The 144,179-nt window shown below is 40.4% G+C and overlaps 1 protein-coding gene across 2 annotated transcripts; it reads right to left on the bottom strand.

The window, feature by feature from the left end:
- Window positions 1–34,931: 34,931 nt before the first annotated feature.
- Window positions 34,932–85,726, bottom strand: LOC137502398 (zinc finger protein 83-like). 2 transcript variants are annotated; one of them, XM_068229468.1, is made up of 5 exons: window positions 85,602–85,726; window positions 78,456–78,583; window positions 64,931–65,011; window positions 54,018–54,100; window positions 34,932–36,747 (listed from the first exon to the last, which is right to left on the bottom strand). In XM_068229468.1, exons 2-5 carry the CDS (start codon window positions 78,519–78,521, stop codon window positions 35,739–35,741), a joined length of 1,239 nt encoding a protein of 412 aa, XP_068085569.1. In that variant the 5' UTR covers window positions 78,522–78,583; window positions 85,602–85,726; the 3' UTR covers window positions 34,932–35,738. The 2 variants fall into 2 exon arrangements, with proteins under 2 accessions (XP_068085569.1, XP_068085570.1); XM_068229469.1 differs by lacking the exons at window positions 54,018–54,100; window positions 64,931–65,011; window positions 78,456–78,583; window positions 85,602–85,726 and adding an exon at window positions 39,393–39,520.
- Window positions 85,727–144,179: the final 58,453 nt, after the last annotated feature.

Here is a 144,179-nt window from a genome sequence, read left to right as displayed (position 1 = left end):
TTCTTAAAAACTTTCATATCTTGATTTTCTTTTCTTTTGCCCTGTGTTTTTCTTTTCTTGTTATTACCTCCTCTTCTTTCTGCTTTTTTTTTCTCTCTATTCTCCATCTGGTCTGGTAATGTCTATTGCTCCCAGTGTTATTTATTTTTTTGTTCCTTTCTTTTTCTTTGTTTGTCTGCCTCATCCCCCCATTCTTTTCTTTCCCTTTATGGAATATCCTTTTTTTTCTCCCTCCACACAGGTTTCTCCAGTCTCCCTCCCAGCCAATTGGCACAGGTTGTAATGGGAGTGTACATACACCTTCCCAACCATTTTATTTTTCTCTTTTGTAATTGTTCTTAAATTCTTTAAATTTTCTTGTCATTTGTGATATTTATATTTATATTTCTATGTTAATTCATCACTACCCTTTTCTCCTTACCCTTTCCCTTTGCTAACGCGTTAGCCCTTTTCTTGTTTCCTTTCTTCCTCTACCTTTTTCTATTTTCTATTTCTCTATTTAGGCATGTTTATTGTGTTTGGACATTTTTCTGCCGCCTCTTGTTTTGTTTTGCAGTATTTTTTCTCTTTGATATACCGTTGCGGCTGCTATCGACCCCCGCTCCAGCTCATGGAAGGGCCCTCCATTGCTGTTCCTGGGGCCGCCTCGCCGTCGCCATTCAACTGTATCTTCCGCTTCTCGTCTTCCACCAGCCGTCTTCATTTAACTCCAGCTGCTTCAACAACTACAAAAAAGAAAAAGAAAAATCCTTTGGATTTTTTTCTGGTGCCCGGCGGATGATGTAACGGACTCTTCACCTCACCGGCAACTACTGTTATCAACCTCGCCACGCACATAACCTTTTTCTACAATTAATATGGACTTACCTTCATCTGGATACACACCGCATTTTCTCTTCAACTGGAATTTACATACTTATGTGGATTTGCACACATCATACCTTGCACGAACTCTGCCTTATCCACCTTTACGACCGACGATAAACTAACCTCCCTTTCGCTGCCTGACGTCATGTGACATCGTCCGCTTTGTCACGCATGCTCCACTAACTTCTGGAATATTCCAGACATATGTCTCATTATTCCACACTATAAATACCCGGCCTTCCTCTGAATGTGTTGAGATGGACTTTGGCCTGTGTGGAGGGAGGAACCTTTAACATCATCTCCGTCTTTAGCGACATGTGCCCTGGACTCTCCATTTTTGGGCAGAACTACTTGGTTCAAGATGAGGTATGACAAACTAAAAATGTCCTTATTGTAAATAATGCTGTGTTGCATTTGGAGCTATTTTATTTGCAAATTTTGACTGGGAGCAGTGCATTTCCAGGCCGAGATTTTACTTGCATTTTCAATTTCAAAGCCTCTATTGACTATCCAGTGACTGTTTGCTTTCAAAATGTGCGTGTGGTATATCCGCAACTCTGCGACTCCTATACACACTTGTGGTTAATTAATGCTTCACCATGTATGTTTTGGTACACTTGGAGACTGTTTCATTATAGTATACAGTGACTTAAGCCAGTAGGACAATCTTTATTTGTGCCTATTTCGGGTGTTAATTGAAGAGGTGGCAACTTTCACATGACATTAGACTTTGCTTAGTAGACTTCATGTTGGTATACTTCAATCTGGTAACTGCGAACATTCTTTCTTATTCTCGTTGTTCAACATTTTTCTTTAAACTGTATTCACCCCCTTTTTGTCCATCCCTTTCCTCTCCTGGCCCCTTCTCTTATTTGCTTTCATTTTCTTGAATATTTTACTCTTGATGTAACTATTTGTATTATTTCTGGTTGGGAAAATTCCGTATTTGTACTGACTTCTATTCTTCTAATATTGTAAGAGTTTGATTTGATTTTTCTAATATATATATATTTCCAAATTTTTATCTTGGTTTCTCATCTAATTTTCACCTGTCATGTCCCTTATTTCTCCTGCCGTTTTCTTTTAATTTTTTTTGAAAATTATCTAGCATAGTTTCCACTGCGCCATCTGCGCTTACTCTGGAATGTTTATTAGGAGAAGCCCTTTTACCACGGCCTCAATTCTCAATTTGGCATTTTTCTCATCGCGTAAATTTATTCCCTACTGTTTGTAAGCACTCGGTGTCACCGATACTTTGGATTTCCCTTGGCTGGATTTATGAATAAATATATTCATATATGCATATACCCCCATTGAGGGGTTTTACACATGGTAGCAGAGTATAAAGTCGCAGTTTACTACCACTCTAAATCTTCACCCTGTTACTGCCTTAGTTCTTTTGTTTCTTTCTTCTGAGGTTTAGTGGTTTTCCTCGCTAGACTTTGCTTTTCTTTTTGTCATCTCTTTCAACATGGCTTATTTTTCTGATAATTTTTCTCCTTATACTTCAGACACTTCAGACATTTCGTTTGATCCCCATTTCAATTTTTCGGATCCAAATCCTTTTACTAATATGTCTTATAATCCTTTTTTCCCTTGTAATTCTGATCTTACTTCCACGTCTAGTACTCTTACTACTACTGTTTCTTCTAGTTCATCCTCTGAACCTCTACCAACCCCGCCTCAACCTAACACCCTCTCTATCCTGATCTTTCTCTTTTTACTGCCGAATCCAAACTTCCACTTAATCAAGCACCTCCGCCTTCTCCCCATAAAACTCAACCAGCACAGCATTATTCTCCCGATTTGCGCACTCCACCACCATCCCCTTCTCAGCAATATTTTTATGAATCTCCATATCATCACACCCCTTCTTCACATCAACCACTTAATTTCCATATTTTGACTAAATGTATCGATCAGGTACCCCTCATTCAGTCTACTGATCCTGATACTTTGACACAGTGGCTTTTTTTAGTTCGCAAATTTCTACAAACGGACTTGGCTCCATTTTCCCAATTGCTTTCGTTGCTTTATCCAAAAACCTCTGGTCATCTTAGTAATTTTTGGCTCCAGTATATGAAGTCTTCTCATGATTGGGCTCATTTTCGCTCGGTTTTACATACTTATTTTCTGCCTTATGAAATTAGACAACAGCTGAGTAACAAATATATCAGACGTCATCAACGTCCAGAGGAATCAGCTTACGATTATCTTGACTCCATTATCGGCTATTCTGATGTGTTAGCTATTGCTCAACATCCCCAGGAAATTATTTCTCTTATTCGATTTTATGCCTCTCCAGCTTTCCGCCAAATCATCAATCCCTTTACGCCACCCACTACTATTCCTCAGCTTTACCACATTGCTCAACTAGATATTCTAAATACCCGTAGCAATTTTTCTTATTATTCGTCTACCCCACCTCCCCAGTTTAACACATCAACAACTCGCATGCCTTCTACCACTCGTTCACCTTCTCAGAGTGATATTTCTCGCCTTCGCTGTTATCGGTGTCAGGCTATGGGGCACCTCGCACGAAATTGTATCAATTCTACCTTGGGAAACTTCAATTCCCGTCGTCAGTAGGCAGCTCACGACCTCTTGGGCAAAATCTGCCTTATGTTTCCTCAACTTTCTCGCCTGCTACTAAATCACAGTCGTATACTCTTGTACAGTTACATAACATTCCCTCCTTAGCCTTCTTAGACTCAGGTTCTGCAATTTCCCTTATCAGTTTCTCCTTTTTTCAGCAACTTTTACAAACGCATCCGCATCTTCAATTGCGCCCTTCTACCATCAGATGTCTTTCCATATCTCAGCACACTCTTGAAATCATGGGTCACCTAAAACTTAATGTTAAAATTTCCCAATTTTCTTGGCCGTTTGAATTTCAAGTGGTTAATAATTGTTCACTTCCTGTTATTCTGGGATATGATTTTTTTGCTCATACTGGCCTTATTTATAATACTGCTATGGCCTCTATCTCTTTCTTTTTCAATCCACACGTTCAAATCCCTTTGGTAGACCCCCTCGATTTCCCTATGAACCATGTATTCAGTCATCAGCATATTTATGCCACTGCTCCCCAACTAGATGCAATTGAGGCCTTGAAATCTGAATTTGCCGATGTTATCACAGATACTTTAGGCTCCGTTGTTAATTATCAGGCTCACATTGATTTACTTGATGAAACACCTGTTCGTTCGTCTCCTTACCATCTTAGCCCTCCTCGGATGGCCAAAATGGATGACATTATTGACAAAATGCTTCTGGATGGTACCATTGTCCCATCTTCTTCCAATTATGCCTCTCCGGCCTTTCTTGTCGACAAGCCTGATGGTTCTTCGCGCCTGGTAGTTGATTACCGTAAATTAAACTCCAAAATCCTCTATGACTCCTATCCTATTCCTAAAATGCAAAACGCTTTCCACTTTTTTTCTAAAGCTAAATATTTTTCTCTTTTAGATCTCAATTCCGCTTACTACCAAATCCCCTTGGACTCTCGGAGCAGTCGCCTTACTGCTTTCATCACCCCAAATGGCCTCTTTCAGTTCACAAAAGTTCCTTTTGGATTGAACTTGGGGTCACAAATCATGCAGAGATTAGTGGATTCCTTATTCTCAGATTTCAAGTACAAATTTCTCTATCCTTATATTGATGACCTTTTAATCTTTAGCCCAGATTTTGAGTCCCACATGTCGCATCTACACCAAGTTCTTTCCAGACTACGTTCTATTGGTCTGACAGTTAACCCCTCTAAAATTTCTCTAGCTCAAACTTCTATAAAGTTCTTAGGTCACATTGTGTCATCTCAGGGAGTAGCTGTCGATCCCGAACGTACTTCTGCTATCTCTAATATTCCACCTCCCAAAAATCTCAAACAAACACGCACCTTTTTAGGCATGGTTTCTTTCTACCACCGGTTCATTCCTAACTTTTCTCACATTGCTGAGCCTCTCAATTATCTGAAACGTAAAAACGTCCCTTTCATTTGGACTCAATCTCAACAGGACGCCTTTCTTCAGCTTAAGTCTCTTTTGATGCATGCTCCCATTCTTCAATTTCCTGATTTCTCCCTACCTTTTGAAATACATACTGATGCTTCCAATCTTGCTGTTGCTGGTGTTCTAACTCAGGTTGTTAATGATGTTCCTCTACCTATCGCCTATTTCAGTCGACTTCTTTCTCCTACTGAGAGAAAATATTCTATCTTCGAGCGTGAAGCCTTGGCTTTATTAAATTCCATTGAACACTTTGCAGAGTATTTGGAACATAAAGAATTTCTTGTCAAGACAGATAATCAGGCTCTCTCATGGTTGTTACATAACGCACCTAAAATTGGTAGAACTGGCCGTTGGCTCATGCGATTGTCCAGATTTATGTTTTCCCTTAAATTTATTTCTAGCACTGAGAATTCTGTAGCTGACGCTCTTAGTCGCTTATTTGACACTTCCACTCCTCAGTCAAGTACTACTGACGATTTACCCCCGAATCTTTCTATGATGCCTTCATCTTCCTCCATTCATGCGGTTCTTTCGTTAACAGACTTTCCTCTTTCCTTTCAATCCTGTCAGTCGCATCAGCTCACCGATCAGTTCTGCATCCAACTCAAACAATCCATCTCTGATCCCTCTTATCAGGGTCCCTTTACTATTTTTAAAGATCTCTTGGTTTACAAACCCACTAAGAAAGCTTCTCCTAAAGTGGTGCTTCCTCAGGCTCTTCAACCCATGATTTTACAATATTATCATTCCTCCCCTGTGGGCGGGCATCTAGGCATCACTAAAACGTACAACCGTATTGCCTCTCTTTTCTTTTGGCCTCAAATGCGCAAATCTATTCGCACTTTTGTTCAAACTTGTGAATTGTGTCAAACATCTAAACCTTTAAACATAAAGTCTGCTGGTCTTCATTCTGCCCTGCCACCCACTCATCCTGCCCACACCTTTTTCATTGATCTAGTTGGACCCATAGTTCGTTCTTCTCGTGGCAACTTGTACATTTTTACCTTGTTGGATGCCTTCTCAAAATTTCTAGTCCTTCGACCCTTACGGAAATTCTCTACTAAGATCATCATTAATTTACTCACTGAACAAATCTTTCCTATTACCGGTTTGCCTGCTAATATCGTTTCTGATAATGCTTCTATTTTTACTTCAAGTGTTTTTTTTAATATGTGCTTTCAGCTGGGTATCAAGCGTATCTTGACTTCTCCCTACCACCCTCAGTCCAACACCGTGGAAAGGTATCACCGTAATCTCAAAGTTGCTTTATCTATATTTCATAGTTCTTTCCAGAAAGACTGGGATTCTCATCTTTCTTCTTTGGCGTTAGCCTTTAATTCTAGTATCAATAGTTCTACTGCTCAGACTCCGGCTAAGCTCTTTCTTGGTCGTGATCTTCAAACTCCTCTTTCTCTAACCTGGGATCTGCACAACCTCCTTGAATCTTCTGATCAGCCATCCTCTTCATCACTCTGGAAAGACGCCTTTGATCAATTGTTAAAAGCTCAACAGGTCCACAAAAAAGCTTATAATGCTCGTCATAAGCCATCCACTTTTAAAATTGGTGATTTAGTCCTCGTTGCTAATCATCCACACAGCTCGGCAATTAATGCCACTTCTGCCAAACTTGCTCCTCGATGGCTTGGACCATACCGTATTTTGTCTTTCCCTACTCCTGTCACTGTATATTTGCAATCTACTACTGATTTGTTTGATACTAAAAAACTTCATCTAAATCAGCTCAAGCGCTTTCATTCTTAAAAACTTTCATATCTTGATTTTCTTTTCTTTTGCCCTGTGTTTTTCTTTTCTTGTTATTACCTCCTCTTCTTTCTGCTTTTTTTTTCTCTCTATTCTCCATCTGGTCTGGTAATGTCTATTGCTCCCAGTGTTATTTATTTTTTTGTTCCTTTCTTTTTCTTTGTTTGTCTGCCTCATCCCCCCATTCTTTTCTTTCCCTTTATGGAATATCCTTTTTTTTCTCCCTCCACACAGGTTTCTCCAGTCTCCCTCCCAGCCAATTGGCACAGGTTGTAATGGGAGTGTACATACACCTTCCCAACCATTTTATTTTTCTCTTTTGTAATTGTTCTTAAATTCTTTAAATTTTCTTGTCATTTGTGATATTTATATTTATATTTCTATGTTAATTCATCACTACCCTTTTCTCCTTACCCTTTCCCTTTGCTAACGCGTTAGCCCTTTTCTTGTTTCCTTTCTTCCTCTACCTTTTTCTATTTTCTATTTCTCTATTTAGGCATGTTTATTGTGTTTGGACATTTTTCTGCCGCCTCTTGTTTTGTTTTGCAGTATTTTTTCTCTTTGATATACCGTTGCGGCTGCTATCGACCCCCGCTCCAGCTCATGGAAGGGCCCTCCATTGCTGTTCCTGGGGCCGCCTCGCCGTCGCCATTCAACTGTATCTTCCGCTTCTCGTCTTCCACCAGCCGTCTTCATTTAACTCCAGCTGCTTCAACAACTACAAAAAAGAAAAAGAAAAATCCTTTGGATTTTTTTCTGGTGCCCGGCGGATGATGTAACGGACTCTTCACCTCACCGGCAACTACTGTTATCAACCTCGCCACGCACATAACCTTTTTCTACAATTAATATGGACTTACCTTCATCTGGATACACACCGCATTTTCTCTTCAACTGGAATTTACATACTTATGTGGATTTGCACACATCATACCTTGCACGAACTCTGCCTTATCCACCTTTACGACCGACGATAAACTAACCTCCCTTTCGCTGCCTGACGTCATGTGACATCGTCCGCTTTGTCACGCATGCTCCACTAACTTCTGGAATATTCCAGACATATGTCTCATTATTCCACACTATAAATACCCGGCCTTCCTCTGAATGTGTTGAGATGGACTTTGGCCTGTGTGGAGGGAGGAACCTTTAACATCATCTCCGTCTTTAGCGACATGTGCCCTGGACTCTCCATTTTTGGGCAGAACTACTTGGTTCAAGATGAGGTATGACAAACTAAAAATGTCCTTATTGTAAATAATGCTGTGTTGCATTTGGAGCTATTTTATTTGCAAATTTTGACTGGGAGCAGTGCATTTCCAGGCCGAGATTTTACTTGCATTTTCAATTTCAAAGCCTCTATTGACTATCCAGTGACTGTTTGCTTTCAAAATGTGCGTGTGGTATATCCGCAACTCTGCGACTCCTATACACACTTGTGGTTAATTAATGCTTCACCATGTATGTTTTGGTACACTTGGAGACTGTTTCATTATAGTATACAGTGACTTAAGCCAGTAGGACAATCTTTATTTGTGCCTATTTCGGGTGTTAATTGAAGAGGTGGCAACTTTCACATGACATTAGACTTTGCTTAGTAGACTTCATGTTGGTATACTTCAATCTGGTAACTGCGAACATTCTTCCTTATTCTCGTTGTTCAACATTTTTCTTTAAACTGTATTCATCCCCTTTTTGTCCATCCCTTTCCTCTCCTGGCCCCTTCTCTTATTTGCTTTCATTTTCTTGAATATTTTACTCTTGATGTAACTATTTGTATTATTTCTGGTTGGGAAAATTCCGTATTTGTACTGACTTCTATTCTTCTAATATTGTAAGAGTTTGATTTGATTTTTCTAATATATATATATTTCCAAATTTTTATCTTGGTTTCTCATCTAATTTTCACCTGTCATGTCCCTTATTTCTCCTGCCGTTTTCTTTTAATTTTTTTTGAAAATTATCTAGCATAGTTTCCACTGCGCCATCTGCGCTTACTCTGGAATGTTTATTAGGAGAAGCCCTTTTACCACGGCCTCAATTCTCAATTTGGCATTTTTCTCATCGCGTAAATTTATTCCCTACTGTTTGTAAGCACTCGGTGTCACCTGACATGTACTAAACACATGTTGTATCGAGTACAGTGTTCGATTCTACTTATTTAGTGTTCTAAACACTTCAACCAATGTTCCGATCACATGATAAAGTTAACGGCATAGAGTGTAGTGTACGATTCTAGTCTTGTTATGTTTCTTTAGTGATTTGCAAGTCTAAACATGCACAATGACGTCATCACTGCAGCACGTTCTTACTCTAGCTATCCCGATGCAGGTTTAAACTTGTTCGATAGAGCTATGGCATGACATAAGAGGAGGCCTTAACAGCTTATGTATAGCCGCTATTGTTTAAAGATAGCTGCTGTTAAGAGAAAAGCACGTAGAATTTTTCAAATTACCCGGCCACCACATTTCAAAGTTATGAGGTTTAGTGCTGTAATGATACCTGCACGATGCACAGCTAGCTTTCTTCATCAGAGCAGCCACCATCTTGTGTGAGCACCTCTAGGCCGTATCATAAGGAGCTTTGTATAGTCACCGTCTTGTCGCTGCTACCTTGCGCAAGCAACCCTAGGGCGTCTCATAAGAGCAGCAGCCATCAAGTGCAAGCGCTCTTAAACAGTCTCATAAGAAGCTGTGTATACCCGTCATCTTGTAGAATTAGATAGCTGCCAATGCCAAAGGGCCTAAGTAGGTATAGAACCGTCGATCTCATCATTAGACTATGCTTTTCTTGTTCCTGATAATGCAAACCTAGGTGTCAGGCGTAAAATTTTATCCGTTTTGCTCAACGATGCACCGTTTTCGAGATATTTAACATTTTGCATTTAAGCCCCAGATTTAATGAATCAAACTAGCATGACACGTTAGCCTCTAAAGTAGCTTTCTTCATAAGAGCACCAGCCATCTTGCACAAGCACCCTTAAGGCGTCTCATAAGGAGTCGTGTATACCCACCATCTTGCGTCCGCCATCTTGCGCAAGCATCCTTAGGGCGTCTCTAGTCACCTTGTGCAAGGACCCCTAAGCCACCTCTAAAGAGCAGCAGCCATCTTGCGCAAGCACCCTTAAGGTGTCTCACAAGGAGTCGTGTATAGCCGCCATCTTGCGTCCGCCATCTTGCGCAAGCATCCTTAGGGCATCCCTAGCCATCTTGTGCAAACGACCCTTAAGCCGCCTCATAAGAGCAACCGCCATCTTGTGCAAGCTTCCCTAGGGCGTCTCATAGGGAGCCTTGTATATCCGCAATCTTGCGCAAGAATCCCATGGAAGTCTCATAAGAAGCTATGTGTAGCGGCCATCTTGCATAAGCACCTTTACGGAGTCATGTATAGCCACCATCTTGTGCAATTAGCGTCGAGAGATGGCTGCTGTAGAATTTTTCTTATAAATTATCGGCCACCATATTTCAAAGGTATGTACCTAAAGAGTGTAGCCCTGAGCTCTATAGATTAAAGATGGCGGATGACAGCTGACAAAGAGCGCGTGAGTTTGTTTACTAAACAAGAGTACGTGGAATTTTCCAATTTGCCGCCGCCACCACATTTCAAAGGTATCCAACTAAAGATGGCAGCACGGTGCTCTCTTGATTAAAGATGGTGGACGACAGCTAACAGAATTTTTCAAATTGCCCGCTACTACATAGAGGGCAGCACGGTGCTCTGTGGATTAAAGATGGCGGATGACAGCTAACGAAATTGCCCGCATGATAGCAGCACAGTGCTCTATTGATTAAAGATGGCGGATGACAGCTGTCAAAAAAGCACGTGGCTTTGTTTACTAAATAAGAGCACGTGTAATTTTTCAATTTGCCGCCTCCACATTTCAAAGGTGTCTACCTAAAGATGGCAGCACGGTGCTCTCTTTATTTAACATGGCGGATGACAGCTAACATAACTTTTCAAATTGCCCGCTACTGCATAGAGGGCAGCACAGTGCTCTGTGGATTAAAGATGGCGGATGACAGCTGACGAAATTGCCCGCATGATAGCAGCACAGTGCTCTATTGATTAAAGATGGCGGATGACAGCTGTCAAAAAAGCACGTGGCTTTGTTTACTAAACAGGAGCACGTGCAATTTTTCAATTTGCCGCCACCACATTTCAAAGGTATCTAGCTAAAGATGGCAGCACGGTGCTCTCTTGATTTAAGATGGCAGATGATAGCTAACAGAACTTTTCAAATTGCCCGCTACTACAGAGGGCAGCACGGTGCTCTGTGGATTAAAGATGGCGGATGACAGCTGACGAAATTGCCCGCATATTAGCAGCACAGTGCTCTATTGATTAAAGGTGGTGGATGACAGCTGTGAAAAAAAGCACATGGCTTTGTTTCCAAACAAGAGCACGTGGAATTTGCCGCCACCACATTTCAAAGGTATCTAGCTAAAGAGGGCAGCACGGTGCTCTCTAGATTAAAGATGGCTGCTGTCAAATGCATTTTTCTAATTATCCGCCACCACATTTCAATGGTAAGTAGCTAAAGAGGGCAGCACTGTGCTCTATAGTTTAAAGATGGCGGATGACAGCTATCAAAAAAGCACGTGGATTTGTTTACCTATTCAAATCTCGCGTTATTGAGGTTAAGTTGGTAGCACTAATGTTTAGGCCCGTTAATATGGCAGCACTGCGGATGACAGGTGACGAATTTGCAGCTACTGCGATAAAGAGGGCAGCACAGTGCTCTGTGGTTTAACGATGGCGGATGACAGCTGTCAAAAAAGCACGTGGATTTGTTTACGTATTCAAATCTCGCGCTAGTTAGGTTAAGTTGGTACTACTGAGGTTTAGGCCCGTCAAGATGGAAGTACTGAGGTTGGCGATGCGTTGTTGTCTGTCAAAAAGCACGTGGCTGTCAAAAAACAAGTGGATTTGTTTACCAATTCAAATCTCGCGCTAGTTAGGTTAAGTTGGTACCACTGAGGTTTAGGCCCGTCAAGATGGCAGCAGTGAGGTTAGCGATGCGTTGTTGTCGATGACAGCTGTCAAAAAGCACGTGGCTTTGTTTACGAATTCAAATTTCCCGCGGGAGGCGGAGGAGGCCTGTGGGAAGGCCCCTCGGGAGGCGGAGGCTGAGGAGGCCCTTGGGAGGGCCCCCCGTGAGGCGGAGGCGGAGGGGGCCTCTGGGGGAGCCTCCCGTGAGGCGGAGGCGGAGGGGCCCTTGAGGCGGAGGCGGCGGCAGAACTGTCCTATTATACTACTATTGTCTATCTTATATCGGTTAAACTGAATTATATTTTTGAGGTGCATTGTCTACAGTTAATAGTTTGATACTTACTGCACAGCACGAAAACACGAATCACTCGTTTTCGCGCCTTATCGCGTGGCTGCGTATGAAATATCATTCCGTATACACTCAAGAGGATGAAGCTTCCGTCGCAGTAGGTAATATTTTCTTATAATATTGTTGCAGTTTAAAGTAAGATCGGACTTTTGTGTTAAACGTAATAACGAAACATGCCTTTAACAGATTTTGAATTCATTTATGGTTGATTTATAGTTGTTTTTGTCTAGCAGGGCAAGAAATATCCACGTCGACATATGTCGAAAGTGGGCGCGAATGGGAACTGCCTCAGTACTGATATTCAATTTTAATTTATTCTTCTCAGAGTGACCGTCGAGCAGATATAATCATCCTAGAGGAATCACAAAACATCCTAGATGCTAATATATACATAGAACAACCCGAAAATGCTTTCCATTGTGACGGCGATAGCGATGATGATGAGTCTTGTGGAGATATAAACAGACACTCTGGTAATCAACTCCGGGCTGATGCTGAACTAGTGTGTACAAAAATAAGTGAAAATGGTACAATGGTAGTATAATAGGCGGATTCTGCGGCCTCCTCCTCCTCCTCCCGCGGGAAATTTGAATTCAGGCGGGAGATTTGAATTTTGGCGGGAGATTTGAATTTTGGCGGGACAGTTGAATTTCGGCGGAAAGTTTGAATTTTGGCGGGAGATTTGAATTCGTAAACAAAGCCATGTGTTTTTTGACAGCTGTCATCGACAACAACGCATCGCTAACCTCACTGCTGCCATCTTGACGGGCCTAAACCTCAGTAGTACCAACTTAACCTAACTAGCAAGAGGTAAACAAATCCGCGTTTTTTTGACAGCCACGTGCTTTTTGACAGACAACAACGCATCGCTAACCTCACTGCTACCATCTTGACGGGCCTAAACCTCAGTGGTACCAACCTAACCTAACTAGCGCGAGGTAAACATGCCACGTGCTTTTTGACAGCCACATGCTTTTTTGACAGCTGTCATCCGCCATCTTTAAAATATAGAGAACCGTGCTGCCCTCTTTATAGCAGTAGCAGCAAATTCGTCACCTGTCATCGGCAGTGCTGCCATCTTGGCGGGCCTAAAACTTAGTGCTACCAACTTAACCTCACTAGCGTGAGACAAACAAAGCGACGTGAATTTTTTGAGAGCCGTCACCAGCCATCTTTAATCTATAGAGAGCAGTGCTGCCCTCTTTAGCTACTTACCTTTGAAATGTGGTGGCGGATAATTTGAAAAATGCTTTTTCGACAGCAGCCATCTTTAAGCACCGTGCTGCCCTCTTTAGCTACTTACCTTTGAAATGTGGTGGCGGTAAATTCCACGTGCTTTACAAACCTATATGTTTTCCTGACAGCAGTCATCCGCCATCTTTAATCCAGAGAGAACAGTGCTGCAATCTTTAGTTGAAATGTGGTGGCGGCAAATTCCACGTGCTCTAGTTTGGAAACAAATCAACATGCTTTTTTGACAGCTGTCATCCGCAATCTTTAATCAACAGAGCACCGTGCTGCCCTCTTTAGCTACTTACCTTTGAAATGTGGTGGCGGCAATTTAAAATTGTATGCAGCTGCCATCTTTGAGCACCGTTCTGCCCTCTTTAGCTACTTACCTTTGAAATGTGGTGGCGGTAAATTCCACGTGCTTTACAAACCTATATGCTTTTCTGACAGCTGTCATCCACCATCTTTTATCCAGAGAGAACAGTGCTGCAATCTTTAGCTACTTACCTTTGAAATGTGGTGGTGGTAAATTCTACGCGCTCTTGTTTGGAAACAAACCATGTGCTTTTCTGACAGCTGTCAACCGCCAGAGAGCACCGTGCTGCCCTCTTTGTGCCGGTGGCAAATACCACGTGCTTTACAAACTCACGTGCTTTTTGACAGCTGTCATCCGCCATCTTGCATCACAAACCTCAGTGCTGTACTCTTTAGCTAGATACCTTTGAAATGTGGTGGCGGCAAATTCCACGTGCTCTTGTTTGGAAATAAAGCCACGTGCTTTTTTGACAGCTGTCATCCGCCATCTTTAATCAATAGAGCACTGTGCTGCTATCATGCGGGTAATTTCGTCAGCTGTCATCCGCCATCTTTAATCCACAGAGCACCGTGCTGCTCTCTGTAGTAGCGGGCAATTTGGAAAGTTCTGTTAGCTGTCATCCGCCATCTTTAATCAAGAGAGCACCGTGCTGCCAACTTTAGCTAGATACCTTTGAAATGTGGTGGCGGCAAATTGAAAAATTCCACGTGCTCTTGTTTAGTAAACAAACTCACGCGCTTTTTGTCAGCTGTCATCCGCCATCTTATATCGCAAACCTCAGTGCTACACTCTTTAGTTGAAAAATGGTGGCGGATAACTTAAAAAGAAAAATTCTACAGCAGCCATCTCTCGACGCTAATTGCACAAGATGGTGGCTATACATGACTCCTTAAAATTGCTTATGCAAGAAGATCGCTATACATAGGTTCTTATGAGACACCCTTGGGATGCTTGCGCAAGATGTTGGTTGCTCTTATGAGGCGGCTTAGGGATCCTTGCACAAGATGGCTAGAGACGCCCCCTAAGGTTGCTTGCGCAGGATGGCGGACGCGAGATGGCGGCTGTACATAGCTATTTATGAGACAGCCTAGGGGGTTCTCGCACAAGATGGCGGCTACTCTTATGAAGAAAGCTAGCTTAGAGGCCATTGCGCAAGATAACGGTTGTTGTTATGCATGCGGTGGAAATTCTATGTGCTTAATCAACAGAGCACCCTGCCGCCCTCTTTAGCTGAAATGTGGTTGTGGATAATTTGAAAAATTCTTTTGACAGGTGTCATCTTTAAACAATGACGACTATACATAGGCTGTTAAGACCTTATCATTCTCCTCCTCCTCCTTCTCTACCTCCTCCTCCTCAACCTCCTCCACCTCCTCCGCCTCTTATGTCAAGGCATAGCTTTATATCGAACAAGTTTAAACCTGCATCGCGAAGGCAAGCGTGTGCAGCGATAACATTATTGTACATATTTAGACTTGCGAAACATAAGAAGAGTAGAGTCAAACGCTGTACTCGATACAACATGTGATCAGAACATTGATTGATGAGTTCAGAACACAAAATAAGTAGAAACGAACACTGTACTGGATACAACATGTCAGGGGATACCGTTGTTCTGAGAAGATCATATAAAAACATAACAAGACTAGAATCGAACACTGTACTCGATGTCGTTAACTTCAACATGTGATTAAAACATTGTTTGGTGTGTTCAGAACACTACATAAGTAGAATGGAACGCTGTACTTAATACAACATGTTAGGGGATACCTTTGTTCTAAGAAGATCAGATTGAAACATAACAAGACTAGAACTGAACACTGCACTCGATGTCGCTAACCTTTACATGTGATTAAAACATTGTTTGGTGTGTTCGGAACACTACATAAGTAGAATCGAACGCTGTACTTAATACAACATGCTAGGGGATACCATTGTTCTAAGAAGATCAGATTGAAACATAACAAGACTAGAACTGAACACTGTACTCAATACAACACGTCAGGGGATAACTTTGTTCTAAGAAGATCAAATTGAAACATAACAAGACTACAATCGAACACTGCACTCGATATCGTTAACCTTAACATGTGATTCAGAACATTGATTGATGTGTTCAGATCACTAAACAACTAGAATCGAACACTGTTCTCGATGTTGTTAACTTCAACATGTGATTAGAACATTGTCTGATGTGTTCAGATCACTAAACAACTAGAATTGAACACTGTACTCGATACAACATGGTAGGGGATACATTTGTTCTAAGAAAATTAGATTGAAACATAACAAGACTAGAATCGAACACTGCACACGATAAAAAATGTGATCAGAACATTGATTGATGTGTTCATATCACTAAACAAGTAGAACCGAACACTGTACAACATGTCAGGGGATACCTTTGATCTTAGAATGTTAGATTGAAACATAACAAGACTAGAATCGAACACTACACTCGATGTCGTAAACCTTAGCATGTGATCCGATACAACATGTTAGGGGGATACCTTTGTTCTGAGAACATTAGATTGAAACATAGCAAGACTAGAATCGAACACTGTACTCGATACAACATGTGATCAGAACATTGTTTGATGTGTTCAGAGCAAAAGTGCAACTTCAATGATTTACCTAGTGTAAAAATCAAAAACACACTGTGCACATATCGCGAAGCTATCTCGCCTATAACTTGCCTAGTATAAAAATCAAAAACACACTGTGCACATATCGCATAGCTAACTCGGCAACATTTCAAATGATTTGCTTAGTACGAAAATAAAAAATAAAAATCTATACCGCGTAGCTAACTCGTTCACCGCAATGCTAAGACGCTTAGTAATTGCAAATACACTGATATATGTAATCCGAAAATCAAGAAAGCACACTGCGTAGCCAACTCGCTCGGTCACTCGCTTAGTAATTGCAACACGACTAGAACACTGATACACGTTACTTTTTTTCTCGAAACACACACACACTCACACGGATAAGGATGTTGCGAGATACTATATACTTACATGTTTAAAAAAAATAGGGGATGAAGGATCATAAATTATATGTACACATGTTGTCTTCTCCAAGTTGTAAGACGAAATAGACGCAGTACTGCGAGTTTCCGCTTTAGCTGGCGAACAGAAGTAGCATGATATCTCAGAAAAAAATACGCGTCAGCTTGCATACACGCAAGTCAGACACAATGATGGATACCGCGATTCATATCCTGGCAACTTATGCCGTCAGGAAGGGCATCCGCCTAGATCATGTAATTACACGTTATGACGATCGCGCAGGTCCCTCACCTAGCATTTGCTATTTTTTACGGCTTCCGACAGTAGGAGTTCGAACCCGCTATCTCCCGAAGTAGCGAGAATGATTGCGGGTACAAGAGTGTTGAGGGTGATTCATCTGTCGGATGGAAGCGATCCTACTATTGCATATTACATTCTCAGGTAGTTTCGAGGGTGTGCAAAAAGCCAGCATTAAGTAAGGGCTGTTGATGGGGACGTTAAACCTTGTACAGGCTCCTTCGAAAATGATTGTGAGTACAAGATGTTGATGGCGATTCATCTGTCGGATGGAGGCGATAAGCTGTGTGCAGGCTTCATCGGTAGGAGTAGGCTATGTGCCGGCACCGAGTTTTACCCTCTCCCTACTGTAGTGTATTACATTCTTAGGTAGTTTATAGGGCGTGCAGAAAGCCAGCATTAAGTGAGGGCTGTTGATGGGGGCGTTAAACCTTGTGCAGGCTTCCCCGAAACTGATTGTGAGTACAGGATGTTGAGGGTGATTCGTCTGTCTGATGGAGGCGTTAAGCCTTGTGCAGGTTTCTTCGGTAGGAGTAGGCTATGTGCCGGCACCGAGTTTTACCCCCTCCCTACTGTAGTATATTACATTCTTAGGTAGTTTCGAGGGCGTGCAAAAAAGCCAGCATTAAGTAAGTACTGTTGATGGGGACGTTAAACCTTTTAGAGACTCCTTCGAAAATGATTGTGAGTATAAGATGTTGATGGTGATTCATCTGTTGGAGGGAGGCGTTAAGCTGTGTGCAGGCTTCTTCGGTAGGAGTAGGGTATGTGCCGGCACCGGGATTTACCCTCTCCCTACGGTAGTATATTACATTCTTAGGCAGTTTCGAGGGCGTGCAAAACGCCAGCATTAAGTAAGGGCTGTTGATGGGGAGGGGGGGTGTTAAACCTTGTAAAGGCTCCTTCAACAGGAGTAGCCTATATGCCGGCGCCGTGCAGGCTCTTTCGATAGGCGTAGGCTATGTTCTGGCACTGTGTTTTAACCTCTCCGTACAATCATAATATTTTATGTTAGGAAATTACACGAGCTAAATGCTACACGGCTAAGAAAACGTTCCGTGAGTTACAAGTGGCTTATCAGCACGCAGTGTCCTCGTTCAAGGTTAGTACTGCCGGAAGCCGAGTGTACAATTTCAGTCAACGCATTCATTCCTCACGTCGCTCTGACTAACTGCGCCGATACAACTTCAAAGACTGTGGAACAAAAAAGCAGTGGAACAAAAAAATGTAACCCATAGCCCGTTCTTAAGCTTAACACTGTAAATGTTTGGAGCTCCTGTTTTCGCAGCTAGATGTGGTTCCTAACGTAACAGAGCCGGGATTAAAAATATATTTTACAGCCGAGTGCCTCCTCCTGACGCAAGAGTTTAAATCGCACGAATCTGTTTTACGGCCGGTTGCCCTTCCTGACGCGAGATTTTAAATCACAAGAATCCGTTTTACAACAGGATGCCCTTCTAGGATTTTAAAAGCAGTATCTAGCCTCTTACATCATACACTATTGTTTTACGGTACGGCCGGGTGCCCTTCTGACGCGAGATTTTAAATCACAAGAATCTGTTTCGCAACTGGATGCCCTTCTAGGATTTTAAATAGCAGTATCTAGCCTCTTACATCATACAATATTGTTTTCGACCGGTTGCCCTTCCTGACGTCAAAGAACTGGGATTAAGAATCTGTTTTACAACTAGTTGCCCTTTCTAACACGAGAATCGGGGTTTTACAGCTAGATGCTCTTCTTGGTGCAGGAACTATGATTTTAAATCGCAAGAATTTGTTTTAAAACTAGTTACCCTTCGAGATGCAAGAAATAAGATTTTGTATTACAGTATCTAGCCTCTTACATCATACACCATAGTTTTACAGCTATTTACTCTTCTTAACGCGAGGACTAAGATTTTGACTTGCGAGAATCTGTTTTACTGCTAGATACCCTTCTTAACGCGAGAACTAAGATTTTATATCACAAGATTTAATTTTACAGCAGGGTGTTATTTTTGATGAGCGAAACAAGATTTTAAATTGTGTCCCACACCACAAACTATTGTTTAATAGCTACATGCCCTTCTTGACGCATAAACTATTAGTATTTAACCTCTTACATCATACACCATAGTTTTACGGCCGGTTACCCTTCCTGACGATAAAGGACTAGAATTTTAAATCGCAGTATACGCGATAAATCTGTTGTAGCAGGTTTTATAACTAGATGTCCCGGTACCGGCACATAGCCTACTCCAACGGAAGAAGCCTGCACAAGGCTTATTGCCTCCATCCGACAGATAAATCACCATCAACGTCTTGTACTTACAATCATTTTCGAAGGAGCCTGTACAAGGTTTAACGTCCCCATCAACAGCCCTTACTTAATGCTGGCTTTTTGCACACCCCGCCTCTTAGATCATACACCATTGTTTTACGACCGGTTACCCTTCCTGACGTTAAAGGACTAGGATTTTAAATCGCAGTATACGCGATAAATCTGTTGTAGCGTGTTTTATAACTAGATATCCCGGTACCGGCACATAGCCTACTCCTACCGAAGAAGCCTGCAACAAGGCTTATCACCTCCATCCGAAAAATGAATCACCCTCAACACTCTTGTACCCGCAATCATTCTCGCTACTTCGGTAGATAGCGGGTTCGAACTCCTACTGTCGGAAGCCGTAAAAAATAGCAAATGCTAGATGAGGGACCTGCGCGATCGTCATAACGTGTAATTACATGATCTAGCCGGATGCCCTGCCTGACGGCATAAGTTGCCAGTATTTGAATCGCGGTATCCATCATTGTGTCTGACTTGCGTGTATGCAAGCTGACGCGTATTTTTTGCTGAGATATCATGCTACTTCTGTTCGCCAGCTATAGCGGAAACTCGCAGAACTGCGTCTATTTCGTCTTACAACTTGGAGGAGACAACGTGTGTACATATAATTTATGATCTTTCACCCACTATTTAAAAAAACATGTAAGTATGTAGTATCTCGCAACATTCTTATCCGTGTGTGTGTGTGTGTGTTACGAGAAAAAAGTAACGTGTATCAGTGTTCTAGTCGTGTTGCAATTACTAAGCGAGTGACCGAGCGAGTTGGCTACGCAGTGTGCTTTCTTGATTTTCGCATGACATATATCAGTGTATTTGCAATTACTAAGCGCCTTAGCAGTGCGGTGAACGAGTCAGCTACGCGGAATAGATTTTTTATTTTTTATTTTCGTACTAAGCAAATCATTTGAAGTGTTGCCGAGTTAGCTATGCGATATGTGCACAGTGTGTTTTTGATTTTCATACTAGGCAAGTTATAGGCGAGATAGCTTCGCGATATGTGCACAGTGTGTTTTTGATTTTTACACTAGGTAAATCATTGAAGTTGTACTTTTGCTCTGAACACATCAAACAATGTTCTGATCACATGTTTTATCGAGTACAGTGTTCGATTCTAGTCCTGCTATGATTCAATCTAATGTTCTCAGAACAAAGGTATCCCCTAACATGTTGTATCGGATCACATGTCAAGGTTTACGACATCGAGTGTAGTGTTCGATTCTAGTCTTGTTATGTTTCAATCTAATTTTCATAGAACAAAGGTATCCCCTGACATGTTGTACAGTGTTCGGTTCTACTTGTTTAGTGATCTGAACACATCAATCAATGTTCTGATCACATGTTGTATCGAGTACAGTGTTCGATTCTAGTCTTGTTATCTTTCAATCTAATTTTCTTAGAACAAAGGTATCCCCTAACATGTTGTATCGAGTACAGTGTTCGGTTCAACTTGTTTAGTGATCTGAACACATCAATCAATGTTCTGATCACATGTTGAGGTTAGCGACATCGAGTGCAGTGTTCAGTACTAGTCTTGTTATGTTTCAATTTGATCTTCTTAGAACAAAGTTATCCCCTAACATGTTGTATTAAGTACAGCGTTCCATTCTACTTATGTAGTGTTCTGAACACACCAAACAATGTTTTAATCACATGATGAAGTTAACGACATCGAGTACAGTGTTCAATTCAAGTCTTATTATGTTTCAATCTGATCTTCTTAGAACAACAGTATCCCCTGACATGTTGTATCCAGTACAGTGTTCGGTTCTACTTATTTTGTGTTCTGAACACATCAATCAATGTTCTGATCACATGTTTTATCGAGTACAGCGTTTGATTCTACTCTTCTTATGTTTCGCAAGTCTAAACATGTACAGTAATGTTATCGCTGCACACGCTTGCCTTCGCGATGCAGGTTTAAACTTGTTCGATATAAAGCTATGCCTTGACATAAGAGGCGGAGGAGGTGGAGGAGGTGGAGGTGGAGGAGGTAGAGAAGGAGGAGGAGGAGAATGATAAGGTCTTAACAGACTATGTACAGTCGTCATTGTTTAAAGATGACACCTGTCAAAAGAATTTTTCAAATTATCCACCACCACATTTCAGCTAAAGAGGGAAGCAGTGTGCTCTGTTGATTAAGCACATAGAATTTCCACCGCATGCATAACAGCAACCTTTATCTTGCGCAGTAGCCTCTAAGCTAGCTTTCTTGATAAGAGTAGCCGCCATCCTGTGCGAGCACCCCCTAGGCTGTCTCATAACGAGCTATGTATAGCCGCCATCTTGCGTCCGCCATCTTGCGCAAGCATCCTTAGGGGGCGTTTCTAGCCATCTTGTGCAAGGATCCTTAAGCCGCCTCATAAGAGCAACCACCATCTTGCGCAAGCATCCCTAGGGTGTCTCATAAGGAGCCTTGTATAACCGCCATCTTGCGCAAGCATCCCAAGGGCGTTTCATAAGAACCTATGTATAGCGATCATCTTGCATAAGCACCATCAAGGAGTCATGTATAGCCACCATCTTGTGCAATTAGCGTTGAGAGATGGCTGCTGTAGAATTTTTCTTTATAAATTATCCGCCACCATTTTTCAACTAAAGAGTGTAGCACTGAGGTTTGCGATGTAAGATGGCGGATGACAGCTGACAAAAAGCGCGTGAGTTTGTTTACTAAACAAGAGCACGTGGAATTTTCAATTTGCCGCCACCACATTTCAAAGTTATCTAGCTAAAGATGGCAGCACGGTGCTCTCTTGATTAAAGATGGCGGATGACAGCTAACTGAACTTTTCAAATTGTCCGCTACTACAGAGAGCAGCACGGTGCTCTGTGGATTAAAGATGGCGAATGACAGCTGACGAAATTACCCGCATGATAGCAGCACAGTGCTCTATTGATTAAAGATGGCGGATGACAGCTGTCAAACAAGCACGTGGCTTTGTTTCCAAACAAGAGCACGTGGAATTTGCCGCCACCACATTTCAAAGGTATCTAGCTAAAGAGTACAGCACTGAGGTTTCTGATGAAAGATGGCGGATGACAGCTGTCAAAAAGCACGTGAGTTAGTAAAGCACGTGGAATTTGCCACCGGCACAAAGAGGGCAGCACGGTGCTCTCTGGCGGTTGACAGCTGTCAGAAAAGCACATGGGTTTGTTTCCAAACAAGAGCGCGTAGAATTTACCACCACCACATTTCAAAGGTAAGTAGCTAAAGATTGCAGCACTGTTCTCTCTGGATAAAAGATGGTGGATGACAGCTGTCAGAAAAGCATATAGGTTTGTAAAGCACGTGGAATTTACCGCCACCACATTTCAAAGGTAAGTAGCTAAAGAGGGCAGCACGGTGCTTAAAGATGGCTGCTGTCAAAAAAGCATTTTTCAAATTATCCGCCACCACATTTCAAAGTTAAGTAGCTACAGAGGGCAGCACTGCGCTCTTTAGATTAAAGATGGCTGGTGACAGCTGTCAAGAAATTCACGTCGCTTTGTTTATCTCTCGCTAGTGAGGTTAAGTTGGTAGCACTAAGGTTTAGGCCCGCCAAGATAGCAGCACTGCCGATGACAGGTGACGAATTTGCGGCTACTGCGATAAAGAGGGCAGCACGGTGCTCTATAGTTTAAGGATGGTGAATGACAGCTGTCAAAAAGGACGTGGCTGTCAAAAAGCACGTGGCTTTGTTTACCTCGCGCTAGTTAGGTTAAGTTGGTACCACTGAGGTTTAGGCCCGTCAAGATGGCAGCAGTGAGGTTAGCGATGCGTTGTTGTCGATGACAGCTGTCAAAAAGCACGTGGCTTTGTTTACAAATTCAAATCTCCCGCCAAAATTCAAATTTCCCGCGGGAGGAGGAGGAGGAGGCCGCAGAATCCTCCTATTATACTACTTACAATGGTATTGATGAAATGAAATACAGAACAGTAATTCAGCCAGCATGTACTGTATAATTCTGCATAATATGCACATGGGGAGCGTCGATCGATTGGATCAAAATGTATCTTGTTACCGCATCAGCATCAAAAACAAGAAATGGTACTGGCCTCTAATTGCGTTCCTTCTGGCCAAATTATTTTTCTGTAGAATATTGCGATATATTTTGTAAGTACAGTTGTTTGTAACCTAAATGAAAGGCTTATGATGATTTTAGGTTTAATTAACATATTTTCGCGGAAATTTACCGTGTCGACATATGTCGACAGTGAGCATGATCGGGTAGGGCAAGAGACATGTTCAAAAAAGGAACTTTTCTTCGCATTTTAAGCTTATATGAATGTAATAATTAATCAGTTTGTGAATATTAGTCACATAAGCGTTGATTAAGGAGAAAATATTTAAAAAAATGATTCAAAACATAAATGAGGAACAGTTTCGTCTCAATGCATACCGTTTCAAAACAAAAGAACAATATTCGTCTGCTTATAGTACTTGTTATACACAAAATACCAAATTTTGAGCAAGTATGATCACTCTGAAAAAAGCAAAAAAGGAAAAGGAATTTCATAACAGTTTAGTCTGCGTCTTGAGGTTACACTCTGCTTCTCTTCATCCAGTCTGGTTTAGCGTGAGTAAAATGACTCCAAGCAAAGGACGTGGCGGCCAACATTACATTTTTGCACTATTTCCTGGCAGCTTTACCACAGTGAGCGCACCGCACTTTCCTCCCTCTTGTTTCGAGGTAGTGGGATACCCCATCGGAACGCACTTCCGGCAACACGCGTGAAGATACTTTAGTACTCGGTCTTCATGCGTTAGGACGCGTAGCGGTACGAGATAGGATATATGTCCTAACGATATACCGTGTGAAGCCGAGAAGGTCTAAATTTTCCTCTATGCCCTTTGGGGTCAAACGGTAAAGTTGCCTTAATAAAGTGTCATCGGAGGAAGTGGATATTTCCCACTCTGGAAGCGCTTCCCCTGTTCTCATGCCTCCATGACTTTGGGCTACTTCCCCTGCCCCTTTCGGGGATCCAATCGTTGTTGACTCGCTCGACACGTCACCTCGCCCCTTGGGCAAGGTCACCGTTGACGGTTGACCGAACTGAGGGAGAAGATTCTGCTTCTCGTGCTTGAAGGCGACGTACTTACGACCTGGTGCCGTGCGGAGTTTGATCTAGGTTCCACTGACATGGAGGTAGGAGCTGAAATTTCTCTGGTTCCCCGATGTCATACTATGTAAGAAAGGGTATCAGGTGGTTGGAACCCTTTTTGTATTGTAATGATCAAAATCTAGGAGTTAGGTTGCGCAAAACTTACTTGTAACTTTCTTGTAAATGTCTTGTTGGTGCGTTTACGTAGAGCTAATGCTCGTTATTTCTTGTACTATTTTCCACTTCTGCCGTGGCAGTTTGTTTCATGAAGCATGTAGTACCCCTTGCATGGGGATCTTTAAATTGTAAAGTCTTTCATTATGAGTTGTAAAGCCACGTGTAATGTTATTTGAGGTTCCTTATACTGAAGTGGCAAGGTTTTACGCTCCTTCGTGTAATGCCAAGTAATGTGTAAGTCGCATCTGTTAGAAACCCGAAGAGTTTCTATGCAGTTCTACGAGCTGTTTAGATGTTATTGTAAACTTGTGCTTTCCTAAAGTGTAATAGTCTTAGATTGATAGCCACGTTATTTTCTAGAATTACCTGTTGGTATTTGGCGATAATATGAAGTGGGATACTCTCCTCTTAAGCTTGTATTATCTGTATTTTTAAATTACATGGATTGGTTCCCTAGGTGACCTTGTGTCACGGTTGTAAATTATATATTATAAGAGAGTGTTCTTACTATATATTGGATAAAGAGTCTGACAGAGGTGCGTAGCAAATGTTGTTATCAAAACGAGGCAAGTTTAAAACTGTTATATAATAAGGTATTGGCATTTTGTTCTCGAGTACTTATCTGTCCAGCCCCATAGGCCCACCACTTCCTTCTTTTCCGCTACGCTTCCCAGATGTTGGCACATTTCTGATTGCAGAGCGTAGTTGAATGGGGCTGGCCTAGGATCAACCGCTGTATAAGCTTGGGAAAAACGTGTACCCTGAAGGTGTTTCCGTCTATGGGATCCCCGAATTTCTTTATTTTCTGCCGTAAAATGGCTACTCGAGATATAGCCTATCCTGGGGCTCTCCGGAAGGAGGAACTTTTGTACGAATTAGCCATTCGCGGCTTGGAATCTAGAGGCACTGTTAAGAGTGACGAGGTATTGTTAAGAGCTAATTTAAACAAAGTAATCTCGGTGCCGAACCTAACTGACGGCGAGGTTGGTGGAGCGGCCTCAGTGATTGAAGCAAACCTATCTGACATTTTGTCAGTAATGGAGTTTCTAGAGAGCTATGTAGCATCGAACCATCAACTTAGAAGAGTTCAAAGTCGCATTACTCATTACCTTCACCGTATCGAAAACCTACTCTCATAAACCTCGAAGGAGGAACCTAGGAACCAAATTAAGGATTTAGAAGCTAAGGGCGGTAGCCTTTAAGAGAAGGTTGACTCGTGGCTTAGTAAGTTGGCCGTTAAGGCCAAATCAGCTCCGCTTGGTGTAGTTGTAGGTGAAGACGATTTGGGTAAACATCGAGAAAATTTAGAATCGGTAGAGCAGCAAACTTTACAGTCAACCTTATCATCATATGTCTCGCCCTTTTCTAATATTCCCCATGCATTGAACTTGATGTTGAAAGAGGCTCCACATTATTGTGTACATTCGGCTAGCGATACTGTTTCTTTCCTCCGTTTTCTCGTAGAGTTCCAAGACCATGCCTTGTTCTTTGGATTATCACACGACCATATGTTACAGATTATTTATCCACTTGCTTTTGGTGTTTTGTCGCAAAAGATAGTTAATGCAACTGCTGAGCATATGTCCTTTCAACAGTTTCATGCATATTTATTAACACATTTCATTCCGGCTCGGGCACTTAATTCCTTTATTCAAAGTTACTATTTTGGAGTAACCTTGGATCGAACACTATCCTACAAGCAACATCTGCTGGGCTCTGCACAGAAACTGAAAACACGTAACAACATCATTCATAAGCTTTGTGGAACTACTTGGGGTTCTTCGGCAAGCGTTTTACGGTCTTCAGCTTTAGGCTTGGTGTATTCAAGTGCTGAGTATTGTGCTCCAGTTTGGATGTACAGTCATCACACAAGACTCATTGATACTGAATTGCATTCCACTATGCGCATAATAACTGGCACAATTCGATCTACACCAACTCATTGGCTCCCGCTTCTATCTGGAATAATGCCACCTGATTTACGCAGATCCACCGCTCTCATCAAGGAATTCAATAAAATCTTAAGGAACCCCGATCTTCCTGTACATGAAGATCTACGAACTATTAACCAAAACAGATTAGGTTCACGCCATCCAACTGTACGTAACGCCTTAGACATGATTGCTAGAGGCTACAACCCAACTACAGAGTGGAAAACACGGTGAGAAGCAGCAACGGAGGTCCACCTGCACAGTATGTTCTCGAACGCCAAAGTTACAAGTGGATTCCAACTACCACGTAAAACATGGTCTGCTCTGAACAGAATAAGAACAGGCCATGGCAGATGCAGAGACATGTTGTTTAAATGGAACAAGTTGCCGACACCCGCGTGTGACTGTGGATCTGCACGACAAACCATACATCATATTATCAGAGAATGTGAAACGCGGGCGTATACAGGCAGCAAAGTGGATTTTCTGATGGCAACTCCAGAAGCAATACAGTGGATCAATGATCTGGACATTCAGTTGTAAGGAGCCTTTTCTTGTTCATTGTTTTCTTCTTATGTAAATATGTATATAATTTATTTCTGAACTCAACTTTATTGTATAACTTTATTGTATAAAATAAATAAATAAGAGTGCAGCGCGTTAACGAGTCCTTATCGGACTTCATTTCTGACATCAAATTTCATGCGAGAGTCTTTGCGTTAAATTACGCGGAAGAGCAAATTATCTCAACCATCTTAGAGGGGATTTCTCCTGTTTACCGCTCCTGATTGTGTTTTCCGGCCCATCCTCGCATTTTTTTGGAGTTGGAGGCGATGATAGTATCCGCCGAAGGAGTTCGTCATGCGGACTCTCTGCGTACGTCGTGTGATCCCTCCGTGCCTAAGGCTCTTAGTACTCCTTCGTCACGCAAGTCAGGGAATGTAAGGAAATGCTATGTCTGCGGCTCGTTAGATCATCTGCGAAACAGCTGCCGAGTTAAATTTTCGGATGCGCGGTCTTCTGCAGTTAGCACTCGCGCAAATGGGCAATCAACGACCAGTAGGTTGGTTTGCTTTAAATGTAGTCTTGCTTGTCATTTGGCGAGAAATTGTCCGGGAACTTCAAGTTCCAGTTGACTAGGTGAGGGGGCAGTCGTGGATATTTCCAATGATGAACCGCAGTGTGTCAATGGTGATAGAGGTCTCCCTATTGATCATCCTGCTAGTGAGTGTCCGGTAGAGTGTTTAAGCATCTCGTCCAATCTTAAAGGTCCTGCTCCCTTTATTAAGGTTGAGGTTGGTAACGAACCCGTATCTGCACTGTTAGACTCTGGCAGTGTGGTTTCCCTCATAAGTGAGAAGTGGTATGTCGCCCATATGTCGATTGTAAGTTTTCGGACTTGGAACCTGTTTCATTTTCGTGCGTATCGGCCAACTCTTCGAACGTAGAGATTAGGGGTTTGGTTAGGGCGAAAACTCGAATCTCTAACTTCTGGAAATTTCCATTTTTCGTAGATGTAAATTGGTCGTACCCCAATCATCTTAGGAAGAATTTTTTTCTTATTCTGGATTAAGTTTAGACTTCCAGAATCACACTTGCTGCTTTAAATTTTTAATTCTGTAAAAATGCCGCTAAGTTTTTAAATTCTGCTTCTATCCGTTCGGATAAGCCCCCTCAGAGCGAGATGGTATGTGACCTTAAACATCTGCCTGAGGATCGGGCGCAGAGTGTGAGGGAGTTATGTGGCGCATTTTCGGACGTTTGTTTAGAGAAATTGGGTATGACTAATATGTTGGGCTGTAAAATCGAAGTCTCGGATCCTACTCCTGTAAGAATTCCTTCTTATCGACTATCTCCTCCTACGGTCAAGGTTTTGAAGGAGATCATCGATAAAATGCTCGATAAGGGAATCATTCGGCCTTCCACATCGGCCTACTCGTCTCCCATTTTTCTCGTCCCTAAACTGCAGGGCGGCTTCAGGCCAGTTCTTGACCATAGGATCCTAAAAAAGAAAATTGTGTTACTGTCGGTCCCTCTCCCTGATTTACGCTATTGCTTTTCATGGTTTAGGAAGGCCCGCTGTCCTACGGTTTTAGATCTAAATCAAGCTTATTATCAGATTCCCCTGGCCGAACAATCTCGCCATTTAACAGCATTCACCAACGACTGGAATTTATACGAGTTCTGTCGGCTTCCTTTTGGCAGTTTTTCAGGCGCCGCGGTGTTATCCAGCCTCCTGGATAAGATATTTTCAGATCTTAACTTCAATTACCTCTACCGTTATTTGGACGATTTAGTCGTCTATTCGGAAAGTTTTGAGGAGCACATAGTAAACTCAAGGAGGTATTGACCCTTCTCCGTAAGGCTGGGCTCACGGTTAAGCTCTCGAAGGTCTCTTTTGCGAAGCCCCAAATGTCATTCCTTAGACATATCGTTTCTCCTGGAGGTGTGGCTGCCGATTTGTCCCGAACTCAAGCTATTCGCTAGTTCCCACCTCCTAAGCACGTAAAAGGGTTTGCTCGTTTTGTCCGGAAGTTTATCCCCGATTTTGCTAAGCGTGTTGCCCCACTGAACGCTCTCTGTCGGAAAGGTGTTACATTTGAGTGGGGTCCCTCCCAGCAAGCAGTCTTCGAAGACCTTAAGTTAGCTATCTCTAATGCCCTAGTCTTAACCATGCCTGACTATTCGAAAACGTTTGTGGTTCAAAGAACACGTCAAGTTTGAACTTGAAACGGACAACCAGGCGTTGAACTGGGTCTTGGGTAGGCCCAGAAGAACTGGTCTTTAGCTCGTTGGGCAATTAGGATTTCAGCTTTCAAGTTTGATGTCCATCATACTCGGGGCACGGAAAATGTAGTAGCCGACTCTCCAAGTCGTATGTTATATCCCAGCGTTGAAAGGGAAGACGACTTAGACCCGGATCCTTCAACATCCTTGTCGATTTCTGGGGTAGTTTTGGCCGATGCTCCCCTTCTATACCATGATATTGCTAAGCTTCAAGTTGAAGATTCTGAGTGAGGACCAGTTATTCAGGAGTTAAAGAAAGGGAGCCCGGTTGCTCCTTACATTCTCAGAAATGGAGTTCTTCGTTGTCCTTCTCGCCACGATGAGAGGATGAATGTGGTGGTGCCCACGGTTTGATGCCAATGATATTGAAATATTATTATGAAACTCCTCTTGCCGGTCATCGAGGAGTATTTAAAACTAGAGAAAAAATTAGGGAGTTCTTTATTTGGGAGGGGATGGATGGAGAAATTCGAGAACTTGTCAAGGCCTGTAAGATCTGCAGGATCAGTAAGCCGGCGATTAGTACTAAGGTAGGACTATTGTCATCGACTCAGGCGACGCGCCCCATGGAGCGTATCCTTATCGACTACGTCGGACCTCTCCCCAAATCGAAAGGAGAGGGGAACCGTTTCATCCTACTTTGTGTGGATCGTTTTTCTCGCTTTACTTGTTTGTTTCCGACTAAGTGGGCTAAAGTTGATGACACCCTAAAATGTTTGAAGAGCATTCTTTCTACCTTTGGGCCCTGTCAGTTTTTAGTCTCTGAAAATGCAAAAGCTTTTTACGTCTAACCTGTTCCGGAAGTTTTGCTTTGGCCTGTCCATCTCGCATGTTACGACCTCCACGTACTACCCTCAGCCGTCGTACGCAGAGCGGGTAAATCGTGATTTACGTTCTGCTCTTATTGCCTTCCATCACCTGGATGTTTCGAGGTGGGACACATCTATCTCATGGTTAGCATTTGCTTTCAATTCTGCTATCCATGAGGCGCATAAAATATTGCCCTTTTCGCCTATGATTTCGTTCGTTCCTAATTCCCCCTATCCAACTTATTACCCGAGAATTTTCACCCACCTGATATTGGGGATACTTGGAAACGTGCTTCAAAATTTGAAGGTTTCTCATTTGAGGAAGCAACAAAACTACAAAGCTTGCCCCCCGGTTCTGGGGACCGTGTACTATATTGGAGTTTCTTACTCCTGTTTCGCTGCTACTTAGTGACCCGGTCGGGCAGAGAATCTTTAGGGTCCACATCTCCCAGGTGAAACCGGCGTAGTCGCTCGTTTGAGCCGAGGTTTATTCTCCTTCATTTGCCTTGTTTCAAAGTATTCAAGGAGGGTTTCCCAATGTTATATTGGCATTCTAGTAGTTAGCCTATATTTGGGCGCTTTACGTATTATCTATTGTTTGTGTGTCAATTTTCCTCCTTCCACCTCACGCCTTAATCCCTTCATCTCGTTTACATTGATTCTCTCGTTACCTCATTCATTTGCCTTGTTTCAAAGTATTCAAGGAGGGTTTCCCAATGTTATATTGGCATTCTAGTAGTTAGCCTATATTTGGGCGCTTTACGTATTATCTATTGTTTGTGTGTCAATTTTCCTCCTTCCACCTCACGCCTTAATCCCTTCATCTCGTTTACATTGATTCTCTCGTTACCTCAATGTCAGGTGCTTAGTCGCCTCCTGGCCTGACCCCATGGCTTTCCGTTGGTCCTTCCCTTACACGGCAATACGTTCAAGATACTGTCGGCTCTGTATTGATTGTTCCAGCCCTTTAGGCAAGTTCACGGTTGACCGAACTGCATCTCGTGCTTGAAGGCGACTCACACTTACTATTAAATGCTACATTCCTCATCTTGCAAGTAATCAGAAAGGAAACCTTTTTATTGCAGAGCTAAGCAGGGTATTTCTGAAGAAAAAGGGCGGTAGAAATGTAACTATTATATGGAATGGAAATATCAAAATAAATGTCAACGATAAAATCATTCGAGATTCTAAAATTAATGTAAACTGCTTGGGAAATAATAAATTATGAAACTGGTAGGACGTAATAGAAGAGTCAACAGCCATTGTACCACATATCCTGATTTACTTCTTTGCAAACAAGTACAAACTGGAAAATAAGTTTGATATCTTTGAGGAGAATTACAATTTACCTCCTGGTATTCTAAGTTACCATCAATTACAGATGTAATGATGTAAATTGTAGGTGACATGAAATTACACTGAAGAGGTCTGTCGACGGTAACTGGTAGTATACATGAATTGTGTACAACTAGTGACAAGTAAATAACAATAAGCTTGTGTATAATTTCTACTGCTCATTTATCTCAAGTTGCCGTCACATTTTGTGTTGCTTTTCTGCACATGAATTCCAGTTCTCTAATATTTCAAATTCCCGTTTACTGCAGTACGAGGGTATTTACTTCCTCCTAAAATAATGTTTTAAAAATGAATTAACTGCTTGTGCCCCTGCGCCGCCCCTCATGATATGATACATCGCGATTACAAACAATACAGGTGACTACACATTTAATAGATTCCAGACAACTTAATAACTTGTAGAATATAGCACGGAGCACTATTATAGAGTAAATACACTTGCATAACAGTATTTTGGAGTGTCGTCGAGCTCGAAGTGGGGCACTCTAGGTTGCTGAGCGGCAACAAAATTATTCTATTCATACAAGAAAGCAAAGATCTACTTCCACTGTTTTTCACACAGTTACACTTTTAAAGATATTTCCACAAATCGAATATCTAATCAGCCATACTAAACAGTAAGTAGATAGAAGGGCGCTAAGGGGAACATAATGGACAAAAAACTTTCAGGCACAGCAAAACTCCACGACACTTCTCCAGAGAGAGATACGAATATTATGTAATAATAACAATAATGTTACTGAGCCACACATTCCTGCTGTTGTTCAAGGAAAGACCTGTTAGAAAAACGTGGCAGTGTATACCTGAGAAAAGTGTGGCCTCAATCATGTGTTAGTGGACTCGTGACATCGACGATTTTACCACTGAGAAAATTTACAATCGTATGCATCGCTATGGATGGGCGTTAACTCAAACCATGTTAACCCTAGAACAATAGTGTGAAAATCGTAACATGAACGGTCGTGCTAGTTGTGATAGACACAATATCGAAACAATTACGTACACCATTTTAGTGATTAATTTTGCACAAATATATATTTTAAAATGAAATGGCAATGCAAACCCTGAAAACATTCTTAGAATAGTCGACTCGATAAAACACTTCAAGATGTCCACCGAAAAATCAGCATAACAATTAGGGTTAAAAACACATACGGATATGAAAATTAGTGGCAAGCAATATGTGTTTAATACATCTATCTGTTAAGGGTATTGTCGAAAAATGAGCACAATGATTCTCAATCTGGCAAGCAAAATATAACATGTATATGACACTTAGAGAATTTTGAACTGAATCACATTCGTTGGTTTCTCCTGCCTTTATTAACAAAAGAACGAGGAGATATTTGCTTTTCAATACTTTGTAATCACCGTAAAACTGGAATTAGCTACAGTTGCGTCTCCAATGTCTTCTTGTTGTTCTCCTTCAATAAATTGGCTGTAGGATCAATATTACTGGTTGTCACAAAATCTGGGTCAGGCTGTGATTCATCATTCTAAGGTTAAACATTCGTCAAACAAGATGAGACTTCAGACATTAACCTATCAGCACGCTGAAGTAAAGGGTGTAGCCGTTCTATAAAATCTTTCCTAAGATTATGAATTCCGGAAAATAATGTTCAGCTGCCAGGTCTGTTCGAGAATGAATCTTGTGGGAAAACATTTTATGGCTTGATCGTTCTGCAGTGTTAGCGGGTGAGTTTTACTTATATAAACTTTCTACGAAACCTACTATCGCACTTATAACACTGAAGCATCTATTCTACAGGCTGAGTGAGCAGGTGTTTACAAAAGTTACCACACACGTTACAAGAGTGTGAGAGGTTCCACCAAATCCATCAGAATGTCCCCGTTCCACACAACAAGTCGGCATATTCGTTTAATTGCACGCAAGAGGAAATTTACCATCACATTGACAGCAAAGGTCTGACCGTAGCTTGGGATGTCTCAACGGATGTTTTCCAAATTCCTTCTTCCCTATATCTAATACCTTATTCGTTACACCAGTGTGAACGTTTTCCGTTATAAGTGACCTCTTGCATTCGAAAATTAGATTTCTTGAATAACGTAATGTCATATTCTTTATAAAATTATAGGCGCCCAGCACTATGCGTGGGCAGGTGTGTTTAAAGACGAGATTTCCGGGGAAACGCTCACCACAAGAGTGCGGAAGCTCTACAATATCTTTAACCAGTTGCTCATTGAGCGTGCACATTTCACGAACCCTTTTACCATATTACTTACTGAAGTAAGGGCAATATTCAATATGTATGAACAGGTGTGTGTGCCTGTGTGTGTGTGTCGTGAAAGTAAATATATCAGCTCCTCGCACTATATTCAAAAGTAAGAGATATTAATATTGTCAGCATTTGATTTATTATCATTATTTCATTTGTATTTTTATTATTAATATTTAACCTGGAAGGTATACATATGTGATATGAGTTTTTTGTACAAGAGGTTGGGAAACAGTGCTAATTACAAATCGGGAATTTGTATAAGTCATGCGGACATCCCGAAGTCCGATGAGGTGACCTTGTTGATGTTGTAGTCGGAAAGTTCTTATGAGTAATGTGAATAGCCCAGAGTCGGATGGAGAGGCCGTGTTGAAGTCATGAGATACGGAAGAGGTTCGGGGCGTGGTCTTGACAAGATCTTCTACAGGTGATTGGATGGCCAGTATCTATCTAGACGTATAATGAAAGTGATCTATATAGCCATGATCATACGGCGAGAAGCATTCTGGACTTGGCTTCATACTGGACTGGACTTCAAACTTTGGTGGAGACCTTGACTTCGAACAGCAGAACTTCTTGGAACATGGTTTTATTGTGTTTGTGCAGTGTCGTAATAACCTATAACTGTGGAGTGAGTAGGCATCAGGTACTGTACTACTTGAGGCAGCTTTGTATTATATGTTGGTGAGAGGTATGGGGTGCTGTACTTCAGATTTCTCACAATTTATGTTCCGGACCAAAGAGCGTGTGTTACTCGAATGATCTATATTAACGACAAGGGTTAGAATCAGTGAACACAGTATTATAAAGGTACAGTATCTGTGAGATACAAGAAGTGCCAATAATAAGAATATGCAAGTTGCGTTAACAGACAGAGGCATGTGAAGGTTACTTATCTACATATATGCTTTGTTCAAAGGGTTGGCCTCGCTGTTGGTTTCCCACTGTCCATGTAGTCCATTAATGTGTAAATATGGAGTCATCCAGCGATATATTACGAGTATATTTGATGTATATTTTGGTGTGTTGATGAGGTGCCCATCACGGATATTTTTCAGAATTTTCACAATTTTAGAATCATTGGAGTTATTGATGAATGTGGCTATATTCCCTACATATTAAGTCGTTTTCAGGATGTGTATGGCGTGAAGAAGACGTACCAGTACACAGCCTAATGTAAGCGCCCTGGGAGAGAAAAAATATCATGCTCTATTAAATATTGAGGGAACCGTTCTCGTGAACTCTGGCGCCAATACTATGGATATTTCGAAATATTATTTTATTGACTTTTTATTTTACTTATGGTTGTAATTTATTCAGATATATTTCATTTGAAGTCCAAGCGTGAGGCGATTAAGTATTTTATTCATATTTCATTTTATTTACACATTTTGCAATGGTTAATTATTAACATTATATTACAAATGGCGCCCTGCGTGATTATTTTGGTCATATGGCAATGGTTATTAATTATTTTGATTGTTATTCACATATATTACAGTGTGTGTATTAGGTATTGTAGATCCAGTTTGCACACTGCAAGAAACTTCCAACCACCTCCATTACAATGTGGGCGCTATCCGTTAGTCGAAAAAATTGCCGTCGAATATTAAATTAGGTCGAAATATTACCACACTGAACACAATGCGGATATGTCTAATAACCGCCGTCCTTTTTCACGCAACTAAGATATATTTATATAAGCAAGTGCATACTCATTTAAGCCTTTCAAACATAACTGTTACATTGTTCTCAAAAAAGTGAGAAAGCTGCAATATATCTTGTTTTCGAAGGCTGGACTTGGTAATAACACTAATAGTAACCCATTGATAACATGAATGTAGATGCTTTCCAGGAAGGGTAAACGCATGTTGTCGAAGAATTCATTTTTCAAAAAAACTTCTTCGCGGAGTCATTACCAGAACGTGGACAATCAGTAGTAAGCATCAGCAGGTCTTGCTGAATAGTCTTGTCTGGACACACTCCAGTATGCGAACGCAGGTGTTCCCGAAGATTGGACTTCCTAGAAAATTTAATACAACACTGATGACATGAAAGTGGACGTACTTCAGTATGCGTAAGTAGGTGCTCTTGAAGATGTGAATTCCTAGAAAACTTAGAACTACATTGATCACAAGAATATTGACGCTCCCTAGCATGACACAGAAGGTGTTGCTGAAGAACTGACTTCAGAGTGAATTTCCTATCTCATTCTTTACAAGAAATTGGATATTCAGCAGTATGAGTAAAATGGTGTCGTCGAAGATTCGACGTTCGAGAGAACTTTTTCTGACATAGATGACATGAATATGATCGCTCACGAGTATGTCTAAATAGGTGTTCCCGAAGGTTTGACCTTCTAGCAAACTTCTTTACGCATTGTGTACAGGAATATGGTAGCGCACCAGAATGTACAGCCAAGTGGTACCGAAGACTGGATTTATAAGAGAAGTTCTTATCACATTGATTACAAGAATAAGGTCGCTCACCAGAATGTACTCCCAGGTGCATCCGAAGAGTGGACATATCAGAAAATTTCTTATCACATAGATGACAGGAATGTGGATGCTCACCGGTATGTATTAGCAGGTGTGTCCGAAGATGCGACCTCCTGGCAAACATCTTCGTACATTGTGTACAGGAATATGGTCGCGCACCAGTATGTACAACCAGATGGTTCCGAAGACTAGATTCATGAGAGAAGTTCTTATCACATTGATTACAAGAATAAGGTCGCTCGCCAGAGTGTATCACCAGGTGCCTGCGAAGACTCGATTTATTAGAAGACTTCTTACCACATTTATCACATGCGTATGGTCGCTCACCAGTATGAACGACCAGGTGGTTCTGAAGTTTTGAACTTTTAGCAAACTTCTTACCACATAGATCGCAAGAATGCCGTAGCTTTCCAGTATGACTCAGAAGGTGACGCCGAAGCTCAGATTTCGTACAAAACTTCTTTACATATTGATCACACGAATATGAACGCTCTCCAGTTTGTGCAATCTCGTCAGGCTGGACATGCGACTTCTGAGAAGACGTGGAACCACATTTATTGGGGTGGATTCGCCTTTGATCAGAGGTAGAGAACATGTGTAGGTTGCATTCATTACGAGTGGGCGTAATGCACGTTACCTCACTTCCTCCTTTCAATATCTTGCACCTACTGTCACATGTATCCACTGGACTTCTGGTCAATAATGCAACGTTCCCATAACTAGAAAACAGAAACTTATTACATTTTATGATTAAGGTAACAAAATCAAATATAATATCCAGAAGCAAACATAATGTATGTACCAGGATTGCTTCTTATCACATTACATAACACTCCAAATCTCAATAATTTCACATAAAGGCTCTAACACGTAAGCCTATATAATGACCAATTGCCAAATAGAAAATGAGATAAGTGTGCACTTAATCACAGCATATCAAAGCGATTCAGGAAGGTCTAATATGGAAGCAGTGATTATCAGAATGATTCCCTTAGTGATTTCCTTACGTGTGTTCTTTAACTTTATTTTAACTGTGACTCATCACATTTAGGATGCGAAATAATACCTAATGTTATATTAGCTTTATTGTAGTGGGGTTACATGTTGACAAGATTTCTCTATCATCTACAGGGACATTGGCAGGGGCTTCTAGAAAATTTGACGTCCAATTTCTGAGCTACTCATGTGTACGATAAAGCCGCGAAGAAATTTCTGACAGAAGCTCCTCAGCTACATCAACAGAGCAGTACCAGTCATCACGACAACAACAACAACAACGTAAAAACAAGAATATGCATTAGGGTAACAATAGTAAGGTGGTAGTCCTTGTACTCTTCATCGGAGGATTCTTGCCATGCAATATTCTTAAGACTCCTGAGGTCAGGATGTATAAACACAAATTTGTATATCTTAGGAATATCAGCTGAATGAGTAACAAGATAAGTTTTGAACCTGAAAACAGTAGATAGGAAGTCAGGCTAAATTTCAGGGTCAGCCATTTACAAAGAGTTCAAAGCTATCCAATTTAAGATTCACAACATCTATTAAAATAAACTCTTGACTTGGTTGTTATGCTCCAATCTTTGAGCACACAATGATGTGGCATATGAAAGCTTGATGAGCTAGAAGTCACAAGGGGTATATTTTTCATGTGTCCCGTTTCAATGTATTCACGCATGAGAATTACATACACCTGTTCTAAATCTGGAAATACAGTAAACTTATTTTCAGTGTGTTCCGAACATCTTTTAGCATTATGCTTAGACCGAGCTACAGGTGACACATCAGGACGAATAGGAAATTTGCCATTAAACCTGTCAGAATCATCCATTTGATAATTATTCAAGAACATGTTCTTCACATGCCCTTTCTTCAGGAGCAAGACATGGCTGATGTAGTTCTTCAAACTTCCAAAAACTTTGCAATTTTATGTAGAGAGAATGAAGATTTATAAGCCTGGCACACCGAACCTTGGCATTATTCTTGAAACAAAACTTAAGGATGGTGTCTGGCGATCCCCAACAAAATTTTGTCATCTAACAAGGTGAGATAACCTTTCTTATGCAAGGTATTAGAAGACAACATATCATAGTAGACTTCACAGCTCTTAGCAAGATATAAATAGTAGAATGCTGCTTAAATATACTAACACTTAAAATGACATCACAAGCAATATACCAACAGGAACAATCAATTTGCTGTGCAGGCAGTTGGCTTGTGGGTGTGTTCACAAGTGCACAGTTCAACTTCAATGTATAATCTGACACATTAGAGAACGAAACAGCGTTTCATGTGGATCATCCAGGCGATACATCAGTATTACCTATACCCAATATACGTAGCCAACAAATCTTAGTATATACGGCAAGCTTCGTGACAAGACTACAAGACACTAAGGATAAATGACTCCCGCAGTCCGAAAAGATTTGTAACTAGTAAAACCTCTCCTGAACTTTTCTTCACTGCTACACAAGCTGTGCCTACCTAAATATTTGAATCCGTGGCACAATTGCAGAACTACTAACATTTATATCATTAACGGGAATTGTTAGTACTTTACAAACCAATAAGGCGTGGGGTCCATTGTACCGGGGGCACGTGCGTCGCTTACACTGTTTAGGTACATGAGAAGCAAAAGACATATATACCAAAGGTTATTTTCCCTCAAAAACTTGCGGCGATAATCAATGTTTGTTTGAAATTTCTACAACCAGAATTGCTATGATTATCAAGTTCTCCACACTTACAAGGTAAGGAAATGCTATTATCGTTGTTGTGAAATAAAATCTAAAATGAATGGCAATGACAAAATTGCCATGAATCAATCAAAGACAATCAGTGGATCCAATTCACAATGCCTTACTTGCAGAGATAATTCTTGTTGTCCAAAAGGGTACAAAATCCATGTCACTGAATCTTGGAATAGAATTACTTACTGATAAAGTACAACCATGGCCTTCCTACTATAGTGGTACTAATTACAGGTATCAGTACTCATGGCGTTCCTCTCATGGTGGTACTAATCACAGGTAATATAGGCACATGGCATCTCATACATAATGGCACCCCTCACAGGTAACAGATCAATGGCATACTTCCAACTTTTAGAAATCAAAAATAGGAAGATTTTTTAATTCTTGGATTTCATGAAGTGTATTGCGCCACGGTCTCGGTAAAAAGAGGACAAGGTAAAAGGCATACATATCTACAGTTACAATGCGAATTAACCATTACATTTAAAATATTAAACTAAGAAAACAAAAACGATTGCAAGAAAACGTACCTAATAATCGTTCTCATTTATGACACATACATACGAATAGTAACATTTAGACAGATAAGTCAAGAACTGACTACAACTTACCAAATGGTGAAGAATATACACATGTAGGTGATAGAGACTGCTGTGTTCATTTATTTAGCATTGAACTGGCAGCTAACTTTGCCCTCTTCAACAATGAACTGTCATACTGTTGCTCATAACACTTTCCACTTAGACTTCATTTGACCACCAATAGTTTACTGAGAGTTTCGTCATTCAGAGATGATCGGAATTGTGTCCTCGTCTTTTTTACCTGGCTGAACAATCTTTCACACTCGGCATTGCTGTGTGGAATTGTCAATATTCAGAGCATTACTTTTGCGATTCTATCATATTTGAAACACCCATCTGCACCTCGTAAATCCCCTATAGAAGACCAAGAACAAACTACTTTCTACTTGCACAACAGACAATGGTAAATCCTCCACATGGAGAGCACAAAACTGGCACTGTAATGCATGCATTGCTTCTTGTTCATCTTCACCATCTTTCACTGGCAATATAACAGGAAACTTTGAAACAAAATACTTTATGGCATTGAAGGAAGAAGTCTGCAAAGAATTTATCTGAGCTACTTGAGCATTAACAAAAACATCACTATTCAAATTAAATTTATGAAAAATATAATCACAAACTGCAATAAAATAGTTCCCGACGTGCAAATAAAAGTTTTTATTCTCCTCAGGTGCCATATTTTCTACAAGACGAGAACTTGAACAGCCAATTACTAAATCATCAGCTTTCATATTCTCTCTCGTATGATAGACCACTTCTAAAACAGTAGGATATTTTTATAACCACTGGCTTAACAAAAATACACAGAATGTCCTTCAACATATCCGTCAGCATTGATCTTATGACATGAATGTGAGGTGCTTGCGACTGAACAACTTCATTCGTTTTCTCAAATGTAGGGATGATAAATGCCAGAAATGAGCAAAATGCTTTATTAACTATGAAAACAGAAAAAGAAATAGTCTCTCCTCTCGTGAAATACTGGCAGTGCAACTAGACTCCTTTATTTTCTTCACAGATGGAGACGAACTACACTCCGCCTTCCTCTTTCCTTGTACTCTACTGACACAAGGACCACGTTCCATTTCCGTTTCTTCATGTGCCTTTAGCTTGGGAATTTGGAAATACTTCAGAGATGTGTCTGTGCTATTGGACCGTTTTACCTCATCCTTAAAAAACTCTGAAATGGCTTCCACTCTGAAATCAACCTTTCCAAACATTTCCCCAAGGATAACCAGCGTGTACACACATGCTTTAATATTTTTCTAACATCAGTTTGGTACAAAGCTTGATACATTTTGAGATGATCTCTTCTCTTGGAACTTTTGTTTAAATAATAATAAATATCAATTAACATCTCATCAATTTTTACAGGAAGGGAGTCTGCACACTTCATGGCAGCCAAATTAATCAAATGACATGGGCATCCCATAATAATAGTGTTTTCGCACTGCTCCGTTAGTTTAGCAGCAACACCGATTTTTCTTCCCATCATGACAGGGGCATTATCTGCGCTAAAAGCTATACAGTTTGCCATCGGACGTCATATCTTTTCAGAATAACCAGGAGCAAATTAGCAATATTAATACTAGTAGAATTGCCTTCCAAATTTTCCATGGATACCAAACGATTTTCAATATTTTTCAATTCTTTGTTGAAAAACGAGACAACGATAGGATAGAGCTTACTATCTTTATCATTGCTACCATCAGTTGAAATCGCAAAAGGTTCAGTCTTTAAAGCTTGAATAACCTTACTATCTGCATCACGGGCCATTTCGTTAATTATGGCAGATGTTTTTCTTCTAGCACACACATATTTCTTCGCAATGTCTGAATCTGGGAACATCTTTCTGAACAATGGCCCTGCGTGATCAGAACAAGACGAGGCAAGGTTATGTTCGACAATGAACGCCGTGAACAAACATTCTGCTCGAGTGACTGCATCATCTTCCTTCCCACCTCCAAAAAAATTACTTAATTTTTTGTTCCTCTCGAGACAGCTAGCACTATCGTTGTGTTTCTGTGTGACACTGTGAGCTACAATATCTGTTTTCCCTCCATGTGAGATATTAATATCACACCGACACACGGAACAAAATGCATAATAATTTCCTTTATTAGACTGTTAAAATGAACGGAAATTCAGTTCTATAGGTATCCCTGAACACTTGGAGATAACGTTTGTTATGTTTTGTAGTTATCATGTGAAGAGAAAATACCACAAACTGTCACCGACACAACGTTGAAGTCATTAAAATTATGAACTCTGGTCAATACAAAAGCAAACACAAACATAAATACGCGAAACTACCACATGCAAAACAGATCACTATGCCTCGTACATTATTAACATATGACTTCGACAGGGGGAAAAGCACAAAACCGCAAGAAAAAACACGTGGTCTAAAACTCCAACGAAACGAGCGCGCGAACCACACAATAACAAACTCACTCTTTCATCCCGATCAACGGAGTCCCTAGCGGTCGCTAGTGCGCACGACCTCTGACTCGTAGGACGATTGCCGTCCCCAATTCCCACCTGAACAGCTCACACGCTACTGTAGTGAGCGGGAAATACGATACCTACACGAAGGCGACGGATGATCCGCCCGCCAAATAAAGCATCAAACACCGGTAAATATGCTTAAAAATGAAGTTGCGTAAATTACACAAACACATAAGAATTCGTCCTATGGGAAGAGTACTAACCGTACTGGAGGTTATATTGGTCAAAAATAGGAAGAAATAAAAATAAATCGGAAAACCGGAAGATGAGTTAAAAATCGGAAAGTTTCCGGGTAAATCGGAAGGGTTGGCAGGTACGCAGTTGTGTTCCCCACATTACGGTACTACTCACAAGCAATGCAGACCGACGGTGTTCCTCACATAGTGGGACTAAACACGGTCACCGACTAGATCAACGATGATGACGAACATAATTCAGGTTTAAAGGGACCTACCCGCTAGGTAACCAGACCCTATTGGTACGAGGTGCAACAAAATGAAGTGATAATTAAAAATTAGCATGAATTCAAAACAATCAGTAGATCTGATTGACAATGCTGTAATGACTTCACTATGCAGGATAGGATTAGAGAGAACTTTAGGATAAAATATACAACTTAGCTTGGAGTCCCAACGCTCAATGCTGCATCAGCCTGTTTGCATCCCGCCTCTTCCACAGAGCGAGATTGCTGCATATTTTTAAGTCCTACAGCCAAGAACATCCACTCGAGGGATGAAAAGTTCGAATACGCAGTTAAGATGACAGTTTTAAAGTGGTTTCACATTTTCATACCTAGATGGATAACATAACGTCACTGTAGTGTGAAACTCCTTTTCTTCAAAGACGTAATAGCGCTTCACATCCTCCTTATGGACAGAGTAGTGTATGACCTCTTCTTACTCAGAACTCATTTGTGTTACAAAATCGAGTAAACCTCAGAGTTATCTCTCGGACCTCTTAGCAACCAAAATTACACCTTTATCGAATAGACCTAAATGAATTGCTGTTAAAATTTATACTTCATCCATTCAGATAAATATAAAAGCCTTCTTCAACACCACCATTAAGAAACATATGCTGAATATCTGAGTTCTGAGATCGATATTTAACCCCAAAAACTACAACAAAAACTATACTCGCATTCACTTATCAAAGTGGTATTGATATAATCTTTTTTATAGAAAATCGGTTCATCATGAGATTCGACTGTTGAATAGTGTCACTATTATAATTAAACGTATGTTTTAATGGTCCACCTTTCAATCCTATATTATGCAATATGTATAGACTATACAGTATTGGAGGGTAGACCATTAAAACATAAGTTTAATTGTCATTGTGATCACAATTCAATACGGATCAAAACCATGACGATTACATCCTATGGTATTGAGTAGTATGGCAAAGCAACTATGAGCGGTGACATAACAACTTCAACAGAAACCAACAGAGAGCACCATCGTTTAGAAATATACTATCTGCGGGAAAAGCTTCTTCCATGGTGTCTGGAAATTCTACACCATCGCCACCACCTTGAAAACAAAAAATTGCTATGGAAGAGAATGCAGGTAAGCAGGCTAGGAGCTCTGAAGACAGTGATTCTTCAAGACCAAATCATTGCATGTAGCTTGCTATTGCTCCAGAGGAATAAATCCCACTTGCATTGACTGGCAGAACACACACACACACCCCGCAATCAGGCGGCACAACACATTTCAACATCAGAGTGATTTTCTGGCACAGTTCCATTTACCAGCTGCGAACGGCTTGTTGGTATTTGTGCCATTCAATATCAGGAGCTAAGTAGAAGCAGCAAAAACCTGCACTGCTCACACAAAGTACAACGCAGTGGCACAACAACAAACACTGGTCTTCCTGACGCATTCTACAGAGTGAAGATGAGAAATCTGAACCCGAATATCAACCACTTGCTTCAAATCTACAATATAATCACCAAGCTTCTGCCCAATGCCATACGAGATTATCTCCTAGAAATTCAGTACAGCAAAGATGGCCACCCCATAAAAACTTCTAAAATATTTACACAGTCCTAGTCAACAAAGTAGGACTGGCACATTTTGTAAACATGCTGCAGCATAAACCTGGCTCAACAATGCGGCACAACTAACCGCCTTTGCGTCCAGCCTCGACCTGGTCAGCGGTGGTACATGGGGTTGATAGCCGCTACATGGAGGACGTTATCACTGGCTATCTTCAGAAAAAGGGACATCAAACATTCCGGGCCATTCGGATCCGGAATTCTAACGTATCCTGTCCCGGATTATGGCAACAATGAACCAGCTTCTGAAGGATGGTTTACTGAAATAAGTGAAGCAACATCATGTGGAGGAATCTTGGTCATCTTGACCACAGCGCAGACACTGCGATCGCTGCCCATTCTATGATCATCCTACTACTGCTCTCTTCAAAATGTATGTGCGATTTGTAGTGGTCAACAAACCTCCAGTGCTTACATGAGAAAGAGATCTCGCAAATGGAACACTTCTAATGAAGATCATACACCTTTCTCAGTTAAATGTAAGGGTAAACGTTAACATTCTCCCACTCAGCCGGAAAAAGTGTTACCTATCACACCAATTGACATCACTGCCCCACCTTCCCCTTCCAATCTTCCCCTCCTTCCACTGAGACCATTCTGAAAATCATCACTATGGAGCTCCAGAATATTGCCCCATTCCAACGTCCTGATGTTCTGTATCAGATCCAGCTAGCGGCACGATTGATCTTCCAGACTCACATTCATGGAACTTTCTCTGGGACGTGAATGCACTGTGCATTATTTCTCCTTGATCCTAGTCCACTGTTGTAGTAAATGAATGGTTATTACATTAATGTGTGTTCTTTAAGGGTCGAGTGACTGCTGCCCGAATAGATGCCATGGAGGGGTAGCAATTAGTATTCATAAACCTATCCCTTCAGAACATCATTATCATTAAATGAGTATCTATCTGAAAACTTACTAATAGATATCACTATTGGAAATCAAATAATAGCTTTAGAAATATTATGTATAAACCTCTTGGCTATTCTCCACCTCAGAAATATGTAGAAAATGTTGATAGTCAATACAGTACTTACATCACGATCACAGATTTTAAAATTACTTCATATACACAAAAACGACAAGCTATTTACCATCAACTATTACATGATATACTTATACTTCCCTTCCCGCCAACCCGCCCTACATCAAATACGAGACCTGTACTTCAGATCCTCTACCCTAACCTAGCAATGAACCATGACATTACCATGCTACCTTCAATGGGAAATGACCATGTCCCTGCATTACTAACAATAAAAATGTACTAACAAACCCATAGCAACATAACCAAAATCCCCAGTCGTACGGAATACACGAACCTATTGGGTAGCAAACAAACAATATCAGATATAATATGCAATATTGAACTACCTACTTCACAACATGAATTACATGATAAAGTTAAGAAATTAGAATCCCCCACTAACTATTGTCAACGGCCTCCACAATCTTCATCACACCTCCCATCTATGCAAAGCTTCCCTGCCTCTCTAAGCACTCCAAATATTAAAATATTCCCATGAACATTACAAGGCACACCTTCGAACCTGTGACCCACATATTCAGGAAGAGAAAAGTCCGAACCTTTTTCTACTCTTCCTTCCGCGTTTGTAATTCCAACATGACAAATTTGACTTTCATCATTTTTTTCATTTTTCCATCAGGTTTCCATTGTCCCATAACGAGCTGGGAATCAAGCATGGTTTCAAAATAAGGCCTTCATTGACTATACTATTTTCACTGGAACCATCTGAGTTAAGACCGTGGAATGCCACACCTTAAAAACATATCAGATGTAAGGCTTTTCAGGCGTTTGCTCTATTAACCAGCGTTTCGTCTTAGGTCTGACACTAGACTCGTCAGAGTGGGATGTGTCAGACCCTACCCACTGACGCTTGGTGTATACAGGTGAGCTTATCAGAAGCCTATATAAAAGGCACAGTCTGACAACTGCATACGGGAGATAAATCTCCACAATGGAATCATTGCCCGCCTAACAATTCCGAATGGAAAGTTCTAAATTCCCATGGAGGGAATTAGATATTTTTCACCAATAGAGCATGTCAAAAACATTTCAGATGTAAGGCGAAACGCTGGTTAATAGAGCAAACGCCTGAAAAGTCTTATATCCTATATGTTCTTGACATGCTCTATTGGTGAAAAATATCTAGTTCCCTCCATGGAAATTTAGAATTTTCCATTCGGAATTGCTAGGCAGGCAATAATTCCATTGTGGAGATTTACCTCCCGTATGCAGTTGTCGGACTGTGCCTTTTACATAGGCTTCTGATTAGCTCACCTGCATACACCATCCATCAGTGGGTAGGGTCTGACACATCCCACTCTGACGAGTCTAGTGTCAGACCTAAGACAAAACGCTGGTTAATTGAGCAAACGCCTGAAAAGCCTTTCATCTGATTTGTTTTTGAAATGCTCTGTTGGTGAAAAATATCTAATTCCCTCCATGGGAATTTAGATTTTTCCATGCCACACCTTATACAAGCAAGTTATTTTTCACATGAATGACATATGTTTTGCAATTTTCTTTTAACAAGACAAAGATATAAACATTTTATGACATATGCTTCAAGCTGGATCACCTCTGATGTGTGTACGGACTTAACAACTGAGTTTCTCACCTTAGATGTTAAAGAATTTTACTTAGTGGTCTGACACACTATAATCCAATTTCATAAATTTGTACGATAATTTTTACTTTATTTTTCATCACTGTTGTATGCGTGCCATGTGTTTGATACTGTCTTTTGGATGTTTGCATTTTGTTTAAGTGTATCACTGGCTGATGATGACGGGTAATCAGTGTCGAAACTAGTACCTCTCTTCCATGAACTGCATGTGATATAATTCACATCAATAAATTAGTATTGGAAAGGTGGACCCAAAATACCTTTAATTCACTGACAAACATAAAGCAATCCTACCCATATTATCTAATAATGCATAACAAATATGCACTCAGTGATAATAGAACAATGACTGAAATTTTTGCAGGTCATTATAAAGTAATTTTCTCACCATCTTCCGATCCCAATATCTACCGTCCTGACCACGATACAATATCGGAATATTCAGACATCACACAAAATCCTCTTCACCTTACCTTAGAATCCCCTCCAGTTCTTGACTCCCAACATCCCCTAAATGCTCCTATTACAGTCTAAGATATAAAAGACGCACTCAGGACTGAAAAACACTGCCCCTGGACTAGATCAAATTACTTAACGACACATAAAAGAAACTCCACATTCCTTCCTACAACTCGAAAATGAAGTATACACCATAATTCTCCATACTGGATTCTTCCCCACCCCTCCCCCCAAATTGGGTACATGCATAAATTTTGTCATTTTGAAAACCCCAAAAACTACCATCCCAATTAACTTCATATTGTCCCATAAATCTCCTAACAGAGTGTTCTGAAATCTTAGAAATCATCTTAGCTCAATATATATACACCCATCTCGACTCCCTCCATCTCATACCTCAGTAACATGCCAGTTTCTATCCTCAGCACTCCATACATGACCATGTCTTTCATATCTCTGTATCCATCACAAAATATTTACCTACAGAAATATGCACAGCCCTTACCTTTCATGATGATGCCTTTCAACGGACTGATATATAAATTCCACCATCTTCCAGATCCAATGACATTCACCAATTTCCTAGCCAAAATCAGTATTCAAAAGACATTTACCTACAACTCTCCAATTAAAACAGGAGTACCACAAGGTTCCCACAGTGACTGCTTTAGTGTGTCCTGTTTTGTAACAATATTACCCAAACTATACCCCCACTTTCATTGTGTCAATTTGCTGAACGCACGGCAATACCGGCTGTGGAAACCAATAACTGATCCTTGCAATCCCGTCAACAATCCGATTTAAATGAACTCAAACAATGGCTCAATCTCTGACAAACCAACATTAATGTCAGCAAAAAACTGTATAATTTTTTCCTAATCGTAAAAGTAGATGCCGCCCGACTAACAAACCCTTTCTAACCTTGAATAATATACCCTTGCTGTACCGACCACACTTACCTACCTAGATAGAACGTTACAAAATAATTTTCAATGGCATGTACATTTGGACCAAGTTTATAGAGGCATCCCACAGGATTCACCTCTCCCCTGGCTGTTAGGTCAAACCTGAGGATTAAAAGACATACAAATCACACCTCCTAACCAAGCACCACTTCCCGCTTCCGAGTCAGACCACAGATAAATTTAAACACAAAATGGAATTATGGACAAATACAGATCGCACATCTCTGGGTGAAGTTCTCCTTGGTGTTTTTTTCCCCAGAAATTATGTCAACTTGGCTTATTCACATGAAGAAGAATTCGTTAATAATTTTATGTCATCGATTGTATACTGAAATTCAAACATATATAAATGTATCTAAGTAAAAAACAAAATAAATATATTTAACATTGTTTTACTTTGAGAAAAACAATGTTTTCTGTTCTGTTATTATATTTGTAGTGATTCAGTACTTTAACATGAAAACTATTTTTATTTCCGACAACATGTTTTACAAAAGCAGAAGAAAAGTTTTTAAATTTACTTCCATAAAACATGTGAAATTAGCACACAACCATAACTGAAACAAATATCTGTAAATGTAATTGGCCAAAGAGTCCATTTGTTAGACTGATGGCTCGCTCCCATAGTAGGGAGAATGAAATAACTATTAAATCAAAAAGATAGGTTCATCTCTCTTTGCCTCTCTCTGCCTTTAAGAAAAAATCCACCATGCAACAACCCACTCGGGTTATATTTGCAAAGATTGAGGAAGAACTTCCTCTGGTGGTACAGCAAGAGTGCCATAAGGTGCCATGCAGTGCAATTTTTTGGAGCAAACACTGTAAATAATAATATTATTAATGCAAATGGAAATACACTTGATCTTATAATTATGAATTTTAACACATTAACAGTAAATAGAGATGAGTGCCCCTTAGTTAAGGAGGATAGTTATCATCCTGCAATTGTAGTCACACTACTATTAAACAGAGAGTGTAGCCATATTTCACAACAGCCTAAACAATCTAAGCAGTTATTTGAGTTTAGAGGGGCTAATTTCTTTCAAATGTATAAAATGTTTGAGCAAATGGATTGGTCTAAGATTGTAGAATTTACAAACGCTGACCAGACTGTTGAGTGTTTTTATACTCAGGTACACTCCGCATTTTGTGAAACGGTACCAATGAAGAATTTTCACACAAAGAAAAAAATATACTCCATGGTTTTTTATTTAGAAATTGAAGAGATTTCACTAACCCGTATGCACTCACCTTATTGTTCAATAGTATTGTCCGATCAAAACTTGAGTAGTCATGTATAAGTTGGTCTCCATGGTATGAATGTTATCGAAATCAAGTTGAAGGAGTGCACAAATGCTTTTAAAGATATCTTTATAATAAAAATATAAGAACTTCCCTTTTAGAAATGATGTTTCAAATGAATTTTAGTTGAATGATTTAAATATGTATCACTAGAAGGTAGGTGTGTAATAGCTCAAAAAATCTGTCTCTATAAGATTGTTCATGCATTAATTGATGACATTAGCTTGCTTCACGAGTAAATCCTTAATGGTAGAAGAATAAATTTAAGATTTCGGCAATTGTTCATAACTACAGTCTCCAAAACTGTATATTTTAACAACTCTCCATTTATCAATATGTGTGAAACACAATACGTTAATGAATATGAATATGACACATATGTAAATATATTAAAAGAATTGTACTCGTCAAAGTTATTTGTTAATATGTATAATATTTACATGAATTGGTTACAGTTTATTTTTTAAATGTAGTAACAGACCTCTGTATATGAGATGCTGTTTCATCCATTTTATCATCTCATTTACATAGCATTTTCATATATTTTCTTTTTGGTATTTCTGTGTGATTCGGGTCAAATAATTTGTAAAAGCCACCTATAATTGGAGTGTGTTTCTGTTGGTAGCATCTGTAATAAATAAATAAATAAATAAATAAATAAATAAATAAATAAATAAATAAATAAATATAATGCTACTAACTTTCAAAGGTCACATCAGACTATCATTCTTAGATCAGCCTTTTAGACTGATGGCATTGGAGCGCTCACCTCCTAAGTTAGTCCACAAAGACGTGAAATGCTGCAATATTTCAACATCACCCCTGTCCAGTGAGCCTTAGATCAGCCTTTTAGGCTCATGACAGTGGAGCGCTCACTTCCTAAGTTACTCTACACAGACTTTATAGCTATTTTTCAACACATTTTTTAAATTATGAAGCCAAAACTTTAACCTCTAAGTGATGTAAACATTATGGTATGCAATTAGAAGTCTCTAAATTTCAAATCTATAAGCTCAAAAAGTTAAAATCAACAAGTGAGTGACTCCATGGTTGCTCAGTTCTGAAATCGACCTCCATTATATCCATATAAGCAATTCAAATGTGTTAGGCCTTACACCACATTACAGTCCCAAATAAACAATGTATACACACTATCATGTACAGAACTACAAGTTCAACTCCAATTCCCTCAGGTTGTCTTCCATTATGACCCTATCAGTATTAAAAGTTACAGAATCTCCCTAGACCCATTAGCAAAATGTGCAGCCACCATCTTGTTCCAATTCCAGCACCGAGTCTCGAATATCACCCTCCAATCATTCCCCTCTATGAGTAAAGCATACGTATTAAGCCTTACACCATGTCCCTACTTTCATTAGTACAATGTGTAGCCGAAATTTTGTTCCAACGACTGCTCTGATGGAGCTAATGCTTCTGTGCATTGCACAAAAGATAACTGGGGGTATATTGTCAAGGTCGGAAGCAGTATTTTGAAGGCTGTTAATTACCTCGATCACTGTGATGTAAAGGATGGAGAGGGAGAGTAGTAATGGCTTAGCTGTGTATGGGTACATATTCGCACTTTTCCCTGGCTCATTACTGCCAACTTTAAATTTATCACTGAACGTTGAGGCAATGACCTCGGGAGAGGCAACTAATTTCATTAGAGTAGAATGCCCTTTGTGCTGATCTGCTGTATTAAGGTATTAACACATGTCTTTGCTGTTGTTACCTATCTTGTTTATGTAGTTTTTATGTGCTTTGTGGATGAGTTCCTTGGTGGTATTCCTCACACATTTATATTTGTCCCACATAAGATTGCTTTGGTTTCCTTCCTGTAAAGCATATTTCTTTGCGCATCATTTTGACTACTTCTTTTGTGACCTATGGAGAGTGTTTTTGGTAACAATGGGTAGATGACTCCTTAGAAGTTATAATAGCAGTTTGCAGCTGGCTTTTTTGTAGTAATAGACTACTCTATTATATTTTTTACTGGTGGATTCTTGTATTTTGTGGTAGCTGTAACTTCTAGGTGTTCAGAGGACTGCTGTTTCCAGTACTGAGGATGGAGGGTTAGAAAGGACAAGAATTTTCATTATACAGATGGGTTCAGTAATTAATTATTCAAGGAACACGTTGTAGAATCCTACAACGAAAGTTGCTGCTAATGGACTGATGGCAAGATGCAGGCGGTGAGGGCGATCATGCTGCCAGAACATTTCCAAAATAAAATCACCAGCCCTCTAGATACTTTTTAATCAATGTTGTATATGTTGTACATGGCTTAGAGACAGTAGTAATTCCTCATTGATGTCACTGGTGGAGCTCGGTACATGGAACCCAAAAGGAACTTGCTTTCAGCACACATGAATTCCACCCGAACAAATTCTGCCTACGTTTCCAGCAGCTCAAAGCGCACACGGTTGAATTCGGGTTTCATGGCAATAAGTGACACTCCCCCTGAGCTTTCCTAAATAATGTGTATGATTTAGGTACCACTTCTATGTCATAGATTGACGAATTCACCCAGGATTCACTAACACACACAATTGGTGGGTCTAAAGCAGCAAGAGTGGCCAGAACTGCCTGTTTACACTTCACATATTTCAGGCTGTGAGCACTAAATCAAAACACAGTAACTGTCCTGTTATGTGCAGTCCAATATTCTGAGTTGCTAACATCATTATTTACATTGCTTGATGTCATGTTAATAAATGATTCTGAGATTGAGGAGAACTATATATCCAACATGACCATGTTTGCACCGCTGAGTTAATTTTCTATAGTAGACATGTATTAATCATCGCACATGTTCTCTGGACGGGTGAATTAAAAAACGTACATGTCACAAATAGCTGATTAGCATTATGTTTAGAATTACACATGTTACAGAAGCATTTGAATGCAACTTCTGAGTTTGGTCCTGGGTTCAATTCCACATCTCCACTAAGAGCAACTGAACACATCGAGAAGGTGGGGAAATAATACGGCAGGTATGGCAACTCCGCCCCCTCCGCCAACCCTCCAACCCTCCAACCCCCCAGACCAATTCCTACGGTGGACTGTAGACCTTCACGTCTACACCATGCCCAAGAATTAATCTCACATTTAGATACTACTAATATGTGCTTACTAATTTCTAAATCTGTATACAATTCTCTGTTTGTGAAGGAGTACTTTGATACTACTTTTGCAGTTGTTATTACAATAAATACCATTAAAAACACGACACAAACTCGAAGAACTCGTATCATTACAAAGTTGCTTGCCACCATCTTGAACTATTTTCTGGTTATTTTGTTGTGATGAGCTGCAGATTTAAATATTCAAGAATAGCATTCCTGGAAAACTAAACATTTGAATCCTTCACTTTCATCCAACAGAGCCAGACAAGAGGCAGAATATACTTTCCACCTGCCTGAACACTGAGGATGCCGAGGCCAACCTCACACTCTGAATCAACCCCACTTTTGCTTTTGTTTACTCACTTAATTTAACCTACCAGGAAGCTTTTCTCACACAGGTTGCTTACCTGTTACTCATGACCATATTTCAGTTTTATTGATTTGATTCTTCCTGGAATACTGTGATGAGTGAGTCAGTGGTGCTTTGCATTTCTACCATCCTGCCCATGATTGTGCAGAAATCAGCTACTATTTACAATGTCAGATATAGGAACAAAGATTGTGAAACGGCAACAGGATGCCAAGTTAAATGTTGGAGAGCAATAGACTTGACATATGGACACTGAAATATCTCCAAACTGCATGGAGGAGTGTTTATAATGAGGTGATAGAGGTGAAGAAGAATAAACAAAATACATACGATGGAATATAACACAGCAACCACTGTGGACCATTGCTGGAATTTCAGCCACTGGATCCCAAGATCAAATTTTCAAAAGTCAGAATAAATTCTGAGTATGGAAAGAGAATTCAGTACATCAGAACATGGTCATCCAACTGCAAATAATCAGAACATGAAATATAAGAAAGGTTTCAGGGAGGGTTTTGATGTTTTTCTTCCATCTGAAACAACATTAAAAATATGTACCTAATAACACCAAGATAAAAATCTACTATGATATCATACGAGCCATTATATTTCATGGCCTTGAAATTTAACAAGCCGCTCAAGGCAACAGTAAATATATTGATATCACAGAAAGAAGGTATTTGCGAAGTGTCACTAATGAAAGAAATAGGGGATTCAAAAGAATAATCATAAAGACGAACAGAGGTATGAAAGCAATCAAGTGCCTAATACACAGCAGGTTGAATCTCTGGATTGATCATGTTGCAAGAATCGCCAACAGCAATGTCATGGTCAACCAGACACCCCAAGAAAACCTATTACAATACGCAGAAAAGAACTGGGATGGTAATATTACTACCCATTGTACTCGCTCAGATACTGTGTGGTGGCAACTAGGCGGCCTGCTGATCACTAGATACTATAGGCTGACTTACTTTAATTTTGTGGATTTTTCTCACAAGCCATGTTAAAACAAACAAGTTCGGACTATGAGTGAAGTAACAGGAGACAGAATTCGAGAATGATCTTGATGGACCTGTGCTCACCTTGGGAAATCGAGGACTTCAGTCCATCTCCTGTCTGCAGAGGGAGCTACTGAACATATAAATTGCAAATTCCATATTGTCGTAAGTTACGGGTATATAATCTAATTAAGCTAAACAGTACTTACGTGTCTTCTTCTTTGAAACAAGCGACCAATTGACCTACTGTGTGTTCATCTACGGTTACTTCATTTTTAATATTGCTGGAAGGCTGTAAGGAAAAAATATGCAAAACAAAGTAAGAAATGTAGATTAAACAGATAACTAGAGTAAAAGTTTTTAAACAGACATGACAGCTGACAAAATAAACTGCATAATTGCACAATAAGAATATCAATTTATTCTCCCAATGTAAAAAGGAAACAAGCAAACAAGTGTTAAGTCCAAATTATATGAAGAACAGGAAACAAGAAAAGGAACTCATAATAAGATAAAGAAGACAGCACTGGAAGAGGGAGAAAAAGAAGAAGAAAAACTTAAAGGACAATTAAAATCTCTTCACTTTTTTCCTCTCTTCCTACAACTTTCTGTTATTGTCTTCATTTTATCATGTGTTCTTAAATGACTTGTCACTTGTTTGTTTCTTGTGTTCCCACAGATGACTCTGATTGTCAGATATACATACATTGGATTTTAACTTGAGAAAGGTCAATTTCTTGCGTACCATGTTCAAGTTTGTACAACAAATAGTCAGTTGTTGGACTCTTCATTGACTCTAGACAATATTAATATAGACTTACAATATTTCAATTCAGATTTTAAAGGACAATGCTGGCCTTGTTTTCTACGGATAGGAAGTACACTGCATTCCCGGAAGCCCCAGAATTGAATCTCGGATAAATCAGAGATTATTATCAGACTCTAAAGGCTAGTTGCTGGTCCAGTCGGGCTGTATGAGAGCAAAGAAGTTGTTAATAGATATAGAGGTAGAATCGTTAGTCGAAAAAGCCAGGAATAATGGCCAAGAAAATTTGTCTTGCTCACCACACACGGACTTATAAACTGCAGGCCATCGGGCCGAGCAGTGGTCGCATGAAAGTGTAATGCTCATCACAGCTCTAGAGCCACAGGTTTTGGTTTGTTCTTAAAAGGACTCTGTTCAGAGAGTTTAAAACTACCTAATATATTTCCTAAACATGACCAGAACAGCATCACATTTTTTAAAAATTATCATTCAACACAGTGGGGCCACACAGTTTGGTCTGCCACTGCTAAGCAGAGTCCTGGAGGGGCGTGCCATTCCAGCTGATGAGTCCAAATGGCACGTCTGGACGAAACTCTGCATAATGCACACGGCCTAACCACCCAAAAGCTGGTTCTATTGCTGTGATTATAAGATCTGCGGCCGTGAAAGCCCTTTTTTGATTTTGTATCTCCAATGGGGGAGCATTTTTTAAACGGAGAAATCATTTCTCCTTTAGCAGGTTAGCAAACTTCATTTGCTAACACGGCACGGCCACACAGTTTGGTCTGCCACTGCTAAGCAGAGTCCTGGAGGGGTGTGCCATTCCAGCTGATGAGTCCAAATGTCACGTCTGGACGAAACTCTGCATAATGCACATGGCCTAACCACCCAAAAGCTGGTTCTATTGCTGTGATTATAAGATCTGCGGCCGTGAAAGCCTTTTTTGATATTTTCTTCCATTGCTTCCCTTTGTGTAAAGTCTATAACGCTCAAGATTGCTGCATCAGTCTGACTCTTTAGCATCTTACGATGCAGGCTACTTTTAATGCCTTCCATACTGTCAGAGATAGGCCTAACGTACACCACCACTAAACACAGTTACTAGACAACGAGAAAATAGAAAGGAGCGCGGGACAGCTGAGTGTAAACTTATGCACTGAACTGTCCTTGTAGCAGGAGCTATGTTAGGAGGGGATGCGCTACGCAGGGTAGTCCAAAGTGCGCATGCGCTCCCAGGCGTCTTCCTAGCTGGCCCGATCTTTACATCTTTGCCAACAACTAACAAAATTTGGCAATGTCTTCCACAAAAATGTATGCTGTTAATAAGGTGAATGGTTACCCCTAATGGCCACACATGCACCGCAGCGACGTGGCATGCTCTCTATCAGATGGCCCAAGAGATCTTGTGGAAGTCGATCCCTATCCTCCAAAAGGGCAATGCGAATGTCTTAGAGGGTCCTTGGTAGAGGCTGACGGGATGCAATTCAACTCCCCAATGTGTCCCAGGCATGTTCTATAGGATTCAGAACCGCAGACCTCGCTGGCCAGTCCATGCGATGACTGTCTTCCCCAGCCACAATTTCTTCCACCGGAGCAGCGCGGTGCGGTGGGGCATTATTGTCCGTTAAGTGGAAGTCTGGACCAACCTAACTACTGAAGAGTTGAACATATGGTCTCAGTACCTCATCAATGTCTCTCCGAGCGCTAACAGTGCACCGCAGACTACCCATGAATATGTGCAGGTCCGTACGGCCATTCAACATAATGCCGCCCCACACCATGACGCCACCATCACCACACAGGTCCTGTTCCACGGTGTTCCTGTGGTTGTATCAGCTACCTGGTGCTCTCCAGATTAATGTGCGATGGGAATGGTTCTGCAAAATGAAGCAGGATTCATCTGTGAAGAGCAAATGCCTCCATTCATTCATAATCCAGTTTCGATATGGATGGCTCCACAGTAAAAGGGCCCGTCACGATCACCAAAGGCTACACTCCGCGCACTATAATAGGGAAAACACGACTGAAGGAATATGGGGCGCAGGCACTTGCCGCTAGTCAAAGCTGGGAACACTCCTTTCCTATATAGAGCGAACACATAAGGTTGGCAGCTGCATATCACAGAGATAAGTTTTTTAAGGTTCAATCTCTTCAATACAAATTATGAGTAGTATAAGGTATTATTTACAACATTTATTTAGTAATGTTCCTGGTTTCGACATTTAAATGTTATAAAATACATTAATCACACAATAAAAGATTAAAAAGTTTTGACATGTTATCGACGTATAACAGTCCTTTGAGATGCTTATTTACACTGTGTGCTGAATAAAATAGCAAAAACTTATAGCAATCACTTGATACACTGTTTATGTTGATCTGTTTATGTGCTAATACTCAAATCATCATGCCCTATTTACGGTTGCATTTGAATCTTTGGCATTAATTTGTCTGTCCTTTAAGACAACTGTTATTCAAATGTTGTCAAAGTGGAAACATAATTTTAGTTGACAACACCTTGTTCATGTAAAGAACTTGTAGAAATACGCGTTAGTATATCTCAATACACTCGTCTCAAATGGCTTACTGTGTTCGCTAAAATTATACAATGATGTACTAAACAAATTATAAAGTAAGAAACGGTTAGAGGTAATTGGTTGTCCTTCCGTCTTCTCCTCTGATGTAATACAGATGAACTAAAATTTCCCAGTTCAATCGGAAGGATTTGAATCAGCCTGATGCGAAATCAAAACGAAGGAATTATAAGTATTAAAATGTAATGGACTTGGACAAGCTAAAATGTGTGTAATATACGGTATATGTGACTCACCTTGGACAGCGTGTTGAGTAACTACAGTTTGTGAGAAGAGACAGACTAATACTGATGGGTGGAGTGTAGTGAGGTACGTTATATCTGGTGGGGAGAGGGGAATTGGGGGGAGCGGTTTTAGGGAGGAGAGCATAGGAGGAGGTGTTTAAGGCAGGTCTTGTGGAGAGTGTGGTAGGGGTTTGCAAAGTGATAGGGTACTGTGTATCATGATAAATATTGACCATCCATTCGGAAGATTGACACATCTAAAGATTTTAATTAAAAGATCAAAGAGAATGTCAGTTTTTTTCTGAGATTTCATTCATGTTCGAATTGGAGTTCCAGAACTGATCCAAGTGAATGAAGCATTCCTCTGTGACGTCGAGAACGGAAGAAATTATTTTAAACTACTAGTTTCAAAATTTATCAGTTCGATATGCGATTTTAGTGTTATGTTTCTTCAAAATATTTGTTATGATGTAATTATCTTAACTGAAAGTAAAGGCTGAATAACGATGAGGTTTAGTTTTCTCTAAGTTATAGTTAAAGTTGACTTCAAGCAATATCTGCGTTTATTGATAATGCGCTATATAAATTATTACCCATTGTATTTAGCTATGGAGCGAATTGTATTTAATTCTTTATTTAGATATTCTTTATTTAGCAGTATACTGAATGCCCAGTCTAACATACTGCTGCAGGTAGCACATTTGTGTGCTTTGGGATGGAAAAATCTTTCTCGATGGTGGTAGCTGTCTGTGTCAGTTTCCTGTAAATATTGTGTTCATTAGAAGAAGAAAGTCTGTTTAACGTGAGGTCTAGAAAATTTATGCTTCCATTTGACTCAGATTCCAGAGTGAACTTTATCTGCGGATCAATATTGTTTAAATTGTTATGGGTGAAGCCTGTATCAGTAATTCTCTCGTCAACTATAACAAGATTGTAACCTACAAACCTGGTCCAATATTTTATGTTCGCAAAATTACAATTGTTAATAACTGCCATATGCTCTAAATAGTCAATGTATATTTCCGCAAGTATCCCTTAAGCCGGCGACCCCATAGCCAAGCCATCCTGCTGATGTATACAATTATTAAAACGGAAGAAATTATTTTTACTACTAGTTTAAAAATTTCCATGAAATATTGGATCTCGAATATTTTTTTTTTTTTTTTTGTTATTTGCTTTACGTCGCACCGACACAGATAGGTCTTATGGCGACGATGGGACAGGGGAGGGCTAGGAGTGGGAAGGAAGCGGCCGTAGCCTTAATTAAGGTACAGCCCCAGCATTTGCCTGGTGTGAAAATGGGAAACCACGGAAAATCATCTTCAGGGCTGCCGACAGTGGGGTTCGAACCCCACGATCTCCCGAATACTGGATACTGGCCGCAATTAAGCGACTGCAGCTATCAAGCTCGGTAATCTCGAATTGACTGAGGTTACTATATTTATTTAAATTACTTGGGATAATAGGAAAAACTGTCTTAGTATTGATACTCGGATTCATACTGTTATATCAAAAGAAGTCAACGAGTGGAAAGGCTGTATTTCAAAGCTATCTAGTTGTTTAATTAACTCAATTTTATTTTTCACAGAACTATTTGATAGAAAATTATAATTCGTTCATAGAAAATTTTGGATAAATTGTGTTAATTTATACCATGGGCTTGGCCTGTAATTGATGATGGGGTGTATGGAGACACTGGCCTTATGGATCTTAGGTAAAGCTTTCGCTACTGGCAGTCCAGGTTTCATAGTTATTAGTTTTGTCTTCTCTTCTTCTGTAAATAAAAATTACGTATTTTTAGGGTTAATTTTTGGAGACGTTGAATCTGGTAGGTCGGATATTTTTAGTAACCATAAAAAAGCTCTTATTGAAAAATTCTTTGGTTTTTTTCGGTGTAATCTGTTTTTTCCATTATTACTGTTGTGTTCCCTTTATCTGCCCTAGTGATAATGAGGTTCTTATCTTTAATTTTCTTTTTGAGGTTTATTACCTGTTCCTGTTCTACAAAATCTTTTAGGTTTCTATTGTTACTAGTAGGTAATGTTCTTCTTTTTGATATATGGATTTTGTTCATTTTCTCCTAATATCGAATCTGACCCCATCTTGTATATCCGGGGGCATTTTTTAACAGCTACTTCTGACTCAATAATCATTTTGGCAGTGGCATTTATTATATTCGTGTTCGGTCAACTGTGTTTCTGACTATTTTCTAGTATCATGTTTTCCTGCCCTGTTAGTACTGCTCTTGAATAATTTATAATGGGAGGGTGAAATTTCTGAGTCATGCTGTTTAAATGGTTATGATTTTCTGTTTCCCTTTACGTGCACATTTTTCGTCGCATAAGTCTTAAGTACGTTGAGATTATTGTCTAATACGAGCTGTTTTTGGGCTAACATTTTCTGCTCTCTTCTTGAAAATTTTTCCTTTCCTCTCAAGAAGGGAACAGAATATATTTTAATTTCAACATAGTGACTAACTTAACATGTGTTATTTATTTATTTATTTATTTATTTACGATTCAAAAATATACTATTTCAAGTATTTTATTAAATGACAAAGCAAATGTAAATTTAGACATAAAGAAACATTATTTTCTTTTTTAGATGTAAATAAGGACTTAAGTACCAAGAGAAGAGCAGATTTAAAATTTCAGCATATAGTGCCTAATTTAATAGATTTTATTCATTTATGATTGGAAAATTTATTTTAAAGTCTGTAATATAAATATGACATAGTTAGTAAGTTTGAAACACAAAAAAAATATTTTAAAAATTTGAAGATTTATACTGTATATAATTGTCCTCTCGATAAGTATATTTGTACCAAAGTACCAAGTCCAAAGATTGTTGACATTTTGGCACCGCTGAAGAAGAAAGTAGTTAGCTCTAGAAACATGTATGGTAATTAAGTATAATAAAATATGTAAAGTACTGACAAGACAGGAAAGTGTTCTATAGAAATATGAATATAAGTCCATACAGACAGGATTAACCAACACGGTGAAAATAATCAATGCTAATAATATTCTCGCCATTAAATGGAAAGACAGAAAGGATATGCATTTACTTTCAACTGCTGATAAGGACTTGGACTTTGATGAGAAAATTCAAAGAAAATGAGGTGGAGGAGAGGAAGTAGTGAAAAACCCCAAGGGTATTGAAAGATACAACCGGAAAATGAATGCAGTATATCGTCAAAACCAAGTCCTTGCATGTTTCCTTGGAACGCGATGGACTATCAAGGGTTATAAAAAGATAATCTGTTGAATATGGCTATCTTCAATTCATACATTATGTTCATGATGGATACTGGCAGGGGGCTGCATTATAACAGAATTTCTCACAGCATTTGCCGAGCGATTGTTGCAGAGTTTTGGTCTCCTGCCCAGGACAACAAAAGGAAGAACGCCCAGTCAACACAGCCACCTGCGGCTACAGGCAAATGTACGGAGACATTTTCCAGTGCCTATTCCTCCAATAGAAAACAAAAAACATCCTTCTAGGCCCTGCAACGTATGCAAGGGTCATAAAATAAGGTCTGAAGTGAGGTAGCTATGTGAAAAATGTGGTATTTTACTCCATCTGGAGAGCTGTTTCAAAAAATATAACATGACGATTCACTATTGAAGACTGAGAAACAGTTAATGAACAGTTAGGCATTGATCTGTGATGTATATAGCTTTGAAAAATGCCAGTTTTTGACAAATCCTCAACATACAAAATTAAAACCAAATTTTTGAATATAAATAGTTTTCTGTCCCTGCAGATTAGACTAGTAGTCAGGTTCCAATGGATTAATTAAAGTAGAGTTTTAGAATTTACCTGATTTAAAAGTGGGAAACCACAGAAAACCATCTCTGGAAGAATGGCCGAAAGAGAAGTGCAAGGATGTTCAAGGATTTAGGTCCTAGGAAACGTAGAAACTGCATGCAGTTAAATCAAGGAAGCCTTTGGAGAAAGGAAAACTAGATAAGAAAGAGTAGTGATGGGTGATACAACAGTGCCAATGGATTGTATATGGGGGAACATAGTCAACAGCTTGCTGATAATCCTATGAAACTGCAATTTGATGATTGGGCTGATTTCGTATGTGCATCCTTCCCACTGTATCCAACCAAATCCCCTCAATAACAGCTCAGTTGGAAAAAACTTCTAGCCAAAAAAAAAAAAGACAAAGCAGAAAAATGGCAGGAACAAATCCAACACCAGTATCAAGGAAAATAAGTAGATGATAGGGTTCCAGAAAAATAAGAGACTGTTGGTGCTGATGAAATGGGAGTCTCAATTATGAGGTCAGATTTTGAGAAGTTTTCAAAGACCGAAGTATAAACAAGGCACCAGGAATTGATGGCATATCCTTAGAATTACTGAGTGCTGTAAGAAAAACCAGCATGGTGAGGTTAGTTCCTTTAGTGTGCAAGATACGTGGAAAAGGAGAATTGCCATACAGTTTTTGGCAGAATGATATCATATCTATTCCCGAGGAAGGCGCACCATTAGTTTAGTATGGAAAGACAATTTGACACTGAGTTTGAGGACATCAATTTGGCTACAGAAGAAATGTAAGAACACATGAAGCAATCCTGACTTTACGTTTAGAGGATTGAATTAAGAAGGACAAGCACACACACATAGTGTCCATAGAACAACAAAAGGCATTCATTATCAGATACCGAGAAAGAAGAATAATTTGCAATCTACACAAAAATCAGTCTGCTGTGATAACAATCAAAGACTGTGAGAAAGCAGCAGTATTCCATAAGGGAGTGAGGCAGGACTGAGGTTCCCCTCCTTTACAACGTTCATATATAAGAAAGAGGCAGTAAAGAAAACCAATCAAAGAGGAATTTCAAAAGGGTATCACAATCAAAGGAGAGGAAATCAAATTTCTGAAGTTTGCTCATGATATTGTTATTATATCTCAGTCTGGAGGAGATCTGGAGAAATTGTTGAATGGTACAGACAGAGTCTTGGGGAAGGAGCACAAGATCAAAATAAATAAATCCAAAATGTAAGTAATGAAGTGCAGTAGAACAAAGTCAGCTGATACAGAAAAAATTAGATTAGGATATGAACTTCTAAAGGTAGTAGATGAATATTGTTACTTGGGTAGTAAATAAACTAATGACAGCACAAATAATGTGGACATAAAATGCAGACTGCAGGCTAGCACAAGCAAGGAGGGCCTTTCTTCAGAAAACAAATTTTCATCTTTCAAACCGTTATAAACGGATTACTCAGATGTTTTTGAACACATTTCTCTGGAGCACGGTGTTGTATGGAAGAAAAACATGGATGATAAATAGCTCAGGAAAAAAGATGGTAGAAGCTCTTGAAATATAGTGTTAAAGATGAATCACGATCAAAGAGATATGGAATTAAATTGGTGAGAGCTCAATTTGGCTAAATTTGACAAGAAGAGATAGAATGATAGGACATATCTTAAGACACCCAGGACTTGTTCAGTTGGTTTTTGAGGGAAGTGTAGCTGGTAAGAACAGTAGGGGTAGACCAAGATATGAATATTACAAGCAGATCAGAGCAGATGTATGATGTAGTAGTTATCTAGAGATGAAAAGGACACCACAGTATAGGGGCACAAGAAGCGCTGCATCAAACCAGTCTATTGACTGATGACTCTCAAAAAATAACAACTGAGAAATTGTGTCCTGGTTAACGGAGACTGCAATTCGTTTCCAAGAGGACCTGGTTGTATTCACTAATTAAGATGAACAAGCCAGTCCAGTGCACTTATAAAATAGAATGTATTTAAGCCAAGCATGGTCAAACTGTATTACACCTTTCTCCATTTCACCCAAATTTGAATCCCCTTAAGCTGATATGGGCAAGTGTCAAGAATGACATTTCTGAACAAAATATGATGTTCAGAATGGAAGCATTACTATAATTTATGATGAACAAATTGCTTCTATTACAAATGAGGACTGGAAGTAAAAATTGTGAGCACATAAGTAAATTTCAAGAACTGTAATTTCATGTGACAGTTTATTGGACCATGGTAAACATAAAAGAGGGAAGTGAAATGGACAGAAATAGTGACAGTGATGGAAGCAATATCGAAACCGCAAGAGAAACTGGTAATAAAACCACAGACATGCCAGTGGAAATGAAATAGGCCTGGATACAGAATATGGTGAAACAGTAGGAAGCGATTCTCTAAGAGATTTAGTATGCCTAGATATAGTGACAGTGAATGATTTATAGTCTTCTATCAAGTGATAAACATACTGAGTTATGTGTAATGTGCAGTTACATTTGTGTAACTATTGGAAGGATTTGTGAAAGGCTTCCAGGAATATTATAATTTACGATGAGATTGTATGCTTCATAAGGCACGCATTGTACAATATCCTCACTTATACTCTCCTATGTATGCTCGAACCTAGTCCTTGTCACCTTCCACTATAACGCACTTCCTGTCCTGCCTTAAATGAGTGTTCTCCACAATTTGCAAAAGTTCTATCCAAACATTGTGACTTTGTCCTCAACACAACAAGAGCAATGCAATAAGGAAACCTACACCATCAGAAATTTTTCTGATGTACAGCATACAGGCAGACAGGGTTAAAAGTATGGTATATCTAGGGAGTAACATAGGACCATTGTACTGAAATCAAATGCTGGACAGAGAAGGCAGAGTCCATCTTCATTAGCATGTGGCAACTCCTATCCTGAAACAATCACAGAAAAAAGCTCAAAAAGATAATAACAAAGTGCAGTGTCCTCTCCAACCTACAATATATTCTAATACCCACAGAAAAGACAATACATACTTTCAAGAAGTGGATATATAATGGCGAATTGTGTAATTCTTGTGGGTTATTTTAATGCAAACCAAAGGAGATAGGTCTAATGGCAACAAAAGGATAGGAAAGGGCTAGGAGTAGAAAGGAATTAGCCGTGGCTTTAATTAACGTACAGCCCCAGCATACGAAAATGGTAAACCATTAAAACCATCTTCAGAACTGCCGACAGTGGAGAACCCCACACAATGAGCTGTCGACCTCAGCTTATCTAGGCAATTTTACTCCAGAGACTGAAACACATGTATCACATTATGAGTACTTCTAAAAGAACAGTCTTTTACAAGTAATATTTTGAGGAAAAAATTTAGGCAAAAGAGGACTTATGATGGATATCTCTGATCTATATTATCAAGATATGGGTTGGAGGTCTTTGGCACATGATGAAAGGAAGATAGCCATGCTCGTAGTCTAAATCCAATTAGGATAAGGTAGTAGTAACAGCGAAGAAACCAGCCACCAGGTGCCATGCAATGGAGGGCCTTTGAACAATAATAGCTGCTATGTATTACCTAGCATTAAATTTTCAAACAACATGGAGAATATATGAAAATTGTTTTTAAATACTGGAAGGCACACTCATCTTTCCAAGGATCTTCAAAATGTCTGCTTTAAAATGAGGAGTTGCTCAATGATGTCCATTGAGCAGTTTGTTACAATTTCCATTATCAGAAAAATGTCATCAAAAGATTAGCTTACTTCAAATGTATTCACCTGTGTTTCTCTTGGCGCTGCTAACTCTGATTTTGGTTCTTCTTTCAAATGCATCTCTTCTGATGTAATTTTGTAATTCTCCTGTGGAAAAGTTAATGTATTAGGAATTTTTTCAGACACATTTGGAAATGTATTTATATACGAGTGGGCTTACAATTCATCATTTCCTAGTAAATGAGACAGTTTCAGTTTCAAATCTTCATTATCATTTGTGAGAAAATCTCCATGTCGAGTATCCATAAGAGCATGACAACTAAGAGACCTTCAGGTGTGGAGTAATGTCCTGTTTCAATGCTCAGAGTTATTTTTGAAGAGTAGAACAATTATATAATATTGAACCTTCCAAAATAACACTGAACAATCAGGAAAATGTACAGACATACTTATAAATAATCTGCGCATTGTAAAAAAAAATTCTGAAATATTAAGAACTTCACAATTTATCACTGTTATCTTTCACATCCTGTACCAACAAATACAAATCAGCAGGAAAATGTATCCTCCACATTTCCTCTTGTATATGAAGTGCTCAGTCTGAAGGCAGGGAGGATCCTCAACAGCTCTACCATCAGCTGCCATAGAGAGCTAGGTGTCACTGAGGAGGCAAACTAAGGAAATGAAGAGTAAGGTAGTTTTGCATTGCTTTCCTCTTCCAGCAAGACAGTGATGTTACATACCAGTCTCTCATGTTCACTGAACTGTACACACAGATCTTTTCCTATAGGATCTGGCTGTATTAGGAGTGGTGTTACCCATACAGCTCATATCTCAGTCACTTTCATATCGTCAGAGCCAAGGATGAGACTGAGACCCCAAATACAAGTGACAAACTTGTTCTAGGCCAAACCAGAATACAACAGGCATTGAGCACTCAGTATCTCACCAGAGATGGATTAGGGCAGGCCACCTCATATGGAAGTCATAAGTCCTAAACAACACGAACAATAACCTATAGGTTATTTACAATATCATAGACATCAGTCCCCCTTGTAAAAGCACGAGTACATATGGTCAGCTGACAGGGATATTGCACTTTGCTTTATGTTGCACCGACACAGATAGATCTTTTGGCGATGAAAAGATAAGAAAGGGGTAGGAGTGGAAATTAAGTGAACGTGGCCCGAATTAAGGTACAGCCCCAGCATTTGCCTGCTGCAGGAAACCACGGAAAACCATCTTCAGGGGTGCCAACAGTGGTTTCGACCCACTATTTCCTGAATACAAGCTCAGAGCTGTATGACCCTAACCGCATGGCCACTTGCTCAATATAGATACATTGTGCATTGTGACAGGAATTCATATGTATTGAGAAGTGAAAGGTCAGATTGTTGTCTCAAGAATGGCTGTACTAATCAGTGTAACTAATCCAGGGATACATTTTGTTTCAACTAAATGTTACTGAATTATAACCGACATTGACTTTGCAGTTCCTGTTTGATATTAAACCCATGTTAGTGTTTAAACAGAGAAAGTACTGTGAGACAGATTTATTATTCTTTTCATCACGTTTATGGTTTCCTTTTTAAAGACCAAGGAATTAACTCAACAATGGGTTGTGAGGATGAAAAGAGACAAATTGTTTCCCACCCAATAAATCATTTATGCTCCACACTCTTCGAAGTTAAGTACATGTATCAAATGATCAGTGGCTGTTACCGCCAAACATGACTAGGTTCTAAGCATTTTATTTTCCCTCACATTTGCAAACAAAGGAAATAGAGTGCTCACTACCAATAAAACATAAGCAAGAGAAACCACCAGAGGCAACCTGTTAAAATGAAAGTCTCGTATAGAATGGGGACTAAGAAATAGTTATAAATTATCTTTCCCTAACCATTTGCTGCTCCAATTTATCATGCAATTTAAAACTGTAGTGATCTGGGTGACACTGTTTTAATATTGATTTAATTTTATTTTTTAAATCACCAAACCTATGACCAAAACTACAGCTTCTGTCTAATCCCTAAGAAATTAAAGCAGCAATATGTGCAGGCTACCAGAAAAAAATGGCTGAAATCATAGCAAAGCAAAGAAGGAGGAGCAGGAGGAAAGTCTTCCATCTGCAAGAAATCACTGAAGGTCTTCACAAGAAATATATAGATTCAGGTCTCACTGTTCTGGGTAGGTATTTCCAAGAGGTGATCCCAGACCTTGTGAGACTTCAGGCCAACCCAACCATGTATCGATATCCGCAGCATCCCTATTGTTACTGGTACCTCACAAAACTTTTACACCACAACATGTTCAAAATCTTTGTCACAAGGCAACATATGTTGATGGCAGTCCAGGTTTTACAGAGGAGAGTTTTTAAAAGAAATGAAAAGTTAGGGCTATTTCAAAATCAATCCCCAGAACTTAGATGTTTAATGAAACGGGTGTTAAGAAGAACTTGGTGCGGGACAATAAGCAGTTTTATATCTATGCTGAATTACATCAGGGATATCTAGGCACTGGTGAGTATGAAGTGGCCAAGGAAATATTAGACTTTATGGTGGCAACACTGAATAGGAGCTCAAAAATACCAGTGAGGGAAGGGCTCATTCAAAAAGATTATATAGTCAGCAGCTGTGAGGGGATTGCGACTAATAGCCTTAGGAATGAAGTTTGTTGGACTGAATTCCCAGTGTTCATTTCCACATCCAGCAGAGTTTGAGCAAAAGGCATTAAGTTTCCTTGATGCTACTCACAATATAAAACTTGCTATGGATTCCCTAGCAGAAAAGCAGGTTCTCTTAGATGGTAGTGCTCCAGACCAAGAAAATATTACTGAGGTGAAATACCTGGCAGAACTTGGTACTATTACAGGAAGTGAAAAGCCTGCACACTGATTATAGATTAAGGAGAAATAATTTAGAGTGGGTGAGACAGAAGATAAACATTTCCTTAGGTATATAAACCTTCAGTAATTCTGTGGCTAATGCTCTTAAATTTTGCAGTAATCTGGGTCTTGAAGTGTTTACTGAATGTGAAAGTACCATTCAGTTTGCAATGTTCCTAAACCTGCGTTTGATTTAATAAACTCATGCCATTTCATGTGTAAGCAAACCAAGGCTGCAAACAGATATTCCAACAAGGCCAAAATCTGTACTGAAATTGAAAAATGCATAAGTTGTCCTAATAACATTATCGTAATTGATGGTTCGTCCCTCTGAAACTCTAACAAAATAACTGCAATGAATGGTATAATTTCTGATTTGTTAAGTGTGCAAGGTCTTGCAGAAACATATATCTGGGAGAGGATTCTGTACTAAGATACCTCTTCACATGGAGGTTAAGCCAGGATCACCTGGAATTCATCCTCCCATGTGTGAGGAACAGAGATGGATATAAAATTCTGGTCAAGTCAAAGCTGCATGTAGAAAGTGTCTCAATGTTCAGATTGTCCGGCTCCATGGCTAAATGTTTAGCTTGCTGGCCTTTGGTCACAGGGGGCCCGGGTTCGATTCCCAGCAGAGTTGGGAATTTTAACCTTAATTGGCTAATTTTGCTGACGTTGAAGCTGGGTGTACGTGTTGTCTTCATCATAATTTCGTCCCCATCAAGATGCGCAGGTCGCCTATGAGGGTCAAAACAAAAGACCTGAATCTGGTGAGCCGAACTTGTCCTCGGACACCCCCAACACGAAAAGCCACAAGCTATTTAATTTCTTTTACCGGTCGATTGACCTAACTTGTAATTCTAATATGTGTTTTTGAAATGTACCATTCTACTGAACCCTGGTCTTGTACAGACAATTCAACAAGAAATTGATTTTGAAAGACTTGATCAAGATTAAGTCACCAATTCTGTATTCCTTTCTTTATATTGTGGATATGTTGATTATATTGCAAGCAGTGTGAAAAATATTAAGAGATAAGAATTTCATAGTGTTCTTCATTGAGGTGAGTTCACTATTAAGTTTAATTTTTACATTCCTACTTAATTATAATTGGTACCAGTTTTGACCATTATTCTTGGACATCATCAGCCGATCATAAATAAGTATAAATGACAACGCACAGGTAAGTAAAATGTGAAGTAGAATAATTCTTTCAGTTACTGTCTGTGAAGCACTATAACACTTCAGGGAGCACTGTGTGTTGAAATCTCAGCCGATCACTAAAAAGTATAAAAGACAATACACAGGTAAACCGCATGTGAAATTATAAAAATTCAGTCAGATGCAGTCTAAGAAGAAATATAACACTTTAAGGAACAATGTGTGTTGGAAATTGAATGTTATGAAGAAGTCTAGGATCAAATACATATTTTTAGTTGTAGTTCGTGATGCACTACCGGTATATCATTTTAGGGATCACTGCTGCGTGTTTATGGTTCCAAAATCATGAAGAAGTCATAGATCAAATATGTAAATGTAGTAAGGAGCAAATTCCTGAAGAGCAGCCAGACATACATGCAGATCGGCACTGTGCTTCATAAACTACAACTAAAAATACATATTTGATCCTAGACTTCTTCATACCACTGAATTACGCAGTGCGCCCCAAAGTGCTTATGGTGCTTTTTAGACAGCATCTGATGGAATTTTTTAAACTTCACATTTTGTTTACATCTGCATTGCCTTTTATACTTATTTGTGATTGGCTGAAATTTCAACACACAGTGCTCCCTAAAGTGTTTTAGTGCTTCACAAACATCAACTGATGGAATTATTTAAAATTCACATTTAATATACCTGTGCATTGTGTCTTATGCTTATTTGTGATCAGCAGATGATGACAAAGAATAATGCTCGACACCGGCGCCAATTATAATTAAGTAGAAATGTAAAAATTACATTTCTCATTTTAATAGTATTGAAAGGTTGAACAATCATATACCTTCTTTTGACTTAACAGTGTGTAAAATACATCACTAAATCAATTAAATATGTGCAGTATAGGCGTCTTTTGCAGTGTTATATATCAGCTTCATATCCGTACTGGCAGAACTGAATTATACACCTACAAGACTTTATTACATCCTCTTAATCAACACAAACTTCCGGGTAACTTCACTGATAACTTCAGGCCATGCTGTTAATGGGCAAAAACACGGACTGCGCTAATGAAATTTTAATCTTGTGTTGTATATGAGGAGCCAATAGAGCCCAATATAGGTTTAATTCTTTTGTAGTGCACAAGCACTGACACATGTGGATTGGTGCAGTGTAATGAGTCTACAAGAAACACATCCTTTCCTTATCATCATGGTTGAGATGCATACTATGAAAGATATGACACATTTATTGTTCTTTGCCTCAGTGCTCAGACATTCATATTTTTCTATAGGTGTGAGTTCCAAAAAAAAAAATGCAACAGTAAATTATTATTATTATTATTATTATTATTATTATTATTATTATTATTATTATTATTATTATTATCAATATTCTGAATGGCTAAATTAAGATGAGAAGGAACATAAATTGAAAATCTTGTTTTGTTCTTATTCTAATATCAAGACTCATACTTAATGGGGCTGACTGATCAAAAATCACCATCAAGGAGGTGAACTAAAAGTGAACCAACACTCAAATCAGATAGCATTTTTGTATATCATGTAATAAGGCAATAAACTGATGATCGTGTGTAAGAATGCATTCAGTATTTTGTACTTATTTTGTCTTACCTAGTGACATCAATTTAGTCTTAGAAAGGCTGATTTTCATACCATACTCATTGTACCTATTTTCAAGTTCCAAGACAGCAGACTGTAGGCTTCAGGCAGAATCTGCCATTAAGATAAAGTTGTCAGCATATGCCAGATTGCTTACTAAATTTTCACCTTACTGAATCCCTTCCTGCCATTTTATACCATTTAGCACATGATCTATGTAAACTACAAACAACAAATATATTCCAAAGTTCTGGTGAATAGAGAAAATACAATCCTAAGAGCCCCTTTACGGTCTGAAACCACACTGATTTCATTCTACTTCCTCTGAACCACTGATCTCACCCTCCCTCCCAAGATGACAATGAACACCTTGCCTGGTATACTGATTATTAAGATTAAGATACCTTGATAACAGTTACAATCCTTCTTCTTTGCCTGCTTATAGGTTGGTGCAATTACAGCTTACATCCAATCTGAAGGTACCTTAATAACACTCCATGATAATCTTCTTTCATTAAGCCATTTCAACCCTTCCTTCCCACTATACTTCATCATTTCAGGTCTAATTGCATTTATTCCTGCTGCTTTGTGACAATGGAATATATCTACCACCCTTTCCTTTTTTTTCTTAAGAACACTTTCACCATCATCATTGCCCTCTTGACACAAAAGTTGAGAAACAATAGGGATTGCAAGTAATATATAAAACAGCGATGTTGCAGAAGAAAGATGATATTCTATGCCTGAGAAAATTATTCGTGAGAATTAATTTGATGAGTATGATGCTGTACTGCAAGAATGAGCTAAAGATGGTATTGTTGAAGAGAGACATTATGAAGGGGCTAGAGGTACAGGCTATATTCTACTTCATCGGGGTGTTTTAAGGACAGTGCAACGATGCGAATTAGCCCCATATTCAAGGCATCCAGCAAAAGGAAGAGGTAGATGTCACTGAATTATTGTATGACAAAGGTCCAAACTTAACTGAATTTATTCCCTATGTTGGGTTCAGATTTAGAGAGAGGTCAAGGGGTGTTGGAATATTACACTTTGGCACTCGCATGTTACTGTTGCAATTGCGTGAACAATTTTCAGTTATACAAGGATGAAGGAGAAGCCAGACCATGCTATCAAGATGTGTGAAATTAAAAAATGGCACAAAGCTAAGAAGGCGGATCCTGATTCTGGAACTATATCGAAAAACAAAATAAAAGATGCTGTGGTATTTAAGGTGACAGATGTAGACCTTGCTGGACTCTTGATACTGAAAGTAAAAAGGAAGGGGTGGATTATGTTCTTTAACTTTGTTGTGTATGAGGCAGTGCACTTGGAACTAGTCTGCAATTTCATTATGAATGGATTTTCACTGAGTTTTCAACGGTTCATCACTTGATGAGAAAGACCAAAAGTGTCTACAAAAAATTGGAACAAATTTCACTGGTTCAGATAATGTGTTTTGAACTGTCGACTAAAACTGCACAGAAAGAGAGTCCACAATGCAGTGAATACAGTAGAGGATTAACCCTCCTCCAGCAGGCTGGTGGGGTTGTTGGCGGCTGGTGGCAAAGTCAGATTCAGATAGTAAAAAGAAATTTGAAATGTGTCCTCGGGACAGCTTCACTGTGTTGCGAAGAGATGATGACAATACTGCGCGAGTATGAAGCCATCGTTAACTCCTGTCCTCCTACCTACTTGCCTCCCTCAATCAACTTCAACCTTCAAGTACTTTGCAAGGTGATGTCTGCATGGGAAGACTAGATTTACAGTAGATCAACTGGATTCTGTGAAAATATCAAGTAGATTGTGATTTCTACTACAGTTGCAACAAGATTTTGAGAAAAGTACATAACCCTGTTGATCCAGAAGCAGGATAAGATCTCTATAAACACTGGAGAAGGGGATGTGGTGCTGGTTGCAGCTGATGGGAAGAACTGGATTGACTGGCCATTAACACGGGTGTTGGGAGTGTATCATTGGAAACAGTTGGAAGATTTGTGAGGTTGAAAACATTGTCAGGTGAGGTGACTAATCCACATCAGTGACTTCTGAAACTGCGAAGGAGGATGCTGACGACTGTCCCAGTAGCAGGCACTCTCATGAAAAGTCTGACGACTCATCAGAGTGGTATTAAGACAGCACATCCACTCATGTGAATATAAAAAATGACTAAATCTAAGTGACTTACAATAAATGTGAAGTTCCTCTCAGGTAGAAAGAAAATTTCTCACAGGCTATGTGCTTTAGAAATTAAGACTGTCAGGCATTCTGAAAAGATATCTGCCTCATTAATCCTCCTATCCAAATAGTGTACATGAACAGAATTATTTCCAATAAGGTTGGGTGATTTCAAATTAAGTTGGCCATGTATATTTTTTGGCAGATTAAAATCGCTGTTTCAGTCTTCACATAAATCTCCAGTCAGTTCATGGATGCTGAAATGATATTAAACCTAAAAACTATCCATGGATAAGAGAATTCTAAATGTGGGTTCAAATGCATCCAGTATTTTTCAGTTACAAGAACTCAAACAACAACAAAAAGAAAGGCAAGACCCTAAGCTAAAAATATTTATGTATCACTATTACACCCGAAATGGTTAATTAAAAGAAAATGCTGCCAAAATAATCAATATATAGATACACAGTTGTTACAATTTATAAATAAAGATTGCAGTCATTACTAATATGCATGGCTTATCAATCCAGGGGCTAGAATGATGCAGCGTTCCATGTCAATTTATCCTGTCCTACCAGCCTCTTCTCTAACTAGTGCAGTGTTCTCCCTAGAAATTTTGTTAGCTTGGTATCAGGAATGAGTGGCTAGGTGGGGAATACTACGCACTAAAACGGATATGAAAAATTTTCAATTTATTTCCCTCATGACATTCGTATTAACAGATGGGTAGCAGTAACTGCAAAATTGAATTATTTTAGTACTTTTACACTGAACAAGACAACAGAGGATTTTGAACATCTAGTGTTCTACTGCTCATTCATAATCATTCAATGCTGGGGATTACTATTCCATTGCTGTGGAGTGGCATATGGGTTTGTGACATCATTTAAAACTGCTAAACATTTAAACTTCAATGTAATTATGCTGAAAATACTGATTGATTATTTAAATAAACAGTTTTACAGTATGTAATTAGTGCATATCTAAGTTATGTTAGGTTGGCGGTCTGTAAACATGGCGGGGCACTTCACCCATTAAGAGGTCTTACGGAGAGCAAAGTAGTTGAAGTAATATTTACTACAATTCCTTTATCACATTAACATCATGGCCTGCCCTATCACTCTAAACCTCTGGACTTGCTCATAAACTAAATTAATGAAATCTTGCAGGAAATTGTTTCTAAAAAAGTAACAATAATAAGGTTTCAAAAACTCTGCATTATGCCCCACGGCCTAACCACCCAAAAGCTGGTTCTATTGCTGTGATTATAAGATCTGCGGCCGTGAAAGCCTTTTTTGATGTTGTATCTCCAATGGGGAAGCATTTTTTGAACGGAGAAATCTTTTCTCCTTTAGCAGGTTAGCAAACTTGATTTGCTAACTCGGCGGGGCCACACAGTTTGGTCGATCCATCAACTCTTGAACTCTTCGTACGTCTCAGAACTCCCCTTACTCCTTAATTTTTTTTGTCGGCCGGGTGGCTCAGCATCTCTACTCCAGCTACTTCGCCGACTTCAAAAAAGCAAATTGGCTGACGCCTTGTTGGAAGTTAGCCACCCCTATACCTACTCTTTTCTCCTCACCATGACAACCACTACGACCTGCGCACTTCGCATTCCCTACCTTCCTGTCACTACGGTTACGTACTCCCATTCTTCCCCTCTTCTGACTACGACCCTTCCTCTGCCGCCATACCCTGATCCGCCCAGTTACCTGTACATCCCTCCTCGCTACTTCAACCGTTCGACCATCGCTGAAGAAACCTCTGCTACGACACCAGTCATACAGCCTTCACCTCCAGCAGACACCGTGCGCCATTCAACATCACCACTGCCAGATCGCACCACTATGCATAGTTGTGTCTTACGCGGCGTGGATCCTGACATCTCAGATCGAGAGGTTATCCAAGAACTTAATCTCGAAGGCATTCCTGTGCGTCGTGCCTTCCGAATTTGGAACAACTCCGGACCAACCTATCTCGTCCGTCTCCACCTGCCTACGGAAGAAGCAGTCCAACGTCTTCTTACCAGCGGAGCACGTATCTACGGTCGTCAACATCAAGTGGAACCTTCACGCTCCCCTCCTAGAACCTCCAACAGCCCACGTCTTCGACCCCGGCCAGCCCCCTCATATCGAACTCCCTCGCACGTTCGTCCACCAACTCAATTCTCCTTCTCACCACCCTTCACAGCCGACCTTCTCAGACTTCTCATCACCTCCTTGTACAATATCTCCGCAACCTTACACCTACTAACCTTTCATGGCAGCCCTAGTACACTTCTCTGAATTTTCACCCCTTCCACACATCCCTGATATTTAAATAACATCCGAGCACACCTCCTCAACCATTAATTCCACTTACCCTCCTCCTTACAATATTGGTCCTTCCCCCAACTCTTTCCACATCTCCGGCCTGGGAGACAGCGACACTGTCTAGGGGCCCGCCTCGCCCGAAGGGCGGGGAATGAAACACGTTGCAGCAGCAGCAGCAGCAGCAGTTTGGTCTGCCACTGCTATGCAGAGTCCTGGAGGGGCGTGCCATTCCAGCTGATGAGTCCAAATGGCACGTCTGGACGAAACTCTGCATTATGCCCCACGGCCTAACCACCCAAAAGCTGGTTCTATTGCTGTGATTATAAGATCTGCGGCCGTGAAAGCCTTTTTTGATGTTGTATCTCCAATGGGGGAGCACTTTTTGAACGGAGAAATCTTTTCTCCTTTAGCAGGTTAGCAAACTTGATTTGCTAACTCGGCGGGGCCACACAGTTTGGTCTGCCACTGCTATGCAGAGTCCTGGAGGGGCGTGCCATTCCAGCTGATGAGTCCAAATGGCACGTCTGGACGAAACTCTGCATTATGCCCCACGGCCTAACCACCCAAAAGCTGGTTCTATTGCTGTGATTATAAGATCTGCGGCCGTGAAAGCCTTTTTTGATGTTGTATCTCCAATGGGGGAGCATTTTTTGAACGGAGAAATCTTTTCTCCTTTAGCAGGTTAGCAAACTTGATTTGCTAACTCGGCGGGGCCACACAGTTTGGTCTGCCACTGCTATGCAGAGTCCTGGAGGGGCGTGCCATTCCAGCTGATGAGTCCAAATGGCACGTCTGGACGAAACTCTGCATTATGCCCCACGGCCTAACCACCCAAAAGCTGGTTCTATTGCTGTGATCATAAGATCTGCGGCCGTGAAAGCCTTTTTTGATGTTGTATCTCCAATGGGGGAGCATTTTTTGAACGGAGAAATCTTTTCTCCTTTAGCAGGTTAGCAAACTTGATTTGCTAACTCGGCGGGGCCACACAGTTTGGTCTGCCACTGCTATGCAGAGTCCTGGAGGGGCGTGCCATTCCAGCTGATGAGTCCAAATGGCACGTCTGGACGAAACTCTGCATTATGCCCCACGGCCTAACCACCCAAAAGCTGGTTCTATTGCTGTGATTATAATAATAAGGTTGTTACAACATTGGTTCAGTTGTGCAAGATTTCATAGAACATTAATAAAGCTGGCCCCGTGGTTTAGGGGGTAACATGCCCGCCTCTAACCCGGAGGCCCCAGGTTCGATTCCCGGCTGGGTCAGGGGCTTTCAATTGTAAATGAATAATATCCCTGGCCTGGGGACTGGGTGTTTGTGTCATCCTTAATGTTCCTTTTCCTCACATTCAAGACTCCACACTTCCTCCATTTAAATTACATGCAGGTTCATATTACATGGTGCAAGTATTGTCAAAAGATCTCTATAGGTCGACGCCCTGAACACACAGCATTAAAAAAATAATTAATAAAGCTTTTGCAGTACCTACAGCCACAAAATCAGGTCTGGAGATATCAGTGTTGTAATACCTTGGTGGAAAAAGAGGTGGTAACTATTTTGCCATTAAGTGGTTTTAAAATGCAGTATAAGGTGACTTTTAATTTCAATGGAATACTTAACCATCTCACTATCCACATGTGCCCTGTAAATTCCTCACCGTAACAGCAAATAGGTATAGTACTCCCCTAGATTTATCCCTCTGTGCAATCTCAAAAGCAACACTTCATGCAGCTTTAAGAGTATTGTGACATTGGAAAATCCAATTATCAAAGTTGACCATCAATGTTATAAAACACATTCAATCAGGAGAAAAGATGGGTAAAAATCAATAATGAGCAAGCTCCCCATATAAACCTAAATTTAAATATGTCCGTGCCAAAGAGGATAATATAGAATTATCAATACTGCATTAATGGACTCAATACCCTCATGAATTTAAATGAAAAGGAAGCAACCAGTAACAATCAGTAATTTTATTATGGACAGTGACCTAAATATCACTACAGTAGTGTTAGTTAATGAAAAAAGTCCCTAACACTGACAGGACCCAGATTCAGCACTAAGTTTCAATTACTGATATCTCAAATTCATTGGAATTCTTACTGGGGCCTTGTAGGTAAGGTAGAAGTGCTCATTCTTTATGTAACCAATCATAAAAATTTCCATGGGGAAAAATAATGAATACAAGGTTCCAATGCCAACAACTATCCACTATTTCCAATAACAATGAATGACATCCAGCACATAATATACTACGGGTGACGGTGTGGTCTGCCCTGAAAATATATTATCAGTTTAAAATTTCATACAATTATTTCACCCGTGCATGTTTTGAGAGCCCCAACTTACTTCATCAGCGATTTCTACATCATAAATCAATATTCCCCATATCTGAAGGTCTAAAATTATTCATCTATACATAAGTTATCATCAATACATACCATCATTTTTTACACATACACACATAAAGAGCATTTCTTGATAATGATTGTTGCAATGGAACACTTTAAAACATTCAAAAAAATTTTACTGTTTACTCTTACGTAATGTAACACTTTAAAACATATATTAAAATGTCAGATTGTTTCCTTAGAAAAATCAATCAGTGATAAAATGTTTCTTGCTACTGTTTGTTCTGTTGTAGCCCATATAAGTGTAGGCCTATTAAAACATTAAATATTATACTACCAAAGATAATAATTTTCCCTTGTTATTCTTAGAACACTTTCTAGAATGAACTGGTTCACCACTGCATTATTTGACTCCTTATGATCTAAACATGTAATTCATTATATCGTGTCAGATGGCATCTTTCTATGTTGGTGTTGGGCTGGAATTTTGACAGAGCGGATCAAACGTCCCATCATGTCCTTCAATTCATGGCCTTTATTTGCTCTTTGTACTGTAAATTATCGAAGCAGAGGAAGACTATCTGCTCACCAGCCTAACACTTATTGATTCTATGTTGTGCAAACAAGCTTTAAAGGTTTCGATACACTAAGATGACGGAAATCGTTCCCGCAAGAGGCTAATATTTTTGAGCAACTTTAATACCATCAGGGTGATAAAGGATTTAATGTGCCAACTTGAAACCAGAAGGCAAGCCCTCCACAACCTGAGCTACTCAGACTGCCACTTTTCCTGACAAGAACTACAAAGCAAACAGAGATGTAGAGAAACACACTTATTCTTCATCTTTCTGACATGCTGTGTCAAATTAAAGGTGCATACCTGGAAATTCTGCATTTGTGTAATCATAAAAAGTATACTTAGTCAATTTGAGATTAGTATACAAATATACACGTGCCTTAAGAATAGACAGCAAGATAATCATGTATCTCTTGAACATCAGATAAAAGTTGAGTTATGTAACCTGTCAAACTCAGACGACTGCTAAGGGTTTAATTGTAAACACTATGAAGTTACCTGGAATGATACTTACGCATGAAGTATTTGAAGTTTCCTCAAAGCATATTGTTTCCTCTTTGATCTTTCCTCCCAAGTCCATTTTAAAGAGCGTGTGAGGGTATAGATGGTTTTGGGATGTAGATTACTTCCACAGACTTTGCACTGAAACATGAGCAATAAACATTATTATTGCTGTTTTGTAGTCAAATCTGTGGTTTTAGGTGACTGCTGATATTGTGCTCATAGCCACAGGACCTCCAGGTTTACCTGGAAACTGAACCTCAGGGATAAATATTTTCATTGAAAGACCATCCCACAGCCAATGAATGGAATTAATTTGCACACCCCTTCTGAAAAGCCTGTGACTATGCAGATTACATGTTGCCCAATACACTGGGAGTCGAATAACTGGTTTGATGTACCTTTTTTATGATTTGTTTCCATCACACTGATACAGATAGGACTTACAGCATTATGGCTAGGAGTGGGAAGCAAGTGACTGTGGCCTTGAGTAAGGTAGGGTCCCAGCATTTCTTTGGTATGAAAATGGGAAAAAACAGAAAACTGTCTCCTAGGGCTGTGACTTCAATCCCACTCCTAGCCATTTCCTATCCCATCATTACCATAAGTCCTATCAGTGTCAGTGCAATGTAAAGCCAATTGTAACAAGAAAGATATTCTACAACCTAACCTTCGAAACTATTAATTTCTTGTTAAACTTCCAGGGAAGACACAAACCACGTGCCCTGTAACTCTGCTAGCTCTATTGGCCATGTACATTTTTTACTACTCAACATTGAGGTTTATGTTTCTTTACACTAGAGTCCAGCGGTGATTAAGATACAATATAAAATTTGAAAGTCACTATTAGGAATGTTTGGATATGGAACATTTAGTTTTGTTTCCAATCCACAAACCTTCGGATAGTAAGTGATGAGCCCAGTCTTATTCATCACACTTAGAAATTATGTAAATCATCCTGGATGTTAATGACAATTGCGGGTAAGCCCTGTGCCCTACATACTTTAATAAGCCAGTTTCTTACACAGATATAGCCCTAGTTCTTCTCTCGACACACAGTACTCACCTGGGCTAGCAGTAGCAGTTTAGCCATTGATCAAACAAATTATTTGATAGAGTATAGCCAGGTACTCATTGGTAAAATCATCCAAAAAGTTGCAACCATTATTGATTATGCTTCACATATATATCCTGTATGTCCCTTATAACAAACAGTTTCGAACTGGATATGAACTCCTTTGTTACAACAAACAGTTCTGAACACTGCTAAGCAGAGTCCTGGAGGGGCGTGCCATTCCAGCTGATGAGTCCAAATGGCACGTCTGGACGAAACTCTGCAAAATGCACACGGCCTAACCACCCAAAAGCTCGTTCTATTCCCGTGATTATAAGTTCTGAACCGGTTATGCAACCACCGTTACAACAGTTCCGAACTGGTTATTTTTGTTATTTAGTTACAATAAACAGTTCTGAACTGGCTATAAACTACTTCATTACAACAAACAGTTCCGAACTGACTATAAACTCCTCCAAAATTATCTTAATGAGCATACATGAATCAGACTGCTTCCAGATCTGATTGTTAATAATGGTTTGTTGAAATCAGTAAATGGCATTTGTGAACTGTATCACAGCCATCTACGAAGTGTTACAAAACCTTGAACAATGGATGATGGAAGACCTCACAATTCCCATGAGAAGTACTGCAGGTAGCCACACCATTTACTGGTCGAATTAAAAGTGCATGTATAGAACATGCAGTCCCTGGTATTGAATGCGCACTGTTGGCATTGGCTCTGAAATAGTTCTAAATGTAGTTAGAACAGCATGAATTCAGAACTCACAGTTCAGAAGCAGTTCTGAATTTTTGTTGGAACAGCATATACTCTAGCACCAAGAAGTATTGGCACAGACACCTTTTCACATGTAATACAACTCTATAAATACTATGAACATTATACCAGGGGGCTCCCGGGCGCCGTACTTTCTACTCATAAATGTCCCGCGTGCATAAGTGATGTGTGGGGTGTCTACCAACTGATTTTAACAGGGGAACTACTGCCAGCGGGCAGGTTACGTCAGAATATGAAGAGATAAGAAACAGAGCCACACTCGCAGCATGTTACGCAGCGTTACCGGTCGACTGCACCCCTTGCGTTAGTAAACATCGTTTTCGACCCCATAGTTCTAGGCTGGTGTATGCTACAGCCGCACTATATTTGCTGTCTGCATATCGGCAGTAGCTAGTGTGATCAGCAGCGGTGAATACACAGACATTATTTTAATCTGGACAATCTGGTCGGAATGCAACAGAAGCTCCAAACAGACGTATGCCTTCTGCATACGTACTTCACCGAACAGTATTAGTTTTTGTTTCATACATGCAACTCTTCCATCGAGTGGAATGTCTACACGTGTATAAATAAATAAGTTATTAGATTTCATTTACTGCATCTTTGGCGTGTCTACAAACAGTAGCGGTGATTAGGGTGTGCAGCGAGGAGGGACAGTCGCTCCCCCCTTCCACTTTGTGGAGTACACATTGCATTTTCATTCCACTTTCGCCAGCTGGAACTAGGAATTATTTTAAAAAGCTGTTTGTACAAATCTTGTTATCTTATCTCATAATTCCTTCGTTTATTTTCTTTAATTATTAACATAATTATTGACGAAAATACGCACAAAATGCTGTTCGTCGCCACTAACCAATTTGTATAGCACTACGGCAAGTAATGGAGACTTTGCCTATGCTGTGAGAAAGGGTAGTAGGGGTATGTATTTTTTGCCGAGGTCGTGGTCACTGAGTTATAATTCACCCACTTGTCGCGCGCATTCATCAGTCTGGCAGTCTCTTTAGTGTCTGTTAGTTTCTTAGTGAGTATTCAAATACTAAATTATTTTAATTGAAATAATCATGCCGTACTTCTATGTAATTATACCGGGCGAGGTGGCGGTGGGGTTACGGGCGTGCAGCTCTGAGTTTGCACTCGGGAGATAGTAGTTTCGAATCCCACTGCCAGCAGCCCTGAAGATGGTTGTCCGTGTTTTCCCATTTTCACACCAGGCAAGTGCTGGGGCTGTACCTTATTTAAGGCCACGGTCGCTTCCTTTCCACGCGTAACCCTTTTCTGTCTCATCGTCGCCATAAATCCTATCTATGTCGGAGCGACGTAAAGCCAATTGTAAAAAAAAAATCAGTTGTAATTGTATTTCAACAGGAGCTAATACCAACGTTCCTATGTTATTTCTTTGTGTTATGTTATTTATTAAGTAAATGCCCCGTAGTATGTGAGACCTGGTGAAAATTTTATTATACAGCAATGAATCAAAATCTCAAAAAAACTATTATTACGAATAGGCCTAATCCACGGGGCTGATTAATTACATTTACTTATAAAAAAGCATAATACAAACGAAATAATTTAGTCCGGTCAATGTAAAGTTGGTATTCTCTCGCGTTGAAATTACAACTACAATTAAATATATCTGTTTTTACAATTGGCTTTATGTCGCACCGACACAGATAGAACGTATGGGAAGGAAGCAACCGTGGCCTTAATTAAGGTACAGCTTCAGCGTTTGCCTGGTATGAAAATGTGATACCACGGAAAACCATCTTCAGTGGTGTCGACAATGGGATTCGAAACCATTATCTCCCGAGTGCAAGCTCACAACTGCGCGCCCGTAACCCCACGGCCAGATCGCCCTGTACAATTACATAGATGTACGGTATGATTAAGCAATTAATAATCATTTAGTATTTGAATACACACTGAGAAACTAACCGACAATAAAGAGACTGCCAGACTGACGAATGCGCGCGGCAAGCGTGTGAATTATAACTCCGTGGCCACGACCTCGGCAAAAATTTGTACCCCTACTACCCTTCCTCACAGCACATGCAACGTCTCCACTACTTGCCATAGCGCTATACAGTAAAGGAAAGATTTAGCATATAAGACAACAAGGCTTGTACAAATAGCTTTTCTTAATAATTCCTAGTTCCAGCTGGCTAAAATGGATTAAATGTCATATTTACTCTACAAAGTGCGGGTGGGAGCGATTATCCCTCATCACCCCACCCCCTAACCGCCGCTACTGTTTGTAGACACGCCAAAGATGCAGTAAATGAAATCTAATAACTTATTTATTTATACACATGTAGACATTCCACTTGATGGAAGAGTTGCATGTATGAAACAAAAACTAATACTGTTCGGTGAAGTACGTATGGAGAAGGCATACGTCTGTTTGGAGCTTCTGTTGCATTCCGACCAGATTGTTCAGATTAAAATAATGTCTGTGTATTCACCGCTGCTCATCACACTAGCTACTGCCGATATGCAGACAGCAAATATAGTGCGGCTGTCGCATACACCAGTCTACAACTATGCGGTCGAAAACGATGTTTACTAAGGCAAGGGGTGCATTCGACCGGCAACGCTGAGTAACATGCTGCGAGTGTGACTCTGTTTCTTATCTCTTCATAGTCTGACGTAACCTGCCCGCTGGCAGTAGTTCCCCTGTTAAAATCAGTTGGCAGACATCCCACACATCACTTATGCAAGCGGGACATTTATAAGTAGAAAGTACGGCGTCCGTGAGCCACCTGGTATATACAGGGTTAAGCGTAATTCGCGCACTCGGGCGTCGCAGCGCGACTCCTCACACGCCAGCAATAAAAAAATGTCTCTTACAAAATTTCGTCTTGCGAGTATATCCGGCAGAAAAACGACGTTGAAGAGTAACAATCTGGCAACACTGTAACCACATGTAGGGTAACTAACTCTGTCAGCAGATGTTAGTCGTACTGTACAGTTGGAGCAGTGGATAGAGTTTTGGGTTAGCATGCAGGAGGTCGAGTGGTCGATCCTGGGTTGAGGCGTGTGTTTTTTATTTCGTAAATGTAGTCCAGGTGGTATGGTATCTGGCATCTTAATCGTCAACAGCGATTGCAGCGGGTCCTCTAGAAACCATTTGCACTTACATACTACGATCCTAGAAATGGACGAACAATCGTTTTCAGTGGTCAGCTTTGAAAGGCGCCCTTCCCACGTCGTGGGCGTAAATTTATTCGCACCACTTCATCTACTAGATGTGTAACCTGTTTGTTTCAGCTGTCTATTTCTTATTAGTCTAACCAGGTATTCGTTGTTTCAGCGTTACAAAATGTTGTAAATGTAGGATACATGTGACCTCAGAAACGGTGTCTTACTGTATTACAGTAGGTAATGTCAGATGGAAATTAGCAAATAAAAAATGCTCCTCAACGCAGGATAGAACCATCGACCTCCTGCATGCCAACCAAAAACTCTACCTACTGCACCAACTGTACGGGACGACGAGAACATGCTGACAGCGGTAGTTACCCTACATATGGTTACAGTGTTGCCAGATTGCTGCTCTTCAACGTCCGTTTTCTACCGGATATACTCGCAAGACGAAATTTCGTAAGAGACATTTTTTCATTGCTAGCATGTGAGGAGTCGCGCTGCGACGCCCGAGTGCGCGAATTACGCTTCACCCTGTATATACCATTAACCCTTCCTCAATGAAGGAAATAATTTTATATTGAACTATTTTCTAAACAGAACATAAACACATGCAATCTATTAAATTAGGTTTTTCTCCTGCTCAGAAAAGTATTGGCACACTGTACGTCGTTTGTTATTGAGGTTTACAGGCAGCGGTGCGCATACCAGATTTGTGCAATAGGAGTTGACAAACAGTTCACTCTTTTGCCTGACGCCAGTGTATGGGTCACGATCAATACGAATGCGAAGGAGCATTCCGTGTCGTTCCGTACCAAGGTGGTTTTCTTGCATTCGCAGGGTAAAAGTTAGCGTGAAAATGGTAAAGAACTTTCTGTTACTTATTCAACAGTGCGGGCAATCATCAAGAAGTTCCATGAGACTGGAACAACAGACAATAAACGTAGATCTGGACGTCCAAGAGTTCTTACATGTAGGGAGCATCGAAGAATAGCTCGCCTTGCACTAAAAGCGTTCTTTAAAATGCAGGGTCGATTGTATCGGACATTCAGTCAACGTACAAGAAACAGGTCAGTCCTCAAACTATTAGGAATATTTTGACCGCGGTTGATAATTATGAGAGATCTCCCAGAAACAAACCATTTATTTTGGAAGTTAACCGAAGGAAACACTTCCAGTTCGCCAAATATTATGTCAATAAATTGATTGGATTTTGGAACTCTGCGACTGACTGGATCTGATGGAAATCAAAAAGTGTGGCGCAAACCAAATACAGAGCTCCAATCACAACATGCCCTACCTACAGTAAAACACGGGGGAGGAAGCATAGTTGTTTGGGATATGCATTGGAACTTCTGGTCTTGGTGACTTGGCAATTATTGAAGGTGTCATGGTTCATCGTAAATATAAAGATGTGTTGCGAGGCCACTTATGTAGCAGTGCACAGGAACTGGGTTTGATGGCATCTTTTACCTTCAACAAGACAACGACCCGAAACACACGGCTCTGCGAAAGCAGGAGTGGTTACTATATAATGCACCAAGAAGAGTTTTCACGTCACACAGAGCCCTGATCTTAACCCAATAGAGCATTATTGGAATCACTTGGAGGCAAAAGTTTGAAATGTCGTTCTACAGGGAAGCGCGAGTTTCAGACGGTGTTGTTGGAGGAATGGTCAAAGATCTCAGGAGAGATAACTCGCAACATGGTTCCCTCCATGCCATGACGTCTACAAGCTGTCATCAGTACCAACGGTATGCACAAAGGCAAACAGACTTGGATTACGTGAAATACAGAGACTTTAGTTTCATTTGTGTATAGGTGCGCCAAAATTATTTTTGTTGCGAGAAAGCAATTATAGTCGAAGAACCTTATATTTACTATTGTACATTTCAATAAATATATCAATGTCTTGGCATCACCCTTATTTGTGTGGAATTTATATATAATGGTAGGTGTGCCAATACTATTTGATGCCAGTGCGCATTAAACAGGCTATTCAGAATCAATTCGGTACCCGGTACCATGTTGGAACAAATTTGCATGTATAATCACTAAGAATGGTAGCTGAGATATATTTAATGTAGACAGCCCACAGTCGCCTGAAAAACAGAAATATCTGCCGCTGATCTTTTATGTTTAAATACGAACTGACCAATAAAGCTTACCTTGTTTCCTATTACGTAAAATACGGCATTAAGTTCCTTATGGAGATGTTCAAGACTGAGACTCCTGTGGACACGGTGTAAAACGTAAGGAAATTCAATTACCTGACGTATTAAGAGAAACAGCACATTCCACAGAATAAAGCTGCACAAGCAGCCGCAATATGTCCGAGATGCACAGTACAATACAAATTAACTCGACCATCAAATAACGACAAGCCAACCACTTCGAAAGTGAACCGGAATAGCGAACAGTGCTCCTCACAAATTTATAACCAGTGCGTCCTTCTTCGACCGTATACATACACACCCGGTATAATTCACTTCTCTCCAGCTAACTACTGCACATGGATAGAAGTCTAAAGTCCTGTCTTGTCTTGTCTTTATAATTTGATGGGCTTCGCGTGATAGCGGTGTACATAGTCACAGACCCTATAAGAGATGAAGTTAAAAGGCAGGTTATGAATTCAACTACTAATCTACAACACACAGGAGTAACACAATGACAGAAGGTACAAAGCTACACGCTCGGTGACTTTCTACCACAAGAACATGACCGGTCAACACAAAAGGGAGGAACAAATGGACCGAAATTAAGGAATGTGTTGGTGTCAGAAAGGAAAGTCGATAAAGCTACGACCGTAGTGGGCGAGGGATTGAGTATCCAACAAGACAATTGAGTGGGTAACGCGAATTGTTTCCGAAAAACGGCTGTAACAATTGTAATCAGTCGTAGGGCTATGTACGCCCCAATCCAGGAAATGATGTCATCATTTTTGCTGACGTCAACAAGGTCATCCAAAGGCATTGACCCCAAGGTCATTCACCCAAGTCACGTGACCGTGACATCATCTGCTGACGTCAGCAAGGTTATTGACTCTGGTCAGGGTTATTGACCCCGTGACATCATTACTACGTGCTCTTACTTGTAAACAATGCCACGTGCTCTTGCTTGTAAACAATGCCACGTGCGTTTTAGACAGCTGTCATCTTGACGGACCCCAACCTCAACTTTAAGGACAACAATGCATTGCTAACTTCAATGTTGCCATCTTAACGGCACTAAACAACAACAACAACAACAACAACGCATCGCTAACCACAATGCTGCCAACTTGATGGCACTAAACCCCATAGTCGCTTCCTTAGGCACGTGGTAGCGGCAAATTTGAAAAATTCCACGTGGTCTAGTTTGTAAACAAAGCCACATGCTTTTGACAGCTGTCATCCGCGATCTTGCACCGCTAACCTCAGTGCTGCCATCTTGTGGTGGTCTACGAGAATCCGTGCGCTCTAGAGTCACGTGATTTAGGGCGCAATTTCCACATCTAAGGCTTTAAGCTCCACAATTTTTCCTAGCATGTCCATAGCGTTTACATTTACGGCAAGTAGTAGGTTGAAAAACAAAAGGTTCAACCGGGGATCGAACCCTATAAATAGAAATGAAGGAAAATAGCGTCTGCCTACGAAATGTTATCTTAATGGTTCCTGTGGGAATATATGTGACCTTTCCGTCCTTCATGGAGCGTCTGTTCATCCGCTGAACTCCGACTATAGGTACGGACGTTTCGGCGAATTTGCAAGTTTCCTCTTCGGTGAAATTCCTATCTACCCCTCTGATCACTCCAAACTTTTAGAGAGACGCTGAAGGAGTAAGAGCTTTAAGATGCTTTTCCTTTAAAATAGGATTTGTAAGGAAAAGATTGGCCTTGGTTCGGGTCTGAAATTCAATTTGGATCAGATGTCCACCTCTACGACAGATTTGGGCAACACCCTCAAATTTCCGGTCATAATTTTTTTTCCAAGGGCCATTGGATGTGTAGCACCCAATTTTTTACTTTCGTCAAAGGCTTCCACAAAGACTATATATGGGCTAGTATGACGGGCATCGTCTGTCTGAGCTTCAGGTTTGGGAACAGAGAAACCGATATTGGTAGGAAGAGCAGAATTACGTTCAGGTAGGGCTTTATCATTAAGCACAATTGTTCCCTCCATAGGTATTTCTCGACTGTCAACTACAACAAACTCCTCCTCCATACGATTTCCCCCACTCGACTCCGCCATGAGGCCAAGGGTGAGGTAGAAAATCAACACATATAACAATTACGAAACTCTCTCACTGCTCCCAATTAAGAGAGAGAAGGAATTAACCACAACACCAAATCCAAAAACGATTTGCACACCACGCACAGTAAACCGATAGCGCCTAGGAACACACGTCCACTCACCACCAGTAACCAAATCGAAATGAAGTCAAAAGACATCTGGGACAACCAAGACCAACCATTACGCTGGGCGCACATTGAGATGCAGGTGGCCGCAGAGCAGGGAGATCAGATCAGGACAGCGTAATTCTGACGAAACTGCGAAGTGCATGTGAGCGCACACTGCCACGCTGTCTAGCGTCAGTTCTCAGAAGGAAGAAGCAATGGCTAGCTACATTGATCTAAGTTCCGAATCGGATTCCGATGAAGATGTCGATACCATTATGCTAATGTATCTCGCTTCGAAACGTAAAGAGTCAACTTGGAAAAGGGAATATATGAAGAAGAGGAAAACTCATGGTGAATTCGCCTTGACGTCAGGATTTCAGATATACTGTTCAATAACTACTTTCGTTTAAACAGAATCCAGTTCAACGAAGTTCTTCATATTTTACGAAATTCTATTCAATCTGAAGGTTGTAATGCACAAAGACCGATTGAACCTGAAGAAAAATTAGCTGTGTTCCTTAGGCAAGCTCTTTTATTTATCACGTTTTATTCAATACAAATCACAACGTATTCACAACAGGCTGTCAGTGTTGTTAGAATTTTAGAATACGTACTGTGTCTTGTGGTAATAGATAAAAGTTAAGCGGTTAAAGAAATGAAATATCTCATTATTTTCACAGAGCTCAAAAATACATTCACCGGTAGTTCACTCATGCATTCAAACACGAAAATTGCACAAAATGTAAGTTTCTCACAATTAGCATTCTGAAGTTGTCACATAGATCCTGGGAAACTGTTTATGTAGTGCACCAGATGTTTGCGATTTCCGATCTCGATTAACTGAGTGTCATCTAAGGAGCTGTTTAAATGGGTCAGGGGTGGAGTACTTGCCGGGGAAACTGAAAAAGAACTGGAGGGAAACTGGAGTTCATTCAATGGCGTGTTCAACAGGGCAGCTTCAGCTTAGTCAACTGCTACAAATATTTTATTTCTAACATTAAGCTGAGTTGTTGGCGGCATTTATTGTGTTGCACGGCACATCGATATAAAATATGATACAAAGAGTCATCTGGAGGTTTCGTATCATGCAATTTTTGGCGTTCGGCTGTTCTCTCTCTTGCCCAATGTAACTGACTTCTGTAGTAAGCCACTCATGTCGAGCTTTGCAATATTCTTGCGCGATTGTTTCGAAATCGGCTTTTTGACAGCTGATACAGAAATATATTTCGCAGACTCAACGCTATTTCCGTTTTTGACTGTAACATCTTTAAGGTCAGTATTGTCATTTTGCGTCTCGCCATCTTCGTCTGCTATTGCTGACTCCATATCATCAATGTCCTCATCAACATTTTCACACTGGGCCTGTGACTCTTGATCACTGTCGTGCACATTGACGACTCGCTTCCTGTTAACCATACATGGCAATAAAAATTCCATCTGTCCATTCCTTAAGGGTCTCAGCTGCAGTTCCACTTGTAAGATATTTGCGTCACCTACGAAGCTCATCTCTATGACAGCTTCTTAGTTCTGTAGATGGACTTAGCTTCATTTCCTGAAAAGAAAGAGAAGATTTTCAGTTATCCGGGTAAAGCGATGGATATTTCAACTTAGATGTCTAGTTGTAATTTCAATTTCATTTATTATTCTTTGTTAATATTTGGTAAGCTGCATTGTATTTAGGTGTATGGATTGTCCTTCTTTTCCATACTTTCCTCTTGTTTACAGGTTTTTGGTCTCTGTAGCCAGTTACAAAATTATTGCTTATAGCTATAGAATGGGCAATCGAACTGTTTCGAAGATTGCTAATGAAGTATCAGCCGCAATGTGGGGGCAGATTGCAGTTGGATTTGAACAGCGCTGGTATTTTTCACACTGCATTGGTGCGTTGGATGGGAAGCATATAGTCATAAAGAACCCAGCAAAAAGTGGTTCTTCGTTCTTCAATTCCAAGCACACTTTCTCGGTCGTGTTAATGCCTGCAGTTGACTTCAACTACAAGTTTATAATAACTGATGTTGGTTCAGTGGGAAGATTGAGTGATGGAAGCATATTTTCAACTAGTGTCTTGGGCATAAAATGAATGAACAAAATTTGAAAATCCCGCCTCCAGCACTGGTGAATAATTTTGAAGAACCATTACAATACGTTTTTGTTGGTGATGAGGCCCTTCCATTGTCTGAAAATGTAATGAGGCCGTATCCCAAACGAAGTGTTAACCGGAAACTATGAAAATAAGGTTTTGAATTACAGACTGTCACGTGCAAGGCAAACTGTTGAATATTCTTTTGGGATACTGGCGTCCAGGTTCCGTGTTTTTTCGAAAACACTTCAGGATCAAAGTTGAACGTGTTGATAAAGTCATAAAGGCGGCTTGTGTGTTGCATAATTTTCTGAGATACAACACTTTGCCTGAAAATAATGTAGATGAGAACATTGCCAAAATACTTGAGAACCAGTTGTTTCCATTGGCACACAACAAGAGGAGTAGTGCATCCCGTGCTTTTATAGTGAGACAGAAGTTTACCAATTATTTCAACATGGTAGGAAGTGTGCCGTGGCAAGCGGATAACGTTTCAAGAGGGAACTACTGACTTATTACGATGACAAGAAATTCCAGGTAACCGACATAGTTACCCTTTTCAGTCTTATATGCAAAGTCAAAAATATACCTGGGGAAGCCGTACTTATTGCCTGGTGTGCTGGCATATTCTTCACGTTGTATATTTTTTTCGTATTTACGAAATGAATTATTGTTTTGATAGTACTTACCATTGTTAGCATTCACGTCTTTGGCAATTTCGTTCCAAATATCTAGTTTTAATTTCTTACGTAGTCCACATGATTCACACTGTATAAAACAAGGTTCGACAACACGGCTTCGGTAATTTTCTCCTCCATGTCTCAACTACTCAACTAACTACGCGACACGTGCGCAGGGAACTGTGTTTCGAAGACTGCGCGTGGTAGGCGGTAATAGGTCCAGATCCGGAATGCTCAGCTCTGACCTGCCCTGTCTGTCAACTTGCGGTGGTGCAATGATTTGTGTGGATTACAAAAATCTGATCTGGGCTGCGCTGCTTTAGCTGCTTCGCCTGCGTTCCAATGTGCGCCCGGCCTTACACGCAGACCACAAGACAGAAAATACATGGCTTGCGTACCTACATACCGAGAGCCGGGAGACGAATGGGAAACAGTAGCGTCCACCGCCAATTACCACTATGCTCATAGGCAATCTAGCATACAAGTTGGTAAAAGTTACAATAATATCTCAGGTACAATGCCAAATGAGGTTGGAACAGCCCAAGAGTAAGGAATTTAACAAGTTTGGGCTTCAAGCATTCGATTTATAGTTTCTGAGCTACGAGCTCAAGTTTACAAGATTTACAATTCAAAAAGTGAGGAATAATTGAGTCAAGGGCAGAAATCCCCTAATTTAAGAGCACTTGCTCCCAAAATTACAATATCTAACTTTCCAGAGGCACCCTTCATTATTACAAAACTTTGGAAAAGAGCTTACAGGCTCTCAGTTTCTTCCAGCCTACATCAAAATCTTACAATCTCCGGCCTCTCAAGGCACAATTTACAAATTGAAATAGTTTTACACAGGGATATCTAGTACCCAACCTACTGGGCCTTTGCGAAAAAAGAACAGGTTAAATAAACGGCCCGAACACGAACTGAATGGAGGCGTACACTGCGCTCCTAGATAAAGAAAAATTACAACGTACAGGGCTCTCGGCCGATAAAACGGGGGCAAGTCCCAAACTACATTAAATGAAAACAACAATTATGAAGTCGTAGTCACCTCAAACCAAGATGAAGGGGAGCTCGAGAAGGTAACTCACACTCAATCCTCGATTTACAGTTAAAGACTTTATGAAGTTTTACATTAGCCGAAAGAAAATTTACATTTTAGGAAAGTTGAATTACATTGTTAATAATTCGGACCTTCCCGTCGGATAAACCTGCGGAGGTAGCTACCGAAAAGAGAATTTATGTGGCTATTACAAGGTAGATGTTCTGCCAGCCGAAGAAAGAGGCGCCCCGCCTCCTGCCTTAACACACAAACTCAGAAAGACGACGATCAACGTAGCCAAATAAACCGTAGTTTATATACCCTCAGGGAAGTTTCAAGATGATTCTGGACTAATCCGGATACAATCTCTCAATTTTATTGTTTGAACCCAAAATTTACATTCAAAATCGAACAAGAAGCGTGTGATAGGCTGAAAATTAATTACAGAAATTTTTCATTGGCCAGATTCAAAACTGGTGGAATGAGACGAAAGTGTTGCAAACCTAGAGTTACCACAAAACAAATGAAAGTCGACAAAAATTACAAACACATAATTTCATTCAATAACAACTTCATTTACCTTGCACCAGAGTGCACGATCAGAGTTTTTGGTAGTGTCATCTGTGGAAAAATGTCCCAACTTCTTGATCTATAGCAAAACAAAACAAGGAGAAACTCAATCAGTTTAGGAAACTTCACGATAACACCGTTACTTAATTTTTCAGTGGTGACATCTTCCGATTAAAGTTCCAACTTCATGTGGTATCAGTTTCACATTTTGATCGATAGAGGAGTACATTAAGGCGCTTATTTTGAATGTGCGGCGTTGAGGCGTGCCTCCCGGTACATTGACAGTTAGGTCAGATCTAACTGTATCACTTTCTGTGAAAATGTATCAAGTGCTCAGTGAATGTGTTTCACTAAAATAAAATAAATTGTGTTTAGTATAATTAAGTATCCTGAATCATTACTGTTTAAAGGAAACAACTTATACAATATATTATTGGTGGAAACCTTAGTGAATATGTTAGATCATAGTTTTTCAGGGGACAGCTATTCATAGCTGCAATTCATTATTGAACAGATCCAGTTTCTTACTACAAATTACAACAGTTGCAGGTGCAATGGTAATACATAATTACTGGCAGACCAACTCGTCATACGGTCTTGAGAGATATTTGAGACTATACTAGACAGAACGGGATTATGCTATCCGTGCTTCTGGTGTTGTTTGTATTTTCACTCGTTCTGGCACCTAGAGTGAAGCGGTTTCACTAAGAACGCAGCTGGATGCAGTAGTGATATGTGTTTCGTTGCCTGTCATAACTACAGTTTGTAATGTTTATTTTCCACGATGCCAGCCTCTTAATATCAATGACGTAACTGACCTTATAGCTCGGCCCCCTCCATCTTTCCTCGTATTGGGTGATTTTAACGCCAACTCGCCTAATGGGGTTGTGAAATGCCTTACCCCAGACGAAAGGAGTTGGGAAAATTGATAGGAGAGCTGGATTTAGGCATTTTGAATATAGGGGAAGGAACGCACTTCGGCGTCGCGCATGGTACCTTCCCCCGCATTGATGTTATTCTGCAATCGTTACCTCTTTCTTCTGCTTAGGTGGGTTGTAGTTGATGTCTTCTGTGACAGTGACGATTTTACCATTGTTGAAACAGATATTCATCGGGGCTCCTTCGTGATGGATTATAAAATTAGTTGATTGGCCGAAGTTCACACCACTTGCTGCCTTTAACAATAAACAAGGCCAGAATACGCCCGCGCAACTATGACGTCACAATTGCGGGACTTGCCTGGTTAGTAGGGTTTTCGCGTGCAGGGGTCGGGTAACTTAATCTACTTTTCCTGTTGCGGTTCAAATCGAATGACAGTTTGTGTGATACATCTTCTAATTGAAATGAAAATTGAATGTGTGGCAGCTTGGAGAAAAGATAACGGGCTGTGTCGAAGTCATCTGATATGACATTTCCTGGGTTTGAGAATTAATTTTCACATGTTATCATTTAATTCACACATCTTCAAGTGGATATTGTTCCTCTATTTTCCGAATTAAAGAAGTCTCCGCTCTTCCTCACACCAAGTCGTCATACCAGGATTAATGAAGTACAAATGGACAACCATGCTCTCGTAACACCAATCAGACGGAAGAGGGCCGGCAATTCGAAAAATTACCGTACCGGAAAAAGGAACATAAGGTCCATGAAGGGCATCAGATATCCTAAGCCTCAAAAACCTAAGACCGTCATTGTAGGAAAAGAACAAGTGTTGACCAAGGAAGGTCCGACAGGAAAGGTGAAGGTGAGTATCCTTACACAAACAAGTGGAATCAATGTCCGACTCACCTATGGGACTCGTAGTCTTCAACCTACGCTCCCAAGATAAAGCCCCTGGGCACCCTGGGCCTCCTTTTACGACTGGATACCTCCTCAAACCACAGACAAGCACGAGAACTCCATCTGGCTGATTTAACTGTGCAGCATTAGTTATGTTTTATGTTCTGTGGTTAGGTCATTTCATGGCACTCAATAGCAGGGACTATACTCTATATTTAAAGTTAGCAACTCTCACGCCTCTCCCCTGGTCCTTGTCAGTTTGCTCCTTGAGGAGAACTGGGACATCAAGCATACTGAGTGTGTCTATGGTTAGCTCGTCATTGCCATAACTTGTGAGTTCGCTAGCACACGTACTTCCTTAGTTTATTTTGACGAAACGCCCATGACGCTATTTGCAACGCTGACATCTCCGTACCTATTAATGATATCGCCATTACAATAATATCGTTGCAAAGAAGAACTATTAAAATAAAATCTGACACCAAAAGAATTCTGCGACGTCACACGTCAAGAGAAGAAATAACATCCTATTTCTGTTGCACAGCGCTCTAGTATAATCCTTGTAACTTCGAAACCATAGATCAGATTTCTAAACACGAAGTGCCATTGGAAATCCTATGTAATACATAAAATCATTTCAATTGGTGGAGCCTTTAACCACGGACGTCGCATTGAAAATATATTTTGTGAAATTGTTATAAAATGTTCAACAGTAAACCGCAATAAAGCAAGCGAAAACGCCCGATTACTGCACCAGTGATAAGAAGACTAAATTGTGAACACAATGAGACCAATGCAGCCCTGCCTGCCTCAAATTCATTGAGAACGCATCGACCAAACGAAACACTCGGGTAATCTCATACTTCTCATATCATAAAGGATTGTTGAAATAATATAAGTTAAGGTGAAGAAATAATAAATGAATGTATATAGAAATTGATAAATTTTAAATGTGTGATGAAATAAATAATAAAGGAAATGAAGAAATGAAAATATTATGTTTTAAAAGTTTCGCTGACTTTAAGGTCAGTATCTTCCTGGAGTTTCTCGATGTCCATTTTTCTGTTGGGTTTTCCAAATTTTATGTAAGCTGCCTTTAGTTTCATCTGAAACTTGGAAATCATAATGTGGTGATCACCGTAGACACCCGCGCCTCCCCTGTTTTGTTGCTGAAATGTTTTGTGTAAGATTTAGCCTATTTCGAAGTCCGCCAATTAATTGCCCCGGGAGCCCTGACAGTTGCTGTTTGAGACAAAGATCCTTTCGAAGGCGTATATAGTACCGCTGCACTCTCCACATCTCAGGGAAGGGAGGAGAGAAACTCGAGAACTGGGCTTCATGCACTACCAGAAAGGCCTGGGTGTTACTTCGAAAACTCGGAGAGGAAAAACATAAATTTCGAGGATGCTACCAGCCCTGTGTGACATCATTGCAAGCATCCGCTCAAGTAAACTGCATTTTCTGTGGTGGTGAACGTCTAGTGCTCTACAACCAAGGACAACAAGAAATACAGGCCTTGATGCGGGATCATCACGTGATAAAATCAGTCTTCAATATGGCGAAGGTTCATGTTGTCTTGTGTATGTCCATTGCTACAAGATCATATATATATTTTAATATTCAAGTATCGTTTCAATTACATTCGATGACCAATTTTGTTGAGAAAAAAGTTACCTTTGCATGTGTAATATTATCTGTTTATAAATATGTGTACGTGTGAACTTATAGTGTAAGTGAATTTCGTCATCGTTCGAGCGGGATAATAATTTCAGTAGTGTGTGCAAGATTTTTAGCTTGAAAGGTATACTAATGGGATACTTGTTTGTTCTTTCTGATGAGATATCTCTTAGCATTCGTGTACACCTATCGGTGCAATATACTACAAATTCCGATGTATTAGTTACTGTTTCAGATAATGTTGAGATTGTGCGGCCTAACCTGCAATGCAGCATGCCTCATCACTGTAGCGTGAATGGGCGTAAGTCCAATTACACCGCAGCTGAAGTGGAATATTTCTAAGTTTTCTCTTCCCAAGGATCAAATTTTGAATGCTAAATGGCCAAGAAAAGTGTGAACCGATTTCAGAGGTCTAAAATGCCTGTTTGTCTCCATCACGCATTTTTCAGAAAGTTAGAGTTGACATGTGTATTTTTAAAGATGAGTTAAATTAATTTCGTCGAAAAAGTACAAAACTAAAAGAAGGTGCAATTTCTTGTGGTTTTCAAATTGTGCAAAAGTATACCAGTAAAATAAAAAGTGTACCAAAAAACATTAGCAGATATAGAGGAAGGAAAGCTCAATGTGGCAAGCCTCAAGTCAAACCTAGAATTGATGAAAGGTGAGCTGATTTCTAGTGTTGATGATGTCGTTTCTCGTCATCATAAAAGTCTGTCTGGGAAAGGATGGACACTGCATGTTCATGATGGAAAATTTTCTTGCTTTTAAACAGATCTAACTGCAGTGCCAGGTGCCACTATTTCAATTTTTGTGGTTATTGGCAACAACCTCTTTATGTTATGTGGCTATTATGAACAAGAAGTTGGGGTTAGATAAGATTCCCAATCATTTACAATAGTTATGTTCAGTGGATATACTTGATGAGCTTGTAGAGTTCGTAAAAAAGAATATAGCAGTATGTGTAACAGTGGTACTGCAGTAGATAATTTGATTAAAACATTATTTGAAATTGATAGCAACTGTGAAAATTCAGATTTCCTGAAAGAGCAGATGCTTTTATGGAAAACTTCTACCAACAGTAGACAATGTATAGGTCAGACAATGTTACTTGCTTGTTATCCTTTTCTTCATTCACCACCTGCTTATATTGCTCTGTACAATAGGAAATTGTTACTTTTACACCACCCGAGGAACATTGGGGAACTGATATGTGCTTTTCTCTGACCGACTGGAGTATTGAACTAATTAAAGTGTAACGTATGCATGTTATCTGGTGTAATTTCAAATTATAAAGTTGTAGTAACAATTGTACCTGTTAGCCACATGACACCAGTGCATTTGTACGGTGTCACCGAGGTGACGTATTTTAGGCCTCTCCCACTACATTCTTGGTTCGGCTATATATTCGTGGAAATCTGTGTCCTTTGGGAATTTAATTCCGACTTGTTTTCCGTTACTCTTTTCTGTGCGGCTCTATGTCGCAAGGTTTCATTTGCATCCTCTCCTCCCTACGAGTTATATTCTATCTTTAACCCTGGAGTAGTCGCATGGGTTTTGTCAATATTAATGGTCGCACCGGGTCTCTCAGACCCATTTTTCTCGGTGTTTTACTATTAGATTCTTATACTTTATTTCCAATTACAGTATTATAAGATATTATTTCGTTTATTATAATGCAGTTTCCGTGACTGCAATATTTAACTATCCCGTTTCTTAACCAAAAAGTGTATTTTTATAATTACACTGAAAAACTGATTGTTTTCTGTTAACTTGTGAAAGGTAAAACACGGTAAAAGTAACATATATTTTACATCAATTTTTTCACTTTTTCCTGCATCTAAGTGTACAAAGCAACACTTTCATCCATTTTCTACACAGTCTTGGTAAAACATATTTTTGAGAATTTCACACTTGAACTGTTGGTACAAAAATATAGATTTGTTTAGGTATGTGTGAATTATGTGTCATAATTCATAAAATCAAAATCAAATTAGTTTTAGAAACACATCCAAGTACAGGGAAACATCACTTTAATCAATTTCTATGCACATTCTGCAGCAGATTTATCCATGTTCTCCGCAAATGACATTTTGGCACCTAGGGGAGATGTAGGTTGCCTTCCTGCTTGTTGGGCAGAAATGAGATCTCTTTCTTTTCCTGGGAACTTCTGTTGCAGGTGCTTGCACAGGGTAATTATACCCAGAATTAGCTTCATCCAGTGTTACTAGGAAGGAAAAGTGTACTAAACTAACAATGCAAAGTTTGACAACAAAGACCAACGTTAACAGTCGCACCGGTCTGCGAGGCCCAGAACAACCTGTAAAGCTCAAAGTTTCCAAGGCAACTGAGAGCGGGCTACTGTGTTCGGTTGAAGGTCGGGAGCCAAGAAGTTACCAGGGAGGGGGAAGTGCTCAGTGCATTCCAACAACAGGAACACCAATAAGTATATCCACCCGGGTCGGGTAGACCCAGTGCGACCACTCCAGGGTTAATGTATCATATATGTAACTACTCGCCATGAGTTATTTTTCTAGTCCCATGTCGGTTCACTTTTACTGCGAGTTTGTCTGGAGGCTCGTCTTCTCTCCTGCCAATCAGATCTCTTGCCGCGATCTGGAGTAGCTTCTGCTTCGTGTGGCCTAGCCGGACGAGATAAGTTGATTGGTAACTATCATGGAATACGGATGTGGTTTGTGGTCGCTTGGCCTACGCTTTTATACCTGGATAACGTATTTGGTACGAGGGCTTTATGCCCTCAGTTCTTTGATTCTTATTTGGTCTGTGGACGTCCTCATCTTTATTTATTTTATCCTGCCATCCTGGGCCTGAGTGAGTAACTGCATTACTAACGCCAAGGCGTTAGTATTTTCCAACGACTCCATGTAAGTTACCTACATCAAGTTTATTTTTTCTCCTGGGGCTGGTCAGAAACGACTCATGGATTGAATTTGTTCAGCAGAAATAATTTCCACTTTGGGACCTCTATGAAATTTTGCAACCTTAGTTCGACCTTCAGTTTAAATAAATGATTTAAATATTTGTAAAATAAATACGTTATTCCTTTATCATTTACACTGTTAAAACCTCCTACATCGGTTTTGGAAATCTGTTAAGGTTACTACATTCTTCTGGGAAATTATACTTCTTCATTGCTGTTATTATTATTTTTTGAGAAAAAAAATGTGATTAACAAAAATGAATTTATGGTACCCATTTAATCTTGGATGGTATTACGCTGCTTATTTGGTGTCATCCACTAAAGTTGTAGAGACCACAGGGGATTTTGTCCAGGAATCGGAATCTCAATTTCAGTTTAAGATTTTGTGCAATTCTTTTCTCTCTTTAATTTTTCGCTGTTATTACATTATTTTCCTGTGATTCTTCGTTTCTGCCTTGGGTTTACCATATTGTTGCTATTATTCTGTGATTGGTCACTTCGGTGGCGGCTTATGTTTGTGTTGTCGTCTCCATGGCAGCTTATGCCCTTGGTGATGATTATTGATAATTGATTGGTGTGGGCGTGTCCCTCATGATTTGAGCTGGTTTTTCTCTTACTTCTTGGTGAAGTTTGGTGAATATTATCGTCATTATTGTGACCTGTTTTATTAATTTTCCTTTTCTTGGTGACCTATTCTTGTCGTTGTCACAAGTGATACATTCTATGTTAATATACGTTCCTGAAATATACATTTGAGATCCGATCCCTTGGGAAAACCTCTATGGCCTCCCTTACTATATTCTGATGTGAACGAAAAGAGAAGAATTACTGGTGAAAACTGGAATTAATAATAATCTTGAAAGGAATCAGTTAACTGAGATATGGTAAGTCATTTATTCTACCACATCTTTCTGCCAGTTGGTGAATCTAGACCATGGACATGTTAAAGCTTATTGTCTTGTAAGCAGTTCTCATTGGCTCTTTAACTTAACTATTGATTAAATTTTAATTTTAATTCATTCCTGCCTTTTAGATTAGAGGAGGTCTTTCCTTTGTACTCGTTTCATTTCTTTGACCAACACAGTCCTCTGCAAATCATTAATTAATTAATTCTCTGATTTTAATTTATTTTTGAGTTTTAAATTAGAGGACGTCTTTCCCCTTGTGCTTGTTTCTTTGGTACTAAAAGAGTCCTTGTTATTAATAATTAATTCACTGATTTTAAATTATTTTTGAGCTTTAAATTAAAGGAGGTCTCTTCCCTTTTTATGGTATTTGTGTCTTTTGATTGACTAGTGCAATCCTTGAGTTATTCAATCAATTAATTTCTCTTCTAATTTACTCTTTCATTTTTAATTCAAGTACCTGTGCATTTTAAGTTACCTACTCTGCCCTCGCTATTTTTAAAATGATTGTATTGGTTTACCTCAAGGTGCACTTAGATTGTTTAAATTGTGGATACAGCCCAAAGTTATAAATTGTAAACTTTTAAAAACTAATTAAATAATCATTTGTTTACAAAAAAGAAATACATCTTGTCTTTCCTTAGAAATATTTCTGTTTTTCTTACTGTGCCAAATATTCCAACACGATCTTCACTTTCTCTGGAATGGTTCGTGCTGTTCCACAATTTTGGCGAGTATCTTGTAGTTTAATTTTAAATATATTTTGAGGGTATTTCTGTTATATCTTGTCCTTGTGTGACTTGTGCCAGCAAGAGACGGTACGGCTGGTGCAACGGTTCGCTGGTGAAGGTTATACAAGGAATTGAGAACATAGGATTCAGGGTAAAAGCTTCAGGTTGTGACAATATCTGAATCAATATGAAGGCTTTTGAGCCATTTCCTGCCAGTCAGAAATTAGAATCTGTAGTTCCCCATCCCTATGATCGTGACAGAAAACTCTTATTTGTATTTGATGATGTGCTCATAATTAAATATATTAAGAACAACTGGATAAGTAAAAGAAATGTGAATAATTGCCTCAATTTCCAAATTTCAATAATTTTAATAAAATATCTGAAGCTAAATTCAAACATCTGGAAACACTCTATCAAAATGAAAAGAATGCATTTGTTAATTTTGGACATACTTTATCCTATAAGACTATCTATACAAGCTCAATCAAAAAACAAAATGTAAACCAAGCTCTGGCCACTTTCAATGAGTGTGTGTCTAAGGGAAATATTTTTCTTTCTCGATTTGAGGGCACTTGCCAGTTTCTACACATTATTTTTTGATAGTGGAAAACAGGTTATATAAAAAGTGCATTTGAAGGGGAAAGTTGTAATAACAATTTTAAAGAACCAATTAGAGAGTGGGGATTTTCAATTGCACATTTTACAAAAATTGTCATCATGGTTAAAGACATGGAGAATGAATATTTCTACTAATGAATCCCTCTCTGCAGAAGCTTTTCAAGCATTCATTATAACTGTAGATTCATTAATATATCTCATACACTATATGATTTCTGCATACAAGAAAGAAGGATGTATTAGAGAGAATGCTACAGAAGTTAAGTGGAGCTAACTACCACATATAATTCTTGCAGTTAACTGACAGCAAGAGGAATCTCAGGTTTAAGTCTGTAGTGTTTTCAGCACGCAAGAATGGAAATGTTTCATGAACAACACTATTACCATGTTGTGATGAACCACATACCTCTGTGCACATTACACCATTCAGTTCAGTATTGAAATCATCATTTTCAATACAGCATATATCTGGATGAAGTACTTCCAATTTTAAGTCAGATTGCAGGATATGTAGGCAGGCATGAAATATGACAAGAAAACTGTGAATTGTGTGTTTCATGGATGAGAAGTAAGAACATTGTTAATGTTGAAATACCACCTGAGTTCAAAATAATTGAGGCACTTGACAGAGGTACGCTTATGTTACCCTCGGAACTGTCTTTCATTGCAATTTGTGTTGTATGGTTAGTAATGCAGATCATACTTGACAGTAGTAGCTGTCAAATGTACACTATCTTCATTTTCTGATTCCGATTCTGTGGATGAGTTTTCTATAATTACTGTCTCATATAACTCACCATCTGTGTCCGACAGTTCGGCATCACCGTTATAATGCATCTGTAGTAAGGATGCCTGTAAATGTAAAATACTACTTAATGATGCAGGAAACATAGGAAAAAATCATAACCTCAAAGAGGGAGAATATTGTTGTAGGGACCTGAGGTGCACAAATGTACACCTCATATTAACCGGATAAAAACATACCGAAATATTAATTACAACACATTAAATACTATGTTTTTTCAATTATTAAATATAACTGAAAGTATTGCAATAGTTATTTCATTTATATGCCGTTAAATATAATCTTTACCAGTACTTACTTCTCTTGCTGTGCTCTCTAGCAGCCATCTTGGTCAAATGTAAAATTCCATGTGGTCTGGCTCACAGCTGAACCGGTATAGAGTGCTCCTAGTGGTTTCATTTGGAACTAATAAGGTAAACATGCGTGTGGCACATGGCACAAACATAAAAATCTAACCTCAATGTGCAGAAATAAAATAAAAACTGAAGGTGTACATATGTACACTTCTGGACTCAAGAGGTTAAGGGCAAACTTCAGCTTGCATGAATCAGCTGGGACTTCTGCAGAAATCGACTTCGCAGACACTGATCAACTGTATGAAAGATTGCAATACTAGAATGGGATTTGAAGAACATTGTTTTAGTTCCTTCAAAGTGGCCATAAAACCTGTAAATATTAGTGACCATGGTTGTAAAATAATATTGAATAATGAAATAAATTATGAAAAAATTGTAATTCTGGCAGGAAACTTATGAAATTTAAAAAAGATTAACACAGGGTGTCAGGGCTGGCAATCCTAGATACATATATTTGTATTTTAAAATTTTGTATGATCCTGGCTGAATTTTATATGGCCATGTATAAACTTAGATTGTAAATTAATATTCGTACAGAAAATACCATTGTTTTACTTCAGCATGAATGCTGACTCAGTTAGTTACCAGAGTTGGGAAGTAAATTCATTGTCATAATATTTTCAATTCTAATTAAAATATGAGTTACATATGTAAATTTGTAAAGTATTTCAAACTTTCTGAGTTTGATTTTGGTTCTCAACTCTGCCTTGTTCCCTTTATTTTGGTGTACCTTCCTCCTGTGTTATTAATGCCTTCCAGAAATGATTGTTGGCAGTAAGTATTTTACCATTTTCATAAACAATCAATTATTACCTTCTCCAAACACCCCACTTCTCTCTCAGGGATATCAACTGTATTGCATTCAACAAAAACGACTTCACTCATGGAAATATATATGAACCATATCACGTTGTCCTTCAGTAGGACCGAAGAGAAAAGTAGGACAATGGAATACATGGGTAAGTTGATAAGTTATTTTTTGTGACCTCATATAGTAACAAATGTGAAGAAAATGTATTGTATGAAATCAATTTAATTAATTGATCTAATGAGTACATTTCAAATTCTCAATTACGAAGAATTGCGGTGATTATTTGATTAAAATAAAAATGTCCAGATATACCTTTCAATCCTCAAATTATCTGTTTATTTCGCCTGCATTTTTCACGACGATTCCTTCTTTTTCAGTCGATCGCGATTCATAATATAGCTGGCCGTATAAGATGCAGAGATTACTGTTACAGAGTACGAATTCATGTAAAATAAAGAAGTCTAGGTTATTCATGTGGGGATATCCTAGGATAATTCATATAAGCGCAGTTGTTCGGCAAAGACTGGATGGGTCCCTTGACTTCGCTCGTTCGTGAGCGCGCCCGGGCCTGTCTTTCTTATTGTCCTTGGGCCGCCCCCCACTAAAAATGTTTCCTGTAACTACTAGTGATGGGACATTCGATTCATTTTATTGAATCGATTCATTTGATTCCGTTCACGTTACTGAATCGATACAGTGATCCGATTCACGGCACATTAGTCACCACTCCTACTGCATCTGTGTAAGACAGCAACAACAGCATTCAGTGCTCGCAGCTGTCATCTGGTCTTCATACTATGAACTCCTTTCTTAGGAAAAATGCTAGTCACTCTAATATATCGAAGGTTTCCGGCGAAGCAGGGTGGGAAAGGTTAGCATTAGGAAGGTAGCAGCCATGGTCTGAATTAAGGTACAGTCCCAGGATTTCCTGGTGTAAAAATGGGGAAACTACGGAAAACCATCTTAGCGGCTGCAGACTGTGGGATTCGAACCCACCATCCCCCGAATGCAAGCGCATAGCTACGCGATACTAACTGCACGGCAACTCGCTCAGTCATTTTTGAAAACATGAATTTTTCTATCAGCTGAGGGTTTTTTAAAATCGTCATATTTTGTATAGGCTACCCTAGATGTACAGTAGCCCGCTGGTTTTCTGATTCAACATACTGTTGGTTAAGTTAATGCGTCTGTCCACATATGGTTGAAGTCTTGTGCAACGATGTGACATATGAACTGAGAGAATACTGGGCCGTTCTTCCCAACATAAAGCAGGTACCTTCGAATGGTCATGAGCATGACTCATAGTCATAGGGCAGGCTAGAGTAGAGTTTAAATGTCAACTATGTAATAATACTAAGATTCATTAAACTAGTAAATAGTATAACCTAATTACCTACCTACTTACTAGCTACTTCAGAATTATGTTTTGACTACCTTTTTAACACTGCAAATAAATCCATCTATTATTTAAACCTCCCTGTAAGAAGAGGACAGTGAATGAAAATGGGTAGTATTTTCAAATGAGCTGAGCTCGTGAGTCCATTATAGCATACGATTCTTTCAGTGTACCATGGCTCACTGTATGTCTCACTGCAGCGGAAGCTCGGCTCTCCGCCAGTGTCCAGTGAGCCGATAAGGAGCCGTGTGTATCATGTGTCTCACTGAGCCGCGCTCGTTCACGATTCTTTCGATGTGCCATGATTCACTGTCTCGCTGCATGCGGAAGCTCTGCTCCCCGTCAACGTCCAGTGAGTGTGCAACTCAGTAATGTCCGCTGGGAGTAAGCTGAATCGTGTGCCGTGAGCTCGCCGTTCCTGTGAATCGATTCATTCGGACACTTGAATGAGTCGATACACTGCTTCGAATCATTCATTCAGTAGCCAACACCATTAACTACAGCAAGGATCAGCCGTTGGTTTACGTATGGTATGAACAAATTAACAACTTACGCCTAAATGTTAAAAACTTACGTAGCGACAAAGAATCTGCTAGCAAGACTCAGTAGCGCCATACGTTGTACTGCATATCTTTATTGCTTGAAGAAGCTTGAATGAAAGAAAAGTAGGATTGTGATGCGCAGGAATATTTCCTTGTAGGCCTCAGTATTCGGAATATAACCGTGTGTTCTCAAACGTCAAGAGATGAGGCGAAGGGCAATTAGCAAGCGATTACGCTGTAGGGGGCCGGCACGTGACCATCGGGCGACGGTAGGAAACAGTTGCAAGCTTACAACATCGCGTAAGCTTTTGTACATCGGTTCCACGAAACAAAAACATCTCAGTGACCCTGGCACTGCACGGTCGCGATTGCCGGTTTGTACGTGGTTGAGGAAATAATGTGCTGTGTATAAGTAGCAGTGTTGGGAAGACTGTGACAGGATTGTGAGCTGCAAGGTAGATCCTCATTTTGTGCCATATTGGTGACTTTAGCAATATGGGCCCTCTTGTCATAAAGAATACAAAACTATGTACATCCTCGGTAAGTTATGCAGACGTATTTTTATTCCAAGAGCAGCACTAGCATGTAGTATTAATAAATGATCGCGGACGCTTGCCTAAGTTCTACAGGTAGGCCTGTTCGTTTTCTCCATGCCCGGGGACTTATTGGAACCTGAAATTTTACCATCAAACGTGCGCGTAACTATTTTGTAATTCGCGGGCGTGATAACTCAGTTCCAATGATTTTCTCGTCTCATCAACATGGCCAAGGCTTGAATCCCAGTCAATGCATGCAAAAATTTTGAAATGGGAATACGCGTTCTATTGATTGGGTTTCTACTAAAACCGCAGATCCCGCCACTTCCCTTTCATTACTACTTTTGAACCATAACCACATCATTTATGGCTGTGTATTTTGAGTATCCAACCTTTCTTCGGGCTTACCTTGTACCTTAAGTGTTCAGTTGATGCAGTGGCGTATCCGAAAAATAATTTCTGTGGGTGGGGTAAATGTCCGGGCCAATAGGGTGGATACGACTTTTCCTTGCGAGGAAGTATAAAAAGAAAGCAGGTCCTACCGAGTCCGGTGACGGTTCTTCAGTAGATATTGATGGTTTCTCTTGTTACCATGTATGACGGCCATTGAAAGGGGAATGACCCGGAGCCTATGAAATGAAAACCGCTGTAAGGATCGCAATCCTCCAGAAAATTGTGCGGACGCCATAAGAGTGCTGAGGTCATAAACTGGCTGCTGGAGGGACTTGGGTGCACACCACTGGACGACAGAGCGAGCACGCGCACGCGTTGGTCGTCCACTACACACAGTCGTTCTGGAAACATTGAAATAGAGGCTTCAAAAGAAGAGCAAAGTGGTGTAGAGCGTTTCCTGACAGCAGAAGGAGTGGGGGAACGAATATTCGTTGAATAGTTGCACAAATGTACGGAGAACAGTGAATGTCCGTTGAAAGGTTCAAGGCATGGCACAAGCGATTCAGGGAAGGACGGATGTCGTTGGCCGATGATGTACGATCTGGAACGCCACACCGCATTACCGATGCCATTGTCCAGCAGGTAGATGCCTTCATTATGCATGACCGGCAAGTTACGGTAGCAGCCATTGCCGCAGAGGTCGGAGTGAGTGTCACAATTTCTCACGCCATCATTAAGGACAGAGTGAAATTTCGCTAAAAGTGCGCTCAATGCGTGTCTCACAATATTCCACAAGCGCAGGAAGCGTGTCGAATGGATCTCTCCCTGGAACATCTGCTGCGCTATGCGAAAGAAGGGAATGAGTTCCTGTCACGAGTGGTCACTGGGGGCGAGACTCGAACTCGAGTCACAACGACAAAGCCTCCATTGGAAACACGCCAGGACGCCGCCAACGAAGAAAACAAAGGTGAGCTGAAGAATGCTCTGAGAGGAAACTATTTACCTCGGACGACGACGTCAAGGAGTACATACGGAACTGTTTCACAACGCTGCCCCAATGATTTTACTAGACGGCCATTCACCGCCTTGTATCGCAATGGGTTGTCTCAACAGTGCTGGTAAATACTTTTGAAATAACGGTACAGGGGCTGTTCTATGATCCAACTTTGCAACTTTTCATTTTCCACTTCGCGCTTTTCAATTCATGCTTTGTTCCACCAACAATTTTCAGATTTGCATTGCAAAGTGAAAAGTAAAAAGATACGAATCTTTTCACTTTTCAAGCCCGTTATGTTCCTCCGTCGGTACAGAAATTCAAAGTGCAAAGAAATGAAGTGAAAACTTTTCGGAATTCTTGCAAAGAATCGATCCCCTTTTCAGCTGTTAATTAACAAGTATCTACACTAATTTCTTGGAGTAGAATTCGTTTTAGTGATAAAAAGATGTTACGACGATTGATTGTATTACCATCAAGTGAGGATAGTGATGAAGAATCCAAAAAGGAAATGTACAAAAAGGATTAATTCTCATAACATCACTTCGACGGAATTTTGCGATTGTTTCCGTGTTACCCCAATACAAGCTGATTATATTTTTTAAACGATTGGTAATTTATTGAAACCTGCAGCAAAAGGAAGTCAATCCCTTTTGGAAAAAGAATAAAATTCTTGGACCCTCTCCTAACTCTGGATATGTCATTGTCTTCATCTGTTGTTCCCTTCCCTACATAACTGCAGCATTTCATACTCGTATATTCCGAATACAAGTGAAATGAATGTAAGAATAATTATACGTTCGCACCAGGAGGCCCGCGACTGCCGTACTTTGTACTTATAAATGTCCCGCATAAACTAATGATGAATGGGATATCTACTAACTGATTTTCACAGGGGCGCTACTACCAGGAGGCAGATTACGTCAGAATATGAAGAGTTAACAAACGGACGGTAGTCACAGCATGTTTCTCAGCGCTAGTCGTCTAATATATATAACCCTTGCATAATAAATCTCGTTTTTTACCGCATAGTACTAGGCTGGTGTTTGGTACAGCAGCACTACACTTACTGTCTGCATATCGGCAAAGGCTAGTTTGTTCAGGAACGCGGAATATACAGACATAATTTTAATTTATGGAGAATCTGTTCGGAATGCAGCCGAAAGTCGCAGATAATATGCATAGGTGTTTTCTTACAGACTAGTGAAGTGACGTTTAGGTGTGGTCAACACATATGATAGTGTTATCCTAACCTTGCCCACGATCGGTAACATAACCTCACACAGGTTCTTTATCGTCTCCTACTTGGAGGAGTGAGGTTGGTGTGTCGTAAAAAGCGCGGTCGATTTAAAAATGCATGCTTACCTTTACATGAACGAACGCACATGTCTGCTCCTGGAAGAGCTGTGACGTCACAGCATGACAAATGACTATCAGATCCCACTACAGACATATCAGTGCGCTCTCGCTGCGACTTGGAAAAGCAAGGCTCTTTAGCCTCCAGCTAGTTCTTCCGTCCGGTCTCGTGCATTTAGGACAGTTGGGAAATGTACGCATTCAGTGAAGGGTAACAGAAATAGGAGACCCCAATGCCAATGGTTAGACTCAGTTTCCAATGATTTAAAGACAAGAGGTATAGATCTAATCAAGGCCTCAGAGCTAGTTACAGTGAGCTAGAATAACATGGAGAGGCGGAAGCGCTTTCTGGCTGAAGCCAATATGACGTACATCCGCCATGTTTGCTGTGGTCACGTAATCAAAGGGGCGAGGTTCTCAAATGGACCAAAATGTTAAAAATACACATTACTAAAGCACTGGTGCAAAATTAGAGACGGTTAGTCGAAAGCTTGGAGCATTATAATCATAGAGTGCGAAGAGCGCCACTTCATCCTCATTGCGATGCGAGCCCAGCTTCATCTGAAAAGGATATAAGAAGTATCGTCATAGAGTGACATACTATCAGGCCACGAAATCGGAATCCTGCTTGGCTGTTGTGGTTAAGTGTAAATTGCAATAAAATCTGTGGATATAAATTAGTATTTATGCTGGAAATCCTTAAAATAAAACAGACCTACGAGAGGTTACGAACTCATTCGGATCATATTTCATTCCCGTGAGTAGCACTATAACGGTTGGACACTCCTCGCGGTATCGGTCTACTTGATACTAGTTTAAGGTCGCACTAACACATGAGTAGCACTATAATGGTTTGTGTAGGGGACACACCTCACGGTATCGGACTACTTGCTACTTTTTTATCGACGCACTAACGCATGAGTAGCACTATAAATGTTGGACACTCCACACGGTATCGGACTACTTGCTATTTTTTTATCGACGCACTAACACATGTAGGGATTTCCGCGGATTGGGAAGGGGGAGGCCGTGGGCCTTAATTAATGTATGGCCTGGTGTGAAAATGGGAAATCTCGGAAACCGTCTTTAGGACTACCGACGGTTCGATTCGAACACACTATCTCCCGAATGCAGCTCAAAGCACCCCTTGTGTGTTTGGGTGGTAGAATAACAACCACGGTATCCCCTGGCAGTCCTAAGAGCCGACTAAAATGTGTCCCAGGTGATCTTCACTTGGGAGCGTGGGGTGGCCACCATAGGACCCTTAGCTGAGTGCAGGTATTGCTTTCACTTACTTGTTCGCGGCTCCTCATTTTCATCAATCCTACACGACCTCCCTTGGTCAACTCTTGTTCTTTTCCGTCCACGACGGTATTAGGTTTGCGAATACCAAGCGAGTCTTTCATTTTCATGCCTTTCGTCGCATTTGCCTCTTAGGGGAGTTGTAGGCAAAATATGACTGGAAAATACATTTTTCTAATAAATTATTTTATCATAGCACAGAGTCTCATAAACATATTCCCAATGTTCTGTGGCAAAAAAACGTACCTTCGTGCCATTAAACAATGAAAATATACGTACGTGCGTTTCTGTCACGCCCACCTGACAAAGAGTAGTTGCCTGCTTGTAAGTTTTATTCCCATTTCTTGCAGGTACTTTCAAGAACTGTTACTTTTTTGCTCTATACTTGTAGGCAAGATTGGGGCAATGATCTAGGAGGCTGTGTGTTTGTTCTTACGTGATTTGTTATTGTTGAAACTAGTGATGGGCTAGCGACGGAATCGAGTAGAATCGAGTAGAATCGAGTAATGTGCTCTTAGAATCGGTATACTCGACTCCAGACTAGAGTCCAAGCATACTAGTGTCGCTGTCTGTGGACATGTCTTAGAACTATAATATATTGTACTGGATTGCACGGCATTCAGGGTCACTCTCAGAATATTTCTGTGATGTGGATTGCAATAGGTTTGCTGCTGATAATTGATTTCATTGAGTCATCGGTCGTCAATACTTTGATTGTTACGATCATTATTATCATCACAGACAAAATATTTATGACTTACTAACAAACCGTCAACTGAAAGGATAGACACGTAGGACCGAAGATGAGCGTGGGATGGGGACAATTTCCACACTGTGGTGGGGAACTTTTCTAATGTAGATAACGGCAGCGTTCTATTATTATTATTATTATTATTATTATTATTATTATTATTATTATTATTATTATTGTTATTATTATTACTGTGCAGCCTGGAAGTAGCAACCAGGGATTTGTTGAAAGCTATGAAATATTATTCCCGTGGCGTCCTTGTAGGAAAACGTGTAATAATATTGTGCGGAATAATGACAATATTACTGCCAGAGAATTTATTGCAAAGATACATGTGTAGGGCGTTCAGAAACATACGTGTGCTGTAGTATCACTTATTGTTATTGTCCAACTCGTTGGTTGAATGGTCAGAGTACTAGCCTTCGGATCAGAGGGTCCCGGGTTCGATTCCCGGCCTGTTCGGGGATTTTAATCGCTTCTGATTTATCCTCCTGGCTCGGGGACTGGGTGTTTGTGTCCGTCTCAACACTCTCCTCTTCATTTTCATACACTACACTACAAATCACCACAGAAACACGCAGTTCGATTAAGGGCGCGCGGCTGTGAGCTTGCATCCGGGAGATAGTGGATTCGAATCCCACTGTCGGCAGCCCTGAAGATGGCTTTCCGTGAGTTCCCATTTTCACAACAAGCAAATGCCGGGGCTATACCTTAATTAAGGCCACAGCCGCTTCCTTCCACTTCCTACGCCCTTCCTATCTCATCGTCGCCGTAAGACCTATCTTTGTCGGTGCGACGTAAAGCAAAAAAATAGAGTACTGCTTACATCCCGCCGCTATTCTTCGACCTTCGCTCTACTTCTAAAGACTACACTCGGTTTTTTTTTCCTTTGCACAGTCATGTGTTGCAATGATAAATGTCAAAACGGTGGGTGTATTTTGTTCATGGCGTTCATTGTTTAGCTAGAACAGAATGGTGTTCTGTCTGATGATTTGCTTCGTGTACATACATCACATTCCGGACGCCTAATCTTAATATCCTACATTATATCTGCCGAAAGTATGATGTAAGTATAAACTATTCACCTGTCCCCTCGGACGATCGTAGGCATACCGTGACAGTAAAAAATAAAAAAAAATGGCGTATGTCTTTTAGTGCCGGGAGATCCCAAGACGGGTTCGGCTCGCCAGGTGCAGGTCTTTTGATTTGACGCCCGTAGGATGAAATTATGATGAAGCAACACATACACCCAGCCCCCGTGCCAGGGAAATTAACCAATGATGGTTAAAATTCCCGACGCTGCCGGGAATCGAACCCGGGACCTCTGTGATCATATCAAACACTCTAACCATTTAGCCATGGAGCCGGACACCTTGACAGTGATTTTAAATAATAATAATGTTATGTGTTGGATCCCTTCCTTTTTTCTCTCTGATTAGTGTTATATAGAGGATGGTTGCCTAGTTGTACTTCCTCTTTAAACAATAATCGCCACCACCACCACCACCACCACCACCACCACTTTTACGTCCAACTACGTACAGTTTTATGGTTTTCGGAGATGCTGAGGTGCCGGAATTTAGTCACCCAGGAGTTCTTTCATGTGCCAGCAATTCTACTGACACGAGGCTGACGTATCTGAGCACCTTCAGATACCACCGGACTAAACCAGTATCGAACTTGCCAAGTTGGGGTGAAGGCCAAAGAAGCTATGCTATCATTTTTGGAATATAAGGCATATGCAGTGGAGTGGGTACATATGCGTATATAGTTGTAGTTTTATCTTTCGCAAGTCATCATCAAATTCAGATTATTTATTTTGCTCACTCGTTAAGAATATTTATATCGTACTGGTCCATCGCAATCCCACAAAAGCTCGGCGACCACTTGTACATATCCAAGAGCGGGCGAGAGAGCGAACGTGTGACGTCATGCTGTCATCGAGTCGACGCAAGCGAAACGAACCCGAGCCTGGACCCGAATGAGTCAAGTACCGCGATTCCAGGCATCACTCGCGCACATCACTATTGTCTAGCATACAAGTTGGCTGTTACGCTTCATTATTGATGTCAAACTTGTGTCTGCAGTTTCGATCTACTGATCTGCAGTTAGGGCAGTCGTCCAAGTGGCAGTTCCCTATGTGTTGTTTTCCTAGCCTTTCCTTAAATTATTGCAAAGACATTGGAAATTAATTGAACATCTCCCTTGGTAAGTTGTTCCAATTCCTATCTCCGCTTGCTATAAACGAATGTTTGCCCCAATTTGTCCTTTGAATTCCAACTTTACCTTTCCTACTTTTTAAGACACCACCCAAAGTTATTCGTCTACTAATGTCATTCCAAGCAGCAATCCGCGGCTCAAACGGCAGCGCGTCGGCGTCTCACCGCTCGATACCGTGGTTCAAAGCCCGGTCACTCCATGTGAGACTTGTGCTGGACAAAGCGGCGGCAGGTCAGGTTTTTCACCGGGTACTCCGTTTTTCCCTGTCATCATTCATCCCAGCAACACTCTCCATTAACATTTCATTTCATCTGTCAGTCATTAACCATTGCCCCAGAAGAGTGCGACAGGCTTCGGCAGCCGGCACACTTCCTATCCTCGCCGCTAAATGGGGGCTTCATTCATTCCATTCCTGACCCGGTCAGATGACTGGAAACAGGCTGTGGATTTTCAGTGTCATTCCACGTCATCTCTCCACTGACACCGCGGAACATACCACATAATCCAGCAGCTCGTCTCCTTTCTCCCAAGTCTTTCTTTTTTGGCACGTCATGACCCCAAAAGTCTATATCATGTAGATATTACAACTGATGGTCTTTGAAAGACTTATTTCTTTGAAGAACCTTATCTTCTTCCCATCTGATACCAGGCTTACAAACCATAGGTAGTAGTGTCACATAGTTGCGTATCGGGAGCCTGTATGTTACATTTATATGACACTTCTCAATTCGTGTCCATTGCTGCGCCCAGTGATGTGACGGCATCACCACTATCTCCATCTTTTACTTGACGAATGCAGTAGTACTAGGGAAATGTATGTTCTAAATCATTGGCGCCAGCATTATTTCTGCTAGGTCAGCACCCGAAGTCAGTGACCCAATGACGTCATGACCACGTGACCATGCCGTCAAGAACACGTGGCCTCGTTTGTAAACAAATGCACGTGCTTTTGATGGCTGTCATCTTGACAGACCATAACCCCACTTTTTTGGACAAGAGAACGTCGCTAACCTCAATGCTGCCAACTTGATAGGTCCTAACCTTACTTTTTGTGAACAAGTGAACGTAAATAACCTCACTGCTGAAATCTTAACTACGTGAGACGCGGTTTTAAAGAGCTGTCAAGATGTGAGGTGCCATCCTGACAGGTCCTAACCACGTGCACTTGTTGGTGCGGAATTTTCAACGTATCTAACCCCACTGCTGCTATCCTAACCGGTCCTGAACTCATTGCTGCTATCATAACAACGTGGGAGTGGACTTTGAACAGATGTCTAGGTGGCAGCTGTCATCTAGACCGAACCTAACCTGACTTTTTGGAAAAGAGAACGTACCTAACCTCACTGCTGCCTTCTTAACCACGTGCGGCACGGTATTTAAACAACTGTCAAGATGACAGCTGCCATCATGACAAGTCCTATAACGTGCACTTGCTTGGTGCGGATTTTGAACAAGTGAACGTGGCTAACCTCACTGATGCCACCTTGACAAGCCCTAACCTCACTGCTGCCATGTTAACTACGTCGGGCTCGGTATTTAAACAGCCGACAAGATGACAGCTGCCATCTTGACAGATCCTAACCACGTGCACTTCCTTGGCGCGGATTTTGAACAAGTGAACGTCGCTGATTTCACTTCTGCCATCTTGACAGGTCATAATGTTACTGCTGCCCTCTTAACCATGTGGGCGCGAAATATGAATAAGTAACAGTTTTCGCGATGACAGCTGCCGTCTCGACAACTCGTAACCTCGCGCACTTGTTTGGTGCGGATTTTGAACAAGTGCCTTTCGCGACATCCCCCTTCCCCGACACTACCTCAGAGGGGCCTAAACACAGAGTATTATAGTTTTAAGGCTAGCTGCCCTTCTCGACATACACCCTTCCGACACCATCTTGGAGGGGGCCTAAGAGGTCAGGTCATTGCATTATGTCTCCATCTGACAGTAACGAGCAAGTCTCAACATGTATAACCTTGACGACGTGATCTTGTGCTTCAGGCTTTACGTCTCCTACGGGACTGAGCACGTGCGATACTGAGATTATTCTGCTTTTAACATGCAGCGATGACGTCGACATGGTTATGCATGTTTAGACTTGCTCTTTGTGAAGGTCACTCCCTAGTAAACTCAAGCCTTTATAGATAGTATGAGTGTAAATTTTTTTAAGTCTCCGAGATACTGCGATAGAGTGGAGCGCTTTATTCCATCATGAACAGAACATTCATAGCTGATGAACAAGGCTTCAAAATAAACGACAACAAATTTGTGTTTAAAGAGAGGGCTGTGTTGGATTGCACTGTGTTGTGGGCACCAAATTTAGGTCTGCAGTCGGAAGATAAAGGAATACCTTATCGCTTCCTATCTTCGATCATTAATGCCTATTTGTCAAGAGCAGATCTCGTTTTTAAGGGTTATGAAAGAAGGAATGGTTGCGTGAGTATCTACCATCAACGTGTGAAATTATCGACATGCATGAATCAGAATGTCCATCACTTAAAACTCTTTACAAGGAGCATAGTGGAGAAACAATTAAACAGTCTTTACGGATTGCGTGCATGCTCTTTGATTGGTTGTGTTGCAGTGCATGTCGGGAGGTGAACAACATATGTAAATTGCAGTGTCAAAATGACGTCAGTGTGAAAGAAACATTTGTAGATTAAAGACATCATGTCATTTCTATCCGATGCTAAGTGTAATGCAGTTAGAAAGGCAATCGTAAAGTTTTATGCATGCAAAAACAAGCTAAACACTTCTACCGAAGAAGAGTTTAATGCATTACCAAAGGCATTTTCGGTTAACATAGCTGCGAATGCTGTGAAGAAGATCTGGGATAATGTGCCTCATTAAGTGGACTCAAGACCCTGTTTTGTCATAGATTCAAACGTGTAGTTTGCATAATGAACAAGCGAGTTTTGAACCACACCCCGCACGCACAAAATCCTGCCCACCGTGCATAATATAACATCATTGGCTAAAAACTGAGGCCTGGATCGTGACTGGGAAAGGCCACAAGCTACAAGCCTTGAGCTGGTGATGCGATTCTCGGCAGAAAAATACCAAGAGACGAATTGTTAATTAAAATATCAAGAAATTCAACAAATAGCTAGGAAACATTTATTGAATTAATAAAATGAAGAAATTGAGAAAGTAAATGATTTTTAAAAATATGGAAAGATAATCAATATGAAATTTATACATACGTAATTCCCCTTTTACAGAGATGTAGCAACAGTGTCACCGTGACGGTATACCATCATTCATAATCGAATTATATAACAATCAGTTGAACCGCTTATAAGCGTGCGATTACATTCAGATTCACTATCACTATCAGCAATATTTAATCGTTTTTACGATGTGGCCTCTTTAAGTCCGAAGCAAGGTAGGTTTTCATGAGGTCTCTCCATCTGGGACGGTCTTGAGCGATGTTCTGCCAATTCTGCCAGTTGATCCCAGTAATCTTATCCCATCTATCCGGTGGTTTCCCCTAGGTCTGAGAAGATCTTTCGGACTCCACTCAAGCACAAGCCTTGTCCATCTACCATCAGTTCTCCGAGCAACATGGCGTGCCCACTGCCATTTTAGGGCAAACACCTTTTCTAAAATGTCACTGACCTTTGTGACTGACCTGATGTAATCTGCTCTCTTCCTGTCTTTCTTCGTAAAGCCTAGCATGAACCGTTCCATAGCTCTTTGGGTTGTTCTGAGGTTTTGCTTAACAAACTCGCTCAATGTCCAGGTTTCAACACCGTAAGTCAGCACGGGGAGAACACTCTGGTCAAAGACTATCTTCATGTTGGATTTGAAGATTGAAGAATTTCTTCCGTAGGCTTACCATCCTAGTTTGATACGTCGGAAGATTTCCGGTCTTAAGTCCCCTTTCATGTTTACAAGTTGCCCAAGATAGACAAACGCATTGACCTGTTGTAATGTGGTGTTTCCCACATGCAGCTTTCGTGCTGGGGCCCATTTGTTGAGCATTACTTTGGTTTTATAAAGGTTCATGGATAGTCCCACTTTTTGACAGGCTGAGATGAGATCTATTATTAGAGTTTGTAGTTCATCGATGTCGTTGGCCAAAAGTTTAATGTCGTCTGCAAACCTTAAATTGTTCAGCCTTTTCGCATCGATTTTGATTCCTGTACTTTGCCAGTTGATTTTTGACATGGCCATTTCTAATACTGCTGAGAACAGCTTGGGAGATATGGGGTCGCCTTGCTTAACACCTCTTTGAATGGGAAAATCCGTGGTTGGCACATTGATGTTCACGAAGGCTGAAGAGGTTTCGTAGATATGCTGGAGAACTCTTATGTAGGCAGCATCGACGCCGTGTTCGGCTAAGGCTTGCATAACGGCAGCGTGGCTCACCGAGTGAAAAGCCTTTTCAAAGTCCACAAAGGCTAGACAGAGCGGCATTTGATATTCATTACTTCTGCTGATAACTTCACGAAGGGTGAGTATGTGGTCGATTGTTCCAAAACCTCGGCGGAAACCTGCTTGTTCAATTGGCTAGGCAAAATCAAGCGTTGAACTGATTCTATTTGTCAGTACCTTGGTGAAAACCTTGTAAAGGACAGAAAGCAAGCTAATAGGGCGATAGTTTCTGATGTCATGTATGTTTCCTTTTTTGTGCAGGAGAATTATCATTGCTCTGTTCCAAGATGGAGGGATAAATGCATTGCGTAGACAAGACGTGAATATTTTTGCCAAGTGGCTTAAAGTTTCATCACCAGCAAGTTTGAGAACGCTAACTGAAAGGTTATCGCTACCTGCGACTGATTCTTTTTTCATACTGTTTATAGCATGTCTGATCTCAGATGGAAGAACTTCCGGGACTTGGGAAATGTTGGATGAGTCAGGCAAAGACTGTTTATCATCAGCCTTATCGTACAACTTGCTATAAAAGTTCCTGATGAACTCAAGAAGTTCTCCCCTATCAGTTATTCGTCCATTGTCCCCATCTAATGCAATTAATTACTTCTTCCCGATCTGTAGCTTCCTTTTAGCAGACTTCAAACTTGTTTTTCAGGTAAGCAAGTTCTTAGAGTATCTTCGTTGAATTTCTTTAAGTCGGTTTTAATTATGTTTCTTGTGGTTTTGCACAGCTCAGAGTACTGTATTTAGTCACAGTCAGACTGAATTTTTATTTCTCTCCTCCTCTTTAGCAGGTTCCTGGTATCGTCACTGAGTTTCTTACCACGAGTGTTATTCTTTTTCAACTCTCCAATTACTTCAGCCGTATCCATTAGCATTTATGACAGATTTTCACCAGTTGTTTCATGTAGGCTTTGTTGAAGGGCTTGATGGAATTTCTATTTATTTTCTTCTACATGTTTAAGATTTATTTGTTTCTTTTTCTCCCGCACTAGTTTAAGTCGATGTTCCCTAATGTTTAACTCGGCTCTAGCCCTTGCTAGTCGGTGGTCACTACCAGTATTGAATCTGTTGAGGACTGATACATCTTTAATGATTTGAGGGATGTTACGTAGTGCGTTCCATAAGTAATGCGACCAATTTTTTTCTGACGCAACTGTACACCGCAGCGTGTTCTAACCTGCTGAGCTAGGTGGAGGGGGCTGTTAGCTTCAAACGCTCTTTGTCTCATTCGGCAGCGAGCTGCCGGAGTGTCAGGAAGTGCGTTTCCGTCAAGCCCGTTTTGAGTTCATGTAACACGGCACAATGGATCGTTCTGTACAGCAACGGTACGCTATCATATTTTGCGTTAAACTTGGGAAGTCCGCCACCGAAACGTTTCCATTACTTCAGCAGGCATTTCGGAATGATTGGCTGTCAAAATAAAAAAATTTCCGATGGCACAAGTCGTTCATGGAGGGCCGAGAAGGGATCACCGACGAACCTCGCAGTGGACGGCCATCAACCTCACAAGTCGACAAAAATGTGACGCGTGTGCGCGATTGTTTGAACTCTGACAGACGGCTGAGCCTTCAATTGATAGTACAAACTCTAAACATGGCAAAAACAACCGTTTTCCGCACAATGACCGAAGATTTGAACATGAGAAAGGTGTCTGCCAAACTGGTCCCAAACGTGTTGACCGACGAACAAAAGGACATGCGAGTGCTTCGGTGTCGAGAAATGTTGGGAATGTGTGAAAATGATCCTACTAGCCTCTCTACAGTCCTGACTTGGCTCCCGCTGACTTTTTTGTTTCCTCGGTTAAACGGAGTCATGAAAGGTAAACATCGGAACACGATTGAAAGAATCCAGGCGCATGTTACATCGGCTCTAAAGGACATTCCGGAAAAGGCCTTCCAGGCATGGAAACACCTCCTCCAGAAGTGTATCGACGCAGGAGGGTTCTATTTGGAAGATTTTTGATTATTTGTACGAATATATTCAATAAAAGATTTTTATAAATTTTGTCGCATTATTTATGGAACGCACACATAGAGAGAACACAATCGATCTCATTGGTGAATTCAAAGTTGGGACTTCTCCATATCCATTTACGCCCTGGGTGTTTCTTAAATAATGTGTTCATTATACGCATGTTGGTGTACTCGGCATATCATCGCTTCCTGAAAGGTATACAGTATTCCTTACATGAGTTACAAAATGTCCATGTCCTTTCCAATGAGTCTCACCAAGGCCAAGGACATCCACATCATGTGAAATAATTTCTCTTTATATTATTGCAAGATTCCCTGGCTGTAGGGCACTACGGATGTTCTATGTTGCACTCCTTCTCATAATACTCAAAGAGAATTTACTTTGACGGATTGAAGTAGGGGTAATCCTGTCTCCCCCGAAGATCCAACTGGGAGACTTACTCCGGAACATTTGGAATTAAGCAAAGCCATCATGGGGTTATACGATTATGAAATGCTGCAGTTATGTAGGGATGGGAATATCAGATGAAGACAAGCACATATCCAGAGTTGGGAGAGGGTCCAAGGAATCGAGACACCACAGGAATTTTAACGCATGTAATTTTATTGAGCATTTTATATGTAACATATATTATTACTTTGAGCATCCGAAGTCCGCCCCAATCCGCCGCTCTTACTTGGAGCCAAGGACAGTCATTTCCATCTTAGGTATTCTATACCACATAGACTCTCAGGAAGTTTGGACACCTATCAAAATAAAATTCTGTATGAAAACCTACCTTAATGGGATTGAAATACTGGCTACACTACTGCTAGTAGTATTTTGTATCCATAAGACCCCCTGGCCCGCCAACCCCATCGGCCGCTACTCAGAAATGTTTATACGTCGCACGGAAGCAGAAACGGGGAGAAAACAAATGATGATGAGAATTTTTTAAGAACTACTTATTTTCTATGAAAGTAAATGGCACAATTATTTGAATGGTTACAAGTCATTAACAATAATATTGTAATGTGGCTACTGTTTGTGAAACTGCATGTTATTGTGTAAGTAGCATTGTCCCTGAGAGGAGGAAATTGAACATTCAAGGTTTAAAATGAACGATCCGCCCGGGAATCGAACCCGGCGCCCTAAGAACCGACGACTACACTGACCATTCAACCAAACGGACATTGAAAATGATGGGAGCTAAAAATAATTTCGAATGTTCCAGTCTCACCTAGTGATGAGCACTATGCTAAAAATAATATATTTTCTGAGCGAACTTTGGTACTGTTACTGTCAGTAGCGTTCTGTACATTAAGTGTAGCTGTAATTGAGTAAAACGTTCCTCAGCCCGATTACTGCTTCTATTATATCCGCTCTCTTTACATCCACTGACTGCCGTTCTTAATCCGGTAAACAAGATTAGACATTTTTCGAGAGGTTGACATTATCCACCCGTATTATGTGACCAAATAACGTAACTCTCCTGTTCCTGGTCCTATCAGACATTCTTTTGAGTTTCCTGAGGCGCTTCGTTCTTCCTGTGTCTGATCTCCCTATTTCAGTCTTTAATGCACTACACATTTTTCTTAGAATCCTTCTTATCTCTTCCTCCAGCTCTTCTATTTCTGCTCCTTTCATGGAGAACATACAGAGACATTCTGCTTTAATTACCATCTTGCAGTGCCTGATTTTAGTTTTGATGGAGAGTCTCTTCTTATTATAGTTGTGCTTGGTCGTTTGGTAGGCTTATTTCAATTTCCTTGCTCTTGATTTATTTGCTTCATAGTCTAGTCTAGGGGTAGGAAACCCGCGGTCCGCAGGGCTTACACAGACCTTGTCATGATATAATGAATAAAAATAGCATGAAAATTGCACTGAATAAAACACCTCAGATGTCCTGCGACGTCAGGGTATCATAGAACATGTCTCAAACTCCACCAAAGGGGTGGTGATTAGTAACTCAAGACTTTTAAAATATATCATTACTTATCAAAGTTAATATGTGATAGATTACCAGTGGGAAAGGAAACTGATGACTAATTTGGTACACATTTTCTTTCGCGGTGTTCATTAGAGCATGCGTGACAGTTGCCTGACATGTACAGACAGTGGCTGGAGGTTGTGTGATAACAGCAGGTAATAAGGTGCCAACCCTGACAGAAGTAAGTAAGCCATCATCATTATTATTATTTTTATTATTATTATTAGCACGCGTGGTGGCCATGATCCTTAAGGCGTTAAATGTGTATGGTGTGACACTGTTCGATTCCCGGTGGTCGAAAGAAATTCACATTCAGAATGCTGGCCAGCACGGTATGCGAGTTAGTGGTATACAATTTTTAATCACTAGATTGCGTGCCTTAAACCTCTCTGAAGCATTCACAAGGAGTGATGGGTGATACTTCGTGAACTGTGAATGTTCACCGATATCTGAAAATCACGAGTGATGATACTTACTTCCTACACTGTCACTGTGATTAGTCGTGTGCTGACGTAACGTTAGGGGCATCGCCATGGCTGCCAACTACGGATTTTTGTAGTTTCCTTAAATTAGAAATAATGTTATTGTAAGTATAACAATAAAAATAACTTAAACCTCGTTGTCACTGGTAGTATCACATTTAGGAATTTTCATGTTGACCAGTAGTGTGGTATTATTATTATTAATAATAATATTATTAAGCGTACGTTATAAACAAGGCCTGCTAGGCAGGATGAGGAGAATGTCGCAAACACGTACAGGCACTAAAACACGAAACATATTATCCTTTCTTTTTATAATGTGGTATGTCGTAGTGTAATATATATATATATATATATATATATATATATATATATATATATATAGAACTTGACTGAAAAGCTTTTTAAGTTACATTTAAAGCTGCACATTTCATAAAACTCAACTCACTCTTGTATGTTAGATGTTTACAAGGAAAGTACTGATCAATTTGTAATTTCTAGTTGATGTTAAGGATCTACATACCGTATCCCTGGGGAAAGACTCAGAAAATTCTTGGGACGAGCAGGACTTAACTCTATCTGTTACGAAATTATTCAGTTCTCATGATGCTGTATTTAAAAAAGTAATTGTGTAGTCAGCCAGTAGTTATCGTATTATAAAGCTAAAATCATACCAACAACATTTCAGCGAATATACTTCTGATTGAATCTGGCTGTACAAAATCCTAGAGAAAATTTGCTTTTTTTAAATGTCCAGCATTAATTGTATTAGGTAGTAGATGCAAGTGAAAAATAATGCCTTAGTTAATAGGAAGTTTGGGTATGTAATGCGGAGTACAGTCTACAGTGGCGGTGAGCTCAATGGGATTGCTTGTATTATACATCAGCAGCAAAACTGTTGTGGCATTTCCAGTTCCTCTTTATTTGGTTCATTTGAGCAAACTGTATGCCTTACTCCTGTAAATATTTTAACGGGTAAAGACATAACATCCTACACAAACACAGCTGAAGCCTGTTGAAACACGAGAGCTTAAAATTTGTGTGATAATTACAAACAATAATACAGTGAACAATGTCATGTTTAAGGACCTGTCAATATCTGGCAGTTATGAAGGTCACCACTCAGACAATTTCAAAACTTTGTTTCTTGACAGTGTATCTATCGTAACAATTATCATAATCAGCCGAGCTTAACCAAAGAGATTCTGAAAAAAATCCATTTTTATCTTTCTATTAACATGACAAAATAACAGTTGCCTAGTTCTCAGATATCAAAAGCATATACCGTACCCAGAGAAAGTGCTTGTTTGCTGAGAATGGCTCCCAAACTAAACTTTGGAACTGCTTTTCCACGCCAGCACCCTTGAACAACAACTGTTGCTCAGCTAATGTGTTCTATGAAAGTTCATTAGCTGTGAGCAAACAAGAGTGTAGTACTGATTCAAGAATATCACATTTTCCGGAAACGGTTTCTCACGAGTGGAAAATAATGAGTATTTTAAAAAGTTACTGAATTTCTCTCTGGTAAAATCAAATGTTCATAAATATGTCTTTCAATAAAATATTTGATGGTAATCTAGCAACCGTGCAGGCTGTCAAGTGAAGTATTGATGGAGAGCCGTAACACAGATATCTATTGCTTGTTCATCTCTCTTTATACGGATCCGTGACCTGCCCAACTCTCAAGGTAGCAAGTTAACATTACGCCACAAATTTTGAGATAGAATCAAGGTGCAGCAAAGCTTATGCAGTGAAAGTCAGATACCATACAAAACTATGGTTATGTTGTCTGTTTTCAGGCAAACTTTGTTGTACCGGAGTGAAAGCTGGGGGAATTCAGAGTAGAAGTAACAGACATGAAAACAGCGTGAATAATCGCTGGTACAAGTAGATGGGAACAATGACAGGGAGGTACTCAGAGGGAGGAGGTAAAGTGTATGCTATCAGTGAACTGTTATTAATGAAGATATACGCTTATAGCAGCTTCAGTCGAGGGGTCATGTCAGGCGAATGTAGAAGAACAGGTTACCTAGGAAAATACTGGTACCGGTCGTGAAGGGTAACAGAAGTAGGAGGAGACCATAATGGCAACGGTTAGACTCAGTTTCCAATGACTTAAAGACACGAGGAATAGATCTAATCAAGGCCTCATAGATAGTTACAGTTAGCTAGGATAACATAGAGAGGAAGCAGCGCTTTCTGGCTGAAGCTAATTTAACGTACGTCCGCCATGTTTGCTGTGGTCACGTAATCAAAGGGATGTGGTTCTCGAATGACGAAAAATGTTAATATTACACATTACTAAGGCACTGGTGCAAAATTAGAGACCATTAGTCGAAAACTTAGAGCATTATAATCATAGATTGCGAACAGCGCCACTTCATACTCCTTGCGATGCGAGGCAAGAATCATTTGAAAAGGATATACGAAGTATCGTCAAACAGTGACATACGATCAGGCCACGAAATCAGAATCCTGCTTGGCTGTTGCGATTATTAGCAAATTGCAATAAAACTGTGTGTAGAAATTAGTATTTATGACGGAAATCCTTAAAACGAAAGAGAACTACGATAGGTTACTATCTCATCCGGAACATATTTCATTCCAGTGCGTAGCACTAACACATGAGTAGCACTCTAGTGGTTGGACACTCCTCACGGTAAGGACTACTTGCTTTTTGTTTATCACCGCACTAACACATGAGTAGCACTATAATTGTTGGACACTCCTCACGGTATAGGACTACTTGCTACTTGTTTATCATCGCACTAACACATGAGTAGCACTATAATTGTTGGACACTCCTCACGGTATAGGACTACTTGCTTCTTGTTTATCACCGCACTAACACATGAGTAGCACTATAATTGTTGGACACTCCTCACGGTATAGGACTACTTGCTTCTTGTTTATCACCGCACTAACACATGAGTAGCACTATAATTGTTGGACACTCCTCACGGTATCGGACTACTTGCTTCTTGTTTATCATCGCACTAACACATGAGTAGCACTATAATTGATGGACACTCCTCACGGTATCGGACTATCTACTTGTTTATCGTCGCAATAATACATGAGTAGCACCATAATGGTTGGACACTCCTCACGGTATCGGACTACTTGCTACTTGTTTATCATCGCACTAACACATGAGTAGCACTATAATTGATGGACACTCCTCACGGTATCGGACTACTTGCTACTTGCTTATCGTCGCAATGATATATGAGTAGCATTATAGGTCTGGGCACGTAAGGCCATACAATAAGGGTGCAACCTTATCCTATCTCCCCTGTAATATTAAGGTAGTGATTTATAGTTACTTTTCTTGCTGTTGGGTATTTTGCAGTGTCGGTAACCATACAGTTTAGGGACCCTACTTGCCGATACGACGTCTTACATTTAACGTTAATCTGGCACGTTGGCAACGTTCAGTCACAGGTCTAGCCTGATTTATGCATTGCCACTGCATTCCTGTTAAAGTCACTAGTGATATATGTGCGAGTATATTTAAAGCATAATTGCTTTTTCTGTGGGAGAATACCTTCAGCCATCAAAGTTCATAAAAAAGGAAAAGAACCGGGCGAGTTGGTCGTGCGGTTAGGAGCACACAGCTGTGAGCTTGCATCCGAGAAATAGTGGGTTCGAACCCCACTGGCAGCCCTGAAGATGGTTTTCCGTGGTTTTCCATTTTCACACCAGGCAACTGCTAGGGCTGTACCTTAATTAAGGCCACGCTTCCTTCCCATTCCTAGGCCTTTCCCATCCCATCGTCGGCGTAAGACCTATTTGTGTCGGGCGACGTAAATGAAAGTAGAAAAAAGGAAAAGGAAACAAGATATATTTAAACTTTGAGAGACACTGAATATTCTAGATATCTGGACCTGTCTATGTGCTCTGATCAAAATTTATCACATTATTATGCATGCATCTAGTTTCATTGTACAAGTCGCTTTACGTCACACCGACACAAATAGGTTTTATAGTACGATGGGACAGGAAAGGGCTAGGAGTGTGAAGGAGGTGGCCGTGCCTTAATTAAGGCACAGCCCCAGCATTTTCCTTGTATGAAAATGGGAAACCACGGAAAGCCACTTAGAGGGCTGCCGACATTGGGTTACTGGATACTGGCCGCACTTAACCAACTGCAGCTATCGAGCTCGGTGCATCTGGAATGGTGGTGCTTGGATCACCCGATAGATAAATTTTCATCTACACAGTCAATACCGCGTAACTAACTCGTTCCTTACCAACCTCAGTGCTCTTCCCGAATCGAATCACTACTGATCTGTATATAGGGCAGTAGCCCAGGTGGCAGATTCCCTATCTGCAGTCCTTTTGCACTCATTCTTCCCAGTAGTCTCCCATGATCCACACTATCAAGTGCTTTAGGCACGTCAATCGCAATACAGTTCTTTTGACCTCCTGAATCCAAGACATCTGCTATATCTTGCTGGAATCCTACAAGTTGAGCTTCAGTGGAATAACGTTTCCCAAACACGAACTGTCTTCTATCGAACCAGTTATTAATTTCGTAAACATGTCTAACATAACCAGAAAGAATGCCTTACCAAAGCTTACTGGCCTGTAATTTTCAGCTTTGTGTCTATCACCCTTACCTTTATACACAGGGGCTAATATAACAACTCTCCATTCATTTGGTATAGGGGGTCATACACTAGTCATGCCATGTTTAGTTACCACTTAACAAAAATATGACTATTTCCTACATTATTTCAAGTAGGACATTGAAAATGAATATGATGATATATGACATCCTAGCCTATTGTTTGGTGTAGTGCAAATTAAAGTTTAATGTAAAGTAGCCACATTATTAATTAATTAATTTTGATAAAATTATTAACCACGTGATATGACAAAAACATTATAACTCTTTAAATATGAGCTCAAAGGTTGTTTTCTTTCTTTTGAATTGAAACTGACAGAGTATAAAAGAGGATGGTCTAAGATGAAATCTCTTAGTGCATTCAAATAAATTTCGCAGATTTTTTAAAAATATACACATGATTTTTACATTTTTGACCTGTTTATATAATTATATTAAGCCTAAATTTTGTCTCACTTCCATTATTTTGGTTCATCCTCTACAGAATTACTATTTGAACAACTGTGCAAAGTTTCATTTAGATCAGACAAATGGTTCTTGTGATATTACGTTTCTTGTTTGAAAAAAGTAAGTTTTCAGGAAATCGCATGTAAAGTTGTCACACACATTTTTACTCCCCGTTCACCTTAGAAGGCTCAACGCCATATGTTATACCCTCTGGCTGGGTGTTCTTGGATTGTTCTTCCAGTCTGAGTCTTCGCCTAGTCCTTCTAGCCTCCAAAGTTGAGTTTTTTACTTTTTTCAGTTGAATCTACATGTACCTGTCAAACTTGTTCAAAGCTTCCACACTATTCTTACCAACTTTGATTCTCAATCCCTTCAGTACTTGTAGACTACTGCTAGCTCCATCATTAAAAGTGGCCACTGCACTGTAGGTTACTATTTGAACAATTTTATTACCATTGCATGATGTTTTGGGACAAATGGACCAAACTTTACAGTTGAATGAATCATTTCTCTTAGCGACATCTTCTCAGTAACACTGTTTTGCCAACCCAAATTTCTTTCATTTAATTTCACATTTCCAAAACACAATTTGCAACATAAATGATCACTTATGTTATCCACTAAAGAAGAAGCATCTATAATCCTATATGACACGCTGTCAGTATCCTTAGCGTCACTGACAGGTAACCTAACCTCTGGCTCAAGTCTCCCTGCTGATGCACTAGGGCTACTGGTTACGTGAATAATAACATTGCCATTATTACCTCTCTCTCCATTAGAAAAGCGATTTCCAGCAAATCTCATCTTTTTTCGTCTTGCAACGATCCCTTTCTTAGGCATTATGATCACAATTCACAACACAATGTAATAAAAGCCTGTGGAAAGTTTCAAAACAAAATGCTACTACCGCTAAGAAGTACACAACAGAAACCATGGAAACAGAAGTTCAAAGCTCTCCACTCTCAAAGACAACTCACTAAACCAAGGATACAGACATGGCCTACGTATATACTACCCATGCAGCCAGTGATATAAGAAATTGACGAAAAGAGAAACCACACAACTTTCTGGCGCCGTACATTTGCTTCCACTGCTACGTAGCCACGCCCATCACAATGCGCAAGCTGTCACTAAAATGCAAGTATCTCTAAAACTATGCGGAATTTTTACATAAAACTTTGTAACTGTGTTTAGAAAGTCTGAACCTTTCGTCCGAGATTTATTTTTAAAAATTACATTTTTAGTATAATCTACTGTATGATCCCCCTTAATTAAGGCACAGCCCCAGGATTTTCCTGGTATGAAAATGGGAAACCACGGAAAGCCACTTAGAAGGGTGCCGACATTGGGTTACTGGATACTGGCTGCAAGTAGTGTAAATTGGACAGTTCGGGCGCCTCCTCCTCTTCCCGCGGCGCGGGAAATTTGAATTATGGCGGGAAATTTGAATTTTGGCGGGAGATTTGAATTTGTAAACAAAGAAACGTGCTTTTTGACAGCTGTCATCGACAACAACGCATCGCTAACCTCACTGCTGCCATCTTGACGGGCCTAAACCTCAGTAGTGCCAACTTAACCTAACTAGAATGAGGTAAACAAAGCCACGTGTTTTTTGACAGCCACGTGCTTTTTAAAAGACAACAACGCATCGCTAACCTCAGTACTGCCATCTTGACGGGCCTAAACCCCAGTAGTGCCAACATAACCTAACTAGCGCGAGGTAAACAAAACCACGTGCTTTTTGACAGCCACGTGCTTTTTTGACAGCTGTCACTTAACCTAACTAGTGCGAGGTAAACAAAGCCACGTGGTTTTCGACAGCCACGTGCTTTTTGACAGACAACAACGCATCGCTAACCTCAGTACTACCATCTTGACGGGCCTAAACCTTAGTGGTACCAACTTAACCTAACTAGCGCGTGGTAAAAAAAGCCACGTGCTTTTTTGACAGCTGTCATCCGCCATCTTTAAACTACACAGCACTGTGCTGCCCTCTTTAGATGTAAAATTCGTCACCTGTCATCGGCAGTGCTGCTATCTTGACGGGCCTAAACCTTAGTGCTACCAACTTAACCTCACTAGCGTGAGATAAACAAAGCCACGTGCAGCTGTCATCCGCCATCTTTAATCACAGTGCTGCTCTCTTTAGCTACTTACCTTTGAAATGTGGTGGCGGATAATTTGAAAAATGCTTTTTGAGAGCAGCCATCTTTGAGCACCGTGCTGCCCTCTTTAGCTACTTACCTTTGAAATGTGGTGGCGGTAAATTCCACGTGCTTTACAAACCTATATGCTTTTCTGACAGCTGTCATCCGCCATATTTAATCCAGAGAGAACAGTGCTGCAATCTTTGTGGTGGCGGCAAATTCCACGTGCTCTTGTTTGGAAACAAATCAACATGCCTTTTTGACAGCTGTCAACCGCCATCTTTAATCACCGTGCTGCCCTCTATGTGGTGGCGGTAAATTCTACGTGCTTTACAAACCTATATGCTTTTCTGACAGCTGTCATCCGCCATCTTTAATCCAGAGAGAACAGTGCTGCAATTTTTGTGGTGGTGGCAAATTCCAAGTGCTCTTGTTTGGAAACAAATCAACATGCTTTTTTGACAGCTGCCAACCGCCATCTTTAATCACCGTGCTGCCCTCTATGTGGTGGCGGTAAATTCTACGTGCTTTACAAACCTATATGCTTTTCTGACAGCTGTCATCCGCCATCTTTAATCCAGAGAGAACAGTGCTGCCCGGTGGCGGCAAATTCCACGTGCTCTTGTTTAGTAAACAAAGCCACGTGCAGCTGTCATCCGCCATCTTTAATCAACATAGCACCGTGCTGCGGGCAATTTCGTCAGCTGTCATCCGCCATCTTTAATCTACAGAACACCGTGCTGCCCTCTTTATGGCTACTACCTTAAGCATGTAGTAGCGGGCAATTTGAAAAGTTCTGTTAGCTATCATCCGCCATCTTTGAGCACCGTGCTGCCATCTTTAGCTGAAATGTGGCGGCGGATAATTTGAAAAAATGCTTTTTGACAGCAGCTATCTTTGAGCACCGTGCTACCCTCTATGTGGTGGCGGCAAATTCTACATGCTTTACAAATCCACGCGCTTTTTTTTGACAGCCATCATCCGCCATCTTTAAGCAACAGAGTACAGTGCTGCCCTCTTTGTTGTGGCGGTAAATTCCACGTGCTCTTGTTTGGAAACAAAGCCACATGCTCTTTTGACAGCTGTCACCCGCCATCTTTAACCAACAGAGCACTATGCTGCGGGCAATTTCGTTAGCTGTCATCCGACATCTTTAATGAACAGAGCACCGTGCTGCCCTCATGCGGGGCAATTTCGTTAGCTGTCATCCGCCATCTTTTAATGAACAGAGCACCGTGCTGCTCTCTGTAGTAGCGGGTAATTTGAAAAGTTATGTTAGCTGTCATCCGCCATCTTTGAGCACCGTGCTGCCATCTATGTGGTGGCGGCAAATTCCACGTGCTTTACAAACTCACGCGCAGCTGTCATCCGCCATCTTACATCGCAAACCTCAGTGCTACACTCTTTAGTTCAAAAATGGTGGTGGATAATTTAAAAAAGAAAAATTCTACAGCAGCCATCTCTCGACGCTAATTGCACAAGATGGTGGCTATACATGACTCCTTAAAGGTTCTTATGCAAGATGATCGCTATACGTAGACGCCCTTGGGGTGCTTACGCAAGATGGCGGTTATACAAGGCTCCTTATGAGGCCCCCTAGGGGTGCTTGCGCGAGATGGTGGTTGCTCTTATGAGGCGGCTTAAGGATCCTTGGCTAGAGACGCCCTAAGGATGCTTGCGCAAGATGGCGCATGCAAGATGGCGGCTATACATAGCTCCTTATGAGACAGCCAGTACTCAATACAACATGTGATCAGAACATTGATTGATGTGTTCAGAACACAAAATAAGTAGAATCGAACACTGTACTCGATACAACATGTGATTAAAACATTGTCTGGTGTGTTCAGAACACTGCATAAGTAGAATCGAACGCTGTACAACATGTTAGGGGATACCTTTGTTCTAAGAAGATCAGATTGAAACATAACAAGACTAGAATTGAACACTGCACTCGATGTCGTTACATGTGATCAGGACAATGATTGATGTGTTCAGATCACTAAACAAGTAGAACCGAACACTGTACAACATGTTACGGGATACCTTTGTTCTAAGAAGATCAGATTGAAACATAACAAGACTAGAATTGAACACAGCACTCGATACAACATGTAATAAGAACATTGATTGATGTGTTCAGATCACTAAACAAGTAGAACCGAACACTGTACAACATGTTAGGGGATACCTTTGTTCTAAGAAGATCAGATTGAAACATAACAAGACTAGAATTGAACACAGCACTCGATACAACATGTAATCAGAACATTGATTGATGTGTTCAGATCACTAAACAAGTAGAACCGAACACTGTACAACATGTTAGGGGATACCTTTGTTCTAAGAAGATCAGATTGAAACATAACAAGACTAGAATTGAACACTGCACTCGATACAACATGTAATCAGAACATTGATTGATGTGTTCAGATCACTAAACAAGTAGAACCGAACAGTGTACAACATGTTAGGGGATACCTTTGTTTAGATTGAAACTAACAAGACCAGAATCGAACACTGCACTCGATGTCGTTAACCTTAACATGTGATCCGATACAACATGTTAGGGGATACCTTTGTCCTAAGAACCGAACACTTTACAACATGTTAGGGGATACCTTTGTTCTAAGAAGATCAGATTGAAACATAACAAGACTAGAATTGAACACTGCACTCGATACAACATGTGAAACCGAGGTTTCGTTTGTCTCCTTTCCACCAACGTTTTGAGTTTGCCTATTACGGTGTAGAAAACTGTATTCTAATTTTCTTCTGCTTTCAACGGTGTTCTCACAATATTTCATGTTTAACTCAGCGAGCGCATGTGAGCTCTGATCGTTACCGCCATCTACGGCTATGATGAGAACTATTTGTCGCTTTCTTCTTGAAGCTGCTCCGGCCAATCAGCGCTTGGTGTCAGCCATCTTGATGTAGTCACTCTCTCTGGGGCGAGAGAGAGGGAAGCAAAGCGAGCAGGCAGTTGCTGCTTGGTAAACATGGCTAAAGGTCGTTGGCGTTCTGTACTCAAGGCGATGCTTTGGGATATCATCATGGACGGTGGATAGTAAATCGTAAGGATGTGGGGATGTGCTCCACACCCTAATAATATTTTCTTTTCCTCTATTTGTAACCTCGTAGTGAGTGATTGTTTTAAAAAGCTGCAAGGAAGATCTCCAACTTGGTAAAGTACACATGGCCGAGCCATGAATTATCATTCTACTGATTGAAGAACCAACCAACCGTAAGTCAACCTTGTTATTTTAGTATTTTCATCAACGGAAAACTGTTCGTGTGATTTCTTCGGAGGAAACTTATTAATTATCAACTTGTGCGTTTCGATTATAATGATGTGGACCTTTTCACTGTTGGGAAAAATTATTGTGCTCTTCCAAAACCAAGTATCGGGTTGAAAAGTCCTTGTTAATTCAGTTACCTAGTGTATAACATTTCTTGTAATGGAATTTAAGTGTTACTGGGGGTAATTTCCAAAGAAAAGCAGTGGTGTAAAATTTTCATTATTATTATTATTATTATCATCACTCCGTAAAGATGTTACTGCTGCTCTGAAATTTATTTTGGTTTGTTAAAAGTAGAGTAATACGTGGGAGATCCAGTAGGGATTATTTGTGCTATGCTGGTTTATTTTAATTTATTTACCTTATTTTTTTTGGGTTGGGGCTTTAACGTGTTTTGCGTTTGATCTTTGCCCTTCTGGCCTCCATTGTTTTGGTGCCATTGTTGGTTCTTCCTTCGGGATTGGTTCTCCCATGGTTTAACAATTGCTTTTGTTGTCGGAAAATGGATGTTGATTTTTGGAAAGGAATGATGTTGGTGATGATTTTTATGTTGGGAGACTACCCTGTCTGATGTTGTTTCTGTATTTTTGTCACCCCGTTGCGCATTTACTGTTTCTTGGGCACCCCAGTTGCTTTCTTTCCCTTTTCCTTCTACGTTTGTTGTGGTGGCTTTCTTTCCCTTGGTAAATTATTACATAAAGCACTTAGCATCCCATGACTGGAACTCCCACCGTATTAATGGTACCAGTTTGTTGATGTGAAATGGATAGAGAGTTGGTATCTCTCACGGAATAACGGTGAACCAAGAAGGTTGTATTTTCTAATTTTTAACATGGTATCCTTTCCATATGGAATCCACTGATAATTGATTTGGTGGTTGTCACTAAGTAAACAGGTTGAGGTGTTTGTAATACTTCCTGCAGACTATATCTTTCTTGCCGACTGGCGTTTGGTGTTTTAATTCCTTAATTTTGGTCTTTTTCAAGCTCTAGGTACCAATTTATTTACTCTCATTACTTTCTTACCGTCCGGCGGTTTTTAAATGATTTTTCTTTAATTTTATCTTTTGGTGTTTCTTGAGTTTAACTGTGTTTTTCCTGTGGTTTTAAGTGAGGTCTGTTTCCCTTATTTTACCTAATTTAAATTAATCTTTTAAAATTCTAAAGGCCTCCTTATTTTAAACCTATGTCACCTAATTTTATTTGGTTTCTGGTACCTAGTTTTTTTTAAATATTACTAACTACGAGGATGTCATTTATTTAACATTTGTTAATCTGAGTTTCATGAATTATATATTTTCTTTTTTTTAAAAAAAGAAAGTTTGGTCTTTATTTCCACGCAACATTTATTTAACACACTGTCGGTTGGTAGCTTGATCCACCTGTTTTTTTTCTACCACCTGGAGGTAAGTTTGCCTTTTACTATGTTCTTTTGGTGTTTTCTGGGTGTGTAGTGTTTATCACGCTTCCGTTTTGTTCCTTTCTACTGGATCTTTGTCCTGTGTTGTGTTTTTACTGCCAATCAGTTTAGTTTGACACCGGGTAACCTAACTGGTGGGACACATGTAATCAGAACATTGATTGATGTGTTCAGATCACTAAACAAGTAGAACAGAACACTGTACAACATGTTAGGGGATACCTTTGTTTAGATTGAAACTAACAAGACTAGAATCGAACACTGCACTCGATGTCGTTAACCTTAACATGTGATCCGATACAACATGTTAGGGGGTACCTTTATCCTAAGAACCGAACACTGTACAACATGTTAGGGGATACCTTTGTTTAGATTGAAACTAACAAGACTAGAATCGAACACTGCACTCGATGTCGTTAACCTTAACATGTGATCCGATACAACATGTTAGGGGATACCTTTGTTCTAAGAAAATTAAATTGAAACATAGCAAGCCTAGAATCGAACACTGTAAGAACATTGTTTGATGTGTTCAGTACAACTTCAATGATTTACCAAGTGTAAAACACACACTGTGCACATATCGCATAGCTATCTCGCCTAGTATGAAAATAAAAATAACACACTGTGCACATATCGCATAACTCGTTCATCGCACTGCTCAGACGCTTAGTAATTGCGAATACACTCATACGAAAATCAAGAAAGCACACTGCGTAGCCAACTCGCTCGGCTCACTCGCTTAGTAATTGCAACACTGATACACACACGGATAAGAATGTTCCGAGATACTACATACTTACATGTTTTTTAAGGGGTGTGAAAGATCTTAAATTATATGTACACATGTTGTCTCCTGCAAGTTGTAAGATGATATTGACGCAGTACTGCGAGTTTCCGCTCTAGCTGGCGAACGGAAGTAGCATGATATCTTAGCAAAAAAAAATACGCTTGAGCTTGCAAGTCAGACACAATGATGGATACTGCGATTCAAATCCTGGCAACTTATGCCGTCGGGAAGGGCATCCGGGTAGATCATGTAATGACGATCGCGCAGGTCCCTCGCCTAGCATTTGCTATTTTTTAAAGCTTTCAGTTCGAACCCGCTATCTTCCGAAGTAGTGAGAATGATTGAAGAGTGTTTGAGGGTGATTCATTTGTTGGATGGAGGCGTTAAGCTGTGTGCCGGCTTCTTCGGTAGGAGTAGGCTATGTCGGGACATCTAGTTATCGATTTAAAATCCTAGTCAAGAAGGGTAACCGGTCGTATAAAACTATGGTGTATGATCTAAGAGGCGGGGTGTGCAAAAAAGCTAGCAATAAGTAAGGGTTGTTGATGGGGGGCGTTAAACCTTGTGCAGGCTCCTTCAAAAATGATTGTGAGTACAAGAGTGTTGAGGGTGATTCATCTGTCGGATGGAGACAATAAGCCTTGTGCAGGCTTCTTCGGTAGGAGTAGGCTATGTGCCGGTACCGGGATATCTAGTTATCGATTTAAAATCCTAGTCAGGAAGGGCAACCGGTCGTAAAACTATGGTGTATGATCTAAGAGGCGGGGGGGGGGAAAAAAGCCAGCAATAAGTAAGGGCTGTTGATAGGGGGCGTTAAACCTTGTGCAGGCTCCTTCGAAAATGATTTTTGAGTAGAAGACGTTGATGGTGATTCATCTGTCGGATGGAGGTAATAAGCCTTGTGCAGGCTTCTTCGGTAGGAGTAGGCTAGAATCGAACTCGGACCTCCGGGGGTAGCAGCTAATCACACTAACTACTACACCACAGAGGAGGACTATTTCAGTTTTACAGAACAGAATATTTTACAACCTTAATTGGTACTGTGTTTTAACCTCTCCGTACAATCATAATATGTTAAGAGGTTACATAGGCTGAATGCTACTCAGCTAAGAAGACGTTCGTGAGTTACAAGTCGCTTATCAGCACACCGTGTCTTCGTTCAAGGTTACTACTACTACAGCCGGCAGATACGTGTACAATTTCAGCTAACACATGCATTCCGCGACTCGCTCAGAATGACTGCGTCGATACAACTTCAAAGACTGTAGAACAAACCCATAGCCTACAGTTTAGTTTAGTGTGCATGCCTCTCACCCGGTAGTCTTGGGTTCGATTCTCATGGGGTTAAAAATATGTTTTACAGAGTTTAAATCGCAAGAATTTGTTGAGTTGCCCTTCCTGACGTAAAACTGGCAGTATCTAGCCTCTTACATCATACACTATAGTTTTCGACCGGTTGCCCTTCCTGACGTCAAAGAACTCGGATTAAGAATCTGTTTTGTTTTAAGACTAGTTGCCCTTCCTGACGCAAAACTGGTAGTATCTAAGCTCTTACATCATACACTATTGTTCTCGACCGGTTGCCCTTCCTGAAGTCAAAGAACTGGGATTAAGAATCTGTTTTACAACTCGAGAATCGGGGTTTTACAGCTAGATGCTCTTCTTAGATTTTAAATCGCTGTATCACGAACTATTGTTTTACTGCCGGATGCCCTTCCTGACGCAAAACTAAGATTTTAAATCGCAAGAATTTGTTTTAAGACTCAAGTCTTGTTATGTTTCTTTCGTAATCCGCAAGTCTAAACATGCATATCGCTGCACACTCTTGCCTTCGCGATGCGTGTTCGATAATTGTTTTCAACCGGTTGCCCTTCCTGACGTCAAAGAACTCGGATTAAGAATCTGTTTTACAACTCGAGAATCGGGGGTTTTACAGCTAGATGCTCTTCTTAGATTGTAAATCGCTGTATCATGAACTATTGTTTACAGCCGGATGCCCTTCCTGACGCAAAACTAAGTTTTTAAATCGCAAGAATTTGTTTTAAGACTCAAGTCTTGTTATGTTTCTTTCGTAATCTGCAAGTCTAAACATGCATATCGCTGCACACTCTTGCCTTCGCGATGCGTGTTCGATAATTGTTTTCGACCGGTTACCCTTCCTGACGTCAAAGAACTCGGATTAAGAATCTGTTTCACAACTCGAGAATCGGGGGTTTTACAGCTAGATGCTCTTCTTAGATTTTAAATCGCTGTATCACGAACTATTGTTTTACTGCCGGATGCCCTTCCTGACGCAAAACTAAGATTTTAAATCGCAAGAATTTGTTGAGTTGCCCTTCCTGACGCAAAACTGGCAGTATCTAGCCTCTTACATCATACACTACTGTTTTCGACCGGTTGCCCTTCCTGACGTCAAAGAACTCGGTTTAAGAATCTGTTTTACAACTCGAGAATCGGGGGTTTTACAGCTAAATGCTCTTCATAGATTGTAAATCGCTGTATCACGAACTATTGTTTTACTGCCGGATGCCCTTCCTGACGCAAAACTAAGATTTTAAATCGCAAGAATTTGTTGAGTTGCCCTTCCTGACGCAAAACTGGCAGTATCTAGCCTCTTACATCATACACTATTGTTATCGACCGGTTGCCCTTCCTGACGTCAAAGAACTCGGATTAAGAATCTGTTTTACAACTCGAGAATCGGGGTTTTACAGCTAGATGCTCTTGTTAGATTTTAAATCGCTGTATCACGAACTATTGTTTTAAGCCGGATGCCCTTCCTGACACAAAACTAAGATTTTAAATCGCAAGAATTTGTTGAGTTGCCCTTCCTGACGCAAAACTGGCAGTACCTAGCCTCTTACATCATACACTATAGTTTTCGACCGGTTGCCCTTCCTGACGTCAAAGAACTCGGATTAAGAATCTGTCTTGTTTTAAGACTAGTTGCCCTTCCTAACGCAAAACTGGTAGTATCTAAGCTCTTACATCATACACTATTGTTTTCGACCGGTTGCCCTTCCTGACGTCAAAGAACTCGGATTAAGAATCTGTTTTACAACTCGAGAATCGCGGATTTACAGCTAGATGCTCGCCGGATGCCCTTCCCGACGGCATAAGTTGCCAGGATTTGAATCGCGGTATCCATCATTGTGTCTGACTTGCAAGCTCACGCGTATTTTTTTTTTTTTTTTGCTAAGATATCATGCTACTTCCGTTCGCCAGCTAGAGCGGAAACTCACAGTACTGCGTCTATTTCATCTTACAACTTGGAGGAGACAACATGTGTACATATAATTTATGATCTTTCACCCCCCTTAAAAAACATGTAATTATGTAGTATCTCGGAACATTCTTATCCGTGTGTGTATCAGTGTTGCAATTACTAAGCGAGTGAGCCGAGCGAGTTGGCTACGCAGTGTGCTTTCTTGATTTTCGTATGAGTGTATTCGCAATAACTAAGCGTCTGAGCAGTGCGATGAACGAGTTAGCTACGCGGTATAGATTTTCTTTATTTTCGTACTAAGCAAATCATTTGAAGTGTTAGCTATGCGATATGTGCACAGTGTGATTTTTTTTATTTTCATACTAGGCGAGATAGCTATGCGATATGTGCACAGTGTGTGCTTTACACTAGGTAAATCATTGAAGTTGTACTGAACACATCAAACAATGTTCTTACAGTGTTCGATTCTAGGCTTGCTATGTTTCAATTTAATTTTCTTAGAACAAAGGTATCCCCTAACATGTTGTATCGGATCACATGTTAAGGTTAACGACATCGAGTGCAGTGTTCGATTCTAGTCTTGTTAGTTTCAATCTAAACAAAGGTATCCCCTAACATGTTGTACAGTGTTCGGTTCTTAGGATAAAGGTACCACCTAACATGTTGTATCGGATCACATGTTAAGGTTAACGACATCGAGTGCAGTGTTCGATTCTAGTCTTGTTAGTTTCAATCTAAACAAAGGTATCCCCTAACATGTTGTACAGTGTTCGGTTCTACTTGTTTAGTGATCTGAATACATCAATCAATGTTCTGATTACATGTTGTATAGAGTGCAGTGTTCAATTCTAGTCTTGTTATGTTTCAATCTGATCTTCTTAGAACAAAGGTATCCCCTAACATGTTATACAGTGTTCAGTTCTACTTGTTTAGTGATCTGAACACATCAATCAATGTTCTGATTACATGTTGTATCGAGTGCTGTGTTCAATTCTAGTCTTGTTATGTTTCAATCTGATCTTCTTAGAACAAAGGTATCCCCTAACATGTTGTACAGTGTTCGGTTCTACTTGTTTAGTGATCTGAACACATCAATCATTGTTCTGATCACATGTAACGACATCGAGTGCAGTGTTCAATTCTAGTCTTGTTATGTTTCAATCTGATGTTCTTAGAACAAAGGTATCCCCTAACATGTTGTACAGCGTTCGATTCTACTTATGTAGTGTTCTGAACACACCAGACAATGTTTTAATCACATGTTGTATCGAGTACAGTGTTCGATTCTACTTATTTTGTGTTCTGAACACATCAATCAATGTTCTGATCACATGTTGTATTGAGTACTGGCTGTCTCATAAGGAGCTATGTATAGCCGCCATCTTGCATGCGCCATCTTGCGCAAGCATCCTTAGGGCGTCTTTAGCCAAGGATCCTTAAGCCGCCTCATAAGAGCAACCACCATCTCGCGCAAGCATCCCTAGGGTGTCTCATAAGGAGCCTTGTATAACCGCCATCTTGCGTAAGCATCCCAAGGGCATCTATGTATAGCGATCATCTTGCACAAGAACCTTTAAGGAGTCATGTATAGCCACCATCTTGTGCAATTAGCGTCGAGAGATGGCTGCTGTAGAATTTTTCTTTTTTAAATTATCCACCACCATTTTTGAACTAAAGAGTGTAGCACTGAGGTTTGCGATGTAAGATGGCGGATGACAGCTGCGCGTGAGTTTGTAAAGCACGTGGAATTTGCCGCCACCACATAGATGGCAGCACGGTGCTCAAAGATGGCGGATGACAGCTAACAGAACTTTTCAAATTACCCGCTACTACAGAGAGCAGCACGGTGCTCTGTTCATTAAAAGATGGCGGATGACAGCTAACGGAATTGCCCCGCATGAGGGCAGCACGGTGCTCTGTTCATTAAAGATGTCGGATGACAGCTAACGAAATTGCCCGCAGCATAGTGCTCTGTTGGTTAAAGATGGCGGGTGACAGCTGTCAAAAGAGCATGTGGCTTTGTTTCCAAACAAGAGCACGTGGAATTTACCGCCACAACAAAGAGGGCAGCACTGTACTCTGTTGCTTAAAGATGGCGGATGATGGCTGTCAAAAAAAGCGCGTGGGTTTGTAAAGCATGTAGAATTTGCCGCCACCACATAGAGGGTAGCACGGTGCTCAAAGATAGCTGCTGTCAAAAAGCATTTTTTCAAATTATCCGCCGCCACATTTCAGCTAAAGATGGCAGCACGGTGCTCAATGATGGCGGATGATAGCTAACAGATCTTTTCAAATTGCCCGCTACTACGTGCTTAAGGTAGTAGCCATAAAGAGGGCAGCACGGTGTTTTGTAGATTAAAGATGGCGGATGACAACTGACGAAATTGCCCGCAGCACGGTGCTCTGTTGATTAAAGATGGCGGATGACAGCTGCACGTGGCTTTGTTTACTAAACAAGAGCACGTGGAATTTGCCGCCACCGGGCAGCACTGTGATTAAAGATGGCGGATGACAGCTGTCAGAAAAGCATATAGGTTTGTAAAGCACGTGGAATTTACCGCCACCACATTTCAAAGGTAAGTAGCTAAAGAGGGTAGCACGGTGATTAAAGATGGCGGTTGACAGCTGTCAAAAAAGCATGTTGATTTGTAAAGCACGTGGAATTTGCCGCCACCACAAAGATTGCAGCACTGCTCTCTCGGGATTAAAGATGGCGGATGACAGCTGTCAGAAAAGCATATAGGTTTGTAAAGCACGTAGAATTTACCGCCACCACATAGAGGGCAGCACGGTGATTAAAGATGGCGGTTGACAGCTGTCAAAAAAGCATGTTGATTTGTAAAGCACGTGGAATTTGCCGCCACCACAAATATTGCAGCACTGTTCTCTCTGGATTAAAGGTGGCGGATGACAGCTGTCAGAAAAGCATATAGGTTTGTAAAGCACGTGGAATTTACCGCCACCATATTTCAAAGGTAAGTAGCTAAAGAGGGCAGCACGGTGCTCAAAGATGGCTGCTGTCAAAAAGCATTTTTCAAATTATCCGCCACCACATTTCAAAGGTAAGTAGCTAAAGAGAGCAGCACTGTGATTAAAGATGGCGGATGACAGCTGCACGTGGCTTTGTTTATCTCACGCTAGTGAGGTTAAGTTGGTAACACTAAGGTTTAGGCCCGTCAAGATGGCAGCACTGCCGATGACAGGTGACGAATTTTACATCTAAAGAGGGCAGCACAGTGCTCTGTAGTTTAAAGATGGCGGATGACAGCTGTCAAAAAAAGCACGTGGCTTTGTTTACCACGCGCTAGTTAGGTTAAGTTGGTACCACTAAGGTTTAGGCCCGTCAAGATGGTAGTACTGAGGTTAGCGATGCGTTGTTGTCTGTCAAAAAGCACGTGGCTGTCGAAAACCACGTGGCTTTGTTTACCTCGCACTAGTTAGGTTAAGTGACAGCTGTCAAAAAAGCACGTGGCTGTCAAAAAGCACGTGGCTTTGTTTACCTCGCGCTAGTTAGGTTAAGTTGGCACTAGTGAGGTTTAGGCCCGTCAAGATGGCAGTACTGAGGTTAGCGATGCGTTGTTGTCTGTCAAAAAGCACGTGGCTGTCAAAAAGCACGTGGCTTTGTTTACCTCATGCTAGTTAGGTTAAGTTGGCACTACTGAGGTTTAGGCCCGTCAAGATGGCAGGAGTGAGGTTAGCGATGCGTTGTTGTCGATGACAGCTGTCAAAAAGCACGTGGCTTTGTTTACAAATTCAAATCTCCCGCCAAAATTCAAATTTCCCGCCAGAATTCAAATTTCCCGCGCCGCGGGAGGAGGAGGAGGCCGCCGAACTCTCCCATTATACTACTGCCGCACTTAACCAACTGCAGCTATCGAGCTCGGTGCATCTGGAATGGTGGTGCTTGGATCACCCGATAGATAAATTTTCATCTACACAGTCAATACCGCGTAACTAACTCGTTCCTTACCAACCTCAGTGCTCTTCCCGTATCGAATCACTACTGATCTGTATATAGGGCAGTAGCCCAGGTGGCAGATTCCCTATCTGTAGTCCTTTTGCACTCATTCTTGCCAGTAGTCTCCCATGATCCACACTATCAAATGCTTTAGGCACGTCAATCGCAATACAGTCCTTTTGACCTCCTGAATCCAAGACATCTGCTATATCTTGCTGGAATCCTACAAGTTGAGCTTCAGTGGAATAACGTTTCCCAAACCCGAACTGTCTTCTATCGAACCAGTTATTAATTTCGTAAACATGTCCAACATAACCAGAAAGAATGTCTTACCAAAGCTTACTGGCCTGTAATTTTCAGCTTTATGTCTATCACCCTTACCTTTGTCCGCCTCCGTAGCGTAACGGTTAGTGTTATTATCTGCGTCCTCGGGGGCCCGGGTTCGATTCCCGGTACTTCCAGAATTTTAAGAGTGGCAGAAGGGCTGGTATATGGCTGAAATGGTACATGCAGCTCACCTCCAACGGGGCTGTGCCTGAAAAGAGCTGCACCACCTCGTGGGATGAGGACACGAGTTTACTTTACCCTTACCTTTATACACAGGGGCTACTATAACAACTCTCCATTAATTTGGTATAGGAAATTCTAAGTTCCCAAAGAGGGAATTAGATATTTTTCCACAAATAGAGCATGTCAAAAAACAGATCAGATGTAAGCAAACGCCTGAAAATCCTCACATCTGATCTGTCATTTGGTATAATTCCTTCGTGCAAACAATGATCAAATAAGTACTTCAGATATGGTACTATACCCCAACCCATTCTTTAGTATATCTCCCGAAACCTTATCAATTCCAGCTGCTTTTCTAGTTTTCAACTTGTGTATCTTACTATAAATGTCATTGTTACCATATGTAAATTTTAATACTTCTTTTAATTAGTCACCTCCTCTAAACCAATAGAGTCTAGTCAAAAAACACCATTATAAAAATATACAGCATCCATAACACACATTTTACATGTATAAAAATGCACTATGGTGTTAAATTGAGATCTGTCATTAATGGACTATAGTTGAAAAATCTTAATATTGTATGTAGTAACACATAAAGTATAGGTTAGTGTTTGTTAAAATACAATACAATACAAATAAAATACAATACAATTATCAACCAAATACCTGAAAACAAGTCATGAAAAATATGTTCAACACTTTTGCTGAAGGCTGTGGTTCCTGTTAGATTGGACTAATTTCGAGGGGGAACATTTCTTAAAAGTTTTGCAAGCTGAATGTTGGGCTTGGTTTCATAAAGACATTAAAAATGACGGAGTATCATCGTTAGTCTAGCATCAGCCTGGTCAGCCTTTGTGCAACCTTGAGTTGAACTGCATGGTGAAAGAAAGATGTACCATGTGCGTTTATCATGATTTAATATTATTCTGAAAGAAAGAAATTTAATTTGATTCCCTCCAGATAATCCGCTGAATATTCCTATCATCTGCATGAAACATTACTTGCCGATACATTTCAGCAATATCTGCAGTGAAGGCAAAAGTTATGCCCTCTAAAACTTAGAATAACAGAGTAAAGATCCTCTTGTATTGTCGTTACAGCCATTACTATATCATTCAATTAAATATTGTTAGATATTTTAGCAGATGTGACAAATACAACCCTCATTTTTGTACGTGAGCTACTGAGCTTAAAAACTGGATGATGGGGTAGATAATAGCTTCCACCTTCATTCCCTGACCTTAACCATTTGCCCCATGGCCTCTTACTCATGAAGAAATTTAGTACCCGTGCTTAAGTGAGAGCTGTCTACTGAAACGCAGTTCTAGTTGAGTTAGTCTTGACATGGCATGATTGAAGGTGTTTTCCAGAACCTCATGTTTCTGCTTGAGGGGTAAGCGAACTATAAATCTACCTGTAGCATCCCTAGTGGTATTCTCTGTGAATTGCCTTTCTGGCTCTCTCTTCTCTTGTCATGACTAGGGATGTAAGCTCTTCTATTTCCCAGAACTGCTGTAGCTGAGTGTCTAACCTGTCCTGTGACTTCAAGAAACAAGTGATTAGGGTAAGGCATTTCTCTTCCCTCTGGTGGTAGTCTCCAGCAATAATCCATCCTAGTTCAGTGTCTTTAAGAATGGGATAATTTGATGATCGAGTTCTGCAAATAAGTTTCAATAATGAAAATAAATTTTCTGAGCATATTAACAACTCTGTGTCACCTGGCTGGAAGAAGTTGGGGTCAGCAAGCTTCAAGTCAGTGAGCAAGTTCCAATGCTCATGCTGAATATAGAGCTAACCACTCTACCCCACCAAGTGCCAACGTTATGGATAGCGGAAGCCTTTACCTTTCACCCTTCCAATGGCCTTCATGGCTTGTACGGAGATGATTTTACTTACTCCATGGCTCTAAGGTCCTTCAAGGACTTTGGCCTCCTTGACCACAGCTCTCCAGTCGTCCCGATCTTCAGCATGCCTACTCCACGTCCTGACTCCTCAGGTCAGTCTCCACATCCTCCAGCCATCTAATCCGGGGCCGACCTCTCCTTCTGCCCCCAGGGTGCCCTGTCAGTGCCTTCTATGGAAGTCTTCCCTTCTCCATACGTTGCACATGCCCCAGCCATCCAATTTATCCTCATTTTGACTGAGGTCACCAAGTACGACTCATTATACAATAATCTTATTTCTTCATTTGTTCTGATTCTCCATGAGTCTCCCTCCTTCACCGACCCAAATGTCTTCCTCAGAACTTTCCTTTCCCACGCATTTAATCTCCTCTCTGTGGCCTCAGTCAATACCCATGCCTCACTCCCATACATAAGTACTTGTTTAATTATTGTTTTGAAAAGAGTCAGTTTTAAATTGTTTATTTCTCAGAGTGCTCTCTAGGATCTGTTGGCAGCCTTAATACAATTTACAATATCTGTCTCAACTTTATTTTCTGATGTTATTACTGAGCCTAGATATACTGCTTCAAAGGTGTAATCATCCACTTGGAGTTTTCCGGTGTTCCTTTCACTTCTCTTCATTACCATATAGGCTATTTAGATTTAGCCCCACTTATCTCTAAACCCAAAGATCCAGCCGCATCCTTCAGCTCCCCTAAGGCAGTTGTAAGTGCCTCGTTACTCCTAGCAGTTATCACCACACCATCTGCATAA

This window comes from Anabrus simplex, chromosome 10, assembly GCF_040414725.1.
Source record: "Anabrus simplex isolate iqAnaSimp1 chromosome 10, ASM4041472v1, whole genome shotgun sequence".
NCBI classification, from domain to species: domain Eukaryota; kingdom Metazoa; phylum Arthropoda; class Insecta; order Orthoptera; family Tettigoniidae; genus Anabrus; species Anabrus simplex.
Note: the sequence above shows the minus strand (reverse complement) of the source record. Positions and strands in the feature narration are given on the sequence as shown.

Coding starts and splice junctions, on each gene's coding strand:
- LOC137502398 (XM_068229468.1), bottom strand. CDS start 78,521: ATGGACTTGGGAGGAAAGATCAAAGAGGAAACAATATGCTTTGAGGAA. Junction 65,012..78,455: donor AAACTTCAAATACTTCATGC/GTAAGTATCATT, acceptor ACTTTTCCACAG/GAGAATTACAAAATTACATC. Junction 36,748..54,017: donor TGTTTCAAAGAAGAAGACAC/GTAAGTACTGTT, acceptor TCTGTTTTCTAG/TTATGGGAACGTTGCATTAT.